Source organism: Salvelinus fontinalis, chromosome 13 (genome assembly GCF_029448725.1).
Source record: "Salvelinus fontinalis isolate EN_2023a chromosome 13, ASM2944872v1, whole genome shotgun sequence".
Lineage (NCBI taxonomy): Eukaryota > Metazoa > Chordata > Actinopteri > Salmoniformes > Salmonidae > Salvelinus > Salvelinus fontinalis.
The window spans coordinates 53,452,915-53,597,093 of record NC_074677.1 but is presented as its reverse complement, the minus strand read 5'-3'; the positions used below and the strand labels follow the sequence as shown (position 1 = coordinate 53,597,093).

General features: G+C 41.6%; 3 protein-coding genes across 4 annotated transcripts in view; 1 reads left to right on the top strand and 2 right to left on the bottom strand.

The window, feature by feature from the left end:
- The window catches only part of LOC129869034 (ADP/ATP translocase 2-like), a 21,844-nt gene extending 1,448 nt beyond the window's left edge, over positions 1-20,396 (top strand). The window contains exons 2-4 of the mRNA XM_055943485.1: positions 16,214-16,697; positions 16,799-16,939; positions 18,472-20,396. Of these exons, the coding sequence (XP_055799460.1) occupies positions 16,214-16,697; positions 16,799-16,939; positions 18,472-18,629 (783 nt within the window). The 3' untranslated portion in view covers positions 18,630-20,396. The remainder of the gene's footprint in view (positions 1-16,213; positions 16,698-16,798; positions 16,940-18,471) is intronic.
- Positions 20,397-48,464: 28,068 nt separating this feature from the next.
- On the bottom strand, positions 48,465-95,076 carry LOC129869033 (zinc finger and BTB domain-containing protein 20-like). The gene is made up of 5 exons (XM_055943484.1): positions 94,494-95,076; positions 91,772-91,879; positions 67,545-67,724; positions 64,048-65,592; positions 48,465-62,691 (listed from the first exon to the last, which is right to left on the bottom strand). The coding sequence occupies exons 4-5, from the start codon at positions 65,570-65,572 to the stop codon at positions 62,162-62,164; spliced, it is 2,055 nt and encodes a 684-aa protein (XP_055799459.1). The 5' UTR covers positions 65,573-65,592; positions 67,545-67,724; positions 91,772-91,879; positions 94,494-95,076; the 3' UTR covers positions 48,465-62,161.
- Positions 95,077-121,878: 26,802 nt separating this feature from the next.
- Positions 121,879-141,554, bottom strand: LOC129869032 (rho GTPase-activating protein 31-like). 2 transcript variants are annotated; one of them, XM_055943481.1, is made up of 12 exons: positions 140,800-141,554; positions 137,272-137,374; positions 136,849-136,993; positions 134,185-134,267; positions 133,977-134,084; positions 133,631-133,770; positions 133,268-133,475; positions 132,785-132,909; positions 127,008-127,064; positions 126,129-126,839; positions 125,803-125,969; positions 121,879-125,690 (listed from the first exon to the last, which is right to left on the bottom strand). In XM_055943481.1, exons 1-12 carry the CDS (start codon positions 140,897-140,899, stop codon positions 123,570-123,572), a joined length of 4,068 nt encoding a protein of 1,355 aa, XP_055799456.1. In that variant the 5' UTR covers positions 140,900-141,554; the 3' UTR covers positions 121,879-123,569. The 2 variants fall into 2 exon arrangements, with proteins under 2 accessions (XP_055799456.1, XP_055799458.1); XM_055943483.1 differs by having other exon boundaries at positions 132,785-132,906.
- Between the last annotated feature and the right edge of the window lie 2,625 nt (positions 141,555-144,179).

The following is a 144,179-nucleotide window of genomic DNA, read 5'->3' as shown; positions in this document are numbered from 1 at the left end:
GCACAGATGACGCAATCTCAATTGCACTCCACACTGCCCTTTCCTGTCTGGAGAAAAGGAACACCTATGTGAGAATGCTATTCATTGACTACAGCTCAGCGTTCAACACCATAGTGCCCACAAAGCTCATCACTGGGATTAAACACCTCCCTCTGCAACTGGATCCTGGACTTCCTGACGGGCTGACCCCAGGTGGTAAGTGTAGGCAACAACACATCTGCCACGCTGATCCTCAACACTGGGGCACCTCAGGGGTGCGTGCTTAGTCCCCTCCTGTACTCCCTGTTCACCCACGACCTCATCCTCAAGACAAATGAGCTTATCATTGACTACAGGAAAAGGAAGGCCGAACAGGCCCCCGTTAACATTGATGATACCACCCTGCATACCACTACTGGCTTGCTTCTGAAGCTAAGCAGGGTTGGTCCTGGTCAGTCCCTGGATGGGAGACCAGATGCTGCTGGAAGTGGTGTTGGAGGGCCAGTAGGAGGCACTCTTTCCTCTGGTCTAAAAAATATCCCAATGCCCCAGGGCAGTGATTGGGGACACTGCCCTGTGTAGGGTGCCGTCTTTCGGATGGGACGTTAAACGGGTGTCCTGACTCTCTGAGGTCATTAAAGATCCCATGGCACTTATCGTAAGAGTAGGGGTGTTAACCCCGGTGTCCTGGCTAAATTCCCAATCTGGCCCTCAAACCATCATGGTCACCTAATAATCCCCAGTTTACAATTGGCTCATTCACCCCCCTCCTCTCCCCTGTAACTATTCCCCAGGTCGTTGCTGCAAATGAGAACGTGTTCTCAGTCAACTTACCTGGTAAAATAACGGTAAAATAAAAAAATAAAAATAAATGTGGCTGTAGTGGAGCGGGTCGAGAGTTTCATGTTCATGTCACCAACAAGCTATCATGGTCCAAACTAGAGGTCGACCGATTATGAACTTTCAACGTCGATACCGATACCGATTATTGGAGGCCAAAAAAGCCGATACCGATTAAATCGGGCCGATTTATAAAAATAAAATATATATATATCATACACACACAAACATTTTTGTAATAATGACAACTGCAACAATACTGAATGAACACTTTTATTTTAACTTAATATAATACATAAATACACACACACACACACACACACACACACACACACACAGCTCTGAAGTGACAATGATACTGAAGAGTCTGCTTAGGAGACAAATACTCTCAACTGTTTGAATAAAAATAGAGTTTAAGTTACCTGTGATGAATGTTGAAAACAAAAACTGTCATTTCTATATGCAGGAAATCCTATTTTAATAATGGGCATGTTAAGAATTGACGTGCGAGTCATAATTCCCATGACACCTTCTAGCAAAATCTGAAAAGCGGTTCATTCATTTATTCCATAGGATATTTTTAGATTCATTTAAAATAAGGTCTGTGTTTCGTGTAGGCTTACACCACCTTGCCAATTTTATAACTGTGTAGATATCCATAGGACAAGGTAACTCTGATCAATATTGGCTAAAAATAAGCGAAGATCATTTTTTTTGTAGAGTGGATTTATGAAAATATGTTGACAAATGTTACCTTATCCTAGTGAGATTTACACGGGTATCAAAACGTCGAGGCGGTTTAAGCCTGCACAAAACACAGACCTTATTTGAAGTAGATCAAGACATTCTCTATGGAAGACATGAACGGTAAAATAACGAAGGAACCCCTGTCAAGTTCAGCCGCAAGTTATTACAGGAATTATAACGCATCGACTATTTCTCTCTAAACCATATACCTTTGACTAATCCGGAAACTATCACCTCGAAAACAAAACGTTTATTCCGTTCTGTATTTTATCTAATGGGTGGCATCCATGAGTCTAAATATTCCTGTTACATTGCAAAACCTTCAATGTTGTCATAATTACGTAAAATTCTGGCAAATTAGTTCGCAAAGAGCCAGGCGGCCCAAACTGTTGCATATACCCTGACTCTGTGTGCAATGAACGCGAGAGAAATGACACGATTTCACCTGGTTAATATTGCCTGCTAACCTGGATTTCTTTTAGCTAAATATGCAGGTTTAAAAAGATATACTTGTGTATTGATTTTAAGAAAGGCATTGATGTTTATGGTTAAGTACATATTGGAGCAATGACAGTCATTGATTGATTGTTTTTTATAAGATAAGTTTAATGCTAGCTAGCAATTTACCTTAGCTTACTGCATTCACGGCACAGGCAGGCTCCTCGTGGAGTGCAATGTAATCAGTGTTAGAGCATTGGACTAGTTAACTGTAAGGTTACAAGATTGGATCCCCCGAGCTGACAAGGTTAAAAATCTGTCGTTCTGCCTCGTTCAGGGGTTCCTTGGCCGTCATTGAAAATAAGAATGTGTTCTTGACTGACTTGCCTAGTTAAATAAAGATTAAATAAAGGTGTAAAAAAATAAAAATTAATTTAAAAAAATGAATCGGCAAATCGGCGCCCAAAAATACAGATTTCCGATTGTTATGAAAACTTAAAATCGGCCCGATTAATCGGCCATTCCGATTAATCGGTCGACCTCTAGTCCAAACACACCAAGACACTTGTGAAGAGGGCACAACAACACCTTTTCCCCCTCAGGAGACTGAAAAGATTTGGCATGGGTCCCCAGATGCTCAAAAACTTCTACAGCTTCACCATCAAGAGCATCCTGACCGGTTGCATCACCGCCTGGCATGGCAACTGCTCGGCATCCGACTGTAAGGCGCTACAGAGGGTTCATCACTGGGGCCAAGCTTCCTGCCATCCAGGACCTATATACTAGGCAGTGTCAGAGGAAAGCCCCAAAAAATTTCAAAGACTCCAGTCAACTAGGTCATAGACTGTTCTCTCTGCTACCGCACGGCAAGCGGTACCGGAGGGCCAAGTCTAGGTCCAAAAGGCCCCTTAACAGCTTCTACCCCCAAGCCATAAGCCTGCTGAACAATTAATCAAATGGCCACCCAGACTTTTTACATTGACACCCCCCACTTTGTTTTTACACTGCTGCTACTCGCTGTTTATTATCTATACATTGTCATATTACCACTACCTACATGTACAAATTACCTCGACTAATCTGTACCCCGCACATTGGTTCGGTACCGTTACACCCTGTATATAGCCCCATTATTGTTATTTTATTGTGTTAATTTGTATGACATTTTTTACTTTAGTTTATTTAGTAAATATTTTCTTAACTCTTTCTTGAACTGCATTGTTGGTTAAAGGCTTGGAAGTAAGCATTTCATGGTAAGGTTGTATTCGGCACATGTGCATTTTTTTATTTTATTTGATCCAGGCAAGTTGAATTGTCCCCATATTGCACCTATCCAATCTACTCAGGTCTACACAAGTGTATATGGTGTAAGGGCTAGGGTTGATTTGGGATTCAGGGATAAGCTCTTTCTCAATTAGTCTTTCTTCGATTCCTTACGTCCTCTTCACCTCTAAATGTTTTGTAGTAGTTTTTACCCCTTTTTCTCCACAATTTTGTGATATCCAATTGGTAGTTACAGTCTTGTCCCATCATTGCAACTCTGGTACAGACTCGGGAGAGAATGCCAATAGTGTGCAAAGCTGTCGTCAAGGCAAAGGGTGGCTATTTGAAGAATGTCAAATATAAAATATTAGGTTACTTTTTTGGTTACTACATGATTCCATATGTGTTATTTCATAGTTTTGAATTCTTCACTATTATTCTACAATGTAGAAAATAGTAAAAGTAAAGAAAAACCCTTGAATGATTAGGTGTTCTAAAACTTTTGACTGGTTGTGTAAACTATAAAGGCATCACTATAACCATGTTACTACATATAAAGGGCTGAAACTAAAGCACCACTAGGTGGAAGTATTAACACATTAATCCTAGGGCATTATGAAGGATTGAATGGATGGAATATGACTAATTTCTATAAGGACCCTGGAAAGAGTGGGACCTAATACAATTTCCAACGTAACGTGCTCCGGCGCCATCTTAGGCTTGACCAACTAATAATTACTAACTCTCTTGACAGGCCAAATGCACTGAAAAGGCACATTAACGCGCTATAATACTCTGTATGCATACACAAATATAATACACAGAGTGTAAGAGCACTCTTCTAACCGAAATAACTGGTATGACTGCGACCCGTCATCCAATAATAAATGAATACCACAGATGGGCTGCGCATGTTACAAACCCACTGCAGTAATAACGTTTACTAAAGGAATGATTCATCGCACCAACACGTGAGAACAGCTCAAGAGAGGCAATCTTTCGTAAAAACCCACGTGTGACTTACATACCGACTTGTGTCTGGGACTGTTTTGCTACGCTTTTACCATGTCGGAGGGTATATCCGTGGCCAGTGGACGGTTCTGAAAATAAATGAGTTGTTTGCATCATCAAGCGGTGTGCAGTAAATAATGAAATCCAATTGTTAGATGCTACAGTGGTTCTTCCTTTAAAAGTTACAAGCTTATGCCGCGACCATTAGTGGTAGATGGTGGCATTCTGTCATTACACCACACTATCACAAGGGGGAGTTAGAACACTGATCTATCGGTAGTCTCAACTGTGGCACAAATTGATTGTCTTTTCATAAATTAAAGGAGGCGTTTTCAGTCTGAGAGTCTCTCTTCTCTGGCAATAGAGTCCTGCATCAGGCAACAACAAAATAAGAGAGAACTTGGGTAAATATGGGGGAATTACACTTGACATGTGGACTGACGGTTTTCGAAAAATAGGCACGGTGGGCTTTTGGTTTCTCTCCCTCTAAAAACAAAAATAAATCATTCTTAATAACAAACTGGCTTTATTTAAAAATTAGTAAGAATGTTTCACCCCATGTTCAAGAATGGCCTTTTTCCCTTTATTCAGATTACAACCGCTCACTTTCGGTTATTTGAAAACAAAATCCTCTCCAAAATATTGTTATTTTTGAAATAAGCCTTAGAAAGTTGGTTGCAATTTCAGTTTAATCCACCAGAAAATACAGAACAAATAATACAATAAACATTGTGGTTAAACTCAAATATACTAATTGATTAAAAAAAACTCTATCACTTGGAACCTTTATCAATTTGAAGGGGGAAAGGTAAGGAACTTGTCTGTCGGCCTTGCATTAAAGACCAAAATTGGTTAAAGAAAATTGTGATAAATAAAAATATATACCAGTTTAAGTTATGGACCAAAAAATTGATAGCTATGCCATATAGATTTCAAAATAGTTGGGAAGAGATTTTCGATGATCCGATTTCATGGCACATGATTTATGAATCGACACACAATTTTCCGATCCTCCTGAGAGCCCTAATCTGCTCACTTAAATGAATAGAGATCCTGGTCATGGTGCTACAGTATGTTGTTACAGCATAATCAAAGTGAGGACAATCAGCGATCTTCTGTATACTTATGGTCTGTTATAATCTGGAGTCACACCTTTTCAGTACTCCTCACCCTGCCCCAAACTCCACCCTTAAAACAGTTACCATTAAAAAACTAGCTGTTTATTTAAAAAAATGACATGGCGACCAAAGACCCAAAGAGCCAGTGCAAAAGGCGTCACTACAGTCCCTGGTTCGAATCCAGGCTGTATCACATCCGGCCGTGATTTGGAGTCCCATAGGGCGGCGCACAATTAGCCCAGCGTCGTCCGGGTTTGGCCGGAGTAGGCCGTAATTGTAAATAAGAATTTGTTCTTAACTGACTTGCCTAGTTAAATAAAGGTTAAATAAATAAAATAAATAAAAAGAGAACACGAAATGGACATAGTTTTCATCAAGCCAGCTTCTTTCTATGGTGCTACCCGTTCCAGGGTTAGGACTGTAACCACCAGAGGACTTTAAAACAATGTTTCCATGACATATTGCAGGCCTAAAACCTAAGGGTTTAACCTTTTGAATTATTGATTATATTGAAGATAATGAGTTCAGAGAGCCGATCTGTTATCCAACGATTATTATTATTATTATTATTATTATTAACCCTGCATTATAATTATATAAAAGCCCCTTAGATGTTAGATAACATGTTTTCAAACACTTGTTTTTCACAAGGGCTATTAGCAGCACGCAAAGTTCTTTGTTTGTCAGACTAATCATTGGGTCGAAACTACAGAACAGTACAAAACGAGAGAACACACATGGTTAATGTTCTGGATAAAAATAAATATATATATACACTGCTCAAAAAAATAAAGGGAACACTAAAATAACACATCCTAGATCTGAATGAATGAAATATTCTTATTAAATACTTTTTTCTTTACATAGTTGAGTGTGCTGACAACAAAATCACACAAATTATCAATGGAAATCAAATTTATCAACCCATGGAGGTCTGGATTTGGAGTCACACTCAAAATTAAAGTGGAAAACCACACTACAGGCTGATCCAACTTTGATGTAATGTCCTTAAAACAAGTCAAAATGAGGCTCAGTAGTGTGTGTGTGGCCTCCACGTGCCTGTATGACCTCCCTACAACGCCTGGGCATGCTCCTGATGAGGTGGCGGATGGTCTCCTGAGGGATCTCCTCCCAGACCTGGACTAAAGCATCCGCCAACTCCTGGACAGTCTGTGGTGCAACGTGGCGTTGGTGGATGGAGCGAGACATGATGTCCCAGATGTGCTCAATTGGATTCAGGTCTGGGGAACGGGCGGGCCAGTCCATAGCATCAATGCCTTCCTCTTGCAGGAACTGCTGACACACTCCGGCCACATGAGGTCTAGCATTGTCTTGCATTAGGAGGAACCCAGGGCCAACCGCACCAGCATATGGTCTCACAAGGGGTCTGAGGATCTCATCTCGGTACATAATGGCAGTCAGGCTACCTCTGGCGAGCACATGGAGGGCTGTGCGGCCCCCCAAAGAAATGCCACCCCACACCATGACTGACCCACCGCCAAACCGGTCATGCTGGAGGATGTTGCAGGCAGCAGAATGTTCTCCACGGCGTCTCCAGACTCTGTCACGTCTGTCACATGTGCGTGTGAACCTGCTTTCATCTGTGAAGAGCACAGGGCGCCAGTGGCGAATTTGCCAATCTTGGTGTTCTCTGGCAAATGCCAAACGTCCTGCACGGTGTTGGGCTGTAAGCACAACCCCCACCTGTGGACGTCGGGCCCTCATACCACCCTCATGGAGTCTGTTTCTAACCGTTTGAGCAGACACATGCACATTTGTGGCCTGCTGGAGGTCATTTTGCAGGGCTCTGGCAGTGCTCCTCCTTGCACAAAGGCGGAGGTAGCGGTCCTGCTGCTGGGTTGTTGCCCTCCTACGGCCTCCTCCACGTCTCCTGATGTACTGGCCTGTCTCCTTGTAGCGCCTCCATGCTCTGGACACTACGCTGACAGACACAGCAAACCTTCTTGCCACAGCTCACATTGATGTGCCATCCTGGATGAGCTGCACTATCTGAGCCACTTGTGTGGGTTGTAGACTCCGTCTCATGCTACCACTAGAGTGAGAGCACCACCAGCCAGGAAGCATAGGAACTGAGAAGTGGTCTGTGGTCACCACCTGCAGAACCACTCCTTTATTGGGGGTGTCTTGCTAATTGCCTATAATTTCCACCTGTTGTCTATTCCATTTGCACAACAGCATGTGAAATGTATTGTCAAACAGTGTTGCTTCCTAAGTGGACAGTTTGATTTCACAGAAGTGTGATTGACTTGGAGTTACATTGTGTTGTTTAAGTGTTCCCTTTATTTTATTGAGCAGTGTATATATAAACTCAGCAAAAAAAGAAACGTTCTCTCATTGTCAACTGTGTTTATTTTCAGCAAACTTAACATGTGTAAATATTTGTATGAAAATAACAAAATTCAACAACTGAGACAAACTGAACAAGTTCCACAGACATGCGACTAACAGAAATGGATCAATGTGTCCCTGAACAAAGGGTGGGTCAAAATCAAAAGTAACAGTCAGTATCTGGTGTGGCCACCAGCTGCAATAAGTACTGCAGTGCACCTCCTCCTCATGGATTGCACCAGATTTGCCAGTTCTTGCTATGAGATGTTACTCCACTCTTCCACCAAGGCACCTGCAAGTTTCCGGACATTTCTGGGGGGAATGGCCCTAGCCCTCACCCTCCGATCCAACAGGTCCCAGACGTGCTCAATGGGATTGAGATCCGGGCTCTTCGCTGGCCATTGCAGAACACTGACATTCCTGTCTTGCAGGAAATCACGCTCAGAACGAGCAGTATTGCTGGTGGCATTGTCATGCTGGAGGGTCATGTCAGGATGAGCCTGCAGGAAGGGTACCACATGAGGGAGGAGGATGTCTTCCCTGTAACGCACAACGTTGAGATTGCCTGCAATGACAACAAGCTCAGTCCGATGATGCTGTGACACACCGCCCCAGACCATGATGGACCCTCCACCTCCAAATCGATCCCGCTCAATCTTTCGAAGATAAACGCGAATCCGACCATCACCCCTGGTGAGACAAAATTGCTACTCGTCAGTGAAGAGCACTTTTTGACAGTCCTGTCTGGTCCAGCGACGGTGGGTTTGTGCCCATAGGCGACGTTGTTGCCAGTGATGTCTGGTTAGGACCTGCCTTACAACAGGCCTACAAGCCCTCAGTCCAGCCTCTCTCAGCTTATTGCGGACAGTCTGAGCACTGATGAAGGGATTGTGCGTTCCTGTGTAACTCGGGCAGTTGTTGTTGCCATCCTGTACCTGTCCCGCAGGTGATGTACCGATCCTGTGCAGGTGTTGTTACACGTGGTCTGCCACTGCGAGGACGATCAGCTGTCCGTCCTATCTCCCTGTAGCGCTGTCTTAGGCGTCTCACAGTACGGACATTGCAATTTATTGCCCTGGCCACATCTGCAGTCCTTATGCCTCCTTGCAGCATGCCTAAGGCACGTTCACGCAGATGAGCAGGGACCCCGGGCGTCTTTCTTTTGGTGTTTTTCAGAGTCTGTAGAAAGGCCTCTTTAGTGTCCTAAGTTTTCATAACGGTGACCTTAATTGCCTAACGTCTGTAAGCTGTTAGTGTCTTAACAACCGTTCCACAGGTGCATGTTCATTCATTGTTTATGGTTCGTTGAACAAGCATGGGAAACAGGGTTTAAACCCTTTACAATGAAGATCTGTGAAGTTATTTTTATATTTACGAATTATCTTTGAAAGACAGGGTCCTGAAAAAGGGACGTTTATTTTTTTTGCTGAGTTTAGTTACATTAGAAGTGTCCATCTAAGAAGGCTCAAGGTCATTGGCCACAGATAAAATTACGTCAAATCATATTATATCTACAGATTGGACAAAAATCTTGGCTAGCTAAAATAAAAATCTCGATAATCTACTGGCAAATCCTTTTTAATCTGTGTCATATGAAGAGAAATAATGAAGAGAAATTATAGATAAAACGTATTGGTGCTCATCGGCCATTGGACATAAACGTTACACAACAAGTTGGAAATCGAAAATTCAACAATGAGTGGTTTGGAAGGAATCAGTGGCTAACTGCAAGCATTGTAAAGCAATCACTAGCCGGTGGAGTGGGTGTGTGGTCCCAATTATTGATTTAACACGGAACCCAAACCGGCTGCACACGTGCGACATCATGCATAAATGTATTTTGTCCCCCTACACCAAACGCGATCACGACACGCAGGTTAAAATATCAAAACAAACACTGAACCAATGACATTAATTTGGGGACAGGTTGAAAAGCATGAAACATTTATAGCAATTTAGCTAGTTAACTTGTTGTTGTTAGCTAATTTGTCCTGAGATATAAACATTAGGTCGTTATTTTACCTGAAACGCACAAGGTCCTCTACTCCGACAATTAATCCACTTATAAAACGGTCAACCGAATCGTTTCTAGTCATCTCTCCTCCTTTCAGGCTTTTTCATCTTTGAATTTATAGGGTGATTGGCATCTAAACTTTCATAGTATTACCACGACAACCGGCAACACAGTTCGTCTTTCAATCACCCACGTGGGTATAGCCAATGAGGAGATGGCACGTGGGTACCTGCTTCTATAAACCAATGAGGAGATGGGAGAGGCAGGACTTGCAGCGCGATCTGCGTCAGAAATAGGAATTACTTCTATTTTAGCCCTTGGCAACATAGACGCGCGTGAGCAGTGTGGTTGCAATAATTGAATAACATAGATTCCTCAATTTATTTTGCAATGCTCACGCACGCGGTGCGAGCGGTGTAGTCAGGGTATAAGTTTAAGAGTCTCTTTTCCAAGCTTAAAATTATAAATATTCAACATTCCACCAAGTCAGAACAGTAGGCGAAATTAAGTGGGAAAAGTAGACCAAAGTATTAGGGTGAGGCACATGGGCTACTAACATCTTACTACACAACATACACTTAGTATTACTTTCTTAGCAGTATACATATCTCTCTGGCATATTACATAATTTATGCAGCAGCATACAATAAATTTATGGACTCACCTTTTTGTGCTGTGCTCACTTGAACAGCAAGGTGGCGCGGTGGTCCTTCGAGGGCACATTTTGTCATCAAAGTCTGGCATTCCCTGGATTTATGGTGCTTTCAACACAACTGGGGAAAAAACAAGGTTGAATGACGTCAGTGATCTTCAGGTTGTAGCTCTAGAAAGAGGCAAGAGTTCCCAACTTACAATTCCGAGTTGGATGACCGTTCAAAACACATTTTCCCAGTCAGAGCTTGTTTCTTCCTGAGTTTCCAGTTGTCTAGAATTCACGTAAGTCAAATTTCCCAGTTCTGAGTTAAAAGTTGTTTTGAGCATGGCAAAAAATCCTGCTGGATTGATAGCATGGCATATGCAACCTGTTTCAGAGAAATGTATTCATCGAATATTGTAAGAGCTTTCATTGTCTGCTTATATGCCCCCTTTATTTATCCTATGGTTCTGACTTGGTGTACAGCGAGAACACTGTAAGAATGGCCCATGTTCTGAATTCTGTCACTGTACATTTCAAAAGTGCTGAACAAATAGTTATATTGACTATGTCCTTCCTAGCTCGCTCATTAATATCTTAATTTACGTATTGCCTCTTATCCGCTTGTCGTCCCCTTGTGCCATAGTTTGTAAATCTCAATCGTCAGTAGAAACCACATTTGTTTAAGAAAGTCAGCCATGTTAGCTATGTTTTTTTTAAAGGCAGTAAATGAGGCTGAATTAACTGTTTCGTTGCCAGACAAGGCTCCGCTGATAGCCAGGTGTAGCAGTGGTAAGGTGTTGGGACAGCTTTATGTAGGCCCTAACAGTTTGTGGCCACCGTTTATCACCATTATAGTGCAATTAATGTATTGTTTAGTGTTGTGTTGTGTAGTGGCTTTGCTGGCATGCATCCCCCACCCCCCAAAAAATGGTATGGCCCATAAAGATAGACATGCTAAAATTGCCACTGATGCCATTGCAGACTACAGTTGCCTACCATTTGATACAATAAAAAATTGAAAATGACTATATCACTGGAGTCATTGCAAATCTATTTGTGCCAATTGTGTAGCCTACCTGGAGTTGGCAAATATATTTAATAAATAGCTTATAACTTCAGTTTGTTGTTGTAGCCTTGTGTTATAATGCAATTATTAATGGCCAAATTGTGTTAATTAAATTGGAAATTATCAATTGTGAACAGGGTCACAGCCCTATTGCAAATGTACAGTGCATTCGGAAAGTATTCAGACCCCTTTATTTTTCCACATTTTGTTATGTTACAGCCTTATTCTAATATTGATTCAATTGTTTTTTCCCCCATCAATCTACAATACACAGACTACCCCATAATGACAAAGCAAAAACAGGTTGTTAGAATGTTTTCAAATGTGTGTGTGTGTGTGTGTATATATACAGTATATATACACTGCTCAAAAAAATAAAGGGAACACTTAAACAACACAATGTAACTTCAAAGTCAATCACACTTCTGTGAAATCAAACTGTCCACTTAGGAAGCAACACTGATTGACAATAAATTTCACATGCTGTTGTGCAAATGAAATAGACAAAAGGTGGAAATTATAGGCAATTAGTAAGACACCCCCAAAAAAGGAATGGTTCTGCAGGTGGTGACCACACACCACTTCTCAGTTCCTATGCTTCCTGGTTGATGTTTTGGTCACTTTTGAATGCTGGCGGTGCTTTCACTCTAGTGGTAGCATGAAACGGAGTCTACAACCCACACAAGTGGCTCAGGTAGTGCATTTCACCCAGGATGGCACATCAATGCGAGCTGTGGCAAAAAGGTTTGTTGTGTCTGTCAGCATAGTGTCCAGAGCATGGAGGCGCTACCAGGAGACAGGCCAGTACATCAGGAGACGTGGAGGAGGCCGTAGGAGGGCAACAACCCAGCAGCAGGACCGCTACCTCCGCCTTTGTGCAAGGAGGTGCACTGCCAGCGCCCTGCAAAATGACCTCCAGCAGGCCACAAATGTGCATGTGTCTGCTCAAACGGTCAGAAACAGACTCCATGAGGGTGGTATGAGGGCCCGACGTCCACAGGTGGGGCTTGTGCTTACAGCCCAACACCGTGCAGGACGTTTGGCATTTGCCAGAGAACACCAAGATTGGCAAATTCGCCACTGGCGCCCTGTGCTCTTCACAGATGAAAGCAGGTTCACACTGAGCACATGAGCACATGCGACAGACGTGACAGAGTCTGGAGACGCCGTGGAGAACGTTCTGCTGCCTGCAACATCCTCCAGCATGACCAGTTTGGCGATGGGTCAGTCATGGTGTGGGGTGGCATTTCTTTGTGGGGCCGCACAGCCCTCCATGTGCTCGCCAGAGGTAGCCTGACTGCCATTAGGTACCGAGATGAGATCCTCAGACCCCTTGTGAGACCATATGCTGACACATGCACATTTGTGGCCTGCTGGATTTCATTTTGCAGGGCTCTGGCAGTGCACCTCCTTGCACAAAGGCGGAGGTAGCGGTCCTGCTGCTGGGTTGTTGCCCTCCTACGGCCTCCTCCACGTCTCCTGATGTACTGGCCTGTCTCCTGGTAGCGCCTCCATGCTCTGGACACTACGCTGACAGACACAGCAAACCTTTTTGCCACAGCTCGCATTGATGTGCCATCCTGGATGAACTGCACTACCTGAGCCACTTGTGTGGGTTGTAGACTCCGTCTCATGCTACCACTAGAGTGAGAGCACCGCCAGCATTCAAAAGTGACCAAAACATCAGCCAGGAAGCAAGGAACTGAGAAGTGGTGTGTGGTCACCACCTGCAGAATCACTCCTTTTTTGGGGGTGTCTTGCTAATTGCCTATAATTTCCACCTTTTGTCTATTCCATTTGCACAACAGCATGTGAAATTTATTGTCAATCAGTGTTGCTTCCTAAGTGGACAGTTTGATTTCACAGAAGTGTGATTGACTTGGAGTTACATTGTGTTGTTTAAGTGTTCCCTTTATTTTTTTGAGCAGTGTATATATATAGACAGAAGTATACATTTACATAAGTAATCAGACTCTTTACTTTGTTTTTCCCCCTCATCAATCTACACACAATACCCCATAATGACAAACCAAAAACAGTTTTTTATTTACTTTTTGTAAATCTATTCAAAATAAAAAACTGAAATATCACATTTACATAAGTATTCAGACCCTTTACTCAGTACTTTGTAGAAGCACCTTTGGCAGCGATTACAGCCTCAAGTCTTCTTGGGTAAGACGCTACAAGCTTGGCACACCTGTATTTGGGGAGTTTCTCCCATTCTTCTGTGCAGATCCTTTCAAGCTCTGTCAGGTTGGATGGGGAGTGTCTCTGCTCTATTTTCAGGTCTCACTAGAGATGTTCAATCAGGTTCTGGCTGGGCCACTCAAGGACATTCAGAGACTTGTCCCGAAGCCACTCCTAAGTTGTCTTGGATGTGTGCTTACGTTCGTTGTCCTGTTGGAAGGTGAAACTTCAACCCAGTCTGAGGTCCTGAGTGCTCTGGAGCAGGTTTTCATCAAGGATCTCTGTACTTTGCTCCGTTCATCTTTCCCTCGATCCTGACTAGTTTCCCAGTCCCTGCCACTTAAAAACATCCCCCCAGCATGATGATGCCACCACCATGCTTCACCGTAGGGATGATGCAAGGTTTCGTCCAGACGTGAGGCTTGGCATTCAGGCCAAAGAGTTCCATCTTGGTTTCATCAGACCAGAGAAACTTGTTTCTCATGGTCTGAGAGTCCTTTAGGTGCGTTTTGGCAAACTCCAAGCAGGCTGTCATGTGCCTTTTACAGAGGAGTGGCTTCCGTCTGGCCGCGCTACCATTAAGGCCTGATTGGTGGAGTGCTGATGGATGGTTGTCCTTCTGCAAGGTTATCCCATTTCCACAGAGTAAAACCCTTCGACCTCATGGCATGGTTTTTGCTCTGTGGGACCTTATATAGACCGGTGTGTGCCTTTCCAAATCATGTCCGATCAATTGAATTTACCACAAGTGGACTCCAATCAAGTTGTAGAAACATCTCAAGGATGATCAATGGAAACAGGATGCACCTGAACCTAATTTCGAGTCTGAATATTTTTGTAAAGTAAGGTATTTCTGTTTTTTAAAAACCTGTTTTTTCTTTATCATTATGGGATATTGTGTGTAGATTGAGGACATTTTTATTTATTTAATCCATTTTAGAAAAGGCTGTAACATAACAAAATGTGGAAAAAGGGAAGGAGTTTGAATACTTTCCGGATGCAGTGTATTATTCTCCACATTTAATGACCGTTTCATTGTGGACTTTTCCCTAAAATGAGATGTTAGCATTTTGAATTGCAATTATAAACCCAGATTTTTGTCAGTATCTGATGCCTATTGAAATAACAGGTCAACGGTTTGTAGTCTTAACATCTGGCACATAATAATGGCACAATTGCCAGAAAGTTCGAACAAGTTTTTCCAGATCCTCTGTCCAGCTTTCATCACTCAAACACCTGTCCAATTTATCTATGGTTATGCACATGCGCAAACGGGATTTATTCACAATTATAAACGGGGTAGTTTGAGCCCTGAATGCTGATTGGTTGAAAGCCATGGTTAATCAGAAGTGTACCACTGGAATGACAAAAAACGTAACTTTTTAGTGTTCTAATTACATTGGTAACCTGTTTATAATAGCAATAAGGCACCTCAGGGGTTTGTGGTATGGCCAATATGTGACTCAGCACCTGGATTCGTATTTTTTTTTACATTGGATACAAGTAGAGACCCAGAGCTACAAAATTGTATATCATACACTGCATTTGAGGAAACAATGGGAAAGTAATTATACTTTGAAAGTTGATAACTTAAACTCACATTTGAGAAAACCGTCTTTCAATGTTTTGGTACTAATATTGGAGAGCCCTTCTTTCTCTACACCCATTCAGCATTGTTCCCACCCTCTTAAGCCTTAGCCCCACCCATCTCTCTAAGGGTTGATCCAACCATTTTGTACTAACTTGCCAGCTACTTCCAGACATCTGAGAGAACAGCTCACTGAACATTACTCGCCCTACCTATTTTGCGTTAAAATCAAATCAAATGTATTTATATAGCCCTTCGTACATCAGCTAATATCTCAAAGTGCTGTACGGAAACCCAGCCTAAAACCCCAAACAGCAAGCAATGCAGGTGTAGAAGCACGGTTCAGAACGCACACTGGACGCTCTGGCCAATAAGTAGGGTTGTTCCGAAAGCTCTGACCTCACAACTACAATCAAGCACCCAAGCTAAGTGGCTAACATTGGCTAGCTACTTCCAGACACATAATGAGAGAACACCACACTCTGACCATTTTACTCGCCCTAGCAGAGCTGGTTAGGCTTTTTTCATGTTATCCAGAGGGTTGGTGACTGTAACTGTGCTGCTGGCAACAATTGAATTAAGCTTTGTTGCTGACGTTTACTGACACTGGACATATTCAACGTGTGTTGAGCATTCAAAAACTGCATCAGTTATTCTGCGCTCTGGCACACTAAGACAAGTCTTTTGTAAAGAAATGTTGCTAGATAGCTAGCTAGGTAAACAATGAATCCCAACGCTGTCGACTGTGGTATTTTGGACGCAGTAATTGCAGTATACTGTAGTTATACTGCAGTGTACTGCAGTTATAATGAACTCTGATTGCAATCTTTTTTCTTAAGGGAGGGCAGCTCAGTGTAAACAATTGTAACGGTAGGGTCGGTATCTTCCGGCAAGCTGCAGGGCTTACAACTTCAGAGCTTTACCATCTTGCCATGTTAAGGGTTGTATTGCACAGTTTTCTTCTATTCTTTAACAGGTCCAACATGCCAACAAGCGGATCACAAAAGAAATGCAGTACAAGGGTATCGTTGATTGCATTACCCGCATTCCCAAGGAAGAGGGCTTCCTTGCCTTCTGGAGAGGTAACCTGGCCAATGTCATCAGAGCCTTTCCCTCCCAGGCCCTCAACTTCGCCTTCAAAGACAAGTACAAGAGTGTCTTCCTTGACGGCGTAGACAAGCGCAAGCAGTTCTGGAGGTACTTCGCTGGCAACCTGGCCTCTGGTGGTGCTGCAGGAGCCACCTCCCTTTGCTTCGTCTACCCTCTTGATTTCACCAGAACCCGTCTGGGAGCTGATGTTGGAAAGGCCAGAATGAGGGAGTACAATGGTCTAGCAGACTGCTTGGTGAAGACATTCAGGAGTGACGGTCTGAGGGGTCTGTACCAGGGCTTCACAGTGTCTATACAAGGCATCATCATCTACAGAGGTTCCTACTTCGGCATGTATGACACAGCTAAAGGTATATAACACTGATAACATTTTCACAGAAAGATATTGGTGTCTGAACATTTTATAGATATGCGTGTGGATATGAATATGTACTATTCGGTGTGCTTGCAGGAATGTTGCCAGACCCAAAGAATACTTCCATCTTAGTGAGCTGGGCAATCGCTCAGTCTGTAACTGCTGTGGCCGGCCTGACGGCCTACCCTTTCGACACCGTCCGTCGTCGTATGATGATGCAGTCAGGCCATAAAAGCGGTGAGTTTCCCTGTGACCCAAACCATTTAAGCCCCATTTCCATTAGCACTTTGAAGTCCACCCAGGTTGGGCTGGCCTTGGTGGGCTATCTCAAATTGTGTTTCCACTGCCTCCAGAAATGAGAAATGATGTCATGTTGCTAAGTAGCCAATGTGTGACTGCGGCTGGCTTCGCTAATGTTGTTAGCTAGCGAGAAAGATGTTAAATAATTTTATTCACCCTTGCCATACTGTAACTAACGTTACCCCATACTCCTGCCAGTGCCAGCCAGACTCAGAGCCAAGTATTGCTGGCGTTAGCTAGCTAGCTAAACGTAGCTTCATCTCTAGCATAACAGTCTAGCTAGCTTAATTCCTACCTTGCTTGCCATCGTATTGGCTATTAGCTAGCTAGCTAACCAAGCAAACCAGACGACAGGTTCATATCAAGCTTTCAATACGACCTGGCCAGCTAAAATTCCTGCTAGCTCACGTTAGCTAGCTAGGTAGCTTGTTTCAACTCTGATTTGCTCGCTAATGTTAGGTAGCTAGCATTCGGTGGTCGACTGTTCTCATAAAAGTTTGTGTAGGTTCTCATAAAAGTTTATTGTGTAGTGCAAAAATGAATGAAGGATCCAGCTATGGTGGTAATTTGTGTCATGTCTGTACTGCAGTACTGCTTGTCCATGTGCTAGCTAACAGCAACAAGCCCAGACAAGTTATGTGCCAGCATCCAGCAGTGGTTGCATAGTCATGGCGTCACCAGCCCGAATTCTAATAGAGCTGGGACCAGTTGTGAAACTGGGCTGTACTGATCCTGGTTTCCCTCGACCCTGCTCGAATTTGAATATTCCATTCGAACCAGCTCAAATTCGGCCCTAATTATTATTATTATTTATTTATTTATTTATTTATTTATTTATTATCCCCTTTTCTCCCCAATTTTCGTGGTATCCAATCGCTAGTAATTACTATCTTTTCTCATCGCTACAACTCCCGTACGGGCTCGGGAGAGACGAAGGTCGAAAGCCATGCGTCCTCCGAGGCACAACCCAACCAAGCCGCACTGCTTCTTTAACACAGCGCGCCTCCAACCCGGAAGCCAGCCGCACCAATGTGTCGGAGGAAACACCGTGCACCTGGCCCCCTTGGTTAGCGCGCACTGCGCCCAGCCCGCCACAGGAGTCGCTGGAGCGCGATGAGACAAGGAAATCCCTACCGGCCAAACCCTCCCTAACCCGGACGACGCTAGCCCAATTGTGCGTCGCCCCACGGACCTCCCGGTCGCGGCCGGCTGCGACAGAGCCTGGGGGCGAACCCAGAGACTCTGGTGGCGCAGTTAGCACTGCGATGCAGTGCCCTAGACCACTGCGCCACCCGGGAGGCCCAAATTCGGCCCTAATTTTAAGTGCCAGTGGAAACAGGGCTTTAGTGTTACCACGTTTAAATGAATCGGGAGGAGTTGCACATGTGGACGACTAGTAGAAACATGCTATTTCAAATATTACTTAATTGGCATAACATCCTAACTTGTGTCGTCTTACATTTTTAAAGCTGATATCATGTATCTTGGGACCATTGACTGCTGGAGGAAGATTGCTCGTGATGAGGGTGGAAAGGCCTTCTTCAAGGGAGGCTGGGCCAATGTTCTCCGAGGCATGGGTAGTGCCTTTGTGCTGGTCTTTTACGATGAGCTCAAGAAAGTTCTCTAAATTCCTTTTTTAAAACATCACTGGCTAAATGTAACACAACTTTTCATGCCTGTGGACTGAATTCTGCCTTATTTATTTGAACCCTGCCTTCCTACAATCTATGGGTAGTGATTATGCTCCGGCTTCAGTTAGATAAAAGGCAACCGCCTTAAAGCTAAACCAAAGGTTTACAAACTACAGGCCACTAAGTACACTGGTTTAAATGAAGATATGGATTTCTCACTATTCCTGTAGAGTCTTAGTGGTCCCTTTGATGACATTTAGTGGACATAATTGCCCTATTGCTATGTTTTGACTACTGTGGTCCATGTTTGCTACCATCTTGTGTGCTATTAAATGTGTGGCTCTCCTACGCTCACCATTTTTCCCACTCAAGGCTATAACTAATTTGTATTTTCTAATACTTCTAACATGGAACAAAGATTTTAAAACTCTAAAGCCTTCTGGCTGCATGGCCTTCGTCAGGGAATAGAAAAGATCCAATGAGGTCTTCTTTTGAACAAACCTAGCCAGCCCAATTTTGAATATAATCTAAATTTGATCACATTCACATTTTCTCCTGACACACAAATGGACTATAAATACATAACGTTATTAATTAGTTTTTGCCCTGACCAGATGGACAGGGCGCATAGGCTGTATGCACTTGCTCTTATTAGTAGCCTACAGTTGATCAGACGTAAAAATTGTCTCATTTTCATCCCATACAGCATGTCAGATTTCTAATGTTTAGGTGTGGCCTAGGCTGCGGCAACATTTGTCATGAGTTTTTGCTTGTGTCTGTCCGGAGTGATTATGTGTTCTTTGCTAAATAAATACAGGAGGAAAGTGCAAAGCCTACTTGAGCGCAAGTGAAAAAATGTGCTGCGTCAACCTCTCTCTTTAATCTAACGTTTAATGGATGATGCGATGGAAGCTATCAAGTCATTCGGAATTGTTTTCGACATCCCAGAAAAGATGTTCAGCGTGTAAAGCATCGTAACGTGCAATTACAGCCGGCTTGATGGTAGGCTTCCTGTTAACCAGCTATACATTTGATACCAGTTGGTATTGAACACCCTCACCTTCTCATCCTTCTTCATGAAACTAATCTTAGGCAGAGGTCGACCCTCGCTTTTAATCTGTACCTTTTCCTTGTACCCCAGAGAACGAAAGGGGCTCTTCAACAAAAAGTCCACAACATTTTAGGCAGCGTTGGCCATTCTTCCATTCTGGCAGAGAAAACCTCACACTCACTGGTAGCTAGCTAGCTACTGAAGTTAGTTAGCTACTGAAGTTTTAGCAAGGCAACTTTAAATAAATTGCACTAACTGGACACAAAAAATAAAGTTCTAAACCCAAGAAAACAATTTATAATTTGCCTCCTCCAACACCTGTAATTTGAAAAACTAATTTGAATTGAATAATGTCCCAAAAATGCCCAACTATCACTCTTCACGCTTAATCTCTACCCAACAATGTCACCAAGCTTCTCAACACATAGAACCCCCATAATGCTCTGTGGCACAATCCTAATACAACACACTAGGTTTATCTCTGATCCTACATCTATGATTGGATGGATAACATGTCAGTTCATACTGCAAAAGCTTTGATTGGTTGGAGGACGTCCTCCAAAGTGGTCATAATTACCATGTATGTCTACGGAAGGGGGTGAGGCCTACCAGCCTCCTAGGTTTTGTATTGAAGTTAATCTAGCCAGAGGAGGACGAAAGCTAGGTGTCCTCCGGCTACACCATGGTGCTAGCCCAGACACTGCTGTTGAAGTTACTGTAGACCTTCCTTGCAAAATAGTGTATTTTAACCAATTATTTAATGACATATGAATATATTTCATTTAGTTTTTAATGTTTCACTATTTTTATTTTTATGAAATTTCACTGAGGAGGATGATCCTCCCCTTCCTCCTCTGAGGAGCCTCCTCTGGCCCTGAAAAAAGGGCAATGCAGATTAATGAAAGCTTGCCTTTCAGTGCTGTTATTCAAGCTGTGTGAGGGAAACAAATGTATTTACACACTTGTTATAATTTGTCATACATTTACCATTAAATGATAATGATCTCTTTTCTTTGAATTCTTATCATACATTACATTCAATGACATTTCATATAATTTGTGTAATATGTGCAGACAAAAATGGATTGTCTAGTTTCATAGATTCACAAAGGTTGAAATATTAGATTTGGTGTTCTTAAATTCTAACATAAAGTAAACCGTGCTGGTGGTGTTGGGTGGCATGCATTCAGGTAAACACAGTAGTGTTGTCCTTCAAGTTAGTATTGGGGCAAGGGTGATGACACTTTGCGCATTCCCTGAACATTTGGGCTGAGTTCACACAGGAAGCAAATAATGTACCTGCAGGAATTTGGAATCTCTAGGACAAGTTGCCAAACTTCCTAAAGCATTAGTGCTGGCTGCCGATCGGGCCGCCAAAAGCATGCCTCTGTAGTTTGGTCGGCGAGGAGCTGCAGCGATGAGACAAGATCGTAATCACGAAATTGGGGAGAAAGGGGGCTTAAAATAATAATCCGGCACTATGTACAAAGAGGGCAGATGGAGGAAGAGAGTGAATTGGGAGCCTTGAATAAAGAGATATTTTGAAGCAGATTACTGCTGAGTCACTCATGGAAGGATATGCCCTGGTCAACTGTACAGTATATTGTAAGGATATGCCCTGGTCAACTGTACACTATATTGGAATGATATGCCCTGGTCAACTGTACACTATATTGGAATGATATGCCCTGGTCAACTGTACACTATATTGGAATGATATGCCCTGGTCAACTGTACACTATATTGGAAGGATATGCCCTGGTCAACTGTACAGTATATTGGAAGGATATGCCCTGGTCAACTGTACACTATATTGGAAGGATATGCCCTGGTCAACTGTACAGTATATTGGAAGGATATGCCCTGGTCAACTGTACACTATATTGGAAGGATATGCCCTGGTCAACTGTACACTATATTGGAAGGATATGCCCTGGTCAACTGTACACTATATTGGAAGGATATGCCCTGGTTAACTGTACACTATATTGGAAGGATATGCCCTGGTCAACTGTACACTATATTGGAAGGATATGCCCTGGTCAACTGTACACTATATTGGAAGGATATGCCCTGGTCAACTGTACACTATATTGGAAGGATATGCCCTGGTCAACTGTACACTATATTGGAATGATATGCCCTGGTCAACTGTACAGTATATTGGAAGGATATGCCCTGGTCAACTGTACAGTATATTGGAATGATATGCCCTGGTCAACTGTACAGTATATTGGAATGATATGCCCTGGTCAACTGTACAGTATATTGGAAGGATATGCCCTGGTCAACTGTACAGTATATTGGAATGATATGCCCTGGTCAACTGTACACTATATTGGAATGATATGCCCTGGTCAACTGTACAGTATATTGGAAGGATATGCCCTGGTCAACTGTACAGTATATTGGAATGATATGCCCTGGTCAACTGTACACTATATTGGAAGGATATGCCCTGGTCAACTGTACAGTATATTGGAAGGATATGCCCTGGTCAACTGTACAGTATATTGGAAGGATATGCCCTGGTCAATTGTACAGTATATTGGAAGGATATGCCCTGGTCAACTGTACACTATACTGGAAGGATATGCCCTGGTCAACTGTACACTATATTGGAATGATATGCCCTGGTCAATTGTACAGTATATTGGAATGATATGCCCTGGTCAACTGTACACTATATTGGAAGGATATGCCCTGGTCAACTGTACACTATATTGGAATGATATGCCCTGGTCAACTGTACAGTATATTGGAAGGATATGCCCTGGTCAACTGTACAGTATATTGGAATGATATGCCCTGGTCAACTGTACACTATATTGGAAGGATATGCCCTGGTCAACTGTACACTATATTGGAAGGATATGCCCTGGTCAACTGTACACTATATTGGAAGGATATTCCCTGGTCAACTGTACAGTATATTGGAAGGATATGCCCTGGTCAACTGTACACTATATTGGAATGATATGCCCTGGTCAATTGTACAGTATATTGTAAGGATATGCCCTGGTCAACTGTACACTATATTGGAAGGATATGCCCTGGTCAACTGTACACTATATTGGAATGATATGCCCTGGTCAACTGTACACTATATTGGAAGGATATGCCCTGGTCAACTGTACACTATATTGGAAGGATATGCCCTGGTCAACTGTACACTATATTGGAAGGATATGCCCTGGTCAACTGTACACTATATTGGAAGGATATGCCCTGGTCAACTGTACACTATATTGGAAGGATATGCCCTGGTCAACTGTACAGTATATTGGAAGGATATGCCCTGGTCAACTGTACAGTATATTGGAAGGATATGCCCTGGTCAACTGTATAGTATATTGGAAGGATATGCCCTGGTCAACTGTACACTATATTGGAATGATATGCCCTGGTCAACTGTACACTATATTGGAAGGATATGCCCTGGTCAATTGTACAGTATATTGGAATGATATGCCCTGGTCAACTGTACAGTATATTGGAATGATATGCCCTGGTCAACTGTATAGTATATTGGAAGGATATGCCCTGGTCAACTGTACAGTATATTGGAAGGATATGCCCTGGTCAACTGTACACTATATTGGAATGATATGCCCTGGTCAACTGTACACTATATTGGAAGGATATGCCCTGGTCAACTGTACACTATATTGGAAGGATATTCCCTGGTCAACTGTACAGTATATTGGAATGATATGCCCTGGTCAACTGTACACTATATTGGAAGGATATGCCCTGGTCAACTGTACACTATATTGGAAGGATATGCCCTGGTCAACTGTACAGTATATTGGAAGGATATGCCCTGGTCAACTGTACAGTATATTGGAAGGATATGCCCTGGTCAACTGTACAGTATATTGTAAGGATATGCCCTTGTCAACTGTACAGTATATTGGAAGGATATGCCCTGGTCAATTGTACAGTATATTGTAAGGATATGCCCTGGTCAACTGTACAATATATTGGAAGGATATGCCCTGGTCAACTGTACAGTATATTGGAAGGATATGCCCTGGTCAACTGTACAGTATATTGGAATGATATGCCCTGGTCAACTGTATAGTATATTGGAAGGATATGCCCTGGTCAACTGTACAGTATATTGGAAGGATATGCCCTGGTCAACTGTACAGTATATTGGAAGGATATGCCCTGGCTTTTTATTTTTATTTCCCTTTTGACTTTCGCTTCATAGTAAGACTATAGAGCTCTGGCTTTTTGGAGATCTGCAAGGCGAATCTTAGCCCGACAAAAAAATTCAAGTTTTATATATTGGTTGTAGATAAGTGAGACCATCAATAACCATCTAGAAAAACTTTTGTACATTGTTGTTTTTCCAGTACATTGTCCTTTTAGTGCACATACAAAATAAAGTCAAGGGCAGTAGTGTGTGCAGGTCTTTTCCCTTGCCCAGCACTAACACACCAGATTTAGCTTATCTTAGCATATGACCCCATGCTGGATGCTTGAGGTGGGACTCCCTCCAGACTCATGGCCCTCAGAGAGGCCTCCTCAGTGGGTGTCAGAACAGGGTCATGGAGAGGCTGCTTGTTCATGTGCAGGAGACTGAATATCTCTTGTTCTAGGAAGGTTTGGGCCTGGAGCACATAATATCTGAAATTAGTTTACAATCATGGAACACAAACAGGAAAAAAAACAAAGGAACTTTTTACACCAACCTTCCATCCAGCTACCACCTGCTCTATGCGTTTGGGGCCAGAGGGCTCCTGGTTCAGTGGGAATACCAGCTGCTCTGCCTTCTGGTTCTGTAGGACCACACTCTGCCAGCAGGACACCTCTTTTGACGTTTTCTCAAAAGCCACTTCTCTTTGGATCTGTAAAAGGATATTTGTTAAATCCTCAGTTGTAAACAGAGGCCTGCATTCAAGACTACCCTTTGATGGTCTTACCCGTTCTGTCTACTTCCTGGTCAGGGGTGTTTCCAGGGTGCTCTGGTTGTGTTGAAGGTTCTTCAGCTGCTTCTTTGTCTTCATTAAGGCACTGGGGGTCTTACCCAAGGTTCCAATGAGGTCAGACAAATTGATTTTGTCTCTTTCATCTGTCATTCATGACACGCAGACAGACATACAGTTCGGACCGTCAAATCACATGTACCTGGATCTTGTCAGGCATTTAGCTACACGTTTTACTACTGAACTGCCAAACTATCTTGATAAAAGCACAAGGGATTTTGAAAAAAGTAAACCGGGTACATTAAGTTTAATTTACCTTTGACTGTGAATTCTGACACCTGAATGCTTTCTTCAGACCATTCAGTAAGCTTCTTCCTAATAGTATGAATAATAAACGTTGACAAAAAAAACTGATCAAACATACATGACTACAAAAGCAACACAAATAAAAAAATGTTACATTACATGCTGTTGATTTAATTCAATTGGTAGGCTAAGTCCTCCGGTCTGCATTTCTCTTTGTTAGGTTGTAATTTGAAATACTTGCTACACCAGAAGTTAATGGTTATATGTAGGAGGAATGTATATGGTGGGGTCAGTTGAGGCTGGATAAGATCCAGGGAAAGTTACTAAGTAAGGAAAAAGGCAATCACGTGGTTGTGGTCACTGATAAGGGTGGATAGCTGAAGATTAGTGAGGAATGTGGGCCGAGGTCAGGTCAGGTCAAGTCCCATGAAAGGAGAAGGAACAGTTTTATTACCCACATCACATAACTTCCTGCCTAGCAACAAATATGTAGTGTTTAGAGAAAAGGAAGAGACTAAGCCTAAAGGGGGGTATAAATACTTGTGCTTGTGTAAACATGTCTTTGTCTTATGCAGCTGAATGACCCAGTGGTTGAATAAACTTGGTTTGAGCTTTACTAGTCGTCTGCGAGTTTTACTCTGTTCATTTACAATCTAACATCTTGTACAACTCCAGAAGCCCCACTTATCTAGGAATGTACCATTAAAACATGATCAGTTCTGACCTTTTCTCCCCCCCCCCCCCCCCCCCCCCCCAAGCGAGCTGATAGCCTCCAGTAGCTTGCAGTGTTTCCTCTCATCATCACTGCCTCCCTGTATCAAACAAGACACACAGTACCAAAGTTGACCGACCAATCCATAATTGATTTGCTTGGAAAAGTTAGATTCAATATAGTGATCTGCTTCTACATGTTTCTAAAATCCCAAATAGACAGATATGAGCAATTCCAGGTTAATGGAATTACGCTTTGACTCAGATTATTCACTTTAAAATGTATGCCAAACAAAAACCATTGATTTCAACATTTACAAATTATACAACTATGCAAAAGGACAGAAACCACTTCATGTCACCACTCTCTCTACCTCTGCTGAGCTGCAAATGAACAGCATTCTCACATACAACGCATTTGGAAAGTATTCAGACCCTTTCTCCACATTTTGTTACGTTACAGCCTTATTAAAAAATGTACTAAATTATTATTTTTCCTCATCAATCTACACACAATACCACATAATGACAACACAAAGACAGATGTAGACATTTTTACAAATGTATACAAAATAAAAACAGATATATCACATTTACATAAGTATTCAGACCCTTTGCTATGAGACTCGAATTTGAGCCCAGGTGCATCCTGTTTCCATTGATCATCTTTGAGATTTTCCTACAAATTGATTGGAGTCCACCTGTGGTGAATTCAATTTATTGGACATGATTTGGAAAGGCACACAACTGTCTATATAAGGTCCCACGGGAGACAGTGCATGTCAGAGCAAAAACCAAGCCATGAGGTTGAAGGAATTGTCTGTAGAGCTCCGAGACAGTATTGTGTCAAGGCACAGATTTGAGGAAAGGTCCCCCCAAAATTCTACTAAGCTATATGGAATTGTTTTAAGAAGGACAATTTAGCTATTTGATTTTCATGTATAAAAAAAATATATCCCAAAAATGTATATGATGAATTCTTTTTGTGTCTTACTGCTATTAGCCCATGTAAACACATTGCATTACAGATTCACTACATGGAACAGATAATCCCCCCAAAATATCAAAAGGAAGTTTGTTCTGAAGTGCCTCTCCTATATCTGAGAGATACTTTTGTATATATTGTTATATTATTATATATTATATATTTATTATATTTATATATTATATATTATTATATAATTAGTAGATTTGGCTATTTCAGCCACACCTGTTGCTGACAGGTGTATAAAATTGAGCACACAGCCATGCAATCTCCATAGACAAACATTGGCAGTAGAATGACCTTCCTGAAGAGCTCAGTGACTTTCAACGTGACACCGTCATAGGATGCCACATTCACAACAAGTCAGTTCGTCAAATTTCTGTCCTGCTAGATCTTCCCCGGTCAACTATAAGTGCTGTTATTGTGAAGTGGAAACATCTAGGAGCAACAACGGCTCAGCCATGAAGTGGTAGGCCACACAAGCTCACAGAACAGGGCCATAGAGTGCTGAAGCGCATAAAAATCATCTGTCCTAGATTGCAACACTCACTACTGAGTTCCAAACTACCTCTTAAAGCATCGTCAGCACAAGAACTGTTCGTCGGGAGCGTCATGAAATGGGTTTCCATGGCAGAACAGCCGCACTCAAGCCTAAGATCACCATGCGCTATGCCAAGCGTCAGCTGGAGTGGTGTAAAGCCCGCCGCCATTGGACTCTGGAGCAATGGAAACGTGTTCTCTGGAGTGATGAATCACGCTTCACCATCTGGCAGTCCGACAGACGGATCTGGGTTTGGTGGATGCCTGGAGAACACTACCTGCCCGAATGCATAGTGCTAACTGTAAGGGTTGGTGGAGGAGGAATAATGGTCTGGGTTTTGGGGTTTTCATGGTAATGGTCTGGGTTTTCATGGTTCGGGCTAGGCCCCTAGTTTCCAGTGAAGGGAAATCTTAATGCTACAGCATACAATGACATTCTAGACGATTCTGTGCTTCCAACTTTGGAGAAGGCCCTTTCCTGCATGACAATGCTCCTGTGCACAAAGCGAGGTCCATACAGAAATGGTTTGTTGAGATCGGCGTGAAAGAACTTGACTGACCTGCACAGAGCCCTAACCTCAAACCCATCGAACACCTTTGGGATGAATTGGAAGGCCGACTGCGAGCAAGGCCTAATCGCCCAACCTAACTAATGCTCGTGGCTGAATAGAAGCAAGTCCCCACAGCTATGTTCTAACATCTAGTGGAAAGCCTTCCCAGAAGAGTTTAGGCTGTTATAGCAGCAAAGGGGGGACCAACTCCATATCAATGCCCATGATTTTGGAATGAGATGTTCAACAAGCAGTGAGCTTGTGTGACTTACCACTTTGCAGCTGAGCCGCTATTGCTCCTAGACATTTCCACTTCATGATAACGGCACATACAGTTGACCGGGGCAGCTCTAGCAGTGCAGAAATTTGACAAACTGACTTGTTGGAAAGGTGGCATCCTATGACGGTGCCACGTTGAAAACCACTGAGCACTTCAGTAAGGCCATTCAGTAAGGCCATTATTTTGTATATATAGTGTATATTGAGAACCTAGGGTACTACTTCCTCTTGTACAATAAGGGATAGTTTTGCTGGGGAGAGAAAAGAAGAATGTGACCATTTGAAAGCTAAAAAAAGATTGCGAAATGTTTAATGCTAGAAAAGGTTGGAGACCCCTGGTCTAGGGTGTCTGGGATGATGGTGTTGATGTGTGTCATGACCAGCCTGTCAAAGCACTTCATAATTACAGATGTCATTTAGGCAAGTTACCTTGGGGCTCTTGGGAACAGGGACAATGATGGTCAGTTTGGGATTACAGACTGAGACAAGGAGGGATTGAAAATGTCTGAAGACACTTGCCAGCTGGTCTTTGCATGCTTTGAGAATGAGCCCTGGATTTCTGTCCAGTGGCCTTGTTGACTGTTAACCTTTTTTAAATGTTTTGCTCATATCGGCCACGGAGAGCGAGATCACACAGTCATCCGGAAAAACAGGGGCTTTCACGCAAGGCACAGTGTTATATTCCTCGAAGCAAGCATAAAGCCATTTAGCTCGTTTGGGAGTTCTGCATCACTTGGCAACTCATGGCTGGGTTTCCCTTTGTAATCCGTTAACCTCTGCAAGCTCTGCCACATTCGATGAGCGTCGAGGCTTGTGTAATAGGATTCCACCTTACTCCTATACTGGCCTTTTGCTTTTTTTGATGTCTCGTCTGATGTCGTTGCGGGATTTCTTGTATGCGCCCATGTCCGTGTCCCGTTCCTTGTAAGGGGTAGCTCTAGCCTTTAATCCAGCGCGGATATTGCCTGTAATCCAGGTTTTTTGGTTTGGATACGTTCGTATCACTTGTAGCTCCCTCCAGTAACCACGAGCACAACCGTTCCTTGATTTTAACTGGCGGCTTTATTCTGTAGATTTAGTCAGAATAATAATAATAATAAATAAATAAATAATAATAATAATAAATAATCTCACCTTCCGTGAGAACTATAAAGTAAATGAAAATTACAGTTAAGCACACTCTTACAACCTTATCTTACGAGTGACTTATTAGCTTGGTATAACTCTGAAGTGCTTACATACATAAACAGTTTAGCCGGCGCTATAACAGTATTAGATTAAACACATGAATAAAGGAAAAATACCTCATTGGCTGCTTATTACAGAAGGGAGGAAATCAAACTTCACACGTATTATTCCTGGCATGAATTCACGCTTCATCCTTAATTATTATAACGTTACCATCCTAACATACACGCTTCAAACTTTATGAACTACCCCGATGACATGAAAACTTAGCTAACACAGCGCGGGATTGCCTTCCCTCCAAAAGTGTGTTGCTACAATAAGGATCCCCATTACAACAGTTATTAGCTAAGTAGTTCCGCTTGTCTTATCATTTCCTCGCACAGCGGACCAGTAAACAATTCAAACACAAAACAACGACATAACCTGTAAGTCTAACTGTCAGTTACACTCCCACCAATCACCGGTGATAACTGTGAAAGGGGTCTGCAGGTTTCTTGATCGGCTTCCAGGAGGGTGACTGTCTTATGGATGGGCCTCTCCAGATAGGTGGGTTTGGTGATGCGTTTACCTCTCTCATCCAGGGTTGAGTCGCTGATCAGTAACTTAAATCTTCTCACCCAGCCATCCTGTCCCGGGTACACTTCTGTAACCTTTGCCAATTTCCACTGGTTGCGTGGTGCAGTATCATCTTGCAAGATGACAATGTCATTAATCCTTGCGTTTCTTCTGTCTTTATTCCATTTCTGTCTGTGTTGGAGGTTTAGGAGGTACTCTTTCTTCCACCTTGTCCAGAATTCATTGGCTAAGAATTGTACTCTGCGCCATCTCTTGCGGAGATAAAGATCTTCCTTGATGAACTGTCCAGGTGGCGGTAAGATAACTGTGGACTTCATTGTCAAGATGTGATTTGGCGTGAGAGGTTCTGGACCTAATGGATCATTCAGATATTCCGTAGTTAGGGGCCTACTATTTAAAATCGCCATGACTTCATAGAGAAAGGTATGCAGAGAAGCGCTGTCGAGTCTTCCGTCTGACTGATCAAGAATGGATGTTAAGACACTTCGTATCGTGCGGATTTGCCTTTCCCAAACACCACCCATGTGACTTGAAGATAGGGTGTTCATGATAAACTCGCATCCAATTTCCTTCAGTCATGTTTGATCCATTTCTTTCAGGGCGTCCACAAACTCGCGTCTTGCGCCAATGAAGTTGCTGCCTTGATCACATCTGATTTGACGAACATTACCACGTATGGCAATGAATGAACGCAGGGAATTGATAAAGGCGTCGGTGGTTAAGTCATCAAGCATTTCAATGTGAACTGCTCGAGAGCCCATGCAAGTGAGTAGGAGCCCATAACACTTTAACTCTCTTCTTCCGTCCTTGGCATAGAAAGGTCCAAAGCAGTCCATCCCGCAGTATGTGAAGGGAGGCGTGGTCTCCATGCGTTCCTTCGGAAGATCTGCCACCCTTTGCCCTTCTGTACATCTTCTGAATTTCCTGCATTTCACACATTTGTAGATGTGAGAGGAAACGGCATTGCTGCATCCTAGGATCCATATACCGTTGGATCGCAGCTCATTGATCGTCATTCCACGTCCTTGGTGTCGTACTCTTTCATGATAGTGCTTGACGAGCAGCACGGACAAGTGGCTATCTCTTGGCAGGATTGCAGGATGCTTCACATGGGAATGAAGAGTTACATGAGCCAAGCGATCTCCCACCCTGAGGATACCTTGCTCATCCAGAAATGGACTCAATTTATGCAACTTGCTTGCTTTATCTTTGGTCTTGATGTCTTTCTGGTGCCTAAGGTTGTGTATCTCATGGGAGAAGGCTGCTTCTTGAACCATCTTTATAATGGTGAGCTCTGCCTCTCTCCTTTCTTCTATGCTTGTAGCTTCACTGGACCTCAATTTTAAGCCTATGGCTTCCTTGACACGTCGTTTGAGCCTGGCAATAGCTTTTACCACTCTTGCCCAGTCTGAGAACTTGTGAAGGTGATCTAGTAATGATCTTTCTTCCTTTGCCTGGGTATCATGGACCAGGGATTTCTGCAGCTCTGAATCATTGTCTGAGAACTCTTCCCCCTTGACTTGTCCTTTGGGAAGTTCTTCTTGAAAGAAAGTCTGGACCTGTGAACCAGTTGGAAGCCATGAGCTGTTCTGATGTGAGACCTCTGGAAGCATGATCAGCAGGATTCTCTTCAGAGGTCACATATCTCCATTGTTCGGGATCTGTGCTTTGCTTAATGCGTTGAATACGGTTAGCTACAAAGACGTGGAATCTTAAGAACTACCTTCGAGTCTGTCCAGAAGTATTCCTGTAGACCTTGTATCTCTAGCTCCCTTTTGAGCATGTCACTTGTTCGAACAGCGACCACCGCTGCTGAAAGTTCCAGTCGTGGTATGGTCGTAACCTTGGAAGGGGCGACTCTCGACTTCCCCATAACTAGGGAGCAATGAACTTCTCCTGCTGTGCTGATTGTTCTGAGGTATGAGCACTCTCCATAACCTGAGGTACTAGCGTCGGAGAAGTGATGGAGTTCATAACTCTGCACCTCCTTGAAACTTGATGGCAAGTAGCTTCGTTGGATCCTTACTTCAGACAAGTTTTGTAGACCCTGGAGCCAGAATTCCCACTGGGAGCGCAGGTCATCTGGAAGGGGGTCATCCCAGTCGATATTGTCACGACACATCTGCTGCAAGATCTGCTTCCTTGCCAGGACAAAGGGTGCCACAAACCCAAGCGGATCATATACAGAGGCTACTGTAGACAACACTCCTCTTCTTGTGAGTGGGCGTTCCTTGACAACTACTCTGAACTGGAACTCGTCTGATGCGACACACCACAGTACACCAAGCGCTCTCTCCATGTGTGGTTCACCCAGAGCCATATCCACGTCTTTGGCACCCTCGGCACATTCTTCCTTGGGAATTGTGGCTATAACTTCCTTGCTGTTAGAGATAAACTTGTGCAACCGAAGTTTGCCGATGCTACAAAGCTCTCTTGCTTCTTTCACCAGCTGGGCCGCTTCAGCTTCAGACGATACACTCGTCAACCCATCATCAACATAAAGGTTCCTTTCTATGAACTGGATAGACTTCTCGCTGAAGCTTCCTCGTCCTTCGGCAGCAAGATGTTTGAGACCATAGTTGGCGCAACCAGGAGATGAAGCTGCGCCGAACAAGTGGACCTTCATACGATACACTGAGGGTTGAGACTCTAGATCTCTGTTCTCCCACCAAAGGAACCGTAGATAATCTTGGTCTTCTGCTTTCACATGAAACTGGTGGAACATGCGCTCTACGTCACACATGATTGCAACTGGACCCTTACGAAAACGACAAAGAACGCCCAGCAATGTGTTTGTCAACTCTGGACCGGTAAGGAGATGGTCATTCAAGGACGTCTCTCGAAACTTAGCTGAGCAGTCAAAGACGACTCGTATCTTCCCAGGCTTTTGTGGGTGATAAACCCCATGGTGCGGGATGTACCATGCTGGATGCTTGTTAATTTCCTCTTTGGAGACCTTCTCAGCATCTCCACAAGCTATGGTCTCTTCCATGAATGCTGTGTAGTCCTTGTAGTACTGCTTGTCTCTCCTTAGCCTCCTTTCCAGGCACTTGAGACGGTGAACTGCACATGTTTTATTGTTCGGCAGGTTGGGTCTTTCTTCCTTAAACGGCAGCGGCATCTCATGATGTCCATTGTCCTTGCGTCTGATTCCCGCTTTCATTTTTGTCAGGAACCGGATATCCTTTTGAGATATTAGGTCCTTTTCTGCAGCTCTCTCGTTGAAGTCAGATTCGAGCGTCTTGATAATGTCCAGTGCTGTGATTACCTCTCTTACGCGTGTTCTACAAACATTGTGTACTTGATTTGTGAGGTTGGAAGAAGATTGAAGGCTTGGCATCACCTGTCTAACGATAACCCGATGACTCACTCCAATAGCGTCGCCATAGTCGATACATGTGTTTCCATAGCCGACTATGCTCCAGCCAAGATCTGTTCTCTGAGCAAAAGGATGATTTCCCTTACCAGACACAATTTCTCTTGGAAGGAGAGCCTGGGAGCAGTTGTAGCCAATTAAGAGACCGACATCACAGCTATGTTGAGGAGCAATCTCCTCTGCAATGTGTTCAAGATGAGACCATGCTCTTGCAGTCTCTGGAGTAGGAATATGATCTCTGTTTGCAGGAATAAACTCTCTCGAGTAGGTCGTTGGCAGAGGGATTTTCTTCTCCAAGTAAAACCCTCTAACCTGCAAACCAGACAGCTTCTGGCAGGGCACAATGGTATTCCTTGAAGCCATTGTAGAGATGGCTTCAAGGAATACCATTGTTCAGTTGTATTGAGAGTCTTTGTTGTCTCTTCAAGGATAAAAGTGGTGTCGCTCTGGGTGTCAAGAAGTGCATACACAAGAACTTCACGATCTGGCTCACTTGTGGTTGACACCCATACTGGAATGATTGTGGAGGTGTGAGTGTTGTTAATGTCCCTTACGACTCTGTTAGATATGGCCTCTCTTGACGCTCTTGTCCCCTTATCTTGTGGGGGCTCTGTTTTCCTATCCCTTAACCTTTCTTTAGTACGATCTTCGTGCAGGCAGGATGGATGCCTCCTCTGACACGTGTCACAGGTGTTCCTGTTATCACAATCTTTTGAGCGATGCCCAGGCCTTAAACAGCCAAAGCACAATTTATTCTCTTGAACAAACTTCTGTCGCTCTGCGGTGGGCTTATCCATGAACTTCCAGCATTTGTGGAGACTGTGACCTGACTTCTCACAGAAGACACAACTAGTAACAGTATCTTTCTCATCAGAGTTAGTTGCTAATACCCTTGCTCCGGGGCTTTGAATCTTTGGCATCTTAGGTTTTCCATCTTCACTTGGTTTCAAAGCATGAAGGGATGTCACAGGATTGCAAGCTATCTTTGCTTCTCTCGTGAGAAACTTCACAAACTGACTGAAGCTTGGAAAGGTCTCAGTTTCTTCTAAGATGTCTATGACCTTTCTATTCCATCTTGAAGTTAGCCAATCTGGAAGTTTAGCGAGGATCTTTTGGTTTTCATTACAGTCATTAAGCACCTCCAGGCCCTTATTCTGAGACATAGCAGCCTCACAGCTGCAAAGAAAGTCTACAAGGTCTCTAAGTTCAAGACTGTCCTTGGATCCTATCTTAGGCCATGCATTGAGCTTATCTCTGAAGGACTTGGTGATGAGGAATTTGTTTCCGTACCTTTCTTCAAGAATGGTCCACGCAGCATGGTAGGCTGACTCTGTCCCTAACATAAAGTAACTTTCCATGGCTTTCTTGGCAGGCCCACCGATATATTTTCTTAAGTAATATATCTTCCCAGTTGCTGGTATGTTCTTCCTGTCTATCAGAGTCTGAAAAGAGACCTTCCAGTCAGTGAACGAGAGTGGCTCTCCATTGAATGTTACGAATGTTACTGGTTCTGGTATGGGGAGGCGGCTTTCACTGATTGATTCCGCTAGTAACCTGAACATGGTCTTGGTGCCATCTTCTTGTTGTGTGCTTGTCACAACATGTTGTGGTGAGAGACTGTGAAATGACCCACTTCTGTGCATGACTTCTTTCACAGATTTGCAGTTAGAGAGTAGTTCTCTCTTCTCGTTCTCTGGGTTTTCATCTTGCTCATACACTTGCATCCGCGCCTTGGCAGCATTTAGTTTCTTGAGCACTTCTAGGCGCTCTAACTCTCTACACTTGTCTTCTAGCATCCTTCGTCTGGCAGCATTTTCTACCTCTAACTTGACTCGCAGCCTAGCTTCTTCTAAGCTGCGTTTCACAGCCTCAGCTTCTTGCTCCGCTGTCCTCTTCTTATCTTCATCTTCGAATCTCTGAAGCTCTTCTAGTTGGCGTTCTTGCTTAACCATTACTTCTAAAGCTGCTTGGTTAGCAGCAACTTCCGCCGCAGCCTCTTGTCTCTTGACAGATGACACGCTTGAGCGTCTGGAGTTGACCTTTGAGTTGCTTTGAGACTGGGAGGAAGCACTTGAGGGCTGATAGTTGAGACTTGACTTATGTGAGAGTTCGGACACGCACAAGGAATTGCTGTCCTCCCAGTTCAGTTCTATCTGGTTACTTTGACCTTCTTCCCTGCCTTTTAAATGACACCTTACAGTCTTGATAATAGACATTGTAACTGCTTCACAAGTATCAACTCTGCGTCTTATATCGTTGTCGGGAATGTCGATTTGACGCAAATTTACATAGACAAGGTTTAGTTCTGTAGAGGTATGACTAATCTTGTTTAAGAGGTCTTCTAGTAGGTCTTCAGAGCAACAGCCTGTCAGTGACTGTTTTGCTTCCTTTACCAGAGCCTTCCATTTCTCATAGCTGACCCTGAAACGATGTTCGAGCTGTCTCCACCTTTCGTCGCGCAGTTCTCTGCCCTTTTCAGTTAACCTGCGGACCCTCTCACCTTTCCGTGGCTCTTGTTGTGATGTCTCATTAGCAGCCTCTGTATCATCATTCGCTGGCAGAAGTGACTCCACACCAGTCTGGGCCTCTTCCTGCTGCTCTGTTTGTTCTGATGAAGACTTGAAGTTTGTGAGGTGTTGCTGCAGCTGCTCAACTTGACCTACCCCATCTCTATCACCTTTAGTGAAACTACCTCTTTCTGACATTCTAAATCAAATCAATTCAAGGTAAGGTTTGGATAAGTGAGTAGGTAATTTATACTCTAATTCACTGTAATTAAAACCTTAGCACGTGGTATAAACATGTATAATGCTTGTAACAAACACCTTACCAAACAATTACACTATTAACTTACAGGTGAAAATATAATTAATAGGTGTACGCTGACCCTTAATGTTTTGTAACTATATATATATATATCCCTTTTTTTATATATATATTTTTTAGTAAGTATCAAAGAATATTTTTCCAGTAATACACATACCAGCGATACATTAAGATAGAAAGAACAAATGCATAATACCAGCCTCTTGAAATACACAACTATCTCCAGTCCTTAAGAATTGTAATCTTATTTAGGAGTTGAGAAATAAATAAAGTAGGAACGGAAAGCTAGGAACTTCCTCTTGAAACTGTTGTTTCCTGTGCAACTGCAAGAATTGTTGGGCATTGACTGCTTGTCAGAATGCAGGTTTCCCTCTGACTCATAACTTGAATGCGACTCACGATGAATATTTATCTCATATAGAACACACAAGCAGACAATGTAAATTGATAAACTATTCTACTATGGGGTTGTCCAATTTTTCAAGTCATTACTTGTTACTTTGTTTGCAGAGGAAAAGTAAAAGTGGACAGTTCTAGCATCTGCAAAGGGCCTCGACACAAATATGTGTTCATGTTTCATATTTTTTGGGCCGTGGCGACAATGATTTTGCCATGGCGCAACACAACAGTTAAATGAGTACAGCAGAAAGACTGGAGCTATGGATGCAAGGACTGACCATCCATGACATCCACATTATAGTTTTAACAGTGTTTTGAGGCTAGACAGTGTTTGTTTACATTTACAATGTTTATAAACATTGGAGTAAAACAAGCTTATATTTTGGGTTCTGATGGGGTACGACAGCTGAACTAAAGCTCATGAAGCATTTATAAGTTATATTCTTCAAGAATCAATGGGTATATCATGGTATTCCAATGCCTAAAATGTATGTAGCAACTAAGGATTCTACCTTTAAATTACAGTACATTTATGAGAAGGAAAAAAATAAGATTTTTAATCCATGGAGCACTGCGGATACCAATATCCCTGTGAGCCTCTCCGGCCCATGTTGTCCAGGATTAAGAACATAAATTAATAATATTACATTGTAATGTATTGTATTACATCCTCTAAAGTTATTCCTGGATCCCTTGGCCAAAATAATTTTTGTCTGTTAGAAATGTTCAGAAATAAAATGACCCCCACACCCTGCAGTATGGTACAATACATTACACTGTATTCTAGTGTGCTCTACTGGACTGAACTCTACTTTACTGTTCTGTCCAAACTTGTGACCGTCTCAGATGTGGCCCGGCCAGGGCGGACTGACCAAATTTGAACAACTTTTCTGACGAAGGCCGTGAGGCCGATACGTAAGCTTATTAAAGATCAGTGATACTATCAAGAGCAGTGTGCGGTTTGCTTTTTCCTTCAACGTCCATGGACGTCCCTTGTTGGCCGGTCACTCAGGGGGGGAGGATGCTTGTTACAGTAAATTGAGGGTAGGTGGTAGGTGTCAGTAAGAGCCATGAGATGTGACATTAACTGGGCGAGTGAGAAGAGCGGCAGCGAGAGGGAGAATGAGGCGTTGTCCAGACTTTTCACAGTCTTGCTTTGTCCACCAAATGACAGAAAGAGAGGAAAAACTGTCATGAGCTGAACATAACAGTCAGTGGAAGGTAGGACAGTAGCAGGTGACCCAACTGTGGTTTGTGACTACAATGATTTCCCATTGTAGCCAATTCAATTGCAGTAATTAACAATTTGGTAACAGAATGAGTTTTAATCACGTAATAATTCATAAACAACCTTGATATCAGTAAAAACACGAACTAATTGGTAGGTCTACCGTAATTGTTTCTTCTGGGAGCTTTCTTAAACTTACAGAAGGCAAATAATTTCTCCAAAACTAAATATTAGTGTTGCTATTAGTTGGCAGGAGTTCTTACTTCAACATTATTTAGGGTGTCCAAAAGCAAAATCGCCTATTTTGACCAATGGGTAAAATAATATGTTCATTGTGTAGATAATCCCCTAAAATACTGTCTATCATAATCCGTAAAAAAATTATTGGAGTTTTTTCCCTTGTTGGATGGTCAAAATTAGGGTGACTAAATCAATGGAGGCCACAAAAAAAGTGGTCAAAAATAAGGAAAATTGCACAGCGTCGAATTAGCTTGGCTGGATGCTGTGCGAGAACAAAGGCTAGCTGACAGGATTCCCTTTCGAGTTGAACTCGTCATATTTATTCTCTAATTTATTTGTATTTAACTAGGCAAGTCAGTTAAGAACAAATTCTTATTTACAATGACGGCCTACCCCAGACGACGCTGGGCCAATTGTGTGCCGCCCTATGGGACTCCCAATCATGGCTGGATGTGATTCAGCCTGGATTCAAACCAGGGACTCTAGTGACGCCTCTTGCACTGAGATGCAGTGCCTTAAACCGCTGCGCCACTCGGGAGCCACAGAACATAATTTTGAGATTGAGACATGACATGTAGTATTTTCATATTTAGTATCCGCTTTTAATATCTATTTCTCAAAAAAACAAGCGTATCTCTGAAATGTCAAAGCCTTTCACACTTCATTCTGCTCGTCATGCAAATTTTTCCTTTTGCCACCTGCGGAAATGACCACCACCACATGTAAAAGTTGCTACGAGAAAGATGCACCCCTCTGTCAACAGAGCTCGGTGCTTATTATTGGATGTAGTGTTAATTAAATATTTTGAGAAAAACCCCACTGAACGATTCAGAAGAATCAAATGTGTCTTGGTGAAACGTATTTAAAAAATATATATTTTATAACATAAGGAGGTGAAATTCATCACCAAAGCGCATATTCACCCACTCTGGGCAGAGTGATGAATTTCTAATCCATCTGTTTGCCCAGAAATCAAAGCCTTTGCTTATTCTTAATTTTAAGGTTTGAAACTTTCAGAAATGTATATATATATTTTTTTTTATGTTGAATCTTAGCTTTCATTTGACACCCAATTTGACATGCTCAGAACTAGAGATGAAACGGTATGAAAATGTAATTTCACAATTATAGTGACCAAAATTATTACGGTTATCGGTATTATCGCGGTATTGTTAAAACGTGCTGGAAATGTTCAAAAAGTACTGAAATCATTTCACCAAGTTTTATATTGAAAGCCATTTTGTGTGCATAAACATGAAAATAATAAGATTAAACACTAACATTAAGGATGGCACCATGTGGCCATGAGAGGTAAAAGTTTCCCTAGTGCAGCTTTAAATGAACACAACCTTAAGTAAGCAAATCAAACTTGCATATAAAAGCAACACAAGTAAAGCAATGTGCATGTAAGAACAATACAACCATATGTAAACACATCCAATGTGCATGTAAGAACAATACAACCATATGTAAACACATCCAATGTGCATGTAAGAACAATACAACCACATGTAAACACATCCAATGTGCATGTAAGAACAATACAACCACATGTAAACACATCCAATGTGCATGTAAGAACAATACAACCACATGTAAACACATCCAATGTGCATGTAAGAACAATACAACCACATGTAAACACATCCAATGTGCATGTAAGAACAATACAACCATATGTAAACACATCCAATGTGCATGTAAGAACAATACAACCACATGTAAACACATCCAATGTGCATGTAAGAACAATACAACCATATGTAAACACATCCAATGTGCATGTAAGAACAATACAACCACATGTAAACACATCCAATGTGCATGTAAGAACAATACAACCACATGTAAACACATCCAATGTGCATGTAAGAACAATACAACCACATGTAAACACATCCAATGTGCATGTAAGAACAATACAACCATATGTAAACACATCCAATGTGCAGGTGTTGACATTAAAACAACAACACAAAATATGCACAAAAAAATCAAATGAACAGCGCTGATTGTATGTCCGTTCTCTCCTTCATACAGAAATAAGGTGCTGCTGGCCTAACATCCTGTATGGATGCATCTTCGTTCACTTGAGATTGAAATGTAAAAATGTTAGCATATTTACTGTCCGGTTTAAGTAGTGATCTGCGAGGGGAGACAATGTGCCCGCTGGCACTGAACGCTCTCTCTGATGGCACGCTGGTTGCTGGGATGCACAAAAGCTTCCTGGCAACCCTGGCAAGGTGAGGCAGCTCTGATGCATGGCCCCTCCACCACCAGGGGATCCTCTTCTGCTGGAATGGTTGGCAGAGACAGGTAGACCTTGATCCCTTGATCCCGTGCTTCTACACCTGCATTGCTTGCTGTTTGGGGTTTTAGGCTGGGTTTCTGTACAGCACTTTGAGATATCAGCTGATGTAAGAAGGGCTATATAAATACATTTGATTTGATTTGATTCTTTCACTCTGTCTTCTGGGGTGGTCGGAATCTGACTCTCTTCACCTCTCTGCTGCCTCTTTCTCAGTAACCCAGCCAGGCCTTTCCCCTCCGATGCCGCTGTGGGGGTGTTGGTGGTGCTGCTGGTGCTTTGTGGTTCTTCCCTTTTCTTGTTCAGCTGCCAGCTTCAAGGCCTCCTGGACACAGCTGTCAGTGTCAACTTTTGCAGCCTCAGGCTCATCTAAAAGGCTCCTTTTGAAGCGGGGGTCAATGAAACAAGCCATGTGCATGACTCTATTTGCCTTCTCTGTGTATCTGTTGTTAAGGTCTTCTCTCATTACCCGTTTCATCTCCTTGGTCAGGGATGGCTCTGTATCCTTTTCCACCAGAACATCACGGGTGATGTGGTCCAGGACAGGCTTGATGGCTGACAGTGTCACTCGTGTCTCTGAGGCAAGTGCATCTGTAAACTTACTCCCTTATGACACTTATGTCGGCATCCTTGGGCATCAGATGCCATGTTCCTCTTTCTCCAGCCAGTGTTTGCACAGACTGGCTGCTGTTGGCTGAGGAAACGCTCAAGCATCTTGTATGTAGATCCCCATCGGGTCACCACATCATGGATCAGAGCCTTTTGTGGCATGTTGAGGCCAGCTTGCTTTTCTCTCAGTTCTCTCCTCTTCCAGCTCCGTCAGAAGCCTTGGACCAGATGACAGCAGGCCTTAACTGCTGTGTAAACCCAGAATTTTCAGAGCCTTTGAGATGGCCAGGTTCAAATTATGGCCAAAGCACCCAAGCCACAGATCTGGGAACTCTTCAAAAGCCTTGATCATGTTTGTTGCGTTGTCTGTGGTTATGCAGACCAGGTCTTTCTTGTTGATCCCCCACTCTTCCAGCATATTCTCAAAAAATCCTCTGATGATGTGAGCCGAGTGATCTTCTGGAAAGAACTGTAATTCCAGGCAGTTTGATTCCAGTTGCCAGTCTGGAATGAGGTAATGGATAGTGAAGCTGATGTAGGGTTGACCACCCCTGCTTTTACTGGTCCAGAGGTCAGTAGTTGCAGCAAACCATGTGCCTTGAGCCAAACTTTTTCCAACATCAGCTTTAACCTGGTTGTTCAGGTCTGGGATTTCAGTCTTGGAAAGTAATGTTTGTGATGGCACTTTGTAGTGAGTCACGGCAACCTTCATCAGCCTCAGAAAGCCAGGCTTCTCAACAATTTGAAACGGCATCATGTCCTTTGCAATGTAATATGAAAGGGCTGCAGTGAGGCCTTGAGCATGTTTTGATGTTGGTGCATAAGCAACCTGCCTTTTAAATGCTTGCTGGAGTGTCTGTATCCCAGCTATAGATGAGGAGGGAACAGTAGCATCACTGGGTTTGCCTGCTGCACGCCCACTCTGTAAACAAGGAAATAGCAAATGTATTATTATGATTAACTCACACACACACACACACCACACACACACACACACACAATCTTCTGTGTTACATTTGAGTATATGCAATGATCCCATGCACAATTTCCATAAATACAAATGAGTCTTAAGAAGACAGTGATAGTAATTGCAATGAGCCCAACAGTTGACATAAATATTGGAGTCTATAGTGTCTCTCCTGTTGGAACACTTTTACAACCAAGTCGACGACTGCCAGATTTTGAATAAACAAAATATGTTGGTTGGGTGACTAAACTACATAACGTGTTATCGTGTGTAATGGGCGAATAGAGTCTGCAGACACACATCAAGCAGCAGAACAACGGGTAGTGTTTTTACAAGAGTAGATAACACTGAAAGCTTCATTTTACATGATTGATGTTAGACAGACAAACCATGACATTTTCCCCCATTCCGAAGTCCCCACATCATGCATTGAGCTAAAAGTTAACTTACCTTGCATTCGCTATAAAGTAGTGGGTGTTGGTCATGAAGATGACTCAAGAGATTTGAAGTGTTGTCCCCTTTCGCAGTGATTTTGTTGTTGTTGCATGTTCTGCAGACAGGGTGACCATCTTCGATGAAGTTTCCCTCAGCACTCTTGTAAAACCCAAAATACGACCACACTTCAGATTTGGTCCTCTTAGAAGGCTGAAAAATCTCCAGAGCGCTGTCACTGCCGTCCGCCATGTTTTCACACAAAACAAAACCCACGTTGCCTGCTGCGCCTGCGTCAGACTGTTGCTAACTTTGGTTGATGCTGGACAGTATTTACAGTGAGTTTTTCAAGCCACGGTAATCAAACACAGTTTTATTGATAATTAATGTTTGAAACGGTAATGCTAACCGTTGGGAATTTTACTGTGGTTTATCGTGATACCGGTAACCGTTTCATCCCTACTCAGAACTTTACATATTGATGCTTATGGGTCCTTTCAGATGGAAATGCCCATATGCTACTGTTTTATTTTCTCAAGATAATAACTGCAGTGGTGTGTGCATCCCACCTCATCCTCACTGGCACTAATTATGTAATCTGCTAGTGCTTGATGAAGTTCCTCTTCATCCATCCCCTGGACCATCGTTGCACTGGAGTGAGGGGTGTAATCGCTGCGTTAATCGAGTCCGGTATCAGGATAAATAAAAAGCAAGGTCTGCTAACTTTCTTTAATTATTTTTAATTAACGCAAGCAATAAATGGCAAATGCAATTTTCGTATATACGGGTTCACTGTATCACCGCGCAGGGTAAAACAGAGAACTGTGGAATGTGCGCAAACAACAGTTATTATACTATGACAGCCATAGTTCCAACCCGTCCGTTGGCCTATCACAGTAGAGGCTGAGCGTGGTTTAAACTTTGCTCAGCCTATCGCTGGCACTCAGACTGGTCCCAGTCTCTTGGTGCTCTCAGGTGTCCGCATCTGGTCTATGGGTAGATTAGATCTGTCTTGTTCCGCTCCCCAGATGCTACACTCAAACAGTTCCTTTTATGGTATTGTCCAGTGTCCTACCCTCCCTGGTTGGCCTAGAGATATGCACCCCTCCCCTCTCCAGATTGACCACAGCTTTTATAGCATGTCACTCTATGTTGCTCAGTCTTTACACACATACACTCACACACAAACAATGCAGATGTAACAAAACAATATTCCTCTTCCTACAAGATGGTAACGGGCTATAGTGCATAAACATAAATCCTAACAGGGGCAACAATCATTACTTATGTTGCCCCTCGCTTGTTGTTATTGTATCATCAATATCTGATTAAGCTAACAAAGATCGTCATCATTGGCCCTGGACTTTTGTGTAACGTTACAGGGTGTAGCTTGTTAGTTAGCCAACGGTCTTCCATATGGACAAGGAAAAATTGTCACGCATACTTTGGTCAGCCAGGTAGCTACAACGCTAATATGAGCTAGCTAGCGAACGTAATTTAGATGTCCCCGGCACCATCAGTGCCTCTCGACCTTTCATTTCAACCAACCAGTAGCACAACAAAAAATATCAGTAACAACCCAAGTTGTTCGTTGAGTTCGTTGCACAAACCTTGTAATCTTCATAGTTTATGCACCATTTAGTGCAGTTTTTGACTTAGCCATTTTGACTAGCTAGACTCACATGTGCAATGTACAGTGTAGGAATCAAATCTGTTGTACATTGTCGTAAAAACGCGTGCTCCACAACTGGCGTGTTCGAGGACATCAATGCTGCGCACTGCAGTCAGTGCACATGGCCCAGATCAAAGATGATCTATATTGACAATTTGGTTGGCTGACCGCTCTAACGATGGAAATACATGCACACAAAGGCGAAAGCCAGGAGGGAGGACGCGAAATCAAGTGGGAACATTCTAGCCCAAGGCTCTCAAACCCTGTTCCTGGAGAGCTAGGTTTTTGCTCCAACCCTAATTGTAACTAACCTGATTCAGTTTGGACTATAACTTAAGCATTATGAAACTTCTATTTGATCAAATAAGCCTCAGCTATCAAAATAGCAATTCACTTTTATCTTGACCAAATTAGACACTCGCATTGCACCCCCATACAAAAACTTATAATTTGGTCTGCTTAAAACTTCTTAGGGCTAGGTGTTGAGCGGGACACCTGCTGACAACATCCGGTTAAATTGGAGAACGCGCAATCCAACTAAATATTCATAATAATATTAAACATTCATGAACATACAAGTGTCTTTAATCATTTAAAAGCTTAACTTCTTGTTAATCTAACTGCGTTGTCAGATTTCAAAATGCGCTGAGGACAGCGCCCCACATTATCATATTTTTCAACCAGCACAGGATTCACAAAATCCCAAATCGCGATTAAATAAATCACTTACATTTGAAGATCTTCCTCTGCAATCCCAAGGGTCCCAGTTACAAGATGAATGGTCGTTTTGTTCGATAAAATCCTTCTTTATATCCCAAAAAGTCTGTTTAGTTGGCGCCATTGATTTCAGTAATCCACTCGTTCAACATGCAGACAAAGGAGTCCAAAAAGCTACCGCTAAACTTCGTCCAAACAAGTCAAACGACGTTTCTATTTAATCCTCAGGTACTCTAAAATGTAAATAAACTATAATATTTTACATGGAAAGTAGTATGTTCAATAGGAAAGGAAAATGTGTAAGAGCGCACCGAAAGACTGATTTGCTTCAGGTGGTCCCATAAACAAAAACTCCAAATACTTGTTCGTTTTTCAAAAAAGAAGCCTGAAACCTTGAATAAATACTGTTGACATCTAGTGGAAGCCATAGGAATTGCAATCTGGGTGACGCAGTCACAAAGAAACAATAGGTTTCCATAATAAGAGCCTGGGAGCTAAAAAAATATTTCTGGTCGGACTTTCTTCAGATTTTCGCCTGCCATATCAATTCTGTTATAGTCTCAGACATTATTTTAACAGTTTTAGAAACTCAAAGTGTTTTCTATCTAATACTACCAATTATATGCATATCCTGGCTTCTGGGCCTGAGTAACAGGCAGTTTACTTTGGGCACGTCAGTCAGGCGGAAATTCAGGAAACTAGACCCTAGCCCGAAGAAGTTTTAATCTGCACTGACATATTTTTCCAGAGTAGACCCTTTCGCTTCTTCTCTTCCTCTCTGCAGAGATCTGATGAAATTGACCCCTTGCCCTGCTCTAACATTCACTTTAGAAAAACTCCTGGCTCTCTAATCATGACCATCCAGTCCATAATGAATGAGTGAGTCTTATCTTCTTGTGATATCTATCTATATCTATCTATCTACAGTTGAAGTCGAAGTTTACATACACCTTAGCCAAATACATTTAAACTCAGTTTTTCACAATTCCTGACATTTAATCCCAGTAAAAATTCCCTGTTTTAGGTCAGTTAGGATCACCACATTATTTTAAGAATGTGAAATGTCAGAATAATAGTAGAGAGAATGATTTGTTTCATCACATTCCCAGTGGGTCAGACGTTTACATACACTCAATTAGTATTTGGGAGCATTGCCTTTAAATTAACTTGGGTCAAACGTTTCCACAAGCTTCCCACAATAAGTTGGGTGAATTTTGGCCCATTCCTCCTGACAGAGCTGGTGTAGCTAAGTCACGTTTGCAGGCCTCCTTGCTCGCACACGCTTTTTCAGTTCTGCCCACACAATTTCTATGGAATTGAGGTCAGGGCTTTGTGATGGCAACTCCAATACCTTGACTGTGTTGTCCTTAAGCCATTTTGCCACAACTTTGGAAGTATGCTTGGGGTCATTGTCCACTTGGAAGACCCATTTGTAACCAAGCTTTAACTTCCTGACTTATGTCTTGAGATGTTGTTTCAATATATCCACAACATTTTCCCTCCTCATGATGCCATCTATTTTGTGAAGTGCACCAGTCCCTCCTGCAGCAAAGCACCCCCACAACATGATGCTGCCACCACCGTGCTTCACGGTTGGGATGGTGTTCTTCGGCTTGCAAGCTACCCCCTTTTTCTCCAAACATAACGATTGTCATTATGGCCAAACAGTTCTATTTTTGTTTCATCAGACCAGAGGATATTTCTCCAAAAAGTACGATCTTTCTCCCCGTGTGCAGTTGCAGACCGTAGCAGTGGCTTCTTCCTTGCTGAGCGGCCTTTTCTGGTTATGTCAATATAGGACTCGTTTTACCGTGGATATAGATACTTTTGTACCTGTTTCCTCCAGCATCTTCACAAGATCCTTTGCTGTTATTCTGGGATTGATTTGCACTTTTCACACCAAATTACGTTCATCTCTAGGAGACAGAACCCGTCTCCTTCCTGAGCGGTATGACGGCTGCGTGGTCCCATGGTGTTCATGCTTGCGTACTATTATTTGTACAGATGAACATGGTACCTTCAGGCGTTTGGAAATTGCTCCCAAGGATGAACCAGACTTGTGGAGTTCTACAATTCTTTTCTGAGGTTGTCACGATCGCCGTAATAACATTCGGACCAAAGCGCAGCGTGAAATCGGTTTGATTTTTTATTTGAAGTGAACCGCACAAAAAACAATAAAGAATCCACGAAAGGTGACATTCTGGAGTGCTCACAGGCAACAACACAAAAACAAGATCCCACAAAACATAGTGGGGAAATGTCTGCCTAAATATGATCCCCAATCAGAGACAACGATAAACAGCTGCCTCTGATTGGGAACCATACCAGGCCAACATAGAGAATAAAAATGCTATCATTCAGGGTCAGGGCTTGACAGAGGTCTTGGCTGATTTATTTTGATTTTCCCATGATGTCAAGCAAAGAGGCACTGAGTTTGAAGGTAGGCCTTGAAATACATCCACACGTACACCTCCAATTGACTCAAATTATGTCATTTAGCCTATCAGAAGCTTCTAAAGCCATGACATCATTTTCTGGAATTTCCAAGCTGTTTAAAGGCACAGTCAACTTAGTGTATGTAAACTTCTGACCCACTGGAATTGTGATACAGTGAATTATTAGTGAAATAATCTGTCTGTAAACAATTGTTGGAAAAATTACTTGTGTCATGCACAAATTAGATGTCCTAACCGACTTGCCAAAACTATAGTTTGTTAACAAGAAATGTGTGTAGTGGTTGAAAAACGAGTTTTAATGACTCCAACCTAAGTGTAGGTAAACTTCCGACTTCAACTGTAAGTATTCAGACCTTTTGCTATGAGACTCCAAATTGAGCTCTGGTGCATCCTGTTTCCATCCTTAAAATGTTTCTCAGTCCACCTGTGGTAAATTCAATTGATTTGACATGATTTGGAAAGGTATACACCTGTCTGTATAAAGTCCCACAGTTGACAGTGCATGTCAGAGAAAAAAACAAACCATGAGGTCAAAGGAATTGTCCGTAGAGCTCCGAGACATGGTTGACTCGAGGCACAGCATTGAAGGTCCCCAAGAACACAGTGGCCTCCATAATTCTTAAATGGAAGAAGTTTGGAACCACCAAGACTCTTCCGAGAGCTGGTCGCCCGGCCAAACTGAGCAATCGGGGTTGAAGGGCCTTGGTCAGGGTGGTTACCAAGAACCCGATGGTCAATCTGACAGAGCTCCAGAGTTCCTCTGTGGAGATGGAAGAACCTTCCAGAAGGACAACCATCTCTGCAGCAGTCCACCAATCAGTCCTTTATGGTAGAGCAGCCAGATAGCCTGCTTGGAGTTTGGCAAAAGGCACCTAAAGGACTCAGACCATGAGAAGCAAGATTCTCTGGTCTGATGAAACCAAGATTGAAAACTTTGGCCTGGCCTGAATGCCAAGCTTCACATCTGGAGGAAACCTGGCACCATCCCTACGATGAAGCATGGTGGTGGCAGCATCATGCTGTGGGGATGTTTTTCAGACTGGGAGACTAGTCAGGATCGAGTGAAAGATGAACGGACAAGTCTCTAAATGTCGTTGAGTGGCCCAGCCAGAGCCTGGACTTGAACCCAATCTAACATCTCTTTAGAGACCTAAATGTAGCTGTCCAGCGACACTCCACATCCAACCTGACAAAGCTTAAGGTGATCTGCTTGGGAGAATGGGCATGTGAAAATGTGCATGTGAAATTTCATTTTTTTACATTTTTATAAATTTGCAAACATTTCTCAACCTGTTTTTGCTTTGTCATTATGGGGTATTGTTTGTAGATTGAGGGGGGAAAAAAACAATTTAATCAATTTAAGAATAAGGCTGTAACGTAACAAAATGTGGAAAAAGTGGGGTCTGAATACTTTCCGAATGCACCGTATGTCTGATCTACTAGGCAAATCCTTTAATGAAATAAAAACACACAACATTACTTTCTGTGAAGTACAGGAAAGTACTAGTTTTTTTATTCCTTCATAATCAAACTTCACAAACAGCGTGAACTTGTACAATACCTCAGAGAGTGAAAATTACAAAAAAAGTGCTGGTAACATTTACAAAAAATCATCCTTACTTAGCAACAATCAGTTTATTCTTCCACACTTTTTTTAGTATTTTGTATTAAGGCTTAATACTTCTGTATAAAGTATATGCAAGATAAGTCTTCACAGTTTTTCGAAAAAAGTCACAATATTATGTAACATAATGAAGCTTTACGGCAATTTTTCTTTATAATAACAAATACACATCACTGGTAAATATACGTGAAATACAGGGCTTACTGTAAAATGGCAGGTAATGATACTGTTTGCTGAAATAACTTGCTTTCACACATTGATAGGAAAAGTTTGACATACCATTGTGATAACTGAAGGAGGAAGAAAGAAAAAAATTATAAGCTTAAACACTCGGGAGATCGCCTCCTAACTTTGGCACATCCCTTTAAACATTTTCACAAAATATATAAGGTTTATTTTGGAAATCATATGCACGGAAGAATAGCAAAACTGGCATATAGTGAAAACATGCTGTGTAGTAAGGTGCTAAATCAGAGATATTACATAACCAGCCTTTTCCACTCAGACTGACATGAATAAGGTGCATTTGTAAGACTCAAAGCATGTAGGTATTTATTTCTCTTAGATTTCAACTGTCTAAAATAACTTAGAAACACAAACTTTAAAAAACAATCAAAATAAAGTTGACCAAGTCTCGAAGTAGCCTCTTGTACTCATGCATCCCCATGGATTGAGAGAAATGGTTGAATATCTCTTACTACACTAATGCAGCTCTTCAGCTGTGGCATATGAAAATAAAAAAGGAGAGCTGTATTTGATTTGTTATGTCATTTGCTTGTCTTTTAGAGTATGGATATTCCACAGAGGTTATTTAATGTGGAACATGCGTCTGAGAAATTAGAAGAGTAATGAATGAGATGGAATCAAAAAGTGAACGCAGTACAAAGCTGATATATATATATATATATATATATATATATATATATATATATATATATATATATTCGGGGTATTCACTAAGCTGCACTAGTTAACAGATGGGAGCACTAGCCCTAGAACTTACCAATTTCACCCTCATGCATACTGTACGGTTAAAGTGATGCAACAAGCTTGCTTAAATAGCCTACATCACAAAAGCAATTTGGTTTTAGTGCAAACACTATTGGCTGGCTTCAGCTTCTCAATAATAACAAGCTCACCAAGGAGATTACAAGAAGGCACATACTTATGCTTCATATTTAGACAAACTGCAACACCTTTCAATAACACCACAAAGCAGTTATAGCAGGAAAGCTACTATTCCCAGATACCAAAAATTATAATTATCATGATTGCTATCATAAATGATTGATGGTTCATAATTATCAATAGAGAACATTTCGATTTCAACAATATTTCACCCCACTACTCTTGATGTCTATTTCCTTATGGATAATTATGAATTATAATATATTTGGGTGGACTTTGATTCTTTGGATGACTAAACTGATGTTAAAATTGACGAGGAAAGATGCATTTCCCATCCATCAGTGTTTTTCTACAGAAATGTTGTAGTCTTTTTTTCCATTTTCAATAATGTCCCAGAAAAATGTACTCCGACCTGACCTCAGATCTTTACATACGAGTGTTTTAAAACAGAAAAATAAGTAAATCAGTGAAGAAATTGAATGTTTTAACATGGAGGAAGTTTAATGTGTTATGTTGGCATCATTTGAAAGAAAATATTGTCTACATAACATAAACCTTTATTACCCTTTGTTCCGTTACCACCATCTTTTTCTGATGAGGACATTTTACAATGAGTGCATGTTTATGGGACATCTTGTGACTCTCAACTCCTTCCTGTCCCTCACTTAGGGCTTGTAAGAGCAATTTCATTTAGTCCAAAACAATTACAAGAGGAAACAGAACGTCTGATTGGTCAAACATGTCAAATCTAAACAACAATATGTGCGTGTCCAAGTTCATAATGTGTCTCAAAGACAACAGGTTTCCATTCTGTACCTTTAAACAAAAATCATTAAAAAAAAAAAAAAAAAAAAACTTTGAAAATATAACCTTTTACACAGCATTACACCTGTACACAGACAGCGTTTTTATTTCAAATACTGTGGCTTGAAGTATGTGTCAAATGTTCTGTGTTGTATTGCTTTCCATCAACAAAGACCAAAATATGTTTAGTGCAAATCTCTTTTCTGGTTTGATAAGTGGTAGTTGACTCTGCAAAAGACTTTAACATTAAGACAACATATACCGAGTGGTTTAGTTTGATTATTGAATTGCTATTAAGTGGTATCCCTTTTGATATTTTAGCATATACTTATTAGAACAGTCTTTCGTTAGAACAGCGAATTTTGAAATTGTTATTGTATAATAATGACGGACAGATTTTATAAGCCTGACAAAGTGCAACAATTTAGCAGATATATTCAGCACCTTATTGAACTAAATGAAAATGGTGCAAATATAATTAGCAATTTCCATTAAAAAAATGTTGTCACTATTCTTTCTCCAGCAGTGTGGACATGCGCCATCTGTCAGGTAATGGGTGAGATAAGGCTTTATTCTGTGCAGTCGGTTCATGTCTCTCATATAACAGCTCTCAACTTGGAAATGTTGGAAAACTCAGTCCAGTCCAGTGTTTGACAAGTCAAAGTATAAAACTTCCTTGTACATATATAAAAATTTAAAATAAAACGTTATCACCTATTTCAAAACAGCAGTCATACAATTCAAACAAGGTTGTTTCATAACAGTAATAAAAATAAAAACCAACTTGGAGCACACATAAAAGAAAAGAAAACTGACAAAACGACATTACTGCAGCATATAAGTCAGGGTTGCTTACTTGTGATGTTAACTACCTGTACTACAACAGCTCCACTTCTGCCAAGTTCATTATTTGAATATATAAGGAGTATTTGATCAGGAAGATAATGAAATCGCAAGCCAAAGCAGGCAACAAAACCTAAACAAAATATTCTTAACTAAATACATGTGTATATATAAATGCACCTCATATTTCACTGCAGATGCTTTTTTTTTCAAAAAGCTTTGACTGATTAAAAACCTAAGCTTTCTGTAACATATAGCTAGCTACACTTCGAGAGCACACTGAATTTCTGATTTATCACTGAGGGGATCTTACAATGTCCAAGGGAGACACTGACTTTATGACACTACTACACTAAAGAAGCATGACACAAATTACTAATCATATTTCAAACATCCAGCTTGAAAAAAGCTTCAAAAGGCCATACCTCATCAATACGTGAAATATTAACAACAACAAAATCCAAAGGGTTACATTCTTCTTTGATATGAACAATTAATATTAATATTACAGAAAATATATCATGTAGTAATCGACATCATGTATGCCACCAACTGATAAGAAATTTGGTCCACATCTACAAGATGTTAATACAACTCAATTAATGTGAATATTATTACACTGTTTTGTTGTTTTTGCCGTAATTATTCATCAAATGTCTGCTGGCTATTGGGTTTAATGCTCTCTGGGAAGAATGTATCTGTAGCAGGCTCTAGGGTAGCCATCAAAATGTACTAATATCGTATTGTGGGATAAAAAAAAGGCCCTTAAATCTGATTTAGGCCTCTTTGCGTTACTTGAATTGGTTGTTATGGGCAGCGGCAAGTTTAATCTTCCTACTCTTTTACTCAATGGCATCAACACATTGCAAAACCAATAAACAAATATGTGCAAAAGCAACTAGCATCTTGGTCCATCTCAAAGTATGAAAAAACAGTATAAATTCGGTATGGATCTTCCACTATATGTTTGAAAAAACATTTTGAGACATGTGTCTTTTGAATATTAGTCAGGCAAATAGATAAATTGTGCATGGCACTTCAGTTTAGTATCAGTTTTCCACCAATCCAGTGCATTTTGTTTATCAGAGAATAAAAGCTTTGAAATCAACAATACGGCAGGAAGAAATCAACTACTGAAAACTGGAATAGCAGACGAACGAATCAAACAAAGACAAACAGATGAATCAAACCAATTGCGCGTATTGGAAAGGCCTAAATCAATTAGCTGAGAGTATGTAGAAAAAAATAACTAATAGATATTGAGTATTACTTTTAAGCAGAGGAACAATGCAACATTTAAAATCTTATTCATGTAATAACATGCTATAGTTTTACATCCCAGCTACCACGTGTCAGATTTATTTTTTCTGTTTTGCTGAATTTCTTTAGAAAAGCTATTTTGGTCTACAGTAGGCACATCAACACAACTATTCAACTAGTCTACCGATCATGATCAGAGTATAAAAAGCAGTAACGCATTCTCACAAGCACCCTGTCTTTAGTATCAAAATAAAATAGAACAGTAGCCATCTAGCCAGATTTGAACACGTACAAATGTACAGGAACGTACATCTTGGTAGTCTTTGTTATCGCTTACACAACAGATTATGTTATTCCTGCTTGAAACTCAAGACACTGTGATATTCTTATGATTCTTTGGTGTTTACGGCAACAACAACAAAAACATGGCATCCAACATGTTCAATAACCCCCTAATGGTTTCCTTGGATCCATATCACAACAGACAAAAATAATGACAACTACCGGCACCTTCAACAACAACACAAAGCAACGTATTGTCATGGAAGTTCTGCATGTTCAAACTAATTATATATGATTGCATGCTGATTGAGACCAAAAGTATGGGGGGGAAGGGGAACACAGCCGAAAGTGGACAGAAAAGTTTTAACCGAACCTATTAGGTGAAAGAGGGACCAACTTAGAAAAACATATGGGTAATACAGTGCAGTGCATGTTACTTAATCTTACCATAGACATAAACTATCTTTTGGACATGTTAGAAGTTCAAGCGACCTGCCGAAAGCCCCAAGACATCCAAGGGTGCTAAGCAAGCTACTGTTGAGGCTCTTTCATTCAGCACCTTTCAAACGCCACAGCTTCTGGATGACTCAGTATTCTCTATAACTAAAAGACAACATTTACCGGTTGGGGGGTTGAGATATTGCATATGAAACCCAATCAGATAGGCACCAGAGCACGCCATGGTCCAGGAGAGCACGCCATGGTAGCAAGCAGACCATTGTCGTGTACGCAGGGGCATATTCTGCCCTAGGTTTATTTTTTATTTTTTTATTTTACCGTTATTTTACCAGGTAAGTTGACTGAGAACACGTTCTCATTTGCAGCAACGACCTGGGGAATAGCTACAGGGGAGAGGAGGGGGATGAATGAGCCAATTGTAAACTTTAGAAGCTATAGCAAATACAATGATGGAATCATCAATGCAAGAGGTGCTAAGCAGTGCTTTTCTGAGACTGACCTGTAATCATCTACATTTGAGCTAGCCAGTGACATTTAAATGAACAGCAATACGAGTGGGATTTATTGCAGATACTCAACATAAACCAACTTAGAGGGGAAAATGTCCCAGGACAGAATAACCAGCAGACCAGCAAATAGTGAAAACAAAGTCAATGATCTGGTGTCCTAGTAAGGCTGTTGGGGGTCACGTCATCTGTTACAACATAGTCACGTAAAGTGATGCCAGACTAGTTAGGAATGTTCTGGACAATACAGGAATGTCAATATTTCAAATATGCGGCGGGGTATTGGGTTTGGATAATACATAACATTAACTTTTCTCTATCAATTCAAGTCAGAGATACACAAACAAAAAAAGATGACGATTGATCTCCAAATCATATTCTAGGGAGTAACACTCTCATACAACGATAGTAAAGAGAAGAACGCTGAAGAGAGGCTAATAATGGGACAGCTGTCTGATTCTGGTTTATAAGGACACTTTGAATTACAGTCAACACTCGGACAAAGGCTTGCCACTTCGCGTAAAACTTGTTTGCACTTCTAACCTGGTATTGCTGTGGTGTTGTAGACTGGAGTAGCTGAATCAAATGTAGTACTGCATCTGTGTCACTGATCATGCACAGAAATGCAGGTGCACGTGTAGCTATGTGCAGGGACAGAGAAGCATAATTGATTGCAAGGTCAGAAACAGATTTCGGACTGCCTATCATCGCCCAAACCAGCACAAAGACACAAGTATACACGCAATCTATCAATATGAACTACAGGCAGGGAACAAACACACGGTATGTGCTCAACTGACTGGGATGTCTTAAGTGAGATCGTAATCACTGAATTCTGAGAGAACAGCTAGGCTATGTCGAAGGACAACATTTGATTGTGGTTGGCATTTTGCATCAAAACAAAATGTGAAAAGGGTTTTAGTGACTACTATTTTGTTTTTTAGAAGAGCAAAACAAAAAACAAACAAATGTAATTATGGACGTTCAGTATGGCGGAAGAATGATAGCTAAAGCTGATAAGCCAAAAGTCATGACAATTTAGGTGTGCTTACAGACCTGGGCAAACTCTTTGAGATTACATCGTTTTAGACAAACAGAACAATTCTGTGTGTGTGTAATGGCAAATATGAAGATAGGGACCAGCTACTATATGATATTATTGTACATGCTTACTCATTGTTTTAATGAAGAGTTGGGTGGGCTATGACTCTTACTGTATTACAGTACCTACAGTTGTTTATCAGAGCGGTTTTCTCTTCTTGTATTAGTTACAAAACTATGTATGACAGCAGGAAATAAAAACACAAATCTATCTTTATATAAATAGAAGATTTGAGGCGGATAAAGATCTTTTAAAAAGGCTTTCTTAGGACGTACTGTGTTAAGACTATGACCAACATTGTTGTTATAGTAGTATAAATATTGTTATCATTTGTGTATAGATTATCATGTGTATATACTGTATATATTTGGAAAATGTACTGTAGGAGAGCAAAACTACTTTATGAAGATTTCGTATAGCACTGTACAAATAGGCACTTGATAGATAGGCACACTCCTTATATCCCTCAAAGCACATTCATTTAGCTGCAGTTCTGTCTGTATCTCAAAAAGGTTTATGTTATACGTGTTGTTGATGAAGAGGTGTATGTACTGTATATCCATTAGATTCAACTGATACCATGTAGTTGGAATCGATCTATATAATGTGTGCCAGCAGGTTTCCTGTCAGGGTAACTGTTCGTTACTGTCTGAGTTACTATGCAAGATACTATGGAAGCGCATGAAATGAATGTGAGGACACTGATGTAAGCTGTTCGGACAAATAGCATGAGTATTTGTAAGCCTTCTAGAATTAGAACTACACTCAGGGAAAAAGGGCTCCGAAAGGGTTCTTCGGCTGTCCCAATAGGAGAACGCTTTGAAGAACCCTTTTTGGTTCCAGGCAGAACCCTTTTGGGTTCCATATAGAACCCTCAGTAGAAAGGGCTCTACCTGCAACCCAATAGGGTTCTACCTGGAACCAAAAAGGGTTCTTCAAATGGTTCTTCTATGTGGACAGCTGACAAACTCTTTTTGGTTCTACATAGCACCTTTTTTTCTAAGCGTGTATATCGATTACATCACTACTTTTGTTCTTATATTTTCCCCAAAGATCTCTCATTTGAAAAGAGGTTTGTGTCCACCCAGAAGATACGCGCTTCTGCCAAGCTGTGACGTCTTCCATGGCTGTCTATCCTTGGCCCACTATCTAAAAACGAATGACAAATACACCGGTACACAATGGTTGCAAGAAAAAAGGACAAAGTAAAGCCCTGAAACACACAAGCACACAGATGATTCAAACACTGCAAAACTGATCCTGTGTGTCCACACTTAAGTGAAAACGTGAAATATAAGAAAATGACCGTTAAAACGCCAAACGAAAAGCTATAGGCTTAATTCTACGTAACTCTATACCTGTGAATATATTGTATAGTTGAAAAATACATTGTTATAGCAATCTTACAAACATAAATTGGACAATTGTGACAGGGGTGTATTTCAGGGTTGCATTGCATGTTTTCACAACTTTGTGACTATTCATTGAACACAATAATGGGACATCAGCCACTGGTACAATAAGTGAATGAAACAGAAAGAGAGCTGTTATAAGTAAGGCCAGGGAGAGGGAAAAATGGCACTGTTGTAAAAAATTCCTAGGTAGTTCTTAAGCCATGTCAATGTATAGTATCATAAGATGATACTAATGCTAAACTTCTGCTTGGAAGTCAAGTTTGCCTTAAAACACACGTATGAGTGAGGTCAACCGTCTATGGGTAACCAACAGGCCTATACCTCAGTACTGTCAATGTCATGTTATTTTTCCATTGAACCTCTCATAAGCCGTGTGATAATATGGATGATTTAGAGCCCAAATCCACTCTGGAAACGCTGTCTCTCAGAAACCAACATCTACATCGTCTTTTTAAACAACCTGTGACAACGAGAAAATGACACACTTTAGACAAACATCGACAGTCAACAGTGCATTTGATTCATGTATTACAAAAACATCATTTAGACTGACTGTAAGAGACTGCAAAGTGGTCAAAATAATCACTTGATAATCTTGATAATCACAAAATAGTGCTAGATTATCTCGCTGATAATGCATTTGGAAGCAGCTATTGTCTGGTCTTGGTTTCATTATAAATACGTGATGGCTCCATGGCTATCATAGAGTGCATTCATTATTCTGTTTTGTGAAACTGAAGGATGGACTTGCTTTCACGGTGCATGGTACACACTGTGTTTACTGGGGCTAATTTGGTGACTGGACTGCTCTGCCTAGCTGGTTGACCATTTCTATATTACTCCATAGAGCAGACAATCACCAGGGCTGTAACTACATTTGAAGAAGGAAAAAAATGAAAAGGTGGAACTCCGTTGGGGTCTCAATTGACTGTTGAGAGTTATAGTAGAATAGTAGAATACACAAGGTGCAATTTCAAAACTTAGTTGTGCATCAGTAGTTTTCCTGTTGTTATATGTCACTCACTGACAGTCACTCAATTAGGCCATGGCAGTAACACATTTTTAGATTGGTAAATTAGTATAGTTAGTCTAGCCAGCTATCTAAACTTGTAGTAATCGTGGCTGAATTACCGACTGGGCAAGCAGGCCACTCCAGGGGGATTCCAATTGATTTTGTTAGTCACTCTCACTCAGATATCATTCACGTGGAGAATGGCAGGAAATTAGCTGTAAAACTGAAAAAACAATTGTTCTGTAAAACAAACTCATTTGTTTACTTTTCGTTAATGAAATACTTTTTTCTGCCAACATATCCCTCTGTACGTATTCAATTCTAGTTTTTAATCCCAGTTCTGAGTTCATGTGTAGCGGCTAATTGTATCGCTAGTAGGCTATGTGTTTGGAGATGGACTGAGGTGAATGAAGCTACAGCAACCAGTGTGATAATGGCTGGGGTCACGTTTGCTGTTCTCCAAATAGCATTTTAGACTTTTTAAACTGTATCGAAATGCAGTAAATGAGCTTCAACTTTCTTAAAACAGTCCGGACCTCACTAAAACTAAGACCCTGGTTTACGGGCCCAGAACACTACCACCAACACCAACACCAACTGTATGCCAGAGCAATAACATGTGATCAAAATAGATCTCAGCAGTCCCTTACATACTGTAGCCATCTGTTAAGGACTTTGCCTCATCAAACCCACGACTACAGATAGTCCTCCAAGAATAGAGACAAATGAACATTGCATGCAGCCATTCAGTGTTCCTTGTCGTAGTGTAGCAATTGAAGCTATAGAGTAGAAGCATGTATAGGCTTATGATCCCCCTAGAGACCTCTGCAGCAGAGGATAACAAACTGCTGGCCAATCACAAGTCACATACACTCACCTATGTATTTATTTGGACAGTGAAGCTAAAACGTTTAATATTGTCTTATGAAGCGCCAGTACAGAATATCACCTTTTATTTGAAGGTATTTTCATACAGTACATATCTGTTTTACTGTGTAGAAACGAAAGCACTTTATGTATCTAGTCCCCTCATTTGAAGTATTGGACAAATTTACTTATAGTGAATACTTATTGTGCCATTTTGGAGTCACTTTTATTGTAAATAAGAAAATAATATGTTTCTGAACACTTTTACATTAATGTACCAAGTTACAGATGCACAAAGATCCCCCGAAACATCCTCTCACCATTACCAATAACAGGGAGGTTACCATTTTTTTGGGGGGGGCATGATATTTATGTCTCTGTAACTTTATCACACATCATTATTGCCGATTCCTTCATAATTATCCATAATCATGGTAGCATCCACCTTAATGTATAATCGTTCAGAAATATGATATTCTAATTTACAATGAAAGTGACTCCAAAACACACTACACATTATTTACCATTAATTTCTAGTGGGCACAGCATAATAGCACGACCAATATAAACTGCAAATGCATCCAACAACTTGTTAGTCACAAGCTTGATGAACTCATTGCGTGCTAGGAATATGGGACCAAATACAAAACTTTTGACTAAATGTAATACACTATAAGGGAATTTGTCCAAATACTTCTAATACCTTCAAATGGGGGGACTACATACATAACGTGCTTTAATTTCTAAACGGTAAAACAGATATGTATGAAAATACGCTGGGGTATAGAGACACATTAAACACGTAGATTCACTGTTCCACAAAACACGCAGGGGAGTGTATATTGTTTCCTTCGCTTGACAACCACATGCTATTCAGTGACCAGATGGAAACTCTACGACATAATATGAAGACCCCTCTCTGATGCGTGCAGTAGGTCCGTTGTTTCTGATATGAGGATATCCTAACGTTGTGATCTATGTTAATAACAGTCCTCATCACTTCCTTGTTTTTCCCATTTGAAAGAGACAAAGATAGAACACAGTGAAGCTGGCAGGAGAGTTTTCTCAGGTTGCCTTTTCAAATAGCAACCGGCTGAAGGAAGGTAACTAAAGCACTAGGCATAAAATGCCATTTACTTCTTCCAATAGGGGCAATGTATTTACCAGTATCAATATTTGATCAATAGATGTCTTTGTAAATGTGCATCACAAATGTGTTTGTTAGCCCATGAGGGTTAGCAAAAGCTGCTTCTCATAGTACCTGCACTGCATATTGCAAAGGAAGCCCTACAGTTCAGGTATTACACATCCACTTGGGACAACAACAGATTGATTATACAACACACACAAACACTCACACAGACATACAAAACACAAGAGACACACACTTGTGAAACAATTTACAAATAAGCTTCGTACAATCTCCCACCCACCCTCTTATTCCCAAAGAAATGTCTAAAACACGCCTATGATTTATGTGTATCATTTATGTCCACGCACACTATATAAAAAAAAGTTTGTTTTTGGGGGGGATATCATTTGGCATGAATGCTTTTGTATGAAAATTCAGCATCTGTTCTAATGTATGCAGTGCGATAACTGCTGTTAGAAGGGTTTAACTCCTGAAAAGAATACATTAAAAGGGTAAAAACAGAGAGAAGCTCACGCGATGGTTCGGATTTGAATAAAAAATAAATGCTGGTGCAAACACAGCACAAGTAAGTACATATAATAGCAAGCAATAACAAAAGCCAAGAAACGTTGAATTACCTTATCGAAAAATAGAACAAAGCTATTCTAACACGTGAATTCTACAACCAAACATTCGATAAAAAATGATTATTATTCTCTAAAACTAAAATATCTCTGGTAACAGTAGTGCACTTATCGGTTTAAGCAGTGCAACATATATGCAAGAAAATAATGCAGTCCTCTTATCAAGCTTTTAAGAAATCTTTTTTTCCTTTAGAAAATGAAAATCATAGAATTTAATTTCTTAAGTAAAACAATTCAATATTAAGCACAGGCATTTGAAGAAAATTTGCAATGCAGCACTTTGTTTTTCTCTACAACATATTGTTTTTCAGACTGTACTGTAATTGTGGTTAGTTACGATCTCATCATTGTAATTAAAAAAAATTGTCTACTCAAAGAAATGAGCAAAAACGTTAGATTGCAGTTGCAGGCAGACGTGTCTGTCTTATTTTGGATAAAATGCAAGGACAACAAGACAAATATCAGAGCAGAGCCTTTGAGTGACGTGACACTTGAACGGCATCCCCGCTCCCTACTCCCAAATCTATTCTGTACACACTTGTGTCTAGGTATCCGGTGAAAACAGAATGTATCTTATTGTCTGGAAAGTCCATCTGCAAATTGTGGTATATTATGAAGTAGGCTAATTATTGGCCCGGGTATATGTTATCATGCTTTATTTTGCCTCGTGTCTCTCTTGTCTGCATGTCATGTCCGAACATGACATGCCATTTGGGCCACCAGGTGGAGCTAAGATTTCAGGCATAGTGCATTTTATTTTCTCCACCTGCTCAAATAGCTGGGTCATGTCCTTAGGAACAGGGTAGACAAGAGTTTTAGGTCATAGGATGATATTTCTGTCCAATGCAAGTTCACAGAATCATTCTCAATTCACCGGTAATCCATTTGACGGCTGTCTTAAACTTCCTTGGTCAATCATTCCATTATCAAATAATATATATATTTTTTGAATCATTTGAACGATAATAGTAATAATGAAGAATCATGTTGTAATCTACAGCTGATAACAGTCTGGTGCAAGTTGTGGGAGCAGCAATCATGATAAGTCTGGTGGCATACTCAAGCCTGCCACAACTGCACATGTCAAATCCTCCTCATAGAACTAAACAATAATTTAGAAACGGATTAAGTCAAGAAGAACTTTCTTCTGTCTTCTGTTAATAAGTTATAGCCTTAACAGTCTTCTAAGATATTAGTGGCAGTGTATGCAAACAAAATAAACTCCTAACAATATTACTTATTTTTTGTTGCTCAAACACTGTCTTATCAACAACCCTAATTTCGCCAACTTAACCTGAACCATCAAAATGCATGGACAATAAAACATTAACCAAATAACCACTCCTATACCCACTCACAGGAAGTTCAGTACAATTAGTCAAATCAACTTGTACCTCCACAACAGCTGCATGTTAATCCCTCGATACCATAATAATAAATAAAAACCCAGTGTCAAATGAATTACTCTCCTTTTCTTATCCGACATAAGAAGGCAAACTTGTGACCGACAATATTTTTTAAGAGGGAATCTTTAGCCCAAGCCAGATATTTTTTTTTGTTTATTTGAAAATTATACCACAGTAAGCTTGGACGCCTATAGTGCCCAAAACGGTCAATATGGGATCACATTTACCATGTTAGAAATTCCATGGCAATGTTTGCACACGCGCACACACACACAAGCAGTCACGCACACATACAAATACACAAGCACAACAAGCACACACATACACACATGAACACATACACTCATACAAACATATATCTATACTGTATATAGGTGTGTAAGTTTGAATTTGTGTATGTGTGTGTTTCTTTCGTAGGCCTTTCGGTAGTGTTCAACACATAAATCAGTATTTTAGGAAAGCATACATTTAGAGGCCTGTAGTAAGGATCCATCCAGTGGATCAATATCAAACTACAAAGCCTTAAGGCCACCATCTTGTTTTTCTTTTAGAATAACAACAACAAAAAACTCCTTTCTGGGAAACTTAATGTGCCAGTGTCTATACTCATTACTCTTCATGCCCCAAAATAAAAAAATCTAGTGCCATTTTTATTTTTCATTCTTTTTTTAAAAGAAGTGCATCTATTTGTACTTATCCATCAGAGACGTGCATTCGCATGTGGTCATTGAAGTGCTCAATTTGGTCGAACTTGGCAGGGCAGACGGAGCACACATAGGTGGTCCCTTCTTGGCAGCTTGCCTCCGCAGCCACACCCACTCCTGTTCCGACCCCACCCCCTATTCCGGCGCCTCCGCTGACGGGCATGGCGAGGGCCACCACTCCAGCGCCGGGTTCGGGCACGGCCATGGGAATGGAGACGGGGCCACCGGCGCCTGCTGCCCCGGACAGCCCTGTGACGGCGCCCCCTGTGCTGTGCAGAGCCATGTGTCTCTCCAGCAGGGTCTTGTGAGAGAACTTCTTCTTGCAGATGTAACACTCATAGGACTTCTCTCCACGGTGCAGCCGCATGTGGACGTTGAGGGAGCTCTTTTGGGTGAAGCGTTTGTTGCAGATGCTGCACTGGTAGGCACGCACCCCTGTGTGTGTGACCATGTGTTTGATTAGGTAATCCTTCAGGGAGAACGAGCGCCAGCAGATGCTGCACTGATGTGGTTTCTCACCTGAATATACACAGAAGTCACAGTCATTAGGAGGAGAAATGGGAGACAGGAAAACACAAAACCGTGCTAAACAACGAAGGACACCGACAGCGCAACTCATTTCTTCCAATGTAGCCTTGAAAATGTCATCTTGCAAATGAACGAGGACTGTGCCCGTCACAAAACAAGTTAAACCCAATGCCCTAACAAAGTTTGACCTCACTGCCAAGCAGCCATTGTTGATCGGCACACTCGTCCTCCATCTGTTTATGAATAAGTATCTCGGCTTGAATATATTTTTGAAACTATTTAAAATAACATCGTTCTGCTCCTAACTGGAATATAAAGAGCCCGATTATGAATTCTGGTAGAATTAGAACCCCTTCCAATGTCCTGCTCAGTGGTAGTTGCCATCCCTCTTTTTGACCTTTTTCATATTTATGCACCAACCACCACCCAGTGATAAAACTCTAAATTACAAATAGTAATCAATGTGTCATATTTTACAGGACTAGCTTCATTGGCAACCATACAAGACCTGAAATATCACTCACTGTATTAATCAAATACAGAATATCAGTTATGATGCAGGCTGCCAAAGTTCATTTCTCAATGTGACAGAGCCTTAGAACTAATTTGTACAGCTCAGCTGAATCAAAATCAGGGATTGACATTAAGGTAGCCTAAAACTGATATTTCTGGTTCCTCCCCATTGTTTAAGTAAAGACAATTGATGGCATTTCTGTGTGTAAACAACTAGGGCCATAAAATGCCAGAAATGTTCTGTCTTTCACTTAAACAATGGACAGGAACCAAAAAGATAATATTTAAGCTACTGGAATTATTTGCAGTTTGGTTGTTTTCAGTTGTTTTAAATCTACCTGACCAATGGGGAAATCACAGAGCAGGCTCAACTTGCCTGACTACCATGAATTCAATGAGGGGAGAAACCAGAAAGTTAACTTGCCCGACTACCATGAATTCAATGAGGGGAGAAACCAGAAAGTTAACTTGCCCGACTACCATGAATTCAATGAGGGGAGAAACCAGAAAGTTAACTTGCCCGGCCAGTAGGGGAACCCTTGATGTCAATCCCTAAAATTAATACTTCTTTCATGCACAGAAAACCTATGTAATTTTCCTTATGCTAGTAACATATTTGTTTGCTATTAGCCATCCATCAAGAAATAGCCTATATATTTCAAGCCACTAAACAAAATAAACATTTATCCATAGCTACATTTTAACTTAAAGAACCATTCATTGCGTTTGTGTATTTTATTTGCAAATGTACAGGGAAATTATTTGAACCACAAACCACTCATGGCAATATACTAGTGTTACATGCAAAATGGTAAGAGGAGCCAGTGTACTCACCAGTGTGCACAAACATGTGTTTGACATAGTTCTGTTTAGCAGTAAAGGTTTTAGTGCATAGAGTGCACTCATAGGGCTTCTTCTCCCCCTGTCCCATCTGGGCCGCCTGTTGCTGTTCCCGCGCTGCCTGCTGCTGTACCATTAACTGCTGAGAGAATGGGGGCATACTAGGGGGCGGCACGGCCACAAACTGGGGCTGTTGGCCTCCCATGGACTGTGGCAGGCTGAAGAGGAAGGGTTTGTTGTTGCTGGCCGACTGTGTGGCAAAGAGGTTGGGCAGGTAGGAGTTGCTGGCCGTGCCCATTACCTGGGTGTTGCTGGTCATGGTGAGCGGCATCCTCAGGTTGCTGGTAAGGGATTCGGCCTGACGCATATAGAGTGGGGCACTTGGCAGGCACTGGGCCATGATTGGGTTGGGCAGGGGCTGCAACATATTACTGTCGCTAGTGCCGTGGGATGTACCCCTGTCCTCCGTCTCATGCATCTGCTCTGGGGAGGAGTCATTGACATCGATCTGCACTGGGGTCCCCTCGCACTGTTGCCCCTCTCCAACCCCTTCCCTCCCAAAGCCAAGCAGGTACTGCTGCTGATCCACGGAGTCTGGCTCAGTACCGATGGAGGAGCTTACCCCTGAGTCAAAGCTTTCACCCTTCGGCTCACTCTCCACACCCTCAACGTGGTCTGTGTCTCCTGTGCACTCATCCATACCATAGCTGCTGTACTCGTCCTCTGCCTCCTGCTTTATGTGAACGCCTCCTGTCTGTATGCGTACCGGTCGGGGCTGCTTGCGGCAGTGGGTGGTCTCAGGAGTGGATAGAAAGCGTTCCATCTGCTGTGATCTCTCATGGATGCGGGTGATCCACGGCGGGTCCTGGTCATGCTGGTCCTTCTGCGTGCCGAGGGCTGGGTCGTAGCTTGTTGTCATACTGGTTACGTAGTGGGAGCGCTCACGGGTTCCATTCTGCAGTGAAAGGCCGGAGTAGGAATAATGCGATGTGTACGCACGCTCTAGGCTCTGCTGGGACGTGGCCTGCATGTACACTGACTCTGCATCGCTGCTGGGACCAGAAGTGCCTGACTCCGGTGTGCCCCGGGGCGTCTCCTGCCCAGAGTCCCCTGGGTTGACAGGGAACCCCCCTGGCCCGGCCAGGCCCACATTCTGGGACACGATGCGGGTGCACTCATCGATGACCGTTTTGATCTGCAGGATGCTGGCAGCAGTGAGGATCTGGAGAGCTTCCGATTGGGAAACCCGCAGGACCCCGCTGTACATGAAGTCTATCAGCTTCTGGATGGACTGCACCGAGACCACCGAGGGGACCTCAATGTCACTGTAGCCCAGGAGCAGCTTGTCCTGGAAGAAGGGGCTCCCAGCGGCCAGCACGCAGCGGTGGGCTCGCAGCATGCTTCCATGGATCCGAACAGTCACGTCACAGAAGTGCCCGCGGTTGCGCTGCTCATTGAGGGTCCCAAGTACAGAATTGCTGAAGTTGTGGAGATTGATGTTATGAATGCGCTCGGTCATCCCCTTGCAACTGATGTCACCTGGAAAAAGAAGAAGAAAACACCAAACGTTTTAAATGATGACTCAGTCTTTAGGAATGTGGGCCACATGATGAGCAACAATCTAATAAAAAAAAATAAAAAAATGTGAAATTGATTATCAAATACATTTTGAGAAGCAACACAGCTGCACTGTTGTAGGGACATAATCACGATATTTAGCACAGATATGCCCAATTTAATCCACTTCAACATATGACCTTTCCCATCCACCCCATGTGCTTTCCTCACATTTCGGTGATCATCTTATTTTATGTTATTTCATGGTATGTTGGCATTTGATATTGAAACAATCATATCATTCGAGGTAAACTAGCTGGTTAGTAGTTGGATGAATGTCTGCACAAAACAGCACGACAAAGGATCTGTAGGGCAATAGCGAGAACGAAACAACCAAGATGGTTCCCATCCAATTAGTTTTGTTCCTATCTTACAAGTCTGGTGATATATTTTCTATGAGACTCCAAACGCCCAGTAGGTGGTGGTGTGGGTTTAGACTATAAAGCCTCGTTTATCAGCCTTCAGCGTGCACTGTGATGTGGTTCCTAACTACCCTACTCTCCGAATTTCAGGACGTTACACAGCTCGGCTTAAGCAGTGTTTAAGTTTGTATTTGCGCCCATCTCCTTTGCTAAAATGTAGAAGTCAAACTCACGCATGGAGTAGTGACTGCCCATAACACAAATTGTACATAATAAACTACAAATCTACAAAATGGCTCAGCTATAGGCTTCCTAATATTTCACGCGTTACAGTATTGCTCTCAATTCATGCGTTGTTAAAGCTCTTCTTAGATATCTACATGTCGAATTAACAAATTGCTACAAAACAATACACGACTTACTTGTTGAATGTTTTACTTTTATCACGGACATTTGTAGATCAGTTTAACAAGACTGAATATGACAATGACAATCAATGGCATCCAATAGCTTTGTCACTCCACACATGGACGCTAGATTCATTGAATGGTTTAAACAGGGTGTTCTACTATTTTATGATTACATCTCATCTCAATATAACATCATCGATTTTCTGAACCTCATCTGTATCAAATCACTAAATATTATTTAGCATTAGTCCTCCAGCAAACAGCCTCATTATACTATCCTCAACAACAACAAAAATGAATGGCTTCTCTGTAAGACTGAACACCTGTTCATACAATCTGTATACGTTTTACATATTTTCATTCATCCACATAACCCACACCCGGAGCGCAAGGGTTCTTAAAACCACTGCTATAATACAGCGCCTCTCCCTTTACTCATTGGGTACATACTGTACATCACACACACACACACGTTTATTCATATAGCACCTGACCCCTCTTCACTACTATCACCCTTATAATTATCATATGCGTCGCAGTAAAACTACTATGAAATTAGGCTACTTTACTATGCAACCATGGTGACAGAAAAAAAAACACCTCCCCTTGATGTTAAACACGATCATCAAGATCTATCTAGATAATGTATATTCATGGCCACGCCTTGCTTTTAGGTCAACAAAAGGAGAGCTCTCAAGTGATTACCTTTGACCACCTGTCAGTGAATGATGAAAGCCTTGTATCTAGGTGACTATTTACTATAAGGTATTATCGAAGACATTCTATCAAAACCAAGGGAAGGACTAATGAATACCATTTATTGTTATTAATTCCTGGGGAACCAAATTATCGTAAATATATATAAATAAATTAAACAGGAAAAAAAACGAATTCAAAGAATGAGAACAAACCAAATCACATCCAATAGGATTACTATAATCAGAAACAGAAAACGTTAATGATTGCAACATGCAGGACAGATTTGGTATGTATGAATAAAACCATATTCAATGTCTGTTTAATAAATGTGAAACACACCCATGCTGCTAGTGTAGCCTAACTATGAGGGGCACTGACCGACTGACCACAGAAATATACTCACACAGTCAGATGACGCTTGGTTGGGAAGATGTGTGTGAGGCTGGTGATGAGGCACGGGACACACTGCTACAGGTTCCTGGTGGAGGTGGCTGAGAGAAGACCAGTGCTAGGCAATACCTTCCGTCCTCTCTGCTGCCTCTATCATAGGTCGCTCTGCCACAGTGGTCTCTTCAATACCACCCTATAGGGGGAACAAGAAACAATTCAGAAATCAACATGCTCAGTCTGAGAAAGAAGTGTCTGACCTTGATACGTAGAGACCGACTCAAGCGAATGTGCTCGTAACTTACAAAAGGCAACTGGGAAACTTTGAAGTGCTGACGTGGATGCAATGCAATGGATATGTTCTAATTCCCGACGTAAAGAGTGAGTGGACCTTCTAGACTAATACTCTAGTGGACAGTTAACCGCCAACTATACGTCAAGGTTGGAAATCACGTGGCCAAATCTCTTTTCAGTCGTTATCCAAACTACTGGTCAGTGAACCACACACAGCCAAAGGAGATCCATCCACCTTTCGGGCTGATGTACCCACAATTATATTTTATCTCCTCATATCATATTTGTCAGTTCTGAATAAAATGTCAAAGGCTATAGACATGCCGTTATGCTCACAGTCTGATCGTTATCAGAAAAGCATTTAGAGACCAGAAATGTCTACCACCTGCCTCGAGCGGACCTACAGAGGACACAGGAGCTTGAATCAATTTAACAAAAGGTTGCAACAATCGCAAAAGGATTGCTCGCCAATATTAAAGTCTCCAACTGGATTGTGTGTGTGTGTGTGTGTGTGTGTGTGTGTGTGTGTGTGTGTGTGTGTGTGTGTGTGTGTGTGTGTGTGTGTGTGTGTGTGTGTGTGTGTGTATATACCAAGGCCGTACTGAATGTGATTTCAAATCCCTGTTTTTCCCAGTCCCTATGTCTTGAGCGTAAAAATCGTCTCTCTAGGTTTCAATACTCATTACCAAGTTCCAAACTGCCTCCGGAAGCAATGTCAGAACAAGAACTGTTCATCGGGAGCTTCATGAAATGGGTTTCCATGCGCAATGCCAAACGTCGGCTGGAGTGGTGTAAAGGTCGCCGCCATTGGACTCAGTGGAAACTCGTTCTCTGGAGTGATGAATCATGCTTCACCATCTGGCAGTCCGACGGACGAATCTGAGTATGGCGGTTGCCAGGAGAAAGCTACCTGCCCCAATGCATAGTGCCAACTGTAACGAGGAATAATTTGGGCTAGTAAAGGGAAATCTTAATGCTACAGCATACAATGACATTCTAGATGATTCTGTGCTTCCAACTTTGTGGCAACAGTTTGGGGAAGGCCCTTTCCTGTTTCAGCATGACAATTCCCCCTGTGGCACAAAGTGAGGTCCATACAGAAATGGTTTGTCGAGATCGGTGTGGAAGAACTTGACTGGCCTGCACAGAGCCCTGACCTCAACCTCATCGAACACCTTTGGGATGAATTGGAACACTGACTGCGAGCCAGGCCTAATCACCCAACATCAATGCTCAACCTCACTAATGCTCGTGGCTGAATCGAAGCAAGTCACCTTAGCAAAGTTCCAACATCTAATGGAAAGCCTTCCCAGAAAGGTGAAGGCTGTTATAGCAGCAAAGGGGGGAACCAAATCCATATGAATGCCCATGATTTTGGAATAAGATGTTCGACAAGCAGGTGTCTACATACTTTTGGTGATGCAGTATATATATATATATAGTTGAAGTCGGAAATTTACATACACTTAGGTTGGAGTCATTAAAACTCATTTTTCAACTTCTCCACAAATTTCTTGTTAACAAACTATAGTTTTGGCAAGTCGGTTAGGATATCTACTTTGTGCATGACACAAGTAATTTTTCCAACATTTGTTTACAGACAGATTATTTAACTTAACTTATTTAACTGTATCACAATTCCAGTGGGTCAGAAGTTTAAATACACTAAATTGACTGTGCCTTTAAACAGCTTGGAAAATTCCAGAAAATTATGTCATGCCTTTAGAAACTTCTGATAGGCTAAATGACATAATTTGAGTCAATTGGAGGTGTACGTATGGATGTATTTCAAGGCCTACCTTCGAACTCAGTGCTTCTTTGCTTGACATCATGGGAAAATCAAAAGAAATCGGCCAAGACCTCAGAAAACAAATTGTAGACCTCCACAAGTCTGGTTCATCCTTGGGAGCAATTTCCAAACGCCTGAAGGTACCACATTCATCTGTACAAACAATAGTACGCAAGTATAAACACCATGGGAGCACGCAGCCGTCCTACCGCTCAGGAAGGAGACACGCTATGTCTCATAGAAATTAACGTACTTTGGTGCGAAAAGTGCAAATCAATCCCAGAACAACAGTAAAAGACCTTGTGAAGATGCTGGAGGAAACCGGTTAAAAAGTATCTATATCCACAGTATAACGAGTCCTATATCGACATTACCTGAAAGGCCGCTCAGCAAGGAAGAAGCCACTGCTCCAAAACCGCCATAAAAAAGCCAGACTACGGGTTGCAACTGCACATGGGGACAAACAAAAATAGAACTGTTTAGCCATAATGACCATTGTTATGCTTGGAGGAAATGGGGGGAGTCTTGCAAGCCAAAGAACACCATCCCAACTGTGAAGCACGTTGGTGGCAGCATCATGTTGTAGGGGTGCTTTGCTGCAGGAGGGACTGGTGCACTTCACAAAATAGATGGCATCATGAGGAAGAAAAATGTTGTGGTTATATTGAAGCAACATCTCAAGATATCAGTCAGGAAGTTAAAGCTTGGTCGCAAAGGGGTCTTCCAAATGGACAATGACCCCAAGCATACTTCCAAAGTTGTGGCAAAATGGCTGAAGGACAACAAAGTCAAAGTACTGGAGTGGCCATCACAAAGCCCTGACCTCAATCCTATAGAAAATATGTGGGCAGAACTGAAAAAACATGTGCGAGCAAGAAGGCCTACAAACCTGACTCAGTTACACCAGCTCTGTTAGGAGGAATGGGCCAAAATTCACCCAACTTATTGTGGGAAGCTTGTGGTAGGCTATCCGAAACGTTTGACCCAAGTTAAACAATTTAAAGGCAATGCTACCAAATACTAATTGAGTATATGTAAACTTCTGACCCACTGGGAATGTGATGAAAGAAATAAAAGCTGAAATAAAACACTCAACTATTTTTCTGACATTTCACATTCTTAAAATAAAGTGGTGATCCTAACTGACCTAAGACAGGGAATTTTTACTAGGATTAAATGTCAGGAATGATGAAAAAGCGAGTTTAAATGTATTTGGCTAAGGTGTATGTAAACTTCCGACTTCAACTGTAAATATCAAAAATGGTGTTACTATGTCGTACCATATTAGGAGCTTATGATCAGTAGCACATGACAAAACTTTCGGAAGGTAAGGGTGCTCACGAGCGGCTAGATGTTCTTTACCATTCCGCCATCAGATTTGCCACCAAATGCTCCTTATAGGACACATCACTGCACTCTATACTCCTCTGTAACCTGGTCATCTCTATATACTCGTCGCAAGACTCACTGGTTGATGCTTATTTATAAAACCCTCTTAGGCCTCACTCCCCCATATCTGAGATATTTACTGCAGCCCTCATCATCCACCCGTTCTGCCAGTCACATTCTGTTAAAGGTTCCCAAAGCACACACATCCCTGGGTCACTCCTCTTTTCAGTTCGCTGCAGCTAGCGACTGGAACGAGCTGCAACAAACACTCAAACTGGACACTTTTATCTCAATCTCTTCATTCAAAGACTCAATCATGGACACTCTTACTGAAAGTGTGGCTGCTTTGTGCGATGTATTGTTGTCTCTACCTTCTTGCCCTTTGTGCTGTTGTCTGTGCCCAATAATGTTTGTACCATGTTTTGTGCTGCTACCATGTTGTTGTCACATTGTGTTGCTACCATGATGTGTTTTCATGTGTTACTGCCATGCTATGATGTTGTCTTAGGTCTCTCTTTATGTAGTGTTGTGTTGTCTCTCTTGTCGTGATGTGTGTTTAGTTCTATATTTTCTTTTATTGTTATTTTATTTTTAATCCCAGCCCCCGTCCCCGCAGGAGGCCTTTTGCCTTCTGGTAGGCATTCATTGTAAATAATCATTTGTTCTCAACTGACTTGCCTAGTTAAATAAAGGTTAAATAAAAATAAACAGTCAAATCATATATACCCTAACACATAAGGCATTCATGGAGAAACACAAAAAAGCCATTCAGCTACACCCTGCATGTGATTCAGGTTTACAGAGACTCTAAGCTATACAAGTATACAGTGGGGTACGAAATTATTGACACCCTTGATAAAGATGAGCAAAAATGACTGTATAAAATAAATAATTGAAATACTGTTTGCAACGCAAAACATTTTGGGAAATTATATTATTTTATACTAATACAATTGCTCAGAAATATATTTTGTTTAACCCTTTACACTCGTCTCTGTATAGGAGTTGAAAATGACATGGGCACTGATAAATGCCTAAATTGGTACAGTAACATGCTATACATGACGTCCGAGCTCAGGCTCTGTGCTTCACAGCTCCGTATGGGTTTTGACTGACAGACGCTCTAAACTTGAGCATTGCGCGCAACGAGAAATTCCCCCCATCCCTCCCGCTAATTGGGCAACTGTCGCAAATTTTTTGGGCTGACCGAGTGAGGGAAATTCTGTAAATCAAGATGACTCGATGTATGTTTGAAAGATTAGACGTTGAGGATTAAAAAGGAAATACTGCGTTGATGTCATACAAGGAAGTCCAAATGTGCACTTCACATTTCCATATCATAAACTCATGTCATATACAGTGTCCATGTTTATGATCACTATGTTTGATGTACCGTTACAAGACGACGTGTTATTATACCCTGGGTTATTCTGAACAGAATTAGCCTGTTTGTCTATTGTGATGAACATTTGCAGCGACACACTCACTTGAATGGACTCATAACTCCTTTCTATGCGCACCTATATCTGTTCCCCTGAATTGCCTTGTGAAAGCTTAAGACCGCAATATTGTGTTTTATAATGGACCATTTTTTGGGATTGTGTAAACAACAGTAAATTGTGTGAACGCGGAGATGCAGGGTTGTGTTCCAAACAGCTGCAAGCGTGCTTGCTCTAGTTCCTCAACGGCACCGCTAGGAGAGCTCAAAAAAAGCACCTTATAGTTGAAGACTCTTCTTTGAGATTACTTAGGAAATGTGGACACTTTGGAGAGGTGTGTGGCCACTTGGAGACGCCAGTTAGTCCTCTCACTTAAACTCTTGTAATTATTTTGTCTTATGTTGCACCTACACCACATGTTTCAGGAATGTTCTTACCATGTTACTGAATGGATCCAGAGTATTTTCAGATTTCGTTATCAACAAATGTGGCAAAAAGTACAGGAAATGTAAAATGCACATAAAATCAACAGTGTAGTGTTTGGATTCAGTCTTGTGTCAGGTGACCTGTTGTGTCCTCACCTTTGGTCTAATCATTTCCATAATCTCCAAACTGTTCCCTTTCAATTGCTACCATGGTTATACCTTTAATATTTATTTTGTAAGAAACATTTCAATTTAGATTTCATTTCAATTTAGCCCTATCCATAGGCCAATTCCCATGAGTTAACCAGAAATTACACCTTTTTAAAGGAAAAAAAGGTAAGTGTCAAAATGATTGACACCTCTGTTTTCCATACCTTTCAATAGCTCTCCTTGCGAGGATAACGACACTGAGCCTTTTTCTAGAAGAGGACACATTGGTCACATTTGAGTGAGATCGTAGACAATTCCTCCATACAGAATTTTTCTAGATCCTTGATATCCTTCGTCTGCGTTTATGGACTCCCCTCTTCAATTCAAACCAAAGGCTTTTAATGGGTTTCAAGTCTGGAGACTAAAATGGCAATTACGAAATGCCGATTTTGTGGCCAATTAAGCATTTCTTTGTGGATCCACTTGTAGCCAAGTTCCAGCCTCCTGGCAGAGGCAACCAGGTTTCTGACTAAAATGTCCTGGTACTGGGTAAAGTTCATGATGCCGTTGACCTCAACAAAGGCCCCAGGACCAGTGGAAACAAAATAGCCCTGTAACATCAAAGATCCACCACCATATTTTACAGTAGGTATGGGGTTCTTTTCTGCTCCTACATTCTCATTTGGACGCCAAACCCACCACTGGTGTTAGCGGCCAAAGAGCTTTATTTTCATGTCATCTGACCACAGCACCGGTTCCAATCCAAGTGCCAACTCCAGGGATGTACATTTGTTGGGTGACATGAAGAAGAAAAAATATGACCCCTACCATTTAGAGACATTGTTACTTGTTAAACAAAATATTTATCTGAGCAATTGTATTAGTAGAAAAACATTTGAGCATACAATATAGCTCAGTATTTTATTGATTTATTTTATAACAGTCATTTCTGCTCATCTTTACCAAGGGTGTCAATCATTTTGGATCATACTCGATGTGCACGACCACAAACTGTAAGGGTCCAACTACGGCCAGTTTATGCATCCTCAGGTTTTTACTGTTCACAGAATGGAGAAAATGTCCATATGTCAAACTCAAAATAAACCTAATCATATCATGAAGTTTTCTGAAGGATACATAAATACTCATATTTAGTTTGAACCTGTTCTGTTGTGGTTATCTTGTTTAGATGCTGTGACTGATATACTTATAGTACACCACAAACAAATGTATTCTCATCAACTCAGCCAAAGGTGTCCATGTCTTCCCATTCAAAAAATGTAATACAATTTCTGTCCATATGTGTCCTTCATCTATTACAATCTGTTTTGCTGAATGGTCTTCATGAATAGGTTCATACAGTATGTAGTAGGAATATTCTGTTAAGCACTGAGGCTTGATTAAACCCTTACATTTCAGTAGAGGGGTATTTGGGTAACCAGCAACAGTTTTAATATTCTAAGGAGCCAACAATCCTTACATTTATTTGACTGGGAAAATGTACTGGCATCAAGTTACACAACTTGTATTATCTTCCGTTCATGACTGCAACAGACAAAGAAGACATAACATGTGACGGCAATGAATACAGAATTGTCTCCATAAATACTTTATGTAATTTATCTTTTCATCAGATTTTATTTTCTGCTTTTGGTTATCTTACCCAGTCTGCTCTGAGCTGAGATATTTATTTTTCTAAAAAGGGCTTTATTTATCCTTGCATACTTTCCATTGTATTAGTAGGCCTATGCCCCTGGCAGACCAGCCAGATGAACATAATTAAACACTGATTTGTAGATGCACAGCAGCAGTCAAAGACAACCTTCGGAAAAACAATCAAATTGACATAAACCAAGAGAACACAATGTAATGCCCGACTAGTTAAACGAAAAAAGGGTTCAAAAAGGCTTCTTCGGGTGTCCCCATAGGAGAACCCATTTTGGTTACAGATAGAACTCTTTTGCGTTCCATGTAGAACCTTCTGTGTAAAGGGTTCTACAAGGAAACCAAAAGGGTTGTACCTGGAACCAAATAGGGTTCTCCAAAGGGTTATCCTGTTATCCTATGGGGACAGCAGAAGAACCCTTTTATATCCTAGATAACACCTTTTTTTTTTTACAGAAGAGAGTCATTGTTTATAATTTCTATTTTAGAACGCATGGTTTGGAGTAGGAATGTTAGTGGGACGTTTGAAAGAAATAGAGAGATAGTAAGCTTCATTAAGCTTAATTTCCTTGAAAATATGACATGATACATGTGGACCTCATTAACCTGTTTCCTAACAACCAAATACCTGTGGTGGTGACACTACAGAAGATTGACATACAGCATCACCCCTCTAAGCCAATAGCTGTGTGCCACGACATGAATAATGTTTATCTCCATTGTCTTACTGAATTATAGTTTGGGGCACAGTAAATAAAGCTGTGAGCATGTGTTGTTTGTTTTCTATGTTGGACAAAATGGCACCATGGTTCCATAACAAGCCATTGCTTTGTACTAAATCACAGGGTTTTAGGTCAAACAGCTCAAAGGAAACAAGCTTGGATAGCCTCGCCAACTAAGCCATCAAGAAATTACATCATAATTCAATTGCTCACAGACACATTATGGCCATTTTTTGGTGTTAAAATCACAGCTAAGATGTTGATGATTCTCTCATGGTAGCCATATTATTTTGATATAGGGACTTTGCAAAATACCTTCCAATGAAGCCATGAACCAAGCCTGAAGCCATGAACCAAGCCTGAAGCCATGAACCAAGCCTAAAGCCATGAACCAAGCCTAAAGCCATAAACCAAGCCTGAAGCCATGAACCAAGCCTGAAGCCATGAACCAAGCCTGAAGCCATGAACCAAGCCTGAAGCCATGAACCAAGCCTGAAGCCATGAACCAAGTCTGAAGCCATGAACCAAGCCTGAAGCCATTAACCAAGCCTGAAGCCATTAACCAAGCCTGAAGCCATTAACCAAGCCTGAAGCCATGAACCAAGTCTGAAGCCATTGCTATGCAGCTGAAAAGATGTTGAGTGATGCATGGCAACAGCTGAAACACACCAATACCAATAGGACATCCTCAATTGTCTAGTGACCCCTAATAATCCATACAATCACAATAAGGTCCCAGCAGCTACACTTGCGGACCCCTGATGAAGCACGCTTGCCAGGACAGTAGTCACTCTTTGACTTCTCTATTGCCTATCCAGTATGCCCATTGCCCAATACTGACTAAACGTCAGACCTTCCTATTCCTACTATCAGGTAATTTGTGGTAAATATCTCCATATGAATTTGAATTCAAGTACAATAGTACATTCTATATTAAGGAGTGTCATAAAATGTACATGTCATCATGCACGCATGCAAGCGCACACACGGTATGCACTCACTCACATTTGAAAGCACGTAAAGGGGCCTTTTTCTATTCTTACCATAGTGCTTTGGAAAAGTGACAAAGTGCTGAAATCATGAGGGAAATTACACTAGTTTACAATAAGCCAGCCAATGCAGGTGTAATAGTGTGGTCAGGGTCATTCTATGATGACCTGATGACAAAGGCCCCTGCATGGCTAGATTTAGACAACACGAGCATATACATTTCCTCCCTGGCTTCAGTTGCAATCTAGACATGTAAAGCCACCTGCCTGAGGGGTGAAGTGAGGTGAATACGGGCAACAAAGGCTTCCGCTGCTCAGACTGTCACTCACAACAGTGATTCCATTTTAGCTGTGACACAGTGGGTGAGCAGCAGCCAGCTCCTACCTGCAGTGAATGCTAATCAGTCCAGGGGTCTGTATCTCTGCCTCCTTCCCTCCTCCCTCCCCTGTCTTGGACGAAAGGGGCTGATGATCCTTCAAAATTAATTAGATCCTTTTTGGAGGCAGCCATTTTCTTTCACTCATTATGCCTCTGCCAAAATCTGTAGCTTTTTTCTTTTCATCCCCGTTCAGGGGGAATTCCAACTATACTTGCGAAATATTATGTTCTTAAAAACAAAAGTGCATTTATTTGTCTGATATCGATCTTCCCCACAGCTCTCCCTTTCTCTCTATCTCTCTCCCTGCACTGCACTGTGTTTCCCTCTGTAGTCAGCTGTCAATAAGTCCCCAGAGGTCAGTTTGTCTGCTAGAAATCAGACACAATGCTCTAGACTGCCAGTGCCATGCCCTGCTGCCACAACAAAGACCACAGGAAGAAAAAAAAGGTGGAGAAATGGGAAGAGAGCAGCATCACCAGTCTGACTTCAGGATAATCAGAGCTGCTTTAATTAGTTGGCAACCTCATGACGAATACTGTGCTGAATTTGGAAATCAGTTTCATCTAGGGGGAAAATGAAAAGGTGGGGGTGGGGGATGGGGATGGGGTTGAGGACAGAGATGAGAGGCGGGTTTGTGAAAGGAGACGATGTCAGCCATGTGAATAATATACATCTTGAATATGCAAATGTGACTTCAATACACACAACAAGCGTATATTTTCGCCTTGATACATGTGAGCCTACAGGGGGGCGGGGCGAGGGATTTTCATGGAAATGAACCAACCCATTTGCTTCCTTGGGCGATGAATAATCTGGGATGTGTATTGTGTTGTGCATACTGTGCCATTCAGAAGAATATTCCCACCTATTCTGATTTTATTTACTTCTAATAGCTATTATCCATTAATGCAGCACGTAGTGTTTTAATTATTTTTGTTGTTGCACCTGAGTACTATCAATCTGGTTCAACCATTTCATCACCATGTAATTCATACTGCCGTGCCGAAAATAAAGCCTAAGAAAATGGGTCCGCTTTCAACAATTGTATGGTATTTGCACACTGACGAAATTGCTAAAAAAAAAAATGTTTTACACCAGATGAAATAATTATAAACACAAATGTCATGAGTGGAAAACTTCATTCAAACCTCATTTGTTTCCTGTAACGGTATTGTTGATGTTAAGGTATGGTCTGACAGACATCAAACCCATTAGCAGCTGCCCTACTGTTTCATCAAGGCATTTCTATAGTTTCACACAATTTTCTAAATTGTTTGACTAACGTGAATAACCAAATACACATAGGTCACGTCTATTCATTCACAGTAAGGAGCTACATTGCACATAAATTCACCAAAATGTATACTAAATCTGGATACGGCATAAATAAACAGAAGGTAAATGGAACAATAGTGCAAATGACACTCTGATCTGAATACATTATTGGCCAATTGAATGTTCAGTTCTCTCCCAACAACATTCTGTTGGTTAATTAAATTAATGAGCAATATACAGTACTACATCTCGTATTACAGTTGAGTGGTTTAAAATCAAACCCTTGTGCTATTAAGTATAAACATAAAAATTACCTGATAACATGCTTAATGCGCCCAAAATGCACAAACACTCTTTAGTAGAATGACTGGAAGCTCAATCTCAGGTTTTAATAGATTTATCCTTTGTTCTGCTTATGAACTTTGTTGCCAGAAAATCCATCACGTTTGAAAATCAACATGAACAAAACACCTACACACTGCTACAAATATCTAAAAATCCCCCCCCCCCCAAAAAAGAGGTCACATTGTCATGACGTGATGTGCTGAGTTGTCTACAATCCTTACTAGCTTTTTCTCATTTTCAAAACATGTGTCGGACTTAACGAAGCCGAAACATACATTTTTCTAAAAAGGTACAGTAATTGGTACGTGCCAATACCACAGGTCATTTAAGTCAAAGCAATGCCACCACTCAACACATCAGAATGAGTTCATCAATGATAAATAAGATGATAAACATTGCCCTGTTCTAATCTAAGTTCTCTCCATTCTTAATGTTTTGGGGTCATTTGAGTTTTTGCCAACAATGTATAACCTTCAAAAATGGTTTCAAATGATCAAATGATCAGTCCTTGTATCCATATCTATGAATTTGACAGTGTTTACATTTCAGGGTAATTACTAATTGCGGTTCCAGTAAATTTACAGCAAAATGTTAGGTTAGGAACACTGTTGCCATACCATCTCAGAATTGTTATGAAAGCACTACTACGGAAAGTTATGCAACAATCTATAACAAATACATTAGAGGGGATGATGCGTTAAAAGCTCCCATTCGGTTGTGACATAACTGTAGCCTGCATTGCTTTAAAAAAATAAAATCCAGAATGAGCTGGAAATATAATGGGAAATATTTTAGGTAGAATGATCGGGGCGGCAGGTAGCCTAGTGGTTAGAGCGTTAGGCCAGTAATTGCAAAGGTTGCTAGATGGAATCCCTCGAGCTGACAAGGTAGAAATCTGTCGTTCTGCCCCTCAACAAGGCAGTTAAGCCGCTGTTCCTAGGCCGTCATTGAAAATAAGAAGTTGTTCCTAACTGACTTGCCTAGTTAAATAAAGGTGAAATTAAAAATGATTGAATGGACTACAGCTTACATTGTGTGACCAAGTGCTTATTTGCAAGTAGCCTAGTAGTCTGTAGTCTGTTCAACCATTGTACTTCAGTTTTTATTTTTATTTGAAACATGACAAAATAAGGTTCTGTATTTTTGCATTCTTCTGTAAACATTTTGTGAATCTTCTTCTGAGACTTGATGAGTTATGCAAGTATGCAAGGTAGCCAAATAGGATGTAAACCAATAGAGTCCACTTATTAGCATTAGCCGTAATGGGAAAAACAGTTGCATTGTGGTATACCAGGAGATCAGCAGCTGGGCAGGGGTTGGTGGGTGAGCTCATAGAGCTAGTCCTTCGATCAAACATTGCCAAAGATGTAGATTGGCACCCAGATGCTTTGCTACGGCAGTTTTTCCTTGTTCTTTTTCTTTCGATGGCACTATTGCATCTATCAGGACATATTTTCCTATGGGAAATGCTAACAGTCCTGCGTCTTAGTAATGAGTGTGACTTGTGTGCGTAGACACACAAGACTTTTCTTGAGATTACGAGAAATTTATTACGTGACCAGAACATGACAGTTTCCCGTGATCTTGAGATAACAAAAGTAAAGACTAGGGCTACTTGAAAACATGAAATGACATAACAATTCATCAAAGTTTGAGGCAATTATTCCATCATGAGTGACGCAAGCATAAGCATGTCTAACTACAAAAAAATTGGCTGAACAACTTGTTCACTTAATTCATTGCATGTCAAGAACTCCCAGCCAACACCCCTTCTACTTAATTCCTAGCATGATTTACTTTGCATCCATGAGGTCTATCATAAAAACTTGCAGGTGTAGGATTTAAATTTGATCACCCTGTTGCAGGAGAACAATTCAAAACTTGCATTTGAGGTTTAAAAAGGCTTCTAAAGAAATTTCAGACTGGATTTTCCCTCATGAAAAATGTATCAACGCCTACAAAAATGCCCATTAATTATAACATAATAATAATGATAATTCACATTTCCTGTTGCTGCAGGATTATTTCAAACTGGCTCAAAATCCTACATCTGTACAAATGACTCAAGTATCTTGAATATCTCAACATTAATCAAGACAGGAACTCAAAACAAAGTTGAGGCTCAACCATAAATTATTCTCAAACCATTGATCAAGTCCATCTTGCAAAAGCCTACAAACAGTACTTGTAAAAGCAGTCAATATCAGGATACTGTTCGAATCTCAGGCTTGGTTGCCTTTTGATATGCATTTCAGTGGGTTTCGTGTTTCACAAAGCCATTCAAAAAAACAAACCATTTGACCACTCATGTGACCGTCTTTAAAATGCTTTAACCCTGAAGCAGATATTTGCACAATTGCAGTCTCATTATTTTGGCACAGCAGGTGTCCATGGCAACTGCCAAATTTGGAAGAAGAAAAAAAGGAAGAAAAATATTTAATTCAAGAGAAACAGTATAAACACTTGACCTATAGGATGTAATAAGGAATCTCTGGAAAAAAATACAGTCATAGATTTTTACATACAAAGCGTTCTGTCATTGCTTTACACCATACCACACTCCAAAGCCAAACCCAACACAGACTTCTGAAGAAGGGTATGTTGTTTAAAAAATACAGTCATATTGTATCTTGTTAGCTCTTATAACCTTTGACCTCTCTATAATAGTTATGCTGGCAGACTCATCTTACTTCGGTGCCAATGGCCTGCTGGACAGCTTGTCATCCAGCTACTGTAACTAGCTACAAAAGCTTACACATTGCATCAGAGATAGAGAACATTTCAAACACACTCTCACACACACACAAACACTTACACAAAGTATTTATAAAGTATGTGTCATTCAGGAAACAAGGGATTGTTTGTTGTTAATCCAGAAGGGGTAGACGCAAACTGCCAACCTGAAAATATAAGGTCTTTATAAACTTGACCCATAGATTAATAACGGTGTCGCAAGGTGAACTAGTTAAGAAAGCCAGCCATTTCACAACAATGAAGCAACGAGCCAGAAGCTCGCTGTTGTTTTTTCTGTTTGAGAAAATAATAGCAACGTGATTGAAGCTAAGAGCAAGAGTGAACTGCGATGACTACGGTGGTGTATTAAAAGTTTAGTAATCATTAAACCGTAAAGCATTTGGCATTGTCTCAATATTTCCAATTTATAATGACAGAGGGACTCTTAAAAAATGAAATAAGAGCCATGTCAGCTAATCGTGATAACAAATATTTTGTTGTTGCTCAACAGAAACTTTGTCAAGAAAAGTGCGACAACCAAATCATGAAATAGGTAAACGCCTGCTATTGTCTTCACAAGATGGCATAAAAGATATTTCTAAAATCAATACATTTCATGACAATACGTTTGAGCGAACTACATCCTCTTTGACCTCATCATTTAGACTAGGACAAAACAATCATTTGCACAACTACTGGCTAATGTGTAAGGCTGTTGCAGACACAGATAGTCAGAAGACAAATAAAAAACCCTTGACCAGCAATGTTGCTAAAAATGTACAAGTCATTCTATCAAATATTTAATTTGCCAAAAATGTAATTGCGACACCTTGATAATTGTCCTTTAGAATGTAAAGTGGCCTGCAGTAGACCACCAAAGCATGCATGAACATAGGTTACAGTCATGTATTATCTCACACAGTATAACAATTGAACAGAGCTTAAACAACACATGAGACAACTAGTTTTACTATGCTTGACATGCAAGCTGCTGCAACATGTAAAAGCAAGTAGAGAGCAGAAATTCTTACAAATTCTTGAAAGAAGAATAACAATGTGTCTGGATCACTAGGTCATATCCCCATTGTGACCTGTTTTCTCTTACCCCGACAAGAAAGCACACTTGTCACAATCTCTCTAAAAACGTTCGCTACCTAGATGTTAAATACTCTGAATCAGTCAGCACACTTTCTAAAAATAATACTGAGAAGCTAGCTTATAGAAAGAGTATATTATGAGTATCATTTCACAATCCTGATCCATTTCATGCAAGTGTTCGGCTAGAGAAAGAATGCAAAAGCGGAGTGTCTGTTTCTTCAGTGGATATTCATAAAGCAAAAATAGATTTGTTTGTGCATAAACCAAAATAATTCCATAAAAGAAGTAGGGCCTAACTGTTTTCATCGGTAAAGCAAAACATCTAAAGATATGACTGCCTGCTATTTCCTAAAAAATAATTGCTACCCTATTAATAAAAAGTAACAAGGTGTGGAAAGTCCAAATAGCATTTACTTTGTGGGTCAACTCTGTTTTTATAACACAAATGCTGTTGTGCAGATTATACGTCTCCGGTTTTTCCATTGCACACCAATGTCCCTGTGCGTTTTTTTAATGGGATATAGTCCGTCTTACAGTTTTGGCTACAAGTGTTGTTCACTAGCATGGGGTCTAAAAGGATTTTCAGGAGGTCTAGGTGTAAACAAGCAGAATATAGGTCTAAACTTACTATGGGATAATCCACAAATTTTCCTGAAGAAACCATTTTATTTATTTTCTAAAACCATCTTCAGAAACTTTCCCTTTTGAATACACAGTGATCTCACCATGACTTGTAGAAAACCATATGGCTGGTGGGGTTAGCTGAGGACACACATGCACCTTGGCAAACATACAACTTCCCTATTAGAATCCAAGATACATTTCTCACATCAGTGAAATGCCCGAGCCCTCGTGGATGTGTTTAAAGATTAAGACGGAGAAAAAAGGCATTACATGACCCTGTCTTTTGCCTAAATCAAATCATTTTTTAAGGAATTCAAGAAAAGCACAGCAAGAACATAAAGACACTACCGTAAAGGCTAATAGAGATTCTAAAACAATAAACTACTGTAGGTTACAAAGTCCTTAGATCAATGGCAATCTACCATAAAGTTCACTAAATATGTGTTAACGCTACATGTTCTACTCCATCATACACCCACGAAGGTATTTTCTTTTGACTGTGCTGAGAAAATGCATGGTTTGAATAATAATGGCTTTGTTTCCCTTTATTTAACTCAAATATTGTCTAATAAATCCCAATACATAAACATGGTAACAATATTCTTTTCCAGTGTGCCCCTTGGCTGCGGTGTGGGTTTGATTGTAATTCAGCCTTATTATCTGACGATCAAGCTGATTCACTATACATTGTAAGAAGTAGTCATGTTAGATCTGGCACAGAAAACTGACTTACATTGTACTGTCAAAGACATAAGCCGAGGCAAGGGCGATAATATAGGCCTACTGCTTGTCACCATATAGAAAATCCTTTCAACAAAGTCTCCTGTTGGACTTTTGGTTCTTTTTTTTTATAACTGCAATCTAAACATTGGAAAGGGAGTGGCAATCTATTCACACAGTTCATGACTATTAGAGGTAGGCATATGAGGACACACGTGCACTGTATACACTGTGTACCTTTGTGCTAAAACATAGCCCTGGTGAACCAGTTGGGTTTGCCATCTCAAGCATTATTTGAGTTATATGCATATTTCACAAGTCAGAAGTGACTGTCACTGGGCAACAATGTTAACACTATCCAGTGATCTGCTCAGATAGCGTGCTCTCCGACTTGCGAGTCAGCTGCCAGAGTTTGGTAGTTTTCAAGCTTATCACTATTGTGAAGTTTGATAGTTTATCAAATAAACAATATAGCCTAATGATCAATATCATTGCGGTTTGACCCTGCACATTTTTTGGGTAATAAAATGTGTTAACAACTCTTCTTCATCTGATAATATGGTAACTTAAGGTTACTTGCGTAACCCCAGTTCTCTGTAGTACAATCCCTGTTAAGTGGGTTCTCTTAATTATTTGTTTTCGACATCTCATTCGTGAGATTCTCCTACGTAGCTTGAAGAACCAATGGAATACAGTGCATTGGGGGAAATATTCAGACCCCTTGACTTTTTCCACATTTTGTTATGTTACAGCCTTATTCTAAAATGGATGAAATTGTTTTTCCCCCTCGTCAATCTACACACAATACCCCATAATGACAAAGGAAAAACTGTTTTTTTATACGTTTTTACAAATGTATAAACAATTATAAACAGAAATATCACATTTAGTAAGTATTCGTACCCTTTAATCAGTACTTTGTTGAAGCACCTTAGGCAGCGATAACAGCCTCAAGTCTTCTTGGGTATGACGCTACGAGCTTGGCACAACTGTATTTGTGGAGTTTCTCCCATTCTTCTCTGCTGATCCTCCCAAGCTCTGTCAGGTTGGATGGGGAGCGTCGATGCACAGCTATTTTCAGGTCTCTCCAGAGATGTTCGATTGGGTTCAAGTCCAGGCTCTGGCTGGGCCACTCAAGGATATTCAGAGACTTGTCCCGAAGGCACTAGTGAGTTGTCTTGGCTGTGTGCTTGCGGTCGTTGTCATGTTGGAAGGTTAACATTCTCCCCCAGTCTGAGGTCCTGAGCGCGCTGGAGCAGGTTTTCATCAAGGATCTCTCTGTACCTCGATCCTGACTAGTCTCCCAGTCCCTGCCGCTGAGAAGTGGTTTCCGTCTGGCCACTCTACCATAAAGGCCTGATTGGTGGAGCGCTGCAGAGATGGGAGAACCTTCCAGAAGGACAACCATCTCCACAGAGGAACTCTTAAGCTCTGTCAGAGTGACCATATGGTTCTTGGTCACCTCCCTGACCAAAGCCCTTCTCTACCGATTGCTCAGTTTGGACGGGCGGCCAGCTCTAGGAAGAGTCTTAGTGGTTCCAAACTGCTTCCATTTAAGAATGATAGAGACCACTGTGTTCTTGGGGACCTTCAACGCTGCAGAACTCTTTTGGTACCCTTCCCCAGATCTGTGCCTCGACAGAATCCTGTCTCGGAGCTCTACGGAAAATTCCCTCTACCTCATGGCTTGGTTTTTGCTCTAACATTCACTGTCAACTGTGGGACCTTATATAGACAAGTGTGTACCTTTCCAAATCATGTCCAATCAATTGAATGTACCACAGGTGGACTCCAGTCAACTTGCAGAAACATCTCAAGGATGATCAATGGAAACAGGATGCAGCTGAGATCAATTTTGAGTGTCATAGCAAAGAGTCTGAATACTTATGTAAATAAGGTATTTTTGTATTTTATTTTTATTTTTTTAAATTTGCAAACATTTATAAAAGCCTGGTTTCACTTTGTAATTATGGGGTATTGTGTGCAGATTGATGAGGGGGAGAAAAAGTGTATCCATTTTAGAATAAGGCTGTAATGTAACAAAATGTGGAAAAGTCAAGGGGTCTGAATACTTTCCGAATGCACTGTTTGTCTGTGAGAGAGTGGCGAATGACTGAGACCCTCCCCTCATACTAAAGAGCCTGCCCTCTGATCATTCTCAAGCATGCCGAACTTCCTCATATTCTTGCGAGTATGGGAATGTGGTAAGATTAGAGTTGCAAAGGGTCGGAAACTTTCCAGAATTTTTTTCCATGGGAGGTTAAGCCCGGGAGTTTTTCTTAAATTCGTCAAAAAAGTTAGCTTAGAACAGTGAATCTTTTTTGGGGATACACATAAGGCAATTCTAGGTCTTGTGGCATATTTTGGTTAAACTTTCCCCAATTCAATGGAATTGCAACCCTCTGCATGCACAGTGCATTCTTCCATCACATGTACAGCTGATTCTCAAGATATTGCACACTAATGAGATGCTATTGAGCCCACACTACTACACTGTCTGAGCCAAGGACTGCATGCTTTCTGGTAAGTTTTGATTACAATACTGGGTGGGGTGAATATATTTTATATGACATACATGATTTTTTGTTAACTAGTAAATAGTAGCTTACAGCAAAGTGTGTTAAAATAATTTCTAACTTGTTAGCAATTTCTGCTAGTTAGTTTTGGCTACCATGTGGGTTTTTAGCCTGCTAACTGAGGAGTGTTAATTCACCTGTTTCCATACATGTTTCAATTAAAAACATTTATCTTACAAAGGAGTTGTTTAATCTAACTGCTTAACTATTTATCTGTATATACATGGAATTGTACTTGTAGGTTTCTTACTCTTTACAGGAAAATGTGTGGAGACATTTCACTGCAGCTAATGTAGATGGAAAAGCTGTGTACATTTGCAAATACTGTGCCAAATGTGACGAATGCAACAAAGATGCAGAATCATCTGGCCAAGTGCATAAAGTTCCCTCAGCGCTCACAACCTCTGATAAAAGTCCCTCTACTTCTATTCGAGGGGAAAATTATGAATCAGACACCTTATCAATAGCAACAGCTCATGGTCCTCTTGGAATCATACGTTTTTGTTGATTCAATGGAGGAACGTAGTCAGAGAAATGCTGAGGAATGTCTTGCTCGAGCTGTGTATGCAACTGGTTCACCTCTGATGCTCACAAGCAATGTGTATTGGAAGAGATTTCTGAATGTTCTTCACCCAGCATACACCCCTCCAACCAGACATGCTACTCATTTGCTGGATGCAGAGTTCAACAGAGTTCAAGTGAATGTCAAGCAAATCATAGAGAAAGCAGACTGTATTGCAATCATCTCTGATGGGTGGTTGAATGTTCGTGGGCAAGAATAATTAACTAAATCTCCACCTTTCAACTAGTTTTCTACAAGCTCAGACACAAGGGACAACAGACACACCGGTCTCTACATTGCAGATGAGATGAAGGCAGTCATCAATGACCTTGGACCACAGAAGGTATTTGCACTGGTGACAGACAATGCTGTGAACATGAAGGCTGCTTGGTCTAAAGTGGAGGAGTCCTACCCTCACATCACACCCATTGGTTGTGCTGCTCATGCATTGAATCTGCTCATCAAGGACAACATGGCACTGAAAACAATGGATACACTCTACAAGAGAGCCAAGGAAATGGTTAGGTATGTGAAGAGTCATCTAGCAGCAATCTACCTCACCAAGCAAAGTGAGAAGAATAAGAGCACCACATTGACGCTGCCAACAACACCCATTGGGGTGGTGTTGTCATCATGTGTGACAGTCTCCTGGAGGGGAAGGAGTCTCTCCCAAGAAATGGCCATTTCACAGTCTGCCGATATGGACAGCCCCATCAAGAGGATCCTCCTGGATGATATATTTTGGGAGAGAGTGTTAAGCAGCCTGAAACTCCTGAAACCTATAGCAGTAGCAATTGCAAGGATTGAGGGAGACAATGCCATCCTGTCTAATGTTCAAAGTCTGCTTGTAGATGGTGGCCATCCGGGCAAATTTGAGGCTTTTTGAGCCTGACAACGAGCTATCCTCAACAAGGTTGAAAAGTGACAGTGAGATGAGGCCTCAGAGGCTGATGTTCAAGAGGTGGACATTGAGGAGGTCCAGGGAGAAGACATGGAAGCCTGAGAGGGAGACTGCCAAAGCTATAGTTTCTTGACTATCATTTTACAGATGTATGTTGAAAATGTTTTGGGGAAATGCGATGGATCATTGGGGATCATTCAATATTCCCTTTCTTCTGTTGTTCAGTGAAATCCTCCCACGGGAAGAGTCAACTAATTTAATTAAAGTTCAATTCTTAACAAAAAAAATTTTTTCTTCTATTGTGTCACGTTCCTGACCTGTTTTCTGTTGTTTTGTGTGTGTTTGGTTGGTCAGGGCGTGAGTTGGGGTGGGTATTCTATGTTGTGTGTCTAGTTCGTCTGTTTCTATGTTCAGCCTGATATGGTTCTCAATTAGAGACAGCTGTCAATCGTTGTCCCTGATTGAGAATCATATATAGGTGGCTTGTTTTGTGTTGGGGATTGTGGGTGGTTGTTTCCTGTCTCTGTGTTTTGCACCAGATAGGACTGTCTCGGCTTTCACGTTTGTTATTTTGTTATTTGTTAATGTTCATTGTTTAATTAAACATGTTGAACACTAACTACGCTGCATTTTGGTCCTCTCCTTCATCCCAGGAAGAAAGCTGTTACATATTGGAAGGATTTAACCATTTGCAATTATGTCTACTTATGATAAGGTAAAAGGTTTATATTTCTGTCTCCATATGATATGGTAAACATATCCAATGCAAAAAACATCTACATTTAAATTGTATTCATTTGCATATATTTCCATTAATTCCCGTTAATTCCCACGGAAAGTTTCCACCTCTGAATATTCCCCAAAATGTGCAACCCTAGGTGAGATAATATCAAAGAACCGGGAATACGGTGCATTTTGTTACGTTACAGTCTTCTTTAAAATAATGATTTATTTTTTAAACGCATTAATGTACACACAATTCCACCATAATGACAAAGTGAAAACAGGTTTTTATACATTTTTGCAAATGTATAAAAATAAAAAAAATCCCTGCAGGTAGCCTAGTGGTTAGAGCGTTGGACTAGTAACCGAAAGATTGCAAGATTGAATCCCCGAGCTGACAAGGTAAAAATCTGTTGTGCTGCCCCTGAACAAGGCAGTTAACCCACTGTTCTGTCCCCACAGGAGGCCTTTTGCCTTCTGGTACGCCTTCATTGAAAATAAGAATTTGTTCTTAACTGACTTGCCTAGTTAAATAAAGGTAAAATAAAATAAGTTGAAAAAAATCTACATAAGTATTCAGACCCTTTGCTATAAGACTCGAAATTGAGCTCAGGTGCATCCTGTTTCCATTGATCATCCTTGAGATGTTTATACAACTTGATTGGAGTCCACCTGTGGTAAATTCAATTGATTGGACATGATTTGGAAAGGCACAAACCTATCTATATACTGTAAGGTCCCACAATTGACAGTACATGTCAGAGCAGAAACCAAGCAATGAGGTCAAAGGAATTGTCCGTAGAGCACCGAGACAGGATTGTGTCAAGGCACAGACCTGGGGAAGGGTACCAAAATGGAATAAGTGGAATAAGTTTGGAACCACCAAGCCTCTTCATATAGCTGGCCGCCTGGCCAAACTGAGCAATCGGGGGAAAAGAGCCTTGGTCAAGGAGGTGAACAAGAACCCGATGGTACAGAAAAGTACGAAGTACAGAGAGATCCTTGATGAAAACCTGCTCCAGAGTGCTCAGGACCTTAGACTGGGACGAAGGTTCACCTTCCAACAGGACAACGACCCTAAGCACACAGCCAAGACAACGCAGGAGTGGCGTTCGTGACATGTCTCAGACTGTCCTTGAGTGGCCCAGCCAGAGCCGGACTTGAACCCGATCCAACATCTCTGGAGAGACCTTAAAATAGCTGTGCAGCGATGCTTCCCATCCAACCTGACAGAGCTTGTGAGGATCAGCAGAAAATAATGGGAGAAACTCCCCAAATACAGGTGTGGGCTAGTAGCCTAGCTAGTTAACACAGTGCTGGTCGGAGAAGCTAATTATAAAACAATGTGAACATAGCTAGTGTTCACCAAGTGGGCTAGTAGCCTAGCTAATTAGCACAAAGTTAGCCAAAGGAAGCTAGCGCTATGTTCATCTTGCGACGAACAAAAGCATGGCTCTCGACTGATATGCAGGACGGTCGATCTAGTCACAGCCGGTAGTGGGTTAAACTAAACAAGAGAGCGAACTAGTAATTCTACCATTGCAGGTATAAAACCTAGTCGGTAGGATAGCTAGCCTTGTGGTGCGATAGCCAGGTTAGCTATGCCTTGCAGCTAAGCTAGTCAAGACTCCGTAGCTAGCCGTGTGACACTAGCTAGAACAGGAGATGAAGGAAGAAAAGCGGTGAAGCTAATTCTTACCCAAAGTAGAAAGTATCCTTCCAGGAAAGTCACCCAGGACAAAATATGAGATCTGATAACCCTGTGCTCGTTGGTGCAACCTTGACTCCACACCGGTGAACAGTTAAGCAGGAAAACAGATCAAGTTGTGCTGAAGAAAACTAAGTAGAAGTCTTCTGTGAGGAAGATAGGTGAGAATGATCAGAGGTCAGGCGAGTGGCTCTTTAATATCAGGGGAGGGGCTCCTTCATTCGCCACTCGACCTGTCTGTCTCCGACAGACATGTATGATTGGTTCTTTGATTTACTTAGGAAATTCTGGTGAATCCCATGAATGAGATGTCAAAACGAATAATTAAAAGAGAACCCACCTCTTAGCAGTGATTGTAGTACACTTAGCAATGGAAGGCGCACTGCACTCTACCCCTCCTCAACTTTCCTTCCATGGCCTCAATAGTTCCTTGGCCTACTAGGCATATGTCCTTGGCAGTAGTCGATGAATGGTTTCTAATGCCTAGGTCGCTACAATACGCAAAGTAAGGTTGAAGTATGTTAAACAGCAAATATTAAACTATGAATTTCCAAATAATTACAACTCATATAAACAATGTCCAGTATGAAGGAAGCTAGAGTTGTTTAGCGAACCAATGCTAATTAGCGTTAGCACAATGACTGGACGTCTATGGGTATCTGCTAGCTCTAACTTCCTTAATACTGGACACAGAGCCATACAAATTGTATCAATGAGTTCATCTGACTCCGGGGAAGTAGATAAAGAGCCTCATTGACAAAATCCCGAAGTATCCCTTTCAAAGCTGTAAGAGAAATCTGTCACACAATTTGGGCACGATAGCACTATTAAGCTTAAAACATGTTACATATATGCTCAGACAATTACTACTGAATATCTTATGCTTGCCCCCCCCCCCCCCCGTTCATATTCGAAAAGGCTTTAAAACGGAAATAAGCATAAAGTAGACTAGAAGACATGACATGGTAATGTGAACTCTATATCACATTTTCAGTATATGTTTCAGGGCTAAAAGGAGCTATTAGCAGCAGGACATCTTACAGCGTGCTCCTGAAAAGCCTATAATGGGCTTTCAAAAAATGCACAATATTGTAATCTGTGCCCTAGATACCACACCAATATATGTTTCTGAGTATAGCCTAATGCTAAAATATCCTTACATAATGTGCCGGGGAGCATTAGTTTGCCACTTACTGATTTATTCAGCAAATGAGAACAACACAGCTGTTGCTTAGCTAATTTACAGTTTTCTACGTCTTCAGTTTAAAAGCTTGCTGTGTTGAAGAGAAAGGGAGGCCCCAGCATTCTGTGGAGAGGATGCATTTACAAATGTCTCAATATGTCAATATTTTAGTGACCATTTGCCAGAGAGCTGACAGCTGGGCTTGCTAACACTGTAGAACATACTACAGTATTTGCACAGGGGGCAGCTTTGATTGAACAGCAGGCCTAAGTTGGTTGGAAGCTGAAACTACAAAAACTGAGAGGCTGAAACCATTCTACTATGTGCTTGAGCAAAAGAGGACAGGAAGCAATATTAAAACGGCAAATACAACTTCTTCCTCTGGCTTTGTAATAGTTACAATTCTTTAAAAATGTATATCTAATCAAGATGTGGTACCCATTGCATGATTATGGAATTAGCCACACAAAGCAATCCCTTGAGAGCCGAAGGGTATACCATTACATTTTCATCAAACTTTTGTTCTGTGAGCATAAATAGGCACATGGCTTACCTTTCAATTTAAACTGGACACCTCCAAAAACCTCCCCACCTTGCAATGACATCACAGATCACATTTGATGTCCTGGCAGTGTCTTCGTGAGCCAATCCAGACGTATCGCTATGGACAAAGGACTGAATCAATTATCATGAATCGAAACTTGACATTTTGCATTTAAAATATTTGTTTTGTGATTGCTCATATGAAGAGTTATTGTAAGACATAGTTAACAAACTCCTTCAACTCTGCTAGCCCCTCTGAATTGTAGCCTGAATAACCAGTGAGGTTTTTCTTCACAACCTGAAAATGTGTTGTAATAGTTGTAAGTTCTATGTAACGATGTGCATGTAGTTACACTGTTATTGGGATTACAATAAAAATGTGACAATTATGGACAACTGGGCCTGTTTACTATATGGTGTGGTTGAATTAATGAACTCTAAGAAAATTGAATTGAACTGAAACCGAAGAGTAGTAAAGGCTGTTGGATGCCAAAATCTCTCTAAAGAGTAGGCCTAAATGTCCAACCAACAGGCTTGAATTGCAATACTTCATGTGTGATACTGCACTCATTACAATAATTATAATTTCATCCATCATAGCATAGGCCCACTCTGCATACAGCCTCAATCACTACAATGGTGGATGTGTTAAATAAAAACTCTCCATATCAAACCAGTACACTTAACATAAAACTGCATATCTCAATCTCATCACCAAAAGGGAAATGGATATCAAAAATTGGAGGGAACATACTTGTAGGCTGTAAACTTTATAATGTACATTTCAGTTATGAGTTTTATCTTAGCTCAAGATGTGTACTGATCAGTAAACGTAGGCAAGTATGGATTCTTCAATGCGTGTTTGCTGTCCTACAGTTCAACACTATTTTTCATTATGTCTACAGCCTATGATTCACATGATCATTTAGAATATAAGACGCACAACTCCACACACTCATGTCAGCAGCAGCCAGTGCACGCACATGTGTTTAAAAACGTGTGGCTGGTTATCCATTACAAGTCAGAGTGCCAAGTAAAGTTTCTGTTGTGGAGTTACCGGTATATGCCAGCTATATATAGTAAGCCTATTCTATATAGGGCAGATAGGCCTCAACAGTAGTCTATGACCATTAGAAGACTGTTATAAGGGGGTGAATGGGAAACAAACCACACCGAAACAGTTATATTTAAAAATGTCATTATCTGAAAAGGACATTGTGAACCATCTCTGACTGATTCAATAAAGTTTGTTATTCACCCATAAATCTATTCAACCTGCAACATTTGTAACAATGTTTCATTCTAATAGACTATATAGGCTGTGGCTACTCCTAACCTTGTTGACCAAGTCTGGTGCTGACATCCAACATGCTGTGCAGCGGCAATAGTCTCAACAACTTTGAGAGATGGATAGGACGTTTTGCCCCACTGATCAACTGTCAAATCAACCGTCAATAAAATTGTTAAAACTAATGAAACTGTTTGAAGTTGGAGAAACCAACATCTTGATGAGCCAATTCACTGCTTCAAGCACCCCTGTGCCGTCATTTATCAAACGAACCGGACTGTCTCCCATAGGACTATAGGCCTATGCCTAATGATATCATATTTCTATATTACAATATTTTTTTTAACGGTCTCTCTTCTAATTTCCTATACGGTCATGTACGTTAATATAGATGGAATTGCGCAACAAAGATCGTGACAATAAAAGAGGGCATTCATTTTGTAAAACATGGCACCAAAATCCAGAGCAGATGGACAGTTTTTATTCTATCGGTGAAACTAAATCCGCAGTGTCTTTCATACTTTTCGCCTGGGATATTGACTGAATATGTAGGCTACCTTTCTGTGTCAGGCAGATGTTAATGTATAATTTAATTTGACAAACGTCTGACACCTTGCATCCTAATTTAAATTTAGGTACAGCATGTGCCAAACTAAAATATTTGAGGGCTTTATTGCAATTTTACTTATATTTCGCCCATTGTTCGGTCCAACAAGTGTTGACTTGGTAGGGGGTTGGACACATTTGGACTAGTCCGAGAAAACCGCCAACAGACGGAGATACAACATAGTGGTATTAAATTGTATGCCTGCTCCTTCTCATTCCCAAATTATTGAGCCTTATATTTCTGTTTATTCCGCTTTACGCACCACACCGCATGCACTAAACTCCAGATGTTTCATGTAAATTATCCTTATGTTGTCTAATTTGTGTTATATATGGAGCCCCATTCATAATAACGTGACAGTCCGAAGTAGAACAGTCAACACAATTAATTTCTCTGTCCAGAATAAGAAGGAGTAAAACTAAGGAAATAAGCATTGATGTTGAGAATAATGACAGATGGGCAACCTAGGACGTCATGAAAGTGAGCAGAGCGTCTTTTTTGTCGGGTGTAACGTAAACTGACTATTGTAAATCCATACTATCTGTAATCAATAGACCCCACAATATCATATATCATTCTGCATTTACGTTCTAATTCAATTAGGCTCTGGAATGCTGTAAGGAAAAAAAGTTTACTGATTCTGCGTTAATCTGGTTGGGAAATCCAGAAATGGAGGCAATGGAACTAAGCGTACAATTGTCTGTATGTTTTAAGCTTCACTTACTATTAAGTTTAGTATATATCATATATAGGGAATAACTGTAATATATTCTTATAAATAGCCTAACAGAGACAGTTTTAACACCAGACCATTCCCTCACTTTTCCTATTTCTTACCTGCTGTCCTAAGCTTGTTCTCCAATGGCGACAGCGATTCACAGCTTCCCCGGTTTTTCCCCGGCAAGGCTTCGAATTGTTTAATATTTTCCCTTACTTTATTTCATTTCTCACTTCCATCTTCTTTCATCTCATCAATAAACACACGCTGCAGCCTACCTTCATAAAGGACTTCAACGAGTTCAAGTGTGCCCTCCCATTTTTTAACTATACGTTGAATATTTTGGACAGGCACGCCTTTTCACTTACGATTGGAACAGAGCCTCTCTTGAGCGATGTAGGTTGGAACATAAATCGGTCAGCGTGGTTTAGCCCCAATCATTGAGCCGTACACCCTCTCTACGGAGTGCAGTGGGCCGGTGAAACTGTATCCATGGCATTGTGGCTCCGAAATAGTAAATGTTCCTCAGACAGGGTTGTTTGATCCAATATGAACAACCGAAGGCCGTAGTTTTAATGAAATTCCACTCTCTGTGTCTTGAAATGTTCATCCATGCAAGAATGTACGTCTTCGCAGAATGTTATTTAAGGAAATAATTTTAATTCAGGTCACCGAGGGTTAATTTCGTCTTACACGCTTTTAATTAAAAAAAATATATATATATAATTATATAGGCCTATATTGGAATCATGACGCTTGGTTTATAATGTAAAGAGAATAACTCTAGTTTCAATATTCCATTGATCAAAAGGGCGGTCAGTTGAAGAATTATGTCTATCATGTGTCTGTACTTTGCATTGGACAAAGTCGTTGTCAGTAACTGCTACCGATTGGTTTGCAGCTTCATATTGGATGACGTAGCTGCCTATCATTTTTAGTACCAACAAGCTAGATTGGCTGCCGTGTCTTTGACTTTCTACGCATTTCTATTTTCTCATTTATTTATTTTTTAACGTCCCTAGCTGACCTCAAGCCAAGATTTAAAAAAAAAAAATGCTGACGGTTTAGCTGGCCAATCAGATTGAGTAATGCAATATTAAAATTGTTTTGTTCTCCAATGCGTTCACAGATATGTTCTGACTGGCATGAAATAAAGCAATAGTGGATCGTGCAAGTCCCCACACCCCCCCTCCGGCCTTCATACCCCCTCCCTGTCTAGACAGTGACAGGTGTGTGTGTGTGTGTGTGTGTGTGTGTGTGTGTGTGTGTGTGTGTGTGTGTGTGTGTGTGTGTGTGTGTGCGAGCGCGCTTGTCTGATGTCTAGACTTGAATAATCAGCCTTAATTAAAGCTGAAGTTAATGTTTATTGTATATTCTAAACATCATGGGCTATTCGTTGCCGGCAACACCATGAGATGTCGAACATATCTGCAGAACCCGAAGTAGGCTATCACGTTCTTACTTGGAATTATGCTTATCGGGAGGTTCTGTTTCATGCATAATGCTCTGTTGTAGGATAATTAGGTGTGACTCAAAGCCTAAATAATAAATAATACGCGTGCTTCAGCCTACTATGAAATTAGACTAAGAAAGACAACATGACGATAACCATTGAGCAAAAGTAGTTCATTAACATTAAATACGCGTATTTCCTATGTTGCTTAGTCCAGCAAGACACATCTCATAACTATAACGTACTCAAACAATCGCCATTTCTCATGGTAAACTTTCATCCCGAATTGTAGATTTCCGGATTTTGTGAGACATCTGCTTTTTGTTGATTATGAGCGCCATCTGGCGGATATTTTTTTATGTAATTTTATTGCGGGTTAAGGGGAGGACACCCGCGGCGTGAGAAGGGGTAGCCACAGATAGAACAATGAGCCAGAAATTTAACGAGATGTATACGTGTGAAGCATCGGGTTGGGCTTTTCCGCTCACCAACAAATATGGTGATGAGAGGAAGCTCAGTGGCCGGCAGTGGGAGAAGATGGAGGGAAATGGATTTTGGCCGACATAATGCACATTTTCTCATCGAGTAAACGTTTGATCTCAATATAGTTTTCTATTCCCAAAACTACAATCTTATACGAACACTAGTGGACTAAGTTTTGTAGATTTTACCCTTTGCCAAAGTTTTAAGAAATTGCGTTGTTCAGAAGTGCAATGGTGAATTGGGTTAATGCACACGCGCACTTCACAAAGTAGGCGTTCCCTAACGGAGATACGCAAATCAATGAAATAACTAGCCAATAGGATCTCGCTAGGTCGTGCTTGCCCCCCCCCCCCCCCCCCCCCCTCTATTCTTGCTTGTTCTGCCCACTATGACTCATTTGTTCCCGTTGGAAACGACAGGCTGTGGTGTATCTTGGGTTAGTTATACAAATCTTTGGATGCTGCATCCCAATATGGCAACTGGATTATGGGCGAGTGGGTGTGTCGAAAGGAAATGATTGGGTGTGTGGAAAAGTGTGTGAAGTCAAAAGTGCTCTGCTATAGGTTTGATGGTTTTGATTGATCAGTGTTTTTTTTCTTCAGTTTCTTACCTTGTGTAACAGTATAAACTTTACGGCGTCCCCTCGCCCCGACACGGGCGCGAACCAGGGACCCTCTGCACACATCGACAACAGTCACCCACGAAGCACGGTCGTTACCCATCGCTCCACAAAAGCCACGGCCCTTGCAGAGCAAGGGGCAACCCTACTTAAAGGGTGGTGGTTGTATTTAATGCGTTCTTTGCGTGTGCAGCTGTCACCATGATATTGGCTACTAGGTAGCTACTTCCCAAGGGCCGAACAGTAGTGCTTGTCAAGCAGAGCGAAGGGCACTGGGTCCCAATCTTGTTGCTGTTCATGCCCTCCCAATTGAGTAGTAGACTATATATACACTACCAGTCAAAAGTTTGGACACACCTACTCATTCAAGGGTTTTTATTTATTTTTACATTGTAGAATAATAGTGAGGACATCAAAACTATGAAATAACACATTTTACATTTTAGATTCTTCAAAGTAGCCACCCTTTGCCTTGATGACAGCTGTGCACACTCTTGGCATTCTCTCAACCAGCTTCATGAGGTAGTCACCTGGAATGCATTTCAATTAACAGGTGTGCCTTGTTAAAAAAGAACAGCTCAAATAAGCAAAGAGAAATGACAGTTCATCATTATTTTAAGACATGAAGGTCAGTCACTCCGTAACAACTTTGAAAGTTTCTTCAAGTGTAGTCGCAAAAACCATCAAGCGCTATGATGAAACTGGTTCTCATGAGGACCGCCACAGGAAAGGAAGATCCAGAGTTACCTCTGCTGCAGAGGATAAGTTCATTAGAGTTAACTGCACCTCAGATTGCAGCCCAAATAAATGCTTCACAGAGTTCAAGTAACAGACACATCTCAACATCAACTGTTCAGAGGAGACTGCGTGAATCAGGCCTTCATGGTCTAATTGCTGCAAAGAAACCACTACTAAAGGACACCAATAAGAAGAAGAGACTTGCCTGGGCCAAAGCACACAAACAATGGACATTAGACCGGTGGAAATCTCTCCTATGGTCTGATGAGTCCAAATGTGAGATTTTTGGTTCCAACCGCTGTGTCTTTGTGAGAGTAGGTGAACAGATGATCTCCGCATGTATGGTTCCCACCATGAAGCATGGAGGAGGAGGTGTGATGGTGCTTTGCTGGTGACACTGTCTGTGATTTATTTAGAACTCAAGGCACACTTAACCAGCATGGCTACCACAGCATTCAGCAGCGATACGCCATCTCATCTGGTTTTTGCTTAGTGGGACTATCATATGTTTTTCAACAGGACAATGACCCAAAACCCACCTCTAGGCTGTGTAAGAGGTATTTGACCAAGGAGTGATGGAGGGCTGCATCAGATGACCTGGCCTCCACAATCACCCGACCTCAACCCAATTGAGATGGTTTGGGATGAGTTGGACCGCAGAGTGAAGGAAAAGCAGCCAACAAGTGCTCAGCATATGTGGGAAAGCATTCCTCATGAAGTGGGTTAAAGAATGCCAAGAGTGTGCACAGCTGTCATCAAGGCAAAGGGTGGCTACTTTGAAGAATCAAAAATATTAAATATACTGTATTTTGATTTGTTTAACACCTTTTTGGTAGTTTTGATGTCTTCACTATTATTCTGCAGAAAAACCCTGGAATGTGTAGGTGTGTCCAAACATTTGACTGGTACTGTATGCATCAAGGTGACATCTAGATGGTTATCAATATTAGTTATTTCTTGTGTAGGCTGCTGTCCTACACAATAAAATCATGTGCGAGAAAAATTGCCACGTTAGTTACCGCCGGTGACAGGACCGTGATAGAGAGTAGGAAGCACTTCATGTCGACTTGTGCAGTCCAATCCGCCACGCAAAATAGTCTGGAGTGCCAACAAATTTGCCCAATTAGCTGATTCGCTTTCCATAAACCCACTCCTTTCGATACACCCGCTCACTCTTACTCTGGTCGCCATGTTGGGCTGCAGCTACCCCTACTTGCTCGGTGTCGCGAAGAGTGCAATTCGGGGAGTTCCTGCATGTGGACATTCCTGCATTTGGGAACCCCTCTTTATACTATTATTTGTAACTTTTTAAGTTAGGACAGGCGGGAGGCGGTGGCGCACCAGTACAATAGGTGGGGTTAATGCACAATAGCAAGCTAGCACACGCTCCCCCCTTCTTCCACCTGCTTTGCTAGCGGTAGGATAGGCTAACTAGCAAGCTAGCACATGACACGGTGTCGCAAACAAGCTAGTTAGCTAGCACATGGTGTCACCCCAACCTTCCGCCTACTGTGCTAGTGGGAGGCGGGAGTGACCAGTAGACAGTGTCCTTCACCCCCGCCTGTCGGGCACTGTTTTCCTGTAGTTCTGTTAAAGAAGGTGAGGGCAGGTGTTCGGCAGGTAGGAGCAAAGGTCACGGTCTACCAGTGTCACTCCTGGTAGCTAGCAAGGAGGACTCCGGTAGGAGGCGGAAAAAACTCAGATCATATTTTAATTCCCTTTTGACCCACATTCAAAAGCGTCACAAGCATGAAGATGTCGTGCTCGATTGGGGTGGGTGGGGTGCTCGAGGGGGGTGTTCATGCAAGAAACAATGGGATGCTCGGGGGTGGGGGGATGACCACATGCAGGAACACCCGAATTGTGGGCTGCAGTTGCACACTATTGTCGGTGTCTCAGAGACTATTACTGTTAACCTACATTAGGGGAGGTTAATTTCTTTGGCGTGAGTTAACGTTCAGCTACCACTGTGCCAAAAGATCAGTCAGTGGCATAGAAAAACGACCACTCATGTGTCAATTTCAGGTATTTGGTTTTACTGTGCATAAAGCTATGTGCTGATATACTAATGAGTAGGCTAATGAGAGAAGACACAATTATATACCCATTATTTTTTTCTTCCCAGAACCTGTCACTTTCAAATGCATATCGACCACCAGAGGAAAAATAGGTTATGGACAATTTGCCAGACCATTTTACTCTTTCATTCCCCAGAGGTCATTGTTTGAGCCAATTGCATCACTGTAACTCCTAGACCTATACACTTTTTGGAGTGTCATATGCAGTATTGCAAAATGGAAATTTAATAACTTCTCTGCTCAGATGGCAGGAACAACAAAGTGCTTATAATCGATACTGCTGATCTGTCTTTCCGTTCTGTGTCATCCTACATGAACCCATCTGAGCGGTCTGTAAAATACATGGAAAGCCATAACTTTCTTCAGATCTTTCAGGTGAGAAAAACAAGCACCTGCTGAGGTGAAACAAAAGTTGGTGATCATGAAACATGGGCATGCAGTGTTTGCAGTCTTTTTTTGTGATCTCTCTACAGGAGATGATTAAAAACCTGTTTTTTTGACAGGCCAGAGGAGCCGCTTCAGTTCATGTTAGAACATGTTAGACTCCTATATGTTTTTAGATAAAGGCCTAGAGACCATACAGGTACAATAACTAGGCCTATTGCATGTTTCGCCTAGCTTTTGGGCAACAAGGCCGCAATACTGTCACGGTAATCTGAACCTTCTTGAGTCCTTTCATCACTCTTTTTTTTACCCTGTGTGTATTAACACATACTTTGGAAAGATATGGAAAGAATTCAGACATTTTGTTACGTTATAGCCTTATTCTAAAATGTATTAAATTGCTTTTTTCCCTCATCCATCTACACACAATACCGCATAATGACAAAGCAAAAACTGTTTTTTAGAAAATGTATTAAAAATTTAAAAATTTAATTATTATTATTAAAAACATTTACGTAAGTGTTCAGACCCTTAACTCAGTACTTTGTTGAAGCACCTTTGGCACCGATTACAGCCTTGAGTCTTCTTGGGTATGATGCTACAAGCTTGGCACACCTGTATTTGGGGAGTTTCTCCCATTCTTCTCAGCAGATCTTCTCAAGCTCTGTCATGTTGGATGGGAAGCATCGCTGCAATGCTATTTTCAGGTCTCTCCAGAGATGTTTGATCTGGTTCAAGTCAAGGCTCTGGCTGGGCCACTCAAGGACATTCATAGATTTGTCCCGAAGCCACTACTGCATTGTCTTGGCTGTGTGCTTAGGGTCATTGTCCTGTTAGAAGGTGAACCTTCGCCCCACTGTTAGGTCCTGAGCGCTCTGGAGCAGGTTTTCATCAAGGATCTCTCTGTACTTTGTTCCGTTTATCTTTCCCTCGATCCTGACTAGTCTCCCAGTCCTTGCTGCTGAAAAACATCCCCACAGAATGATGCTGCCAACCCCATGCTTCGCCGTAGGGATGATGCCAGGTTTCCTCCAGACGTGACACTTGGCATTCAGGCCAAAGAGTTCAGTCTTAGTTTCATCAGACCAGAGAATCTTGTTTCTCATGGTCTGAGAGTCCTTTAGGTGCCTTTTGGGAAACTCCAAGTGGGCTGTCATGTTTCTTTAACTGAGGAGTCACTTCCGTCTGGCCACTCTACCATAAAAGCCTGAATGGTGGAGTGCGGAAGAGATGGTTATTGTTCTAGAAGGAACTCTAGAGCACTGTCAGAATGACCATCGGGTTCTTGTTCACCTCCCTGACCAAGGCCCTTTTCCCCCAATTGCTCAGTTTGGCCAGGCAGCCAGCTCTAGGAAGAGTCTTGATGGTTCCAAACTTCTTCCATTTAAGAATGATGGAGCACATGGCCAATGTGAACACATGGCCAATGTGTTCTTCAGGACCTTCAATGCTGTAGACATTTTTTGGTAATCTTCCCCAGATCTGAGCCTGTCTCGGCGCTCTACAGACAATTCCTTCGACCTCATGGCTTGGTTTTTGCTCTGACATGTACTGTCAACTGTGGGAACTTATATAGACAGGTGTGTGCCTTTCTAAAACATGTCCAATTGAATTTACCACAGGTGGACTCCAATCAAGTTGTAGAAACATCTCAAGGATGATCAATGGAAACAGGATGTAACTGAGCTCAATTTCAAGTCTAGCAAAGGGTCTGAATACTTATGTAACTAAGGTATTTCTGGGTTTCTTTTAAATACATTTTCCCAAATTTCTAAAAAACCTGTTTTCACTTTGTCGTTATGGTGTATTGTATGTGGATTGATGAGGAACAAAAATGATTGAATCAATTTTAAAATAAGGCTTTAATGTAGCAAAATGTGGAAAAAGTGAGGGATCTGAATACTTTCTGAATGCACTGTATATGCCTAATATTCAATTTTTCCCCCCAGTTTTTTCCTCCACGTTTTGTTTAAGAAAAGCTATCGGAGGTGGTAGGTGTGGTGAAGTTCTCGGAGTCCAAGGCTTGCACTGACGGTCAGGATAAAGATGAGTCTGTGACAGTAGGAGTGAAGTTTTTGGAAAAAGTGGACCCTTGCCTTTTGTCTGATCCATTTGTCGATTCAGGGTGGGTGAAAACAGAGTTGGGTGCTGTGGAATCGGTGAGGGTAACCAGAAGTGGTCTTGTGATAATTGTTTGTGTTTCTGCTGGACAGAGGGAGAAGGCACTCTGCGTTAAACGAATGGGGGCAAGACATGTGAATTGTTTTGCTCTCAAGAAAAGGGTGCCATTGAAAGGAGTGATTACTGGGGTAGCAGTAAAAGTTGACCAACTGAAGGGTCGATTCCTGGTGTTTGTGATGCTCGTCGTGCGATGCAGACAGGGCGGCGTTAGTGGTGAAACGGAAAGTCATTGTTCTTTTGAGTTTTAATGTTGATTCTTTACCCGACAAAGTGATGTTAGGATATATAAGTTATCCTGTACGAGCCTTTGACCCGAATACATTACGTTGTTACAGGTGTCAAGCTTATGGGCATGTGGCAGCAGTGTGTAGGAGGGAGGCTCCTAGGTGTGAGATGTGTGCAGAAGGGCATGAGACAAAGGATTGTGTACCATTGGGGAAAGTAGTGGTATGTGTTAATTGTAGGGGTGCCCATGGGGCTGGGGATCAGAAATGTCCCGTGTGAGAGAGGCTGGTGTTCTTTTTTTATTATTAGATGTATTTATTTTTATTTCTGTGTGTGTTGTGTTAGATGGTAGGTTTAATAATAACGAAAATGGAACGTTATTTGTTTTTGTGTATTTATGTTATTTGTTTATTTATGAATTTTTTCAAGCAAAGTATAATGGAATTGTACTCCAGTCTAGTAGGTGGCGGTAATGCAACTTTTATTGGATGCCAACCGCCGTTAAACCTCATCGAAGAAGAAAAAGACAGTCGTCAGGCAGTATTGGTTCTGTTTTCATGTCCAGATACTTCTCTTGTTTTGTAACGTTCCATTTTCGTTATTAAACTCACCATCTGCACCTGCTTCCTGACTCCCTGCATCCTCATTATGTTGGGGTTCGTTCCTTGTTCCTTGTCAATCATTGGCTCATTGGTGAAATTAGCATTCAGACAATATCTTTAATTAAATAATTCAAAAACCTTTATTAATGCAATTGCAGACAGATGTTGACAACAGGAACATAGCACGCATGTTTCCGAGTAAGTTCTGCAAAATAGAAAAGGGTCCGAGGTGTTTTATTATGCCTACAGTCATATATCTTAGTGATATCACTGCCTACGTGATTACCTTCTACTCATGAGAACAAGCCCATGCCTACACAGCTATATAAACAAGAGGTTCAGTGTTATCTAAAAGCTCAGCAGTAAATGTCCACTCCCCAAGTTGATTTACATTGGAATGTCTGACTAGTCTCTTATCTCTTACACTCCCCTGCAGAATTCTGTCTCACAGTCACACATTTCTCAGACCGTTTCTTTATATAATATTAAACCTTTATAATGAATATATATAGTTCATCTGTAGTCTAGGACCCTATAAATGTAAGGAGGGAGGGGTCTTATAAAAAATATCTCACACAATACCCCTTAATGACAAAGTGAAAACCTGTTTATTGAAATGTTTATTGAAAATGAAATACAGAAATATCTCATTTAAATAAGTATTCACACCCCTGAGTCAATACATGTTAGAGTCACATTTGGCAGCAATTACAGCAGTGAGTTTTTCTGGGTAAGTCTCTAAGAGCTGGATGGTACAATATTTTCCCATTATTCTTTTGAAAAGTCTTCAAGCTCTATAAAATTGGTTGTTGATCATTGCAAGACAACCATTTTAAGTTTGCCATAGATTTTGAAGCAGATTTAAGTAAAAACTGTAACTCGGCCACTCAGGAACATTCACTGTCTTCTTGGTAACCAACTCCAGTGTAGATTTGGCCTTGTGTTTTAGGTTATTGCCCTGCTGAAAGGTGAATTCATCTCCCAGTGTTTGGTGGAAAGCAGACTGAACCAGATTTTCCTCTAGGATTTTGCCTGCGGTTAGCTCCATTCTTTTTCTTTTTTATACTGAAAAACTCCTCAGTCCTTAACGATTACAAGCATACCCATAACATGACTCAGTAATGTGTTGTATTGAATTTGCCCTAAACATAACACTTTGTATTCAGGACCAAAAGTTTATTTCTTAGCCACATTTTTGCAGTATTACTTTGGGGCCTTGTTGCAAACAGGATGCATATTTTGAAATATTTTCTTTTGACTGTCAATTAGGTTAGTATTGTGGATGTCACGCCCTGGCCTTATTATTCTTCGTTTTCTTTATTATTTTAGTTAGGTCAGGGTGTGACATGGGGAATGTTTATGTTTTGTTGGTTTTGGGTGTTTATTTGGTAAAGGGGTTATGGGGTGTAGTAGATGGTTTTGTGTTGAGTGTATATGTCTAGCGTTGTCTATGTTGGTTAGTTATCTAGGAGAGTCTATGGTTACCTGAATGAGTTCCCAATTAGAGACAGCTGATTTCGGTTGTCTCTGATTGGGAGCCTTATTTAGGGTAGCCATAGGCTCTCATTGGTTGTGGGTAATTGTCTATGTAAGAACGTTAGTAGCCTGTATGTTTGTGCACAACGTTTGTAGCTTCACGGTCATTTTGTTAGTTTGTAAAGTGTTTTTGTGTCGTGTTCATCTTCGTTCGTGTTAAAATAAAAGAAGATGGCATATTTTCCAACTGCTGCATTTTGGTCCGTTAATCCGCCACACGATCGTGACAGAATTACCCACCATAGGACCAAGCGGCATGACCAGCGGCAACAGGAGCAATACAAGGATTTATGGACATGGGAGGAAATTTTAGACCGGGAGGTACCAGGAGAATATAACCGCCCCAAAGCTGAGCTGGAGGCAGCGAAAGCAGAGAGGCGGCGATATGAGGAGCTAGCTCGGAGGCAGGAAAAGGAACCTACAAAGGATCTGGGTTACACTACGTGGGAGGAGATCGACAGGTGGGCGATCAACCCAGGGAGAGTGCCGGAGCCCGCCTGGGATTCTCTGGCGCAGTGCGAGGAGGGATACCGGCGAATGGAGGCAGCACGACGAAGCGGTAGGAAGCCTGTGGGAAAACCCAAAAAATTTCTTTGGGGGGGGCTTAAAGGGAGAGTGGCGAAGTCAGGTAGGAAACCTGCGCCTACTCCCTGTAATTACCGTGGAGAGCGAGAGTACGGGCAGACACCGTGTTACGCAGTAGAGCGCACGGTGTCTCCTGTACGTGTGCATAGCCCGGTGCGGGTTATTCCACCTCCCCGCACTGGCAGGGCTAGATTGAGTATTGAGCCGGATGTCATGAAGCCGGCCCTACATATCTGGCCACCAGTGCGTCTCCTCGGGCCGGTTTACATGGCACCAGCCTTACGCATGGTGTCCCCGGTTCGCCTACATAGCCCGGTGCGGGTTATTCCACCTCCCCGCACTGGTCGGGCAACGGGGAGCATTCAACCAGGTAAGGTTGGTCAGGCTCAATGCTCAAGGGAGCCAATACGCCTGCACGGTCCGGTATTTCCGGCGCCACCTCCCCGCCCCAGTTCAGTGCCACCAGTGCCTACACCACGTAACAGGCTTCCAGTGTGTCTCCAGAGCCCTGTTCCTCCTCCACGCACTCGTCCTATGGTGCGTGTCTCCAGCCCGGTATCACCAATTCCGGCACCACGCACTAAGCCTTTTGTGCGTCTCCAGAGTCCTGTGCATCCTGTTGCTGCTCCCCGCATTAGCCCTGAGATGCGTGTCCCCAGTCCGGTACCACCAGTTCCGGCCCCACGCACTAGGCCTAATGTGCGTCCCCAGGGTCCAGTATGCCCTGTTCCTGCTCCCCGCACTAGCCCTGAGATGCGTGTCCCCAGCCCGGTGCCACCAGTCCCGGCACCACGCACCAGGCCTACAGTGCGCCTCAGCCGGCAGGAGTCTGCCGTCTGCACAGCGATGACTGAACTGCTCGTCTCCCCAGCGCCATCTGAGCCATCCGTCTGCAATGAGCCTGCAAAGCCGCCCGTCTGCCATGAGCCTGCAAAGCCGCCCGTCTGCCATGAGCCCACTGAGCCGTCCGCCAGACAGGAGCCGCTAGAGCCGCCAGCCAGACAGGAGCCGCTAGAGCCGTCCGTCAGACAGGATCTGCCAGAGCCGCCAACCAGACAGGATCTGCCAGAGCCGCCAACCAGACAGGATCTGCCAGAGCCGCCAACCAGACAGGAGCAGCCAGATCAGTCAGCCAGCCATGAGCAGCCAGATCCGTCAGCTAGCCATGAGCAGCCAGATCCGTCAGCTAGCCATGAGCAGCCAGATCCGTCAGCTAGCCATGAGCAGCCAGATCCGTCAGCTAGCCATGAGCAGCCAGATCCGTCAGCTAGCCATGAGCAGCCAGATCCGTCAGCTAGCCATGAGCAGCCAGATCCGTCAGCCAGCCATGGGCCATCCCTCAGTCCGGAGCTGCAGTCCTTCAGTCCGGAGCTGCAGTCCCTCAGTCCGGAGCTGCCATTCTTCAGTCCGGAGCTGCCCCTTATCTTGGTGCTGCCCCTTACCCTGGTGCTGCCCCTTACCCTGGTGCTGCCCCTTACCCTGGTACTGCCCCTGACCCTGGTACTGTCCCTGACCCTAGTACTGCCCCTGACCCTGGTACTGCCTCTTACCCTGGTACTGCCCCTTAGTCCGGAACTGCCCCTGAATGCAATGGGGTTAAGGTGGAGGGGGGTCGTTTGGAGGAAGCCTAGGAGGTGGTTAGGTACTGTGGTGACGTGGGGACTACGACCAGAGCCGGAGCCGCCACCGTGGAGGGGAGCCCACCCAGACCCTCCCTTAGACTGTGTATGGTGCGCCCGGAGTTCGCGCCTCAAGGGGGGGGTTATGTCACGCCCTGGCCTTATTATTCTTCGTTTTCTTTATTATTTTAGTTAGGTCAGGGTGTGACATGGGGAATGTTTATGTTTTGTTGGTTTTGGGTGTTTATTTGGTAAAGGGGTTATGGGGTGTAGTAGATGGTTTTGTGTTGAGTGTATATGTCTAGCGTTGTCTATGTTGGTTAGTTATCTAGGAGAGTCTATGGTTACCTGAATGAGTTCCCAATTAGAGACAGCTGATTTCGGTTGTCTCTGATTGGGAGCCTTATTTAGGGTAGCCATAGGCTCTCATTGGTTGTGGGTAATTGTCTATGTAAGAACGTTAGTAGCCTGTATGTTTGTGCACAACGTTTGTAGCTTCACGGTCGTTTTGTTATTTTGTTAGTTTGTAAAGTGTTTTTGTGTCGTGTTCATCTTCGTTCGTGTTAAAATAAAAGAAGATGGCATATTTTCCAACTGCTGCATTTTGGTCCGTTAATCCGCCACACGATCGTGACAGTGGAGTAACTACAGTGGTGAACCGTCATTCAGGGCAGGTGGGGCAGAACCTTTCTAGCAAAATAAATAAATATATACGCTACCGTTCAAAAGTTTGGGGTCACTTAAAAACGTCCTTGTTTTCCATGAAAACATACATGAAATGAGTTGCAAGATGAAATGGAAATATAGTCAAGACCTTGACAAGATTAATTATTATTCTTTTTTATTGAAATAATAATTGTGTCCTTCAAACTTTGCATTCGTCAATGAATCCTCCATTTGCAGCAATTACAGCCTTGCAGACCTTTGGCATTGTAGTTGTCAATTTGTTGAGGTAATCTGAAGAGATTTCACCCCATGCTTCCTGAAGCACCTCCCACAAATTGGATTGGCTTGATGGGCCCTTCTTACGTACCATATGGTCAAGCTGCTCCCACAACAGCTCAATAGAATTGAGATCTGGTGACTGTGCTGGCCACTCCATTATAGACACAATACCAGCTGACTGCTTCTTCCCTAAATAGTTCTTGCATAGTTTGGAGCTGTGCTTTGGGTCATTGTCCTCTCGTAGGAGGAAATTGGCTCCAATTAAACGCCTTCCACGGGGTATGGCATGGCGTTGCAAAATGGAGTGATAGCCTTCCTTCTTCAAGATCCCTTTTACCCTGTACAAATCTCCCACTTTACCACCACCAAAGCACCCCCAGACCATTACATTGCCTCCACCATGCTTGACAGATGGCGTCAAGTACTCCTCCATCATCTTTTCAGCGTCTCACGAAATGTCTTCTTTGTGAACACCACAAACTTAGATTTGTCTGTCCATAACACTTTCTTCCAATCTTCCTCCAGTCCAGTGTTTGTGTTATTTTGTCCATCTTAATCTTGTCTTTTTATTGGCCAGTCTGAGATATGGCTTTTTCTTTGCAACTCTGCCTAGAAGGCCAGCATCCCAGAGTTGCCTCTTCACTGTTGACGTTGAGACTGGTGTTTGCAGGTACTATTTAATGAAGCTGCCAGTTGAGGACTTGTGAGGCGTCTGTTTCTCAAACTAGACACTCTAATGTACTTGTCCTCTTGCTCAGTTGTGCACCGGGGCCTCCCACTCCTCTTTCTATTCTGGTTAGAGCCTGTTTGTGCTGTTCTGTGAAGGGAGTAGTACACAACGTTGTATGAGATCTTCAGTTTGTTGGCAATTTTTTGCATTTTTCAGAACAACAATAGACTGACGAGTTTCAGAAGAAAGTACTTTGTTTCTGGGCCTTTTGATTCTGTAATCAAACCCACAAATGCTGATGCTCCAGATACTCAATTAGTCTAAAGAAGGCCAATTGTATTGCTTCTTTAATCAGAACAACAGTTTTCAGCTGTGCTAACATAATTGCAAAAGGGTTTTCTATTGATCAATAAGTCTTTTAAAATGATAAACTTGGATTAGCTAACACAACATGCCATTGGATATCAGGTGTGATGGTTGCTGATAATGGGCCTCTGTACGCCTATGTAGATATTCCATTCAAAATCCGCCATTTCCAGCTACAATAGTCATTTATGACATTAACAATCTTTATACAATAACACTGTATTTCTGATCAATTTGATGTTATTTTAATGGACCAAAAATGGGCTTTTCTTTCAAAAACAAGGACATTTCTAAGTGACCCCAAACTTTTGAACGGTAGTGTACATACATATATTTTTATTGTTTTTGAGGGGGGATGCCCGTTTTGCATGTCACAATCAGTTTGCAAACAATGTAAAAAAAAAAAAAAAAAAATCATTGAGTTATTAATAAAGCTGCATACAAACATGATCTCTTTTTTGCTTAATTGAGTAAGGCAGCTCCAAAATCCAGGTGTTTCAGCCTAGCTCAGTGCTTTCTGTGGTGGTGAGGAAGCCATCGGAAAATAGAGCGTAGGGGTTGGTAGTGTTCTCTAGTTGCGTTGCAATTGGCTCAGTGTTCTGTCACTCATAGGGACTGTCATGGTTCCTCGTGGCACCAGAGGGTGGCAGAAACCGCCCTAGAGACTTTTATAGGCCTCAGATGTGTCTTATTTCATGATTGTGTCCCTGTTGTGTTTTGAGGTGTGTTTTTTGTGGTCCTTTGCAGAAGCTTGAATTGTATACCATGTCCGTTCGTTTCCTGAGTGAGTTTTTGAGACTTAGTGTTTGTTGTTCTTTCAAGTGTACTGTGATCCTGCGGCTACTGTTTCTCAGTAAAGTATTATGTTTATCCTTAACCACTGATTTCTCGTGTGGTCTCTTCTCTGCACCTGGGTCCAACCTTATCACATCACAGGGACACTACGTCACCATCAAATGAGCCCAGCAAAAAGGGTAGAGCTCGAAAATTCAAGCCCCTTGGGTGCTACCATAGAGTTACATTAGAAGTGCCCATCCAAGAAGGCTCAAGGTCATTGGCCACAGATAAAATGACGTCAAATCACATATCTGCAGCAGCCTTGATTGGACTGATCATGTCAACATCATACTTTCAAAATCTTAGCAAGCAAGCTAGCAGTCATCATCATGAATCAAGTCGACAATCTACTGGCAAATCCTTTTTGATCCTTGTCACATGAAGATAAATTATAGATAAACATATCGGTGCTCATCGGCCATTGGACATAAACATTACACAACAAGTTGGATATCGCAAATTCAACAATGAGTGTTTTGGAAGGAATCAGTGGCTAACTGCAAGCATTGCAAAGCAATCACTAGCCTGCTATTCAGTGGAGTCGGTGTGTGGTCTCAAGTATGGGTTTAAGGGTGTCATGACGTTGCCCTCTTTGGGTACAGCGAGCACTATTCCCCCTCCCCCTCCCTCTGTCTCTCCTACACCCAGGCTGCTGCGACCTCAGGTCGTAAATTCCTAGAGGAGAATCTTCCTAAATGGCCAGACAGTATAGAGAGAGTGAGTTTTCACAGAGAGAACAAATGAATTTCTTCCACCTCACAGAACTTGACAACCGAACAATATTCATGTTCTGGAGAAGGTATAAAAGATCGGTGAAGAATCCAGCTACGAACTGGTCCGTTTGGTACAATTTTGTGAAACTCATGAGAGACAATACAGCCACATTACCATAACCATGTTTATACAAAAGTCTCCGTTATGAGGCTTACATCTAATGGTTGTATAAAATGAATGAGTAAAGATTAAACTATTTGTGAAATTATGTAATGTGATTTTAGACTGTTTGATGAAGGAAACTCCAATTCCCTTTGGAGTTTAACTAAATCAGAGGACCGCCCATGAGCACAGTTATGGTCTGGCGTCATGGGACAAGCCCTTTCTGCTCTTCCAAATAAAACCCCCACCCGGGTTTTCCCACTTCAGACCAGCTTACTTCGATAACGAGAGGGCCAAGGTTTGAGACCAGACCAGTACCTCTATCACAGAGGTTTAAGGTTTAAGTAGATTGCTGAATCTTTTAACCATCCCACGTGGTTAAACTCTTAGACTATCGATACCAACAGAATAAGAACAAGTCTTTGATATTAATTACTAGTCTGCAGCTAGGAATTCGGTATCATTGAACGCGAAGACCGACAACCGCCGAAACATCTATCTAATACAACATTTCTGAATGGGACTCTGAAGTATCCATTCTAACCACGGATGAAGTTCCAACAGAAAGAAGGACGATTCCAACAGAGATCACGTGACACACTGAGCGTAAATATATATATTGATTGCAATTATTCCCGAACGAGTGACCGTTCATGTGCAAAGGATTAGCATTTCAATTGTTATAATTATCAACTTTGTAGTGTCTTTTATCTTTCGCGCCCCTCAGTCTTTTGTCCACCAAGCCGCCATGCCGGTTTAGCCCACTGGGGCACATTCCCCTATCATTTCCTTGTAACCATATGTACTTTTTTGTTTGTGTGTGCATTTCTGTGATTAATTACTTAGTAAATAACTGATTTAAGACAATTGGTATATGGATGACTCATAGTGGAGACTGGGTTCATGCAGATAACCAACAATTTACGACATTTGGAATGAGACTAACGTGAGGTAAAGAATAATTCATTAACCAGAAGACTAAGTGATCAGATATTAAAATATCTGAAAGTTATATTAGGAAAATTATACCTTTGTAATCTGAATATTTTCCTTGGTGCCCCGACTTCCTAGTTAATTACAGTTACATGATTAATTAGTTTAATCGCGTAATAATAATTACAGAGAGTTATTTGATAAATAAGTCTTCAGTTTCAATGATGCCAAAGACCCGCCAAGGGTCTCTTTTCCAAGCTTAAAATGATAAATATTCAACCATGTTGTCAATCCAGCATGACTTCTGCCATGCTCAAAACAACTGGAAACTCAGAACTTGGAAATCTGATTTCCGTGAGTTCAAGACAACTGACAACTCGAGAGAAAAAAAACGAGATACGACTGGGAAAACACGTTTTGAACGATCATCCAACTCGGAATTGCAAGTCGGGAACTCAGACCTCTTTCTAGAGCTCCGACCTGAAGATTACTAATGTCATCGTGATTCGACCTTGTTCCCAATTGTCTTGAAAGCACCATAAATCCAGAGAATGCCAGACTTTGATCACAAAGTTTGATGAGAAATTTGCCCACGAAGGAGCGCCGCACAACCTTCCTGTTCAAGTGAGCACAGCACAACAATGTGAGTCCAAAAATGTCTTATATGCTGCTGCATAAATGATATGGCCGGGAGATAGGTATACTGTGGCTAAGAAAGTAATACTAAGTGTATGTTGTGTAGTAATATGTTAGTATCCCATGTGTCTCACCCTAATAATTTGGTCTATTTTCCCATCCTAATTTCACCTAATGTTCTGACTTGGTGGTGCACATGTAGCCTTTAACCTGTTTTAGAGAAATGTATTCATTGAATATTGTAAGAGCTTTCATTATCTGCTTATATGCCCCATTTATTTATCCTACGGTTCTGACTTGGTGTACAGCGAGAACACTGTAAGAATGGCCATGTTCTGAATTCTGTCACTGTACATTTCAAAAGTGCACAAATAAATAAAAGTGCACAAATAAACTTATGGCATAGTTTGTACATCTCAATTGTCAGTAGAAACCACATTTGTTTAAGCAAGTCAGCCATATCAGCACTTTTTTTAAAGGCAGTAAATGAGGCTGAATGAACTGTTTCACTGCCAGACAAGGCTCCGCTGATAGCCAGGTGTAGCAGTGGTAAGGTGTTGGGACTCTGCTTTTGGGACAGCTTTATGTACTGTAGGCTCTAATAGTGTGTGGGCACCATTTGTCACTGTTATAGAGCAATTCATGTATTGTTTAGTGTTGTATTGTGTAGTGTAGTGGGTTTGCTGGCATAAAAAAGGTGTTTTAGTTTGCCACACCAAGATTTACATGCTAAAATCTCCACTGAGTAACTACAATATCTGAAACTGTTTTAACCTGTTTGGGCTGCAGGGGCAGTATTGAGTAGCCAGATAAAAGGTGCCCATTTCAAACGGCCTCGTACTCAATTCTTGCTCGTACAATATGCATATTATTATTACTATTGGATAGAAAACACTCTCTAGTTTCTAAAACCGTTTGAATTATATCAGTGAGTCAAACAGAACTAATTTGGCACAAACTTCCTGACCAGGAAGTGGAAAGTCTGAAATCGAGGCTCTGTTCTACTTCCTGCCTATAAATGGGCATGATACGTATTAGTATACATGCACTTCATAGACCTTCCCCTGGATGTCAAGAGGCGGTGAGAGAAGAAATGTAGTGTTTATCTTGGTCTGAAGTGGAATACAAGCTCTTTGTATGACGTGTCCCCCATTTCCTGTTTTCTGGAGAGCGCGAGGAGGTACCTGGATTTGCCTTCTATTTAGCTGCCGTTATAGGCGACTACTATATCCGGCTTTGATTTTATTTGATACATGTGACCATATCATCGTAAAGTATGTTTTTTCAATATAGTTTAATCAGATTATTGGATTTTTTCTGGAGTTTTGCCGTGTTCCGTTCTCTGTCTTTGTTGACGATGGAGAGATTCGCGCCACTTGGCTAGTGCGCTTGCTAATTCAAGAGGGAAAATGGACGTTCTAAATCCAAACAACGATTGTTCTTGACAAAGGACCCCTTGTCCAACATTCTGATGAAAGATCAGCAAAAGTAAGAAACATTTTATGATGCTATCTGTCGTACATGTGAACTAGTCGTCGGCGCCCAACTTTTGGGTACTCTAGCTATACCGAAGCTGGATGTCGTAATGAAGTTATTTTTTAGAATTCTAACACTGCGATTTCATTAAGAACTAATGGATCTATCATTTCCTACACAACATGTATTTTTTTGTTATGTTTATGAATAGCTATTTGGTCAGAATATGTGTGTCAGAAAAAGTGTCAGAAAAATATCCGAACGTTGTGGGAAATAGTAGCTACGTTAGCAGAATATATAACCACTGATTTCAGCTCTAAATATGCACATTTTCGAACAAAACATAAGTGTATGTATAACCTGATGTTATAGGACTGTCATCTGATGAAGAATATCAAGGTTAGTCAAAAATTATATATCTTTTACTGGTTTGTTACGATCGCTAACCTTTTGCTACTGGGAAATGCCATTTGTTTCTGGCTATTGTGGTAAGCTAATATAACGCTATATTGTGTTTTCGCTGTAAAACACTTAATACATCGGAAATATTGGCTGGAATCACAAGATGCCTGTCTTTCATTTGCTGTACACTATGTATTTTTCAGAATGTTTTATGATGAGTAATTAGGTATTTGACGTTGGTGTCTGTAATTATTATGGCTGCTTTCGGTGCAATTTCTGATTGTAGCTGCAATGTAAACTATGATTTATACCTGAAATATGCACATTTTTCGAACAAAACATAGATTTATTGTATAACGTGTTATAAGACTGTCATCTGATGAAGTTGTTTCTTGGTTAGTTTGGTTGGTTCTTGGTTAGTTAGGTTGGCCTTGTGCATGCTACCTGTGCTGTGAAAAATGTCAGTCCTTTTTTGTATTTGGTGGTGAGCTAACATAAATATACGTGCTGTTTTCGCTGTAAAATATTTAAAAAATCGGACATGTTGGCTGGATTCACAAGATGTGTACCTTTCATTTGCTGTATTGGACTTGTTAATGTGTGAAAGTTAAATATTTAAAAAATATATATTTTGAATTTCGCGCCCTGCACTTGAGCTGGCTGTTGTCATATTGTGGGCGGCCTCGGGCTGCAGCCATAAGAAGTTTTAAAGTCACCGTTGGCCTCATGGTGAAATCCCTGAGTGGTTTCCTTCCTCTCTGGAAACTGTATATTTGTAGTGACTGGGTGTATTGAAACACCATCCAAAGTATAATTAGTAACTTCACCATGCTCAAATGGACATTTAATGTCTGCTTTATTTTACCCATCTACCAATAGGTGCCTTTTGCGAGGCATTGGAAAACCTCCCTGGTCTTTGAGGTTAAATCTGTGTTTGAAATGATTTAGGCTTGCCAATAACAAAGGGGTTGAATACTTATTGACTCAAGACAAGCTTTTAATTTTGAATTAATTTGTAAAAATGTCAAACATAATTCCACTTTGACATTATATGGTATTGTGTGTAGGCCAGTGACCAAAAAAATCGACATTTCATCCATTTTAAATTCTGGCTGTAACACATCAAAATGTGGAAAAAGCCAAGGGGTGTGAATACTTTCTGAAGGCACTGTATTAAAACACGTCTCATATCCATCCACTGTGTCCGCATTGTGACCAGATTTCCTGGTCCCTCCCTGTGTGTGCATTATTTGACAACTATTCATTCCAAATAATATCGATTGATTTATTTGAAGACACATATTGATGCCATAAGTCAATGGTGCCACCTGTCCATTTTCATTGAACCTCTATTTTATCAGGGAGTCATACTGAGATTGCGGGATAATTATGATTTAAAGGGTTTCACTGTCTATATTCCAGACACAATGCATGCCTGATTAACTCCGGAGGTGGTCAGGAAAATCTGATCACAATCAGATCACAATGCATCTTTAATCATCTACACTTTTCAGAAAATGTGGGCACAATCAGAATGTGGACAAGATCAGGACAAAGGATGTATGTTAGAACCAGGTATAACGGGTTGTGACTAGAGGGAGTACAGCTACTAACGGAAGTGGCTTTTCGTAGCAGGTAAGAAGAGCATTTAAGCTAACACTTACCCTTTTCCTAACCTGAACCTAAATCTCCTAACCTGCCACGTTAATTAACCTAACCTGCAGCATAAATCATCCTAACCTGCTATGGTCAACTTCCGGTCATAGCTGTACTCACTCCCTCTAGTCAGAACTGTATAAACGTCTGAATAAACTCTATTAACTGAAGTGTTTTAGTAACCAGAGTGCTCCTCTTGCAGTCTAAGTACTGTGGAGTGTATGGGTCAGAGGACTGGGTGAAGTGTGAGTCCCACTTCAGGCTGCAGAACACAGATGCTGATTATCCTTGGCCTAGAGACAGTGCTGTCAGCAGGACACTATGGGAGCCATCAGCCAAGTAGGCCTGCAAAATGGGGATCAGCCCTTTCCTGCATGCACATGTCCTTTTCAAATATGACTTTGTCCATTCCCACACAGAAGTGTTCACCAACTTCTCATTCTTGCCCCACAAACCCCAAAAACAAAAGACTATGGGAGGACAGCAAAAAAGCGCAAAGCCAAAGGTTTTCCTCGCTAACTAGCAGAGGATGCCCATTTTTCTCTACGACCCTGAGTGTCACGGGACTCATCTGAAGGTAACCCATACAAACGAATGAAAGTAGGGAGATAGTTTTGTGCCAACAAAAATAAGTGCCAACATTAAATATGTATCCAAAAAAAACGACAATATTTCTTAGATATAAGACAGACACTTCAAAACCTTATTCCTTATGATAAATTGTATGACTGTCTTTTTTGCCATTTATGAATGTGTTATTCAATGTGTTTCTATTGGCTATAGTAGTAAATGTCAAATTCAATATTTAATAAAATTATTTGTAAATATATTTTATGATACCTAAAGGGGTCCTACAATTCCAAATAAAATAGCTAAATGATCCATGGTATGACCATCTTAAAACAATTCCATATGTTAGCTTAGTAGAACCCCCCCCAGCCATCCTCACGTACTTACTGCCCTATTTATACTTTTGGGGTGCAGTAGCTAGCGAAATACTTGCAATGCTAGCTATTGGAATTGGATTGCTAGAGTGATAGATAATGTCAAGCTACCGTGAAAATACAGATCTAATTGCTCATTAAACACATCAGTAATATTGTTAGAAATAGAAAGTGACTTAGCGAGATCGTTGGTACATTAGCACGTGGACTTGCTTGCCTCTGGCAAAGACGTTTGAATATGATGCCATTTTTTGTTTAGACTGTTTGAAAATAGTACATTTTCGATCGCAAAGATGTCGCGTACGCAGCTCACCTGCTTTTCAAGAATCTTTTTGTCACTCCAAGAGAACCTTTATAATACTTCTAAGATTTATTGGTGAATAGTTATTCCAGGAACCCCAACGGACACTGAAGAACCACGGAACCATTGAAGAACCTTTATTTTTTGCACTGTTTTCCAGTTTAGATCTGACTGATGTGTGGTAACATTATGGAAGTGACTAGAGAGGTTCTGTTGCATGAAACAGTACAGTGCTCTAATATAAAATGTAATCTTTATTTTCGGGTTGTTATGATTACATTGCTGGTCCTTTGATCAGCAATGTAATTGATCTTTGATCTTGAGTCAATAAGTATTCAACCCTTTGTTATGGCAAGCCTAAATAAGTTCAGGAGTAAAAATGTGCTTAACAAATCAAATAATAAGTTGCATGGACTCATCCCATGTTCAATAATAGTGGTTAACATGATTATTTAATAACTACCCAATACAAATGATCTGTAAGGTCCCTCAATCAAGTCGTGAATTTCAACCACAAAGACCAGGGAGGTTATTCAATGTCTTGCAAAGAAGGGCACCGATAGGCAGATGTGTATTTTTTTTTTTTAAAGCAGACGATGAATATCCCTTTGAGCATGGTGAAGTTATTAATTAGGCTACAAAAATAAAGGTGTCCTTCCTAACTCAGTTGCCGGAGAGGAAGGAAACCGCTATGGAATTTCACAATGAGCCCAACGGTGACTTTAAAACAGTTACAGAGTTTATTGGCTGTGATAGGAGAAAACTGAGGATGGATCAACAACATTGTAGTTACTCCACAATACTAACCTAAATGACAGAGTGAAAATAAGGAAGCCGGTACAGAATAAAAATATTCCAAAACATGCATTCTGTTTGCAACAAAGTACTTAAGTAATACTGAAAAAACATTTTGTCCTGAATACAGTGTTGTTTTGGGCAAATCCAACACATCACTGAGTACTGTGTTATGCGGTGAAGCGCACGGTGTCGCCAGTACGCGTTCATAGCCCGGAGCGCTATAGGCCAGCCCCTCACAAGTGCCATGCGAGAGTGGGCATCCAGCCAGGGCGTATTGTGCCAGCCCAGCGTGTTTGGTCTCCGGTACGCCGTTTCGGCCCAGGGTATCCTGCACCGGCTCTGCGTGCTGTGTCTCCGGGGCGCTGGGAGGGTGCAATGCGTCCTATGCCTACGCTCCGCTCGTGCCTGGCGAATGTGGGCATTGAGCCTAAGGGAGAGGTGCGAGTGGTATGCACCAGATCTCCAGTGCTCACCCACAGCCCGGTTCAACCTGTGCCTGCACTCTGGAGGGTCCGGGCTAAAGTGGTCATCCAGCCTGGAGGAGTGGTGCCAAGGCTGCGCACCAGAGCTCCAGTGCTCCTCCACAGCCCGGTCTTTCCGGTGTCTCCTCCACGCACCAGGTCACCTGTAGGTCTCTCCATCCTGGTGGGTCCTGTGGCAGCGCCACGCACCAGGCTGTCTCTCTGTCTTCTCCCTCCAGGTTTGCCCTCCAGTCCGGAGCTGCCAGAGCCGCCCGCCAGTCCGGAGGCGCCCGCCAGTCCGGAGGCACCCCTCAGTCCAAAGGCGCCCCTCAGTCCAGAGGCGCCCCTCAGTCCAGTGCTGCCTTCTACTAGGGTCTCCAATCCAGGGTCGGTGGCGAGGGTCGCCACTCCTAAGGTGCCACATAAGTGGGCCGAGACTATGGTGGAGTGGGGTCCACGTCCCGCTCCAGAGCCGCCACCGCGGTAAATGCCCACCCAGACCCTCCCCTATAGGTTCAGGTTCTGCGGCCGGAGTCCGCACCTCTGGGGGGGGGGTGGGGGGGGTACTGTCACGTTCTGACCTTAGTTCCTTTTTTATGTCTTTATTTTATGTTGGGGTGGGAATTCTATGTTGTTTTTCTATGTTTTGTTCTGTGGGTTATATTTCTAGGTGTTTGGCCTGGTATGGTTCCCAATCAGAGGCAGCTGTTTATCATTGTCTCTGATTGGGAGCCATATTTAGGTAGCCTGTTTTCCATTGTGTGTTGTGGGTGATTGTTTCCGTTTCAGTGTTTGCACCATTCGGGACTGTGTCGGTTTTATTTTGATTCTCTTGGGTTTTTTTGTAGTCATTCTCGATTAAACATTTATTATGGATAAGTACCACGCTGCATTTTGGTCCTCCTCTCCTTCCACCAACGAAAGCCGTTACACCTAGTTACAGTTTTGACTTAAATCGACTTGATAATCTATGGCAAGACCTGAAAATGGTTGTCTAGCAATGATCCACTCAAATAAAACTGTGAAGGACCTCGGCGTTACTCTTGACCCTGATCTCTCTTTTGACGAACATATCAAGACTGTTTCAAGGACAGCTTTTTTCCATCTACGTAACATTGCAAAAATCAGAAATGTTCTGTCCAAAAATTATGCTGAAAAATTAATCCATGCATTTGTTACTTCTAGGTTAGACTACTGCAATGCTCTACTTTCCGGCTACCCGGATAAAGCACTAAATAAACTTCAGTTAGTGCTAAATACGGCTGCTAGAATCCTGACTAGAACCAAGAAATTTGATCATATTACTCCAGTGCTAGCTTCCCTACACTGGCTTCCTGTTAAGGCAAGGGCTGATTTCAAGGTTTTATTGTTAACCTATAAAGTGTTACATGGGCTTGCTCCTACCTATCTTTCCGAGTTGGTCCTGCCGTACATACCAATACGTACGCTACGGTCACAAGACGCAGGCCTCCTAATTGTCCCTAGAATTTCTAAGCAAACAGCGGGAGGCAGGGCTTTCTCCTATAGATCTCCATTTTTATGGAACAGTCTGCCTACCCATGTGAGAGACGCAGACTCGGTCTCAACCTTTAAGTCTTTACTGAAGACTTATCTCTTCAGTGGGTCATATGATTGAGTGTAGTCTGGCCCAGGAGTGTGAAGGTGAACGGAAAGGCTCTGGAGCAACGAACCGCCCTTGCTGTCTCTGCCTGGCCGGTTCCCCTCTCTCCACTGGGATTCTCTGCCTCTAACCCTATTACAGGGGCTGAGTCACTGGCTTACTGGTGCTCTTTCATGCCGTCCCTGGGAGGGGTGCGTCACTTGAGTGGGTTGAGTTACTGACGTGATCTTCCTGTCTGGGTTGGCGCCCCCCCCCTTGGTTTGTGCTGTGGTGGAGATCTTTGTTGGCTATACTCGGCCTTGTCTCAGGATTATAAGTTGGTGGTTGAAGATATCCCTCCAGTGGTGCGGGGGCTGTGCTTTGGCAAAGTGGGTGGGGTTATATCCTTCCTATTTGGCCCTGTCCGGGGCTATCTTCGGATGGGGCCACAGTGTCTCCTGACCGCTCCTGTCTCAGCCTCCAGTATTTATGCTGCAGTAGTTTGTGTCGGGGGGCTAGGGTCAGTTGGTTATACCTGGAGTACTTCTCCTGTCTTATCCAGTGTCCTGTGTGAATTTAAGTATGCTTTCTCTAATTCTCTCGCTCTCTCTTTCTTTCTCTCTCTGAGAACCTGAGCCCTAGGACCATACGTCAGGACTACCGGGCATGACGACTCCCTGCTGCCCCCAGTCCGCCTGGCCTTGCTGCTATTCCAGTTTCAAAGGTTCTGCCTGCGGTTACGGAACCCCTACCTGTCCCAGACCTGCTGTTTTCAACTCTTAATGATCGGCTATGAAAAGCCAACAGATGTATTCCTGATTATTATTTGACCATGCTTGTCATTTATGAACATTTTGAAAATCTTGGCTCTCTCTCATTTTCTCCTTCTCTCTTTCTTTCTCTCGGAGGACCTGAGCCCTGGGACCATACGTCGGGACTGCCGGGCGTGGTGGCTCCTTGCTGTCCCCAGTCCGCCTGGCCTTGCTGCTGTTCCGGTTTCAGCTGTTCTGCCTGCGGTTATGGAACCGCCACCTGTCCCAGACCTGTTGTTTTTCAACTCTTAATGATCGGCTATGAAAAGCCAACTGAAAATTATTCATGATTATTATTTGACCATGCTTGTCACTTATGAACATTTTTGAACATCTTGGCATAGTTCTATTATAATCTCCACCCGGCACAGCCAGAAGAGGACTGGCCACCCCTCATAGCCTGGTTCCTCTCTAGGTTTCTTCCTAGGTTTTGGCCTTTCTAGGGAATTTTTCCTAGCCACCGTGCTTCTACACCTGCATTCTAGCTGTTTGGGGTTTTAGGCTGGGTCTCTGTACAGCACTTCGAGATATTAGCTGATGTACGAAGGGCTATATAAAATAAACTTGATTGATTGATCAACTATCAATTTAACAAAGCTTGAATAATTTTGAAAAGAGTAATGGACAAATGTTGTACAATCCTGGTGTGCAAAGCTCTTAGAGACACCCAAAAGGACTCACAGCTGTAATTGCCACCAAAGATACTTCTACAAAGTTTTGACTCAGGGGTGTGAATACTTATGTAAATCAGATATTTCTGTATTTCATTTTCAATACATTTTCAAACATTTCTAAAAACATGTTTTCACGCTGTCATTATGGGGTATTGTGAGTAGATGTGTGAGAAAATAATATTTTTCATCCATTTTTAATTCAGGATGTAACACAAAATCCTTGCTGAAGGCACTGTAGCTGCTCTTGCATTGAGACAATGTATGCATTAATCAAAATCTGTTTAATTTCAGCAAATAGGCCCAAATAAGGTAAAATGGCATTACTTAAAATGCCACTTAAATGTGCTGAAGAAAAGCTGAAAATAGCAACATGGAGAATTAGATCTTTGCTTTCCTGCAGTTCTGCAGTTCTTTGTGATATTGGGAGTAATTTTCCACTACACTCAGTCGGACTTCTGAGGATGACAAAGATAGCTTCAAATAAACTTCAGTGCAGAGCTACCAGTAAAGAAGTAATACAAATATTTACCTTTTTTGTTCAGCAAATAACCTTAAATTCAATACATGTTCATCTCTGTTATCAAAATTAAGAGAACCAATAAATACAAAAAAAGTATTTTGATTTGTTTAACACTTTTTTTTATTACTACATGATTCCATATGGGTTATTTATAGTTTTGATGTCTTCACTATTATTCTACAATGTAGAAAATAGTAAAATAAAGAAATACCCTTGAATGAGTAGCTGTGTCCAAACTTTTGACTATGTTGTCAAAATAAATCATTATAAACTGTGACACATAAAAATAAAGAAGTCACAGTTATGCCGAAACATTTGGTGTTTTACCCAATAAATTACTGGGAGTTTATATATATACAGTGTGCGACTCTCTTTGTTTTTTATAGCTTACAGATTATTTGCAGTTAGTCAGCACCTCTAAACTAAATAATTTTCTCTGGATGTACGCCAGTTCATGCTTTTTTTTCCAAATAAATCATTACGACAAATCATTCTATGAACAAGTCCCTAGAAAATATGTTAGGCCTATACGTGTTTTGAATTTTCATATCTTTCCGTGGCTATGCACAATACATCCAATTTTGGTCCATACAGAATTGTACAGGTCACAAATGTAGTATTATGTCAATACAGCTGCAAAAAAATAGCATCTCTGTTCTGATATTCGTTTAACTCTTCGCAACATTTAAAGCATAGCGTTTGAGTCCTCTCTTTTTGCAATCTGCACTTGCATCACACACAAATACAAGTGTCAGCACATCCATTTCTCTCACTATCCTTTTCTTTAAAACGCAAACGTTTCTCTTCAAAGCCTGTTTTCATCACAACAGACACTTTACATTAGGTATTTTTGTCATCTGTCCTCCTCATCCTAAAACTTGACCAAAACGTCACTTTACAGTCCAATTAAGAGAACACCAACTATGTCAGTTCTGATAAATCCCTGGTAGCACTGGTAACACATACCAGTATAAGTATTGGTAACATTACACAATATAGAATTGGTGAAGTAATGTCTGGCTACTAGAATTGAAGCCAAATAAAACCACAACAACAAAGAATTGGTCAAGTGTGTTAATGACTATCGATAGATTCATAATTGGATAAATAAATACCATTAGTGTCTATAATACAATTACAACTAAAGTAGCTGCTTTCTCCTGTTCTCATTACTTAGAATGTTGGAAAAACACTACCCTGATACTATGTCAGGATAAAAGCTGATCGCAGCGACAATAGCTGGGCGTCAGTGGGTTCATACTGTATGGAGTCGTTATTCAGTTCACAAATTATGTAAGACGAAAGGTAGAAATAAAAACAAAGCAGCGATCACTGAAGGTACAACTCTCTTTGACAAAAAGGCAATCTTGTGATTACCAATGATGACATGCAAACTAGTAAAAGACATTTTCTCAAATACCAATGGCAATACGGGTCGATGTAACATTTTCCTTTCTTTGGCTGTCTATCCTTCATATGCATATTACAAACATGTCTAACATTTGAATACAAAAAATATAATTTGAATATTAATCGATCATTACTGCATATGATTTGGACTAAAATCTTCACCACTAGTCGAGAATACTTATTTTAGTGCAGGACAGAGTGATTGTAGGAGCAATGGAAACAAATAAACGGTTCCTTTCCCGGAATAGTTTCATACCAAAGGTAGAATTATAGGCCCAATATTGCTAAAATCATTTACATAAGTCCAAGAACAGGGAGGATGAGGAGAAGGATAACCAGAGTAGTGTTAGGAAACTGGTTAACCTGTCCAGTGTCTCATTCAATCTGCCTGTGGCTCCTATTGTCAAATATCATGGACCTCCTCTGTGGCTGATAAAAGCAGCTGGTCGAGGTCTCCAGCCTCTGTCCACTCTTGGGTAATGTCATTTTGTTCCGCAGGGTCACCCCCTCTGGGGTCCTGAGATTCTCATCCATCTCTTTAGAAAAGACATCGAGTGCTGATGTTTCAGTTGGACTTCTGATGGGCGGGAGGAGGAGCTTGCCATCATCCCCTAGCGGTGGGTAATCCATGATGGGGAAGGGTGGACTGAACAAGATGAGGCTCTGTGGTCTCTGGCGGTTCCTAAAGGACGGTCTTTGTAGAACAGAAGACCTTTCAGGTCTTGGACAGTCAGCAAAGGCCTCTGCATTGGAGGAGCGTTTCCTCCTCAGCACCAGTGGGTCTGAAATAGATGTGGTTTTATTAGTCTCTGTAGATTTCTCTGCAATAGCCTGCCTTATTTGGGATTTGGGGGCTGGCTCCTTATTCTCCAACTCCTCCTTTAGATCCCTGATAGATGGAAGAACAGGTACAGTATCTAGTTTCTCTCCCCTGGTTTTTGTGAGTTCTTTCTCGGCTTCATTTCCTGCATCATTGTTCGTGGAATGAGGTATGTGGCTGTACTGCACCTTTGGGGGGATGACAGGCACGGCTTTGGCCTGGCAAGTCTTTATCATGAAGGCCGTCCTGACAGACGACACACTGACGGGGGCGGAGTTCCGGCGCACAGGGGCCTGGCGATCGCTCAGGAACAGCTCCAGTTCCTGGGACAGGCCGTTGGATTTGGTCCCAGACGGGGTCACTGCCCCTCTCTGAATGGAGGATAACTCAGCTGACTCAAGGTTTTGCTGATTGGAAATGTCTCTGATACATCGAAGTCCTAAATCCAAATTGAGTGAATAGGGTCTGTGTTTGGAAAAACTGTCCTGCACAGTTTTTTCTGAATAACATGCTTCATAAGACGTCTGTCTGTGAAATCTCTGGGAGGAGGTGGTGTTTTTCTGCTTGGCTATGCAGCTGTTCCCTCTGTGTGGTCTCATTGCGTCATCACTGACCATGGTGGTTTTGGCGGGTAACGGAAGTGGATGTGTGATTTTGGTCTCTGTTTTGCCGCTGCATGCTAGAGAGCTATTTCCTGGGAACACTTCTATGCTCCTAACGGGACATGATCCATTTGTTGGTTTGTCTTCTCTAGATCGAGGAGGAACGTTTAGATCTTTGGAGCTCAAACCTTCTCCCGCAGAACAAGACGATGACACATCTAGTTTTCCAAACAAATCCTTAAATGTGGGTGAATGAAGAGGACTGGTTACCCACTGTTTGGTGGAGCTGAAGACCTCCTCCCAAGGTTCCTCCTCTAAGTCCTCCGATTCGGAGTGTCCTCCACATCCATCCTCATCATCTTGGCGTGCTAGCCCCAAGGTGTGGGGTCTTTCCTCCAAACATATTGAAAGCCTCTCAATGCCTCCCATGACAACTGACAAAGCATTCTTTCCATCGTCATGGAAAACCCCTTTGACCCAATCTTGACTTTTACTTTTCCACGATGGCCCTTTTCCTTTCCCTACTACAGACGTGCCTATGTATGTTATGTCATCCCCTGGCTGCAAATGGTTTATGACCTGGCTTTGTTGAGTAGAACGTAAACTTGGCTCTGCGAGGTGAGGAACCACAAGTCGTGGCTTGACGCTGATGGGTATATCTGTTTCTGTGAGCTTAGATTTTGGGGAAATGTGTGATTTGTTTTCTGTTTTATCTGTTGAATCAGCAGCATGTAGAGGTGTATTTTTCATATCTGTGCCAACCATGAAATGTAATGTTTTGTCAAATGGAAATAGTGTGTCTGAGGAGTTCTTTCTTGCTGAATGTGCTACTGTAGAAGCACTTTGATCAGTCAATGCAGGCCTGATGGGCATCAAAGGCTGTCCCTTATATAACAACGAGTGAGTTGGAAGACTGGTTCTTCTTTTTGCCTTAACATCCTCACGAGTGTTCTTGGTGGAACAAACAACAGGCATGAACTCCTCTTCCATAATGTCAAGCTCAGGCTCAGTGATTTTCAGCTCAAGATGGAGTTCACACCAGAGTTCTTCCTTGATAGGTAGAGATCCCATATCCTGCAAAACATAAATCACAAACGCCCTAATAAAGCGACAGCCATTGTCATTGTATTATCCTTTGTATATTATCTGTGATGAAGGACAGAGCTAAACTGGAGATTAAACATACCAGTTGTGTCAGTTCTTTTGTCTCAAGCTGTGGTGTTGGCGGGCTGTCCAGATTCCCAGGAGATTGCTGTTTCTCTTTATCTTCCTCTCTTGTGTTGGAAGTGGAGGACTGTCTCAGGTCAGATACTTCCACCTTCCCTTGAACCTCTTTCACCTCTCCTTCACTTCCTGAAACGAATAACATAAATAGATTTGATTTATTTAAATTTTATTAATAGACACTGTTACCATGGATAATGAGGAAGGTTTTCAATCTGAGTGCATGCACACACACACACACACACAGTCACAGGCTTTTTTCTATGTTATCAGGTGAAAATGTCCTACCTTCTGGCACACTTTTGGAAGCTGCCTCCTCTCTGCTCCTCTCCTCTGCTGGTCTCACCTCCTTTTCCAGAGGGGTTGAGCTGCTGTTACTGTAAATACTGCTCTCACTCCCCACACTGCTCTCTACAAGGGGGTGCTCTCTGAAACTTGAGCTGCCGCTGCTATCACTCTGCTCTGACTGGGAGGTCTCTCTGCTGGGTTTCAGGGCAGCTGCAGCAGGCCTCTCTTTCCCTGTTGCCCTGCAGGGGGTGCTGTTGGAGCTGATGACTGCAGACACCCTCAGGGGCACGGACACAGCAAAGGGCTCTGATATGTTGAGAGCCTTGCGCTGATGCCTAGGGGAGGACTCAGGAAAGAGGCTTCCTGGGAAGGAGGGCCTGGATGTGCTGCTGTGGGTGGAGCCAGAATACAGCATCCTCCTGTTTTTAGGAGAGGTGGGCTGGCAGGTGCTGAGGTCATCGCCTTTGAAAACCTTCAGTTGTTCAGGTAGAGACTTCTGTTGGGGTGGTGAGACACTTGGAGAGCCCCTTCTCTTCATGTTAGGGCTGCTGCCACCTGTGGCCTCGCTCGATTTCTTAATCTCAAACTCCCACCTCTGGTGTTCACTGAGGTCATAGAGCGAGTCAGATCCAAGTGTTCTGGATTTTATGCCTGGTGCAAAGAAACCGTTGGCCTCGCCTGCTGAGTTGAAATTTCCTGCCTTGTCATCATCTGTGTGTTGGAAATCAAATGTGAAACAAATTGTTAGATATACATCTTCTCAGCCTTATTTACAAAGCAAATGCTACAATGAGGATTTGTTTATTGGAGAGAACTGCTGTGAGTAGATTTCACGATGACAAAAGTCTTTTGTATGCAATGTAGTGCATTCAGCCCCACCTGTTGGCAGAGAGCACAAAGAGTCCATGCTTCTAGCTGGTCGGATAGCTGCCTTTTCTGTGAATCAAGAATGCAGTCATGGGGTAAATCCAGTTGAATTGAATACATTTTTGACAGCATCCCTTTTGATTGAAACAAAACTTTCCATACGTGTCTGCCCATGGAAGAAGTGGTCAGAGAGTGACTTTTTGGACCTGAATGCTAAAGCATTTAGGAGATAGAGATGCTCAAAGTTGACCCATTTTGCATCACCCACCCCACGGGGGATCTGGGGGTCCTCCATTATTTTGGGCATCTAAAGCTCACTTCCTGCATTTCTACACATCTAATATGACCCATGGACCTTCCAGCCATCTATTTGGAACAACAAAAAGTTACCAAAAATGCCAACAGTCATCAAGCTTGGTAAGAGATCATTATTAAATATGTTTAAGTGATTGATAAGACTGAACTAGGTCAATGATAATTCAATAATCAATATTGTGTTGCACCTTTAACCAAAAGCCTAACAAATGAACAAATCTTACAAATAAAGTACAAATACTTTTGATTGTCTTTGTGAAGACAACCTCTATCAAATTTCATCCAGACCGCCCAGCTGCCCCAAGCCACCTGCACACCAGACCCCCCACCAGTCTAGTCAATAACTTAACTCTCTCCCCAACACAGCTTCTTTCCCATCCTTTTTTTATGTCTCAAGGGAAAACAAAAGTTTAATAAAAACACACAATGTTAACTAACTAGGATGTAAACAAATTTGTGCACAAAATTTGAGAGAAAAACACACATTAACACAGAGAAAAAAAGTACACCCTCCATATAATTCGTATCATAGGCCTAAAAGTACTGTAAAGCTATTTTTACTTGCACACAACATGGCGGAGTCACCCGGTCCTGCCCCTAGGGGTCCACGGCCCTACAGCGCCCCAACCCAACACACCCCACTCAGCTTTAAGTTCTTGTTGAAACATTCATTATTGGTTTCAGGTATGTTAGGCCAAGGCAACCAACAGTGACAACCAACAGTACGGCAGACCCCCAGGGCCAGGACTGAGCGGCCCAGCAACTAGGGATTGCTTAAATAGGTATCTCCCCTGACATGGGCATGTTTTCAATATAGACTCCTTTTGTCGTACAGTATTCCATATAAGGCATCCACACCTTATGAAAGTTGCACAGTATACCCTTAATCTTGTAGTAAATCAAATCTAGTGATTCAGTGCCTCCGGAAAGTATTCAGACCTCTTGACTTTTTCCACATTTTGTTACAGCCATTATTATGAGCCGTCAACAGTCCTGCCACATCGGCTGCAGCATAACACTTGATTTACATAGTCATCAGAAGTCGGTCTGGTTGGCTGATAGCCTATGCGCATCAGAAAGACACAGAAGAGAAGAGCGGCTGCATGTACGACCCTCTGACCCAACTCCATCCCTTCCCCAGTCGGGAGTTACACATCAACGACCCTCTGACTCAACTCCATCCCTTCCTCAGTCGGGAGTTACACATCTACGACCCTCTGACCCAACTCCATCCCTTCCTCAGTCGGGAGTTACACATCTACGACCCTCTGACTCAACTCCATCCCTTCCTCAGTCGGGAGTTACACATCAACGACCCTCTGACTCAACTCCATCCCTTCCTCAGTCGGGAGTTACACATCAACGACCCTCTGACTCAACTCCATCCCTTCCTCAGTCGGGAGTTACACATCTACGACCCTCTGACTCAACTCCATCCCTTCCTCAGTCGGGAGTTACACATCTACGACCCTCTGACTCAACTCCATCCCTTCCTCAGTCGGGAGTTACACATCTACGACCCTCTGACTCAACTCCATCCCTTCCTCAGTCGGGAGTTACACATCAACGACCCTCTGACTCAACTCCATCCCTTCCTCAGTCGGGAGTTACACATCTACGACCCTCTGACTCAACTCCATCCCTTCCTCAGTCGGGAGTTACACATCTACGACCCTCTGACTCAACTCCACCCCTTCCTCAGTCGGGAGTTACACATCTACGACCCTCTGACTCAACTCCATCCCTTCCTCAGTCGGGAGTTACACATCTACGACCCTCTGACCCAACTCCATCCCTTCCTCAGTCGGGAGTTACACATGTGTGTCAGGGCAGCAGGTAGTTTGGACTCTTGCTAACCACCATATACTAAAATATCCACACAAGCCACTAGCCAGCCTGAACTGTATATCATGAGTTAAAATATTCCGAATATTAACTTATCAAGTTATTATTTAAGAGCATTGAAGATAAATCAAAATCAGAAAAAAAATGTCATATGGAGCTAGCTAACAAGCAGATTTACATCAATCAACAATGATCAACTGATAGCACACCCTATTTTCCCGATGTCAGTCATGCCTTTAGGAGGCCCTGTAACTAGCTTGCTTACAATTTGTGATGAGTGTTGTTGCAGAAATAAATAGGCCTATGCAAAAAATATATATAAATAAAAATCGCTAGAGAGGCAGTTAGTAGGCTATGTTATGAATTTCGAGATATGAAACATGAGTATTTTTCCCCCTTCATTTGGAGCACCTGCTAAAAATATGCACAGCCCTGTTCTGTTAATATCAATTATTTCAAGTAGAATGTTCATTTCTGTGATAGTCATTTTCATTGATCATTCACTATAAGGTTGAAATAAAATGTGTAGGGGAGAGTGGGGTAAGGTGAGCCAAAGGGTTAGCTGAGCCACCCCTTGTTTCTCGGAAACCATACACAAAATTCACAATGTGACCAAATATTTAGGAAGAGGTCATCATTTCATGGAGTCTGTGAAGGAAGAAACCACATGGAAAAAGTGGTAAGCAAGTTAGGTCCCAAAAACTGATTTTCACAAAGATTATTACATTTATTGGTTATAGGTTTCATGATGCTTGTATCTAAACCAAAGTGAATAGTCATAAGATTGTTTTGTACATCAGCTGGGTCTCTATAGCTACAATATGAGGTCCTAAACCTAGCATGAAAGTGCATCCTGAGCCAATGGCCACCATACCCCAAACAAATGATTACATTTTGTCTGTTGTATGTATAATGTGCATAGTATTTTTGCAATGCATCATGCATATGAACTCAAGATAGTGCAGACATCATCATTCCCTGTGTATACAAATGCAAAACAAGTAGAGGTCTAGCCCCCCTTGAGGTTCTTGAGAGAGTAGCCAAGGAAGTGGGAGAAGGGAAGAAGTCCATTTGAGCAGAAGCAAGGAATGATTTTTTTTTACTGAATGACATTGAAGAGGTACATTATTAACAAAAAAGAAAAACGAACATGTACCTGTGCGAAAGAGAGGCTATGATAGACTAGCAGAGGAACATAAGGTCTTATCTGATGACATGGAGTCTGAGCTCGCTAAACATATCAAGAATCTCGAGGACCAGTTTCATGGGATTAGTAGCCTTAACAAATGCAGAGAACTTGCCTTGCTATTCATTGACTACAGCTCAGCATTCAACACCATAGTACCCTCAAAGCTCATCACTAAGCTAAGGATCCTGGGACTAAACACCTCCCTCTGCAACTGGATCTTGGACTTCCTGACGGGCCGCCCCCAGGTGGTGAGGGTAGGTAACAACACATCTGCCACGCTGATCCTCAACACTGGAGCTCCCCAAGGGTGCGTTCTCAGTCCCCTCCTGTTCTCCCTGTTCACCCACGACTGCATGGCCAGGCACGACTCCAACACCATCATTAAGTTTGCAGACGACACAACAGTGGTAGGCCAGATCACCGACAAAGACGAGACAGCCTATAGGGAGGAGGTCAGAGACCTGGCCAGGTGGTGCCAGAATTACAACCTAGCCATCAACGTAACCAAGACTAAGGAGATGATTGTGGGCTACAGGAAAAGGAGGACCGAGCACACACCCATTCTCATCGACAGGGCTGTAGTGGAGCAGGGTGAGAGCTTCAAGTTCCTTGGTGTCCACATCAACAACAAACTAGAATGGTCCAAACACACCAAGACAGTCGTGAAGAGGGCACGACAAAGCCTATTCCCCCTCAGGAAGCTAAAAAGATTTGGCATGGGTCCTGAGATCCTCAAAAGGTTCTACAGCTGCAACATCGAGAGCATCCTGACTGGTTGCATCACAGCCTGGTACGGCAACTGCTCGGCCTCTGACCGCAAGGCACTACAGAGGGTAGTGCGTACGGCCCAGTACATCACTGGGGCTAAGCTGCCTGCCATTCAGGACCTCTACACCAGGCGGTGTCAGAGGAAGGCCCTAAAAAATGGTCAAAGACCCCAGCCACCCCAGTCACAGACTTTTCTCTCTACTACCGCATGGCAAGCGGTACCGGAGTGCCAAGTCTAGGACAAAAAGGATTCTCAACAGTTTTTACCCCCAAGCCATAAGACTCCTGAACAGGTAATCAAATAGCTACCCAGACTATTTGCATTGTGTGCCCCCCAACCCCTATATTTTACGCTGCTGCTACTCTCTGTTTATCATATATGCATAGTCACTTTAACTATACATTCATGCACATACTACCTCAATCGGGCCGACCAACCAGTGCTCCCGCACATTGGCTAACCGGGCTATCTGCATTGTGTCCTACCACCAACCACCCGCCAAACCTTCTTTTACGCTACTGCTACTCTCTGTTCATCATATATGCATAGTCACTTTAACCATATCTACATGTACATACTACCTCAATCCGCTTGACTAACCGGTGTCTGTATGTAGCCTCGCTACTTCTATAGCCTCGCTACTGTATATAGCCTGTCTTTTTACTGGTGTTTTATTTCTTTACTTACCTATTGTTCACCTAATACCTTTTTTGCACTATTGGTTAGAGCCTGTAAGTAAGCATTTCACTGTAAGGTCTACCTACACCTGTTGTATTTGGCGCACGTGACAAATAAACTTTGAATTGGCACATCGAAATAACATCCCTGACCAAGACAACTGGTCAAGAAATGGAAGGGTAAGTGATATTTAACAGAGAGATCTATATCTGAATGTAGGCATACATTTAAGATATGCCGTACAATATACCACACCCCCATTCCGTTAATTAAACTTTGACCAAGCCGCACCATCACACACTGTCACAGGACACTGTCACCCACAAAGGCGGCTCAACTTACCCTGTCCCTCTGCTCAACTTACCCTGTACCCGGAGTAAGTTGTGCCAAGAGACAACTTTTTTTTGGACAACCTATGTTTTCAAAACTTATGTCTGAAATAATTTGGATTATTTACAGGGATACACAACATCCAGAGATATATGTAGACTTCTTTGTTAGAAATAATACTATACTTACATGGATGAAGGGATGCTGAATGTAACAAAATTGGTCTCAACATACCCCACACTCCCCTACTATGTTACTATGTTTTCCATGACAAATCATTTAGCCTTACTAGTTAAAACTCTTTCCTGCAATCAGTGACCAAAAGGGCCCTCTTTGGCCTCATGGGTGGAACGTTATTAATATTGTTCAGAATTTCATCATTAATAAATATTATAAAAAATCCGGTGTTTCTATGTCAAACAGTTTTGTTATATTTCAGTCTTCTGTGATGTATATAAAGTGTAATATTGGGATGCAAACTCACATTTGAATACATTTCAACTCTATATCTGACATGGTACAGGTGTCTTATTTTTTAAAGCCCATAACCATCTGTATGAGGTGTATACTTTTATTTCAAAGTAGATTTGTTTAAGACCACCAAGAATCACTATGTGTGACCCTGATTTAGCCTACTGCAGTAAATTGTTAAAGTGCTTTTACCTGTGATGTTCTGTGCTCTCAAGAACACGCTCCCATTCCGGCTCAGTTTCCCCTTAGAGTCTGTCACAGACTTGCCCAAGTTGAAGATGGACTTCCACGTTTTGGATTTCCCAGAAAGCTTTCTTCTGACAGAAAAGGAGAAACATTTGTGAACAATATGGCCGGTTTGGTTTTGTATTTGTTGATAATCAGTGTGTTTATTGAAGAGTAAACGCAGTACGTACACCAAAACAATGCAGTAACAATAAGGGTACAGTAGCTAAAACCATACGATCAACCTAGACTGATTTGCCAGGCACTGTACTGCATACACTGCACAGTGTATGAGTTATTGTATACTACATTATGTTTGATCTGGGATTTTTTGGAATTTATGTTTTCACTGCCTAATGTATCCAGGTGCCTGACAGCCCAGAGGATTTGTGTATTAAGCATGTTAAGTAAACTAAATAAATCAGTCAGTTGAATCCTCATCCATCTTACTTGCTATCCGATATGTCTATGACGGTATGGTACAGCGTGGCAGTGCTGGTATCTGGTAGACTGTTCTCCCGTTGACGCTCTTTCCGCGCTGGGTGGTTAGGGCTCAGGGAGCGGGCCTGGGCCTCTTCCAGGCTCATCAGCTTCATTGGCCCACCCTGGCCACTGATAGGCAAAGTGGCATACTTCTCCCCACACATCAAACCGGGTCCTATAATAATACATTGTGTAGGTTTTTACTGTTGGCATGACAATAAATACAATCCATTGTCCAATGGCCATATAAATGACACAAGCAAGAGGGCAACATTCATGAAATGTCTAAATGCACACATTGGACAGTTTCAAACATTGTGACATGCATACCTTTAGGTTTTATTGGTGCAGCTGCATGGTTGAAGATCTGCTCAGTGTGATTTAAAATGAACTCAACCACTGACTGCTGTACCCGCACCTCCAGGAAAGCCATGTCCCCATTGCAGGATGCAACTTCAATATCTTTAGAGCTACAAAACACGAAGCCAAGAGAGAAAGTAGAAATGCTTTCAGTCACAACCAAGGAGGGATTTTACCATTGCTCATTGAGAGTTACCATATGGAATAATGCATCAGATAGGGTATAACTCAAACCAAATGTAGTTATCACAGAACTGTTTTAGTATGTTCTTGGATAAGGTGATATTGGTTTGTGTACAATATGTGTAGAGCTCACCGCAACAGATTTGGAGCCCACACCAAGGCCAGGTTGCGGCTGTGCATGTTAGTCTGGGGGCTTAAGGTGGCCAGGTGGGCCAAATGCTTGGTAAGATATTCCAGAGTCCTGAAAAGAGAGGACACACACTTCCTTTTAGCTTATAAACCACATATAAATGTTGGGAAGGTCCTTTACAAGGGAAACAAAAGTCTGAAGTGAGTTTTACCTAAAGTGGGGGAGTGGTAGCTCTTTAATGACATCCTGAATATGCTGTAATCTTTCATGATCCTCCTGGACTGAGACGGCTTCCTAAACAGTAAAAAACGAAGACAAGTATTATCAGTGTTGCACATCATTCTTTCTTTGAATGTGCCACAGTATTAAATGACTAATCTCTCATGTAAATCAAACAGGGATTCTTATGACCAAAGTGGACACATTACAGATGTATTGTACTGAACCCCTTGCACTGGCTCTATGCACACTCACTAGACTCTACCCACACACTCACACATACTACACTGACACTCCAACACACAGATACGCACACTACAGATGCTCACACACAAAACACACACACACACACACATGCATATTGACGCCACACACACACTCACACATAGACACACGTTCACACTTCACAGACGCTGCTGCTACTCTGTTCATTATACAGTGCTGTGAAAAAGTATTTGCCCCCTTCCTGATTTCTTATTTTTTTGCACATTTGTCACACTTAAATGTTTCAAATTATCAAACACATTTTAATATTACACAAAGATAACCCAGTAAACACAAAATGCAGTTTTTAAGTGATAATTTTATTTATTAATGGAAAAATCAATCCAAACCTTCATGGCCCTGTGTGACAAAGTAATTGCCCCCCCTTATTAAATCATGAATTTACTGTGGTTAATCACATTTTTTGAAAGCTGAGTTCAATTTCACTAGCCACACCCAGGCCTGATTACTGCCAGATCTGTTGAATCAAGAAATCACTTAAATAGAACCTGTCTGACAAAGTGAAGCAGGCCAAAAGATCTCAAAAAGCAAGACATCATTCCGTGATCCAAAGCAATTCAGGAACAGATGAGAAACAAAGTAATTGACATCTATCAGTCTGGAAAGGGTTACAAAGCCATTTCTAAAGCTTTGGGACTCCAGCGAACCACGAGAGACATTATCCACAAATGGAGAAAATTTGGAACGGTGGTGAACCTTCCCAGGAGTGGCCGGCCTACCAAAAATTACCCCAAGAGCGCAGCGACGACTCATCCAAGAGGTCACAAAAGAACCCACAACAACATCTAAAGAACTGCAGGCCTCACTTGCCTCAGTTAAGGTTAGTGTTCATGACTCAACCGTAAGAAAGAGACTAGGCAAAAATGGCATCCATGGCAGAGTTCCGAGGCGAAAACCACTGCTGACCAAAAAGAACATAAAGGCTCGTCTCACTTTTGGCAGAAAAACATCTTGATAATCGCCAAGACATTTGGGAAAATAATCTGTGGACTGACGAGACAAAAGTTGAACTTTTTGGAAGATGAGCGTCCCCTTACATTTGGCGTAAAAGTAACACAGCTTTTCAGAAAAAGAACATCATAACAACAGTCCAATATGGTGGTGGTAGTGTGATGGTAATGGTGGTGGTAGTGATGATGGTGGTGGTGGTAGTGATGGTGGTGGTAGTGTGATGGTCTGGGGCTGCTTTGCTGCTTCAGGACCTGGACGACTTGCTGTGATTGATGGAACCATGAATTCTGCTCTCTACCAAAAAATCCTGAAGGAGAATGTCCGGCCATCAGTTCGTGACCTTAAGCTGAAGCGCACTTGGGTTCTGCAGCAGGACAATGATCCAAAACACATCAGCAAGTCCACCTCTGAATGTCTTAAAAAAACCAAAATGAAGGTTTTGTAGTGGCCTAGTCAAAGTCTGGACTTGAATCCGATTGAGATGCTGTGGCGTGACCTTAAAAAGGAGGTTCATGCTCGAAAACCCTCCAATGTGGCTGAATTAAAACAATTCTGCAAAGAAGAGTGGGCCAAAATTCCTCCACAGCGATGTGAAAGACTCATTGCCAGTTATCGCAAACAGTTATTAGGTTTAGGAGGAAATTACTTTTTCCACATAGGGCCATGAAGGTTTGGATAGCTTTTTTCCCTTAATAAATAAAATCATCACTTAAAAACTGCATTTTGTGTTTACTTGGGTTATCTTTGTGTAATATTTAAATTTATTTGAAGATCTGAAACATTTAAGTGTGACAAATGTGCAAAAAAATAAGATATCAGGAAGGGGCCAAATACTTTTTCACAGCACTGTGTATCCTGATTGCCTAGTCACTTTTACCCTTAGCCACATGCACATACTCTATTACCTCAACTACCTTGTACCACTGCACATTGACTCGGTACTGGTATTCTTTGTATATAGCCTCGTTCTTGTTTTTATTGTGTTACTATTTTCTTTAGCAAATATTTGTCTTACTCTGCACTGTTGGAAATGGGCTCTTAAATAAGCATTTCACTGTAAATTCTACACCTGTTGTATTCGGCGCATGTAACCAATAATATTTGATTTGATTTTGATTTGATTTTTATAGGTAGAAAGGAAAGGGGGATGCCTAGTCAGTTGTACAACTGAATGCATTCAACTGAAATGTGTCTTCCGCATTTAACCCAACCCCTCTGAATCAGAGAGGTGTGGAGGGCTGCCTTAATCGACATCCACGTCATCGGCGCCCAGGGAACAGTGGGTTAACTGCTTACTCAGTGGCAGAACGACAGATTTTTACCTTGTCAGCTCGGGGATTCGATCCAGCAACCTTTCGGTTACTGGCCCCACGCTCCTACCTGCCAGGCTAAAAACACTGCCTCTTTGAACAGTACTCACAGTGAATTTCTTGTAAAGCTCATAAGTGAGTAGAGGATTGGGTAGCTCCCTGAAGTACAGCTTGCATAAGGAGCCCACACAGTGGATATCCTGGAGGTACATGTCCTTTGTGAGGTCAGGGCACAACTCAGTGCAAAATTCCTGTCTGTAAGTAAGCACACAAACACATGGGTATCAATACAGCTGTAGACGAATGATGCTTCCACAATCCCTCTAGTATGTGCAGGTTGTTTTGTAAGATTGAAATGTAGGCTGCTAAGGGTTTATATTGAATAAACTAAAGTTGTACAACATGATACGTTCATAATGGCCTAAATCAATAAACGAACTAGACAAACACGTTTAGCATAGAGCCCAAACTGAAATGTTGACTTCCCTGTCCAAATTATTTTTGAAGGCACAGTATGTGGTTAAAATAGTTACCTGAGTCGCTGGATATTGGAGGTGACCCCTGAGAGTCTGTATATCCCATCCACAACGCCATGTTTCTCAATAAACTCTGCACACGTCTTTAAAACTTGGGGAACTGAAAAAATAATGATAAACAAATATTATTTCAACCATCCGTTCGACATGAAAAGACACACACACATGGCAAACGAAAATAAAAATGTTTTAAGGGTTCAGTATGGCAACAGACAGACTTTGAGGAGGGAAGGTCAACATATTTTAGGGTGGTCATATTAAACTGTCGTGGATGTTGTAAAGAAGGTACGTGAATAAGCTGTCATTTATGAGAGAAATCATAACATACGAAGTTACGTATCTTTTGGTGTTCTGTAAGAGGCAACATTCTCGTTTTCGCAGAAATGATGTTCAACTGAATATCTTTCATTATATTATTTTAAAACGTAATGCCATGTCTACAGTCTAGGGAGGTGGATGGAAAACGTGGCAACTTGGGTTTTCGCAGTTGGGAAAATGCTGGCATTCCATTTTCAACTGCTGACATAAGGCAGAAAGAGGAGGGACAGAGAGGGCCTCTATGAACTGGACAGGGTCAGTTTAATGCTGTATTTACTATAAACAGAGTCAGAATCTGGATCTTTGGCTCATTCTTTGAGACAACCCTTTTTTCCATGGCAGAAAAGGACAGAGAAGCGTTAGGAGTATACTTTGGGAGAAACCAATTTCCATTAGTATAAATTGTATTAGTACTTATTTAGTATTTTAAATCATACTTAACATACTTTACGGTGTAGCTTGGCTTTGTATTCCATAGGGTTGCTGATTGTGAAGAAGGTGGAATTTCACAGGAAGTTAAAAATGGTTTGTTTGTTTCAGAGGAAGGTTGACACACCCAATCCTTGCAGCTGGTATTACTTGTGACACTTCCTCTAATAGAAATGGCCTTTCAAATGTTACCACCCAATTCTCTATTGCTTTCCAAACTCTATTCCCTACTGGGATGTCTCTATTCTTAAAATATGTTATCTACGATGCTGTTTTCGAGAGGAATGTAGGGTTGCTTTCCACACCAATGAATACTTGTAGATCAAAGAACATCTTCATAATACATTTGAACAGGAATTGAAACATGTATAGCTCCGCTTTGGCACGGTATGGCGTAGACTACAGCAGTTAGTGTCCCTCCTTACTACGCTAATCGAAAAACCAGATGATATAGCTCACTTCTTTTTCCAAAGTTGTTCCACTCTGGACTGAAATCAGCAAACCAATGTATGCAACAACCTTAGACGAGAAATACACCGTGCACAATGTTCCTGTAAGCTCCTCTATCCCTGAAGGAAAGCACTTGAGACTCATAGCTCAACTAATTTAAGTTAAATAGACCTTCCCACTTTGCAACCAGGCATTCCCCACTTTACAGATACACTAGATGAGGCCCTTCCCAGAACTCTTTACAAGGGGATAAGGAACCATCTCGCCAGTGCCCCAGTGACAGGGGACCGTTTCACATTTTAGCCGCACAATGGCAAGCATGGAGGTCAATCTCTCGTGTCCCCAGAGAATGCAGAGCGATATAGTGTAGGTCTACTCAACAACTTACAGTGGAACAGTGGCATAGATGAATGACAGTTTAACGATTGTTTCCCTTATTTGCAGACTCTTAACATATCTCATGAGCAACACAACTAAACCTGAACAATAAATCAGTAAGCACATAGACATGATGATTTCTTATAACGGCATTGTTGGTTAGGCGCTCGTAAGTAAGCATTTCACTGTAAGATCTACACCTGTTGTATTCGGCGCATGTGACTAATACAATTTGATTTGATATTATTTATATGCAGCTGAACATTAGCTAAGCAAAACTAAAACAATTTATTCCATCTTTGGAGCTTTGAAACGTACTAGTCAGAGGTTCCCCTGGGCAGTATGAATGAAAGTCTGTTCTCCCACATGAGGCTTGCTTTGGGACTACACATCTGAACAGACACTCTCAGTGACATGCCTGTGGTCAAAATGGTGGCTGGTCTGAATGGGATTTGAGTCACCATGAGTTCAGAGTATTTTCTCAGATAGAAAACTCCTGCTTGCCTGAAAATCTCCTTGTGGATTCAAAAGGAATCCAAGAATACGGCTCATTGAATAAGATGCTGTTATTTTAGACGACAATTGTTAAATCAAATAACATCCTCGTAGGTAAATTGTCTGTGTAAATGAATTAATTACACACATCCTTTCTCGTCCCTGTCTAGGGTCAAACAGAGTTAGTGACATTTCAGCAACCTCAATACCAACTCAACAACAACTGATATCTCAAAGTGCCATGTCAACAAAAGCAGATATTATTATAAGCCACTCGTAATTATATATGCCATTTGACAAATAACAACTAAAAGTATCATCATATTAACCATATACAGTAATGTATACCTTCTCCCCTGTAGCAGAGAAAAATGTGTATTGTGCAACAAAGATCTACTGTATCAAATCTGTTACATCTGTTCATCTGTTAAATCTGTTCAAAATAAAGGTTTCCAAGTCACATCACATTACCTCACTTCATATTACAATTTTACCTACATTCAAATACTATCTGGGTAAACACACCCATCCTCAATTGTTTTCTAATATATGATCTGTTGGCTGACACTCCCCCCTATGAGCAGTGTTGCCCACCCAGAATCCTCAGACAGAGAGCCAGACACAGGCCTCTTGGTGGGCAGGGGAAGTTGACAAAAAGACTATGAGCCACACCCTAACTCACAAATCCCCTATTTAAAACTCTGTGGGAGCCTAAAGGACTTAATGGAATGTAAAACATATGTACATTGATGTCCATATTGCAATATACATCTGTGCCACATACCTGAATAAACGACATCCTCTTCTATACAACTGTTAAAAACAGCATGGATCTTTCCTAACCAATTTCACATTAAGTTTACAAAATCATCCAAGGCAAAGAGGTTTAACATTATTTTTCCCAAATGTATGGGGTTAAATAAGTCTCAATCTAATTCGGAATTCTCCTAAAACCATAGAGGTATTCCATACTGAACATGTATAGACAATTCAACTGTACCATTACACATCCTGTCGCAAACAGTCATCAACATTGTAATAGCTAAATTAAAAACTAAATCTAGACTAAGTTGTTAAATTGTTACCTGTTTAGTCTAAAAAAAAACGTTTTCCCAATGTAGGTTGATTTGGGAAAATGTTTTCTCAATGATCACACTGTGCTAATATTATAGTAATTAGCATAACTATTATTATGATTATTTGTTGTTTATTTGGTTAATACTACATGTCTAATAAATCTGTACACATGAAATATGACAATGGCCTCAATAACTCTAATACATGTTGAATAATGGGCCAATAATTAGGCTGTTTCTGTGTAACTCAGAATTCATGAGGTCAATATTATGGGGCATGATGACATTTTCTGAAATCTGTTGGAAAAGGGAAGCAGCAGGAAAGGGAAGCAGCAGGAAAGGGAAGCAACATAATAAACATAGAAAGAAACAAGTTTACCGTCTTGTCCTGAATTCTGTAGATGTTCTGTCAAGTCACAGCCGAATGCATTTTCACTTCCTTTCTTTTTGGACCTCTGCTTGGTTCCTTTATTCTTCATCTGGATCCAGTTAGTAGTCCAGGAGTTCAGAACAAACAAATCCTCAAATTCACAACCATTGATCCAACAGACCCTGGGAAAGGGGTGAGATGTAGCCCAGAAGTAAAAACCACACAAACCTCCCAAAAAGGATTCAGCCGCTCACATCTTGACCAACCACACTAAATGTGTGGGAGACTGAAAAGTCCTTGAGAGAAGAATGAAGCAGACGTCACTTTTTTTGTCAGAGTTTTAGTGCTTTATACATTTCCAATCAATCTTACAAAAATGTATGGGAAAACCCTTTGTCAGTTCTAATTGTAAAATGTGGATTAGGAATGGCAGTCCTCTGAAGTGATTTATCTCAGGAGGATTTGCAGAAAACAGCACCAGAATTATTTGGTTTCCTGTCGGTTTTTTACTCAGTGTCCCTCTGCCTTTTTTCTCTCCTCCTCTTTTCCTCTCGTCCACACAATCTCCCTGTTCTTTGGCTCCTCTGTATATGAGGAAATGTACCCAGTGAGGCGCAGGAATATTGTTTCTTTATCCTTCTGCTTCCAGTTTTCCATGTTTCGAAGGTCATGGTAGTTGTGGCACTGGCGTGGTATGGAGATTTGAAATGTCAAGTCTGTGAGAAGGGGAGGGAAGTGAAGTCATGGGAGGGGAATAGCTGACTGGTCTTTCTCCTCTGGTTTAGAGATTACTGACCCCTTTTATCCACACTTTTTTTTTGCCATGGTCCTAACAGGAAATCTGCTCTTTGCCTTCCTGAATGCTCCCAAAGTACACAATTTCCTGTACAGAGAGCCTTGTTTGGAAAACAAAAACAGACTGGTTCTTAAGGAAGAGGGAAGTGGGGGGAGAGTGAAATGAGGGCTTTAAGGGCGCAGATGGGAAAACTGGGAAAAAGGACACATGGTTCTTGTTACTGACTGCTTAGCAGTTTAATCCTTTTCCCTCTAAAGCAGATTGAAGCTCCAACCACGTGTTTGAAGTACACTTCCTCATATCAAATTAATGTTTAACGGATCAGAATGAATCAATACTTTAAAACGACCTTACTAAAACTCAGTAGGCCTAGATACATAGCTACTGCGTTGGTTGAAAGACATTCAGGGTTTTCCATTTCATTTTAAAGCATATACCTGGATCTACACAACTGATGGACGTCGGATGTGGAATAAACTTAACACATTATATCACTTTTCAGGTCTGAAAACATCAGACAAATTTTGGAGTGAATAAAACTATAACTTTAAATGAACATAGGCCGACTACAGCTATACATTTCTTTGATTTGGTTTAAATTGTTTCTTGGCAATCTGTAGAACTGTTGAAACAGCATGGTCTTGTAGCCCTCCCTGTTCAAACAAGAAATAAGTACACTACCAAATACCAAGTGAATTCACATGCCCTTGCTGTTCCTTAGGTAGTGTCAAGTAGAGTCAAACAAGGGTGCTTATAGTTGTAAGCTATAACTTGGGCCCATAGCTTTTCCAGGTGAGGTTATGTTGTCAGGTCCCTAACTTTAGCACTAGGTCTTTAGCCATTAAGGGTCATTTAATTGAACATTTGTTTTGGCTTAAAATAAAGTTTCCAGTCAAGTGACCAGGCTTGCTGAGCCATTGAGATAACAACCCACGTAGGGAGTCAATAGTTTCGACATATCCTGAGTATTTTATTTTATTTTTTCGAGGACAGCTGGCTAATAGTACAGTAGGACGCTTTGCTGTGGTTTTATTATAATTTTAAGCTCTTTATGTCTGCTGTAGTGCAAAGTACATTTCAAACTCTACATTCTATGATATCATGTGATATCTTGTTTGCTGGGCTCAAAGCTTAATGTTTCAAATGTCAAAAGTTAGCCTTTGGTGCCCTGGCCATCCTGGCCTCCACTGAACAAAGCTTTCTTTCTGCACCACAGGAAAAAGAGATGACATCATTTTGCCCATACAAAGGCTCGGACATCACACTCCTTCCCCTCTTTGGTTCCCTCCACAAGACTGGACTGGTGAAACTAGTGCTCCCTTCAGAGCACAGCCTTCAAACTTGTAATCAAAAACTACTATACTGAACAAAAATATAAAACGTAACATGTAAATTGTTGGTCCCATGTTTAATGAGCTGAAATAAAAGAGCCCAAAAATGTTACATATGCACAAAAAGCTTATTTCTCTAAAATTTTGAGCACAAATTTGGTTACATCCCTGTTAGTGAGCATTTCTCCTTTGCCAACATAATCCATCCACCTGACAGGTGTGGCATATCAAGAAGCTGATTAAACAGCGTGATCATTACACAGGTGCACCTTGTGCTGGGGACAATAAAAGGCCACTCTAACAACACAATGCCACAGATGTCTCAAATTGAGGGAGCGTGCAATTGGCATACTGACTGCAGGAATGTCCATCAGAGCCGTTGCCAGATAATTTAATGTTAATTTCTCTACCATAAGCCTCCATCATCATTTCAGAGAATTCTAGTTGGCTGGGCCTAGCTCAGAAGTGAGTGGGCCTATCTAGGTCGACCGATTATGATTTTTCAACACCGATACCGTTACCGATTATTGGAGGACAAAAAAAGTCGATACCGATTAATCGGCCGATTTATATATATATTAAAAAAAAGGTTTATATATATATATCATACACACACACACATTTTTGTAATAAAGACAATTGCAACAATACTGAATGAACAATGAACACTTTAATTTCACTTAATATAATACATAAATACACACACACAGCTCTGAAGTGACAATGATACTGAAGAGTCTGCTTAAGAGACAAATACTCTCAACTGTTTGAATAAAAATTGAGTTTAAGTTACCTGTGATGAATGTTGAAAACAAAAACTGTCCTTTCTATATGCATGAAATCCTATTTTAATAATGGGCATGGTAAGAATTGACGACCAAAGTGCGAGTCATAATTCCCATGACACCTTCTAGCAAAATCTGAAAAGCGGTTCCTACATTTATATAGGATATTTTTTAGATTCACTTAAAGGTCTGTGTTTCGTGTAGGTTTACACCACCTTGCCAATTTTATAACTGTGTAGATATCCATAGGACAAGGTAACTCTGATCAATATTGGCTAAATATAAGCGAAGATCATTTTTTTTGTAGAGTGGATTTATGAAAATATGTTGACAAACGTTACCTTATCCTAGTGATATTTACACAGGTATCAAAACGTCGAGGCGGTTTAAGCCTGCACGAAACACAGACCTTATTTGAAGTAGATCAAGACATTCTCTATGGAAGACATGAACGGTAAAATAACGAAGGAACCCCTT

Excerpts from the sequence above, each read along its gene's own strand:
- LOC129869033 (XM_055943484.1), bottom strand. The coding sequence starts at position 65,572 with ATGACCGAGCGCATTCATAACATCAATCTCCACAACTTCAGCAATTCT. Across the intron at positions 62,692-64,047 it reads ACACATGTTTGTGCACACTG|GTGAGAAACCACATCAGTGC; the intron begins GTGAGTACACTG and ends GTGTATATTCAG.
- LOC129869032 (XM_055943481.1), bottom strand. The coding sequence starts at position 140,899 with ATGAAGAATAAAGGAACCAAGCAGAGGTCCAAAAAGAAAGGAAGTGAA. Across the intron at positions 137,375-140,799 it reads ACAGAATTCAGGACAAGACG|TTCCCCAAGTTTTAAAGACG; the intron begins GTAAACTTGTTT and ends TTATTTTTTCAG. Across the intron at positions 134,085-134,184 it reads CTACCACTCCCCCACTTTAG|GACTCTGGAATATCTTACCA; the intron begins GTAAAACTCACT and ends CTCTCTTTTCAG.